This window comes from Antennarius striatus, chromosome 21 (genome assembly GCF_040054535.1).
Source record: "Antennarius striatus isolate MH-2024 chromosome 21, ASM4005453v1, whole genome shotgun sequence".
NCBI classification, from domain to species: Eukaryota; Metazoa; Chordata; class Actinopteri; order Lophiiformes; family Antennariidae; genus Antennarius; species Antennarius striatus.
In genome coordinates, this window is record NC_090796.1 from 12,240,546 (window position 1) to 12,384,280 (window position 143,735).

Below are 143,735 nucleotides of genomic sequence, written 5' to 3' on the forward strand. Positions count from 1 at the left end.
GGCTATTATGAGAGCTTCTGATGGCTCAACCTTCTGCTTTGTGAGCTGCCAGTTGGCTGTTTGTAGGTCATGATGAAGACAACACATCCTTAACACATACTGCAGTTTTGATTTACTGTTTATGGGTTGACTTTATGCCACTCTTAATTCATATTGGGGTCCTGTACATAAGTCACTGAGCCAAAGATGATTAATTTCACCTTCAGCAGAATCATGAATTTCAAATGATTTTAAATATTTCACATCTTGAAAATATAATCGTGGCATTATTCTCAACTTAAGGATTTTTGACTCAAAAAAAAAACCTATTTTCTAAGTTTGTGTCAGGGATGCGATACTACAACTTCCTGTAGAATAGAAAGCATTTCTTGTCGTACATGGAGGCATTAGGACCCAGGAAGCTTGGATCTCTCAGTTTCTCTTCTTTTAAACCTGATGGCTGCTGCCCTCTCTCTCTCTCTCTCTCTCTCTCTCTCTCTCTCTCTCTCTCTCTCTCTCTCTCTCTCTCTCTCTCTCTCTCTCTCTCTCTCTCGCTCTCTCCATCTCTCCATCTCACTCACTGTCCCTGTTTTGGATAAACAGAGTGGCTGCCTACTGGATCTCTGCCTGGCTTTTCCTTTTTTTAAAAAAAAATTCTTCTGGTCATGGAAATCAAAGTCCCAGACTGCTAGCATCCAACAACAGATGGAGATTTTAAGAAGACCTGCAAATCCATTGAAGTCTTCAGCTTTTTCAGTTGTTGCATCCAGAGTTTTCTCTTCATCTGGAGGAGAAATATCACAGAAGTGAAACCTTTCTTTTCAATCATTTTGTCTTAAGTGTTTCTTTTTATTGCAGCGTTGTCCAGTGCGACAGAACGACAGACTTTGAACTCTATCCCCTCCCCTTTTCTGTTTCACTCATTCAGCTGTCACTCCTTCTGTCACTCTCAGGATATCCCCTTCCCTCTGTCTAGTGTTTCATAAGGCATCAGGAACTCATTCAGAGGCATGGGTAGATTTCATCCCAATGCTTTCTCTTTGTTTAAGAATATGGACAAGTCAGGAGTGACACTTGAGCATCAATCAACAGACTGGGGTCATGGAAATAATGGAAGGTCACAGATGGGGGCTTCACAAGCTTTTAAATGAAGTTTAGTCAAATTTATATCAAGTTGTTTTTTTAATTAAATTGTTTGCACCTTGTTTTAGCCAGGACAATTTTTTATTTATTTATTGAATGTTCACTTCTCGGCTCTATCGGATATACACTCATGGGAAATGCAGCAGGAAGTATGGAGGTACCCCAAGGGAAGGAGGGCAAGACAGTGTCCACTGGCTCCCAGAAACAAACCAAGGGGCCGAAACTCCCGATGCCACCTGAGGAAGAACTTGAGCATCGCTTCGGCGCAGTTCTGGTGAGTTTTGAATTCGTACAGGTCAGGTAACACGGCAGTCTTGCTACAGAAGAAATGAGCACAGTAGAAAGAAAGAAACACAGAAACAAAGACAGAAAGAAAGCATGCAAAATATGTAGGAAATGCGCATGACCTCAGGACAAGCTTATCACAGTACCAGGTACACAATGCCACCGTGGAAAGATGCACAAGAGGTTCTTTATGCTGGAGATTACTCCAGCATTATGCTCCATTGCATAGTCTACTGGAATGATGAGGGAGTCAGATCTGTTCAGTTTATACAAATATAGAGTTTATTCCTTCAACCTAACAAATTTCATTTATAGGTTTGCATCTTGAGAGGAGTTACTTTGTGACCAACATCCCTTGGGAAATATTTAAATAATAGTCAGTCTTGGTCCAAGTCTATTTTCATGATCTCATGGATTGGCCCGTCCAGAGCTCTTTTTAACTGGAACAGTGATATTGAGTCGGACCATAAAGAATCAGCCACTCAAACAAATTCTGGGTCATCTGATTCCACTGTTAACAGGATGAGGCCACTGGCATGGTAATCAGAAAGTTTTCAGGAATAGTTAGATTAATTTTAAATATTTCTCACCATCCACATCTGTGAGTGATTGTGTGAATATCTATACCAAGAAGCAAATAAAAGAAAGAGAAATGTGTTATGTAAGTGCTGACAATGGATTGTTTTCTGGAGTTTATCTCATCTTTCAACAAAGCTAATAAAAGACAGGACAAACTGCATAATCTCTCTGATGCAGTAGTCCATGTAGTCAGATGGAAAAACTTATACCCCTAGATTGGAGTTTGTCAAACTGTCAGATATAAGCAAGCGATTCGGAAACAAGATGTCAATCAGATATGTGGTTGTAATGTGGAGGTCTCAACTATTTTCCTCATCTGTGTGGCCTCTAGCTTTCCCCGTGACTTGAAGCAACGTGGTAAATTCGCATGGTACCGTCATTCCTCGGACATAACCTGATTTTCTCTTCATTGCTTTTTTCACTGAGTAGAAGTTGTCTCTGATTTACAACAATGTGAGCAGTCACAAACTGATCTTGTGCCTTTGCGTTGACAGGAAAGAAAACAAGGGAGAGATACAAGTCAAACGATGCAGTTATGTTGGATATGTAACCCAACCACTATTCTTATGATGGACTGCATTCCTCCAGTCACTCTTGTCTCTACTCTGTCATCATCTCTCATTCTCTGAGGTACCGACAGAAATGTGACATGAAGAGGAGATGGTCTGTGATATGACACGTACCACAGGCTTGCTGTCTCCTGAACGCATGGGGCAATCGATGCATTTGCGCATGAGACAATGAAATCTGACAGTACACGATCTTTAGAATTTTCGCAAATTTCAAAATGATTGTTTGGCCGTGGTGGAGTGTCAAATCTGGTGAGTGCCATGTTGGGTCTTGTATTACCTCCTCTGATTGAAAGATGACATGGCACTAGCATTTGGTGAATGTAGGCCACAGGGAAATAGTTTAGTCGTGAAAGAAATTCATGCTCTGTAATTATTAGCTGTTTGAACTTCCTCGATACCTTTAGACAAGTTTTTCTCCTGATGATCCTTGAAGGTATCTTAACTCACTTTTGTTTCTGTTCACTGTCTGATATTGAACAGAATAAGAAACTCAGTTATATCTCAAAGGAATGAAAGGACATAAATGCAGTATAAAAAGTCCCATTCATTGTGTTTGGACGGTGGTCTTTCCTGAGCAAGGGGTTTGGAATGACAAGCTTTCACCGTATAAGCTAAAGTTTAAGTATCCTGCTAACACCTACTACCTCTTTACAAGCCTTGTTAATCACTTCAGTTAAAGAATCCTCATCCTGTTCTGTTAAAAAAAAAAAAAGGGAAACACAACTGTGTCTTACACACGTGTTGAATACTTTTCCTGTGACAGACAAGACAGTGACAAGAGGTCTTTTGGCGTATTAAATTCAGAATTGTGCAGCAATCTTCTAGCTCCTTGTGATTGGTGTTGACACCTCCTAGGTCTGTTAAATTGGGTCAACCTGTTGGTAGGACAGTGTATCACATCACTGGTGCACTGGTGAGCATGAGGCAAAACAAAGTATAAAACATCTCCATGGGCAGCTCCACAGTGTTAGCAGAGATCAAAGAATCCAGAAGGTGCCTTTGTGTCAGATATTGTTAAAAATCGGCTTGCTGTTAAATTAATTTTTGTAATGCAACACTTGCTATTCTTAAATCTAAACGTGCCCAAAAATTTACAATAACTGTTAATGATTTAGTCAGAAATAAATGATTTCTAAAGATAATTTTTTGAAGCAGCCACAAATCCTTATAGCTATCTTCTTTTCCTTTCAGCTTTTCCCTTCAGGGGTCGCCACAGCGAATCAATTTCCTCCATCTAGCCCTGTCCTTTGAATCCTCTTCACTCACACCAACTACCTTCATGTCTTCCCTCATTACATCCATAAACCTCCTCTTTGGTCTTCCTCTAGGCCTCCTGCCTGGCAGTTCAAAACTCAACATCCGTCTACCAATATGTTCACTATCTCTCCTCTGGACATGTCCAAACCATCTCAGTCTGGCCTCTCTGACTTTATCTCCAAAACCTCTAACATGTGCTGTCCCTCTGATGTACTCATTCCTGATCCTATCCTTCCTGGTCACTCCCAGAGAGAACCTCAGCATCTTCATCTCTGCTACCTCCAGCTCTGTCTCCTGTCTTTTCTTCAGTGACACTGTCTCTAGACCAAACAACATCGCTGGTCTCACCACAGTTTTGTACACCTTTCCTTTCATTTTAGCTGGAACTCTTCTATCACACATCACACCAAATCCTTATAGCTATCACAAGGATCAAAACAAAAATCAACTTTGAATACCACTTCTGTGTGTCAGCAGTCGTAAATTCAATGTGCCAAGAGCACACGTCCTGTGCCAACCGCTACAGGTCTTCTTCCTGAACAGGTGTGTTGTATCAAGTGCATTAAGTCGTCTGTGCAGAAAAACAGGCGCCACTCTGCAGTAGTTTAAATGTCTGCAGCATCAATTCTTTCACCTCCTCACCCTGAGCTGAACACAATCCTGGCTGTTAACACCAGACTTTCTGCTTCACCGCTGCTGTATCCCACCATACTTAAATCATCTCTCCCAACATTCAGCCTCATTCCCACCCCCCAATCATCTGCTGAGTCTGCATAGCAGATCTGGTGTGGTGAAGATATTCTTTCTGCAGACAAACCAGCTGGCTTGCAGGCTGCCTGCTTTGTATGAGAAGAAGTGCACATGAAAGTCTCACTGCAGTGGCTGTAAAGGAGAAGAGGGGGAGAAAGTGTATAATGTGTGGAAAGGTGTGGATTTAGAGGGTGGGGACGATAGCAGCTTCTCTTTGTATTTGCATGTCATTCTGCAGTGTTTGTATGCAATCCAGCCAGTGAGTAAATGAGCAGACATATTGACGTTTTATTTGAGTTTGATGTCACTGCAGTGGTTTCAGGTTGAACGAATCAATATGAAAGCAAACGAATTCTGCAGTCTGTAGTCCGATGATGTCGGCATTCAAATGATACTGAGTTAATGCACATCACTTTTTCCCTTGAAGTTTTACATAACGCTTTGCATATATCCCAACAGGGAATGCGGCTGTGGGTGGATTTGCAAAGTGACTTTTAAATTGCATTTACAGACTAGAAAGACAGACTAAAAAAGATACCAGGGATAAAGAAAACTTGCTAGTTAGCAACTGCTCATTAGCAGAATGAAAAGTCCAACAGATTAGTATTATTATTCTCTATCTGACAGCTAGTTAGGATAAGACTTTTCTCCAGATAATGAATATGTTAATTAGAAAGAAGTATATTATATTACCGGCACACTGTATAAAATTTTGTAGTCGCAAAAGTTTGTCCTCATACTTTTGTCTATATAGTCATTTTAAGTTCTATCAACGGTAAACCTGCCTTTCTCATCCTCATCCCTAATCATCCTCTCATAAACATTATTAATATGTTGTTCATGCTGTATATACAGTGTATTTTGCAAGTGTTGAAAGTATATAGCTATTTCTCGTCCGTAAAGGCCTTGAAATTTATTGCAAATTCCATAAACGATTACAATCTTCTGGTCTACAAGAAAATGGACACATGGATGAATGGCTGATAAATGTAATACAGTATTGTCACAAAACAAGCACAGCCCTGACTAGAGCTGAGAAAAGTGAATCAAGGACACACATCAACCAGTTATAATTCAGCTACTCCGCAGCCTGTTTCTGCCAGCATGATAATTCCATTGATGCATTGTTGCAGGACAGAAAGCATGTTTGCCAGTTCAGGAACGCATCATCATAAATAATTGAAACGCACAAAAATGTCCTACTTAATGCATCATATTCAACAAACTGTCTTCCACCTCGAACTGCCAGTTTGAGCCTCATTTGATTTAATTTGCTGGAGTTGTTTTACATTGATTGTGCTTTGCTGAAATTAACCTGAAGTGTGGTGTGTGTTCAGTCACTCAGCACACATTTTAATGACAGGTGTAAATGTCTCCTCATTTTGTTTTTAATGGCTCTTAAATTGCTGTATCTGAAACCAAATTTGAGGAATTTGTAAGCCTTGAAGCAATTACATTGCAGTTCCTTATGGAAGGTGCCAAGCTGAGTGTGACAGCAGCCACATGTTTTCACATTTTATTTTTGTGTGATTAAAGCGATGCATAAAAGACACACAACCTATCCAAAGTTAAATTTCGCTGACCCCAGCACCAAGGCTTTATCCTTCTGAACCACACACCGGTGAAAGAAGTGATTACCAGTTCAAATACTCGCCTTCCCATTAGCCACGGCTTTGTTTCTAATGGAAAAAAAAAAATCAGTGTAACACAAGCAGAAGTGTCCTCATTCTTATAATATACTTTACTGTCTTGTGTTGTGAAAGAAATAGGACAAGATAACCTTGAATGTAAACTACTTTGTCTTCGTCTAGCTGCGCCAGGCTGAGTGATGTGGTTCTAGACACGTCTGAAGCAAAATTGTTTTGGCAGTTATTTAAAATGATCTTATTATTTGTAATCCACTTGAAATCACTCTTATCTGTTGTTTAAAGGAGTTTCAATTTTTTTTTAATTGTGAGGTTCATTTTTTTTTTCTCTCTGAACAGCAATAACAATTTGGCACATTTTTATTTGATCCTTACTTCGGGGGGATTGTTCAGGTACTTTCTGTCTCATGAAACCAGACTCACATACCTGATGAAGCAGCTTTATGAGTGTTAAACCCAAGTTGATGATGCTTTTAAAGATTGTCCTTTCTGCACATACAACTGTGTCTGTAACCTTTTAGAGACAATAAGGCAGAAAGGGGTATTCAGCGTTGTTTTTCATCTTCAGTTTTACTGTTTAATAGATCCATCAGGCCTTATATAAGCAGCAAATACTGAGTCACCGGCTTTGTTCATCAGTCCTGATTTATCAGATTCACATCCAGCCTCCCAGCCTCATTGATTTACTGGACGTGTTGGAATTTGCTGTGCCCGTTTTTCAGCAGAGCAAAATGATTTACTCAGAAAGCTTCACGCGTCGTCTGACTGTTGTCTCTGTATCAGGAGTAAAATGTTAATTTGTTAAATAGTAGTAGTTTGCTGATTCAAAGACAATAATGCTACAAATATCTACGAATGGTCCATGTAATTAAAGAAAAACAATTCAAAAACTAAAGCTGTTCATTTTATCTCTTGGGAAAAGAATGTAGCTTATCACAACTAAGTAACCACTGCTGAGTCAGCATTTATGACTCACACTCTGGCCTTCTGATGACGGCTTCAATAACCAAGACCAGAGATGAAGTGTGAAGGACGACAGAACTGGAGGAGATAGGAGGAGGAATAGTAGCATTTCAGCAAAGTCAGGAGACAAATGACTGTTTGTTTGTCCTTGAGTTTGAGGCTACTGGACAGGAGCCTCTTTGTTCTTCTTTTGATCATGAACGTTTTATTTTCCATAAAATCAAGAACCAACAGCAAGTAGATCTCCTGTGTGTGTGTGTGTGTGTGTGTGTGTGTGTGTGTGTGTGTGTGTGTGTGTGTGTGTGTGGTCCACTGAGACCTTTTGCTCTCTGGCTCTCTGGCTCTCGGGGACTCTGGAGCACTGAGTCCACCATTGGTCTGGCACCAGCTCTGGCAACTTCCCAGGCTCCAGCCCTTGCTCTCTTGGTAACAGCCTTTGGCACCAGCACCGGCAATGACACCAGTTCTGGCGCAGGGACCGTCATCGACTTCAGCTCTGGCTATCAGGGAGGCTCAGACTTCATCTCTGGGACCGGTTCCAACCCCAGCATTGAATTAGGCTCCCTTGGAGGTTCTGGCTCTTTCAGGGCTGTTTGGTTCTGGTTCCCTGGGGGGGCTGGGTGTCCCAGGCCTCCGCTGTGACTGCATTATGACAATGTTTCTTCTGCAGGACTGCATTTTGCAGTAATCAGTTCGTTTCACAACTGTTTAAAGTGCAGGATCAGCTTGTGCTTTTAATACCACTGCCTGACTTTTCCTCTCTAGACTGAGCAGCTACGCAATATTTTTAATTTTTGCATTTTAATGTTTCATTTTTTTAATTAATTTTTTAATAGATGATGAGAGCTGATTCTGAGGTGCATCATTAGCAACATGTTGCTTTTGTTTCATGACAACAGACGTCAGTATGAAGCTAATAATGACCACTGATACTTCCTTAAACCATAAACAAAGATCCGTGACCGGTGCTGTGAGTCACTGGTGCTGAGTCACAGCACTGGTGCTCGTATACATGAGTCAAAGAGTACGACATGATATCTGCTGATTCAGATATCATGTTTCCTCCAGGGGGTTGCTCATGTCCCTTTTTGGTTCTCCGTAGAATTGCTAGAATCCCTCCATCTCATAAATAGTTATATCTGATTCAGTCCATCTTCTAGGGGTGGGCTTTTCTGGAGACAGAGGGTCAAAGCTTTATGGAACTTTGGTATATTGGTGCAGATATACAGATGAAATTTCCATCTTGGCACAGGCTTTATCTGTCTGACACGGGTCTTGTTGGTTTCTAAAATTGCTACCTCCTGTCTCATCAATAATGAATCATGTCATTATATTCATACAAAAAAAGATATTCTGTGGATTTGCACAGTCAGCCCATTCAATTCCGCTCCGAGCACAAATTCTTTCCCTTCTACTGCTGGATTACATTGATACTAACAACTAACATCAGACATAGGCTCTGATTTGTGTCCTTCTCTGCTTCTCGGTTTTTTTAATGAGTCACCAAGGAAATGTGCACAACTGATATTAGTTCAACTACAGGAAACAAGTCATTGAAGTGATTGTTTACTGCCAGGAATGAAGTTCAAGAATTCCAAACTTAGCAGCAACATGAATACCTCCATCAGCACACCGGTTGTGGCGGTGGCTCTGCTGAGACTGCTATAATGATGATGTCAGTTAATTTTCTGGGTGGGACAGGGAAGTGGTGGGCATACAAAATAGTTGCGTGAAAGAAAGGTCCAAGGACGGGTTAATGTCCAGACGATAGCAGCAAGATGACAGCCCAGCGATAAAGGTGTGTCATTGTGCTGTTGGATGGATGTGAGCAGCTGACCACAAGAACTGATATCCAAATTAACACCCTCAGGAAATGGCAGCAGGAAATTGAGACCGAGCACACATGACATGTCCTAATCACAGGTCATAACTTATTTCTCCCGGCCTAAATGGCTGCAGTCCGATTATTTCATGGCAAAATGCAGATATATGTAAATTATAATATCTAAGTCATTCACGTTTAGGTGTACTGTCTCAGAATCAAACATCCTAATATCTCCTTTTTTTTTTGTCTTTCATTTTTCAGAACACAATGAACCTCCCTCCAGACAAGGTGAAAATCCTCAGTCAGTACGACAATGAAAAGAAGTGGGAGCTGATCTGTGATCAGGTGGGTCTGATTTATAGTTTCATTATATTTCCCACTAACCTTGACAGAACTGTTCTGCCCGACCTGCCCACGTCTGCTGCGGAAAAAAAAGAAAATGAAAGGCACACTTTTTGTTTGCAGTGGACATTCAGTATGAGTAGTGTGGAATCAATAACTGGACCTTAAGAAACCACATTTTCACACACCAGGAGGCTCAGTAATATCCAGTACATCACCGTGGTAACCACAAAGAGGCGCTATGGTGTGAGAGTGACAGAGGACATCTGTCACCTTTATACTGTGGTTAAAAAATGCTCAGTGATAGGACATGAGAGGGATGGGCTGTCCACTTACATAAGAGACACCGTGTAATCAAACTGAATTTGAAACCTCTCTGGAGCTACGCCCCACCCCCCCACCTTTACACCCAAATCGTTTCTGCAATGCAATCAAAATGCAATTAAAGTGTGTGTGTGTGTGTGTGTGTGTTTGTGTTCAGGAAAGGTTTCAAGTCAAGAATCCACCATCTGCCTATTTGGAGAAGCTGAAGGGTTATTTGGATCATGGAGGAGTTGGTCGAAAGGTACCAGAAACTCACATCCCAGTTCTCAATTTAACGCAGAGTTACTGTACTCTCATTATTGTGCACAAAACCTTTCCTTTTTTTTTTTTTTTTGCACTCAGTGTTCAAACATGGGTGCAGAAAACTTGTTAAAATGAGCAGGGCTTGTTTTTTTTTAAGTTTTAAAAGTTTTAGGTCCTTACAAATCTCCATTTATACATTTAACATGTTCTGAATATTTAAAAGATCGCTGACCTCATCACTATTCTATATGTGTTCTGTCAGTTTAAGAGACGTGTGCAGGAATCAACTCAGGTCCTGAGAGAGTTGGAGATTTCACTGAGAACCAATTATATTGGGTGAGATTCCCCTCAAGTGCCATTTGGAAAGTTTCCAATTTCAATTCTCTACAATCGTTGAATCATATACAGTATGATTCTCAATAATGTACAATATAGGTTTAATTTTTGTCCATTGTATTGGACGAATGAATAAAAAACCTTTGAATTGTTAAAATGAAAAAGTTTCCAGCTGTACTGCTGAATTGAAATGTGTCTTCCGCAGCTGGGCTCAGGAATTCCTAAATGAGGAAAACCAAGGTTTAGATGTTCTTGTGGATTATTTGTCCTTTGCCCAAAGTGCTGTCACGTATGTATCAGACTGAAACACAATCATCTTCTAATCTCTGCAGTGGTCATGCTTTAACTATGCATGAATGACCTCTTATTCACCCCTTCCATCTCTATATTCAAGGATTTTTAGATTGCCGTAGACCACATTTATTTGAAAGTAAACTAATTCTCTGACTCACAGGTATGATGTGGAAACTTTGGACAATGGCACGCTGCCCACAGACAAAAACAAAAGTAATGATAAGTCAGCAGAGGATGTGAGCAGAAGTGCCAGTAACTCTCCCACTCACAGCGCCTCTAAGGCCAATAAGACCTTCACAGTCAGGTGAGTAACTGATTTATCATGTGCATGTTGACATCTAACCTGAGAATGAAGACAGCAGCACATGATGCTTGTAATAATATATATCATGTGCAGAAAATCACGTTAGATTCAATCTATAATAACAGGAGCTTAGAAAGGATTTTAAGAACAGACTTGTTCTACTTCCTGAGCTCCTTCCTCATGATGTTACTGTCAGGCGGGATTACGTACAATATCTACCACTGGTTGGTTAGCCAGCAGCTGCTGAAGTCCCACAGGATCTCTGTCACTCTTGGACACTTTCCATAGCCTCTCACATCAGGACCTGATCACCTCAGATTCACACTTCCTGGAGATGCTCCCATTGGTTACACCTCTCCTCTCAGTTAGATGCTGACACCCCATCTACAGGTCCCGTTTCCTGATGTAGATTCGTGCCTCAATACACACACACACACACACACACACACACACACACACACACACACACACACACACACACACACACACACACATACGCACACGCACATACACCTAGACATCTAATCTAATCTATCTCATCCGAAGTGTCTGCATTCCTGTCACAGTTACTTTATCTTTGTCCATAGCTCAGATGCTCACTTTTTCTAATTTCTCGTGCAGCTCGTTCAGAGTGTGACACTAATTTTTAATTTCTCTGACCTCCTGTTAGAAAAGGGTGAGTTCCCCACAACTTCTTTGGTTGCTTTTTGTTGGAAGCGCTCACCAATGTCTGTCATACAATTCCAGTGCTGAGAATCAATGTAGCCATCAAACCTAAAACAGAATCCTTTTGTTCAGTGATGATAGAAACATTTTACGCAGCAGAAAGCAGTGAAGTTAATACTGTATTGCATATATTGTAGCGCAGTGCAGGGACGTAACCGCAGCATTTCTCACCTGGCAGATTCAACTCTCTTCAAAACAGGAAAGCCTTGAGGAACTCTCGCGTTGTGGGCCAGACCGATGACGTTCACCTCTGCATCATGTGCGTACGTGCGATCATGAACTATCAGGTATTGTAAAATAATTCAGCTACACATTTTTCGTCATTTTTGACCAATATGGTGTTTTTCTGTTTCTATGAGTAGAAAAAAAGTAGATGACAAAAAGTTAGGATTGAACACTAGAGAGATGATAAGACATACTAAGTTGATATTTACTAATGGAATTTTGGAATATACTGTAATTGAGGAAGGAAAAGACATTTTCAAATGAAATAATAATAATTCAAAATTATAAATAAATGGAAAAAATATTTTGCAGACTTTTCCTGAAGTAAATCCAAAATTAGAAACTATCATGTCAAGGCCTGTGTGCTCCCCTTGCCCTTCCCCACCTGTTCATCAGCCACTCCTCATCAGAACTACCTCTACTCTCCTGTCGCTGCAGCTGCCTCAGTTTTTCAGTCACCCCCCCCCTTATGGTTCCCCAACACTCACTCCCACCCAGATTGTTCATCAGCGTTTTTTTTTATTACCTCTCTGTTCCAGAAATCCTAGACTTCCGTCTACTATTTCCAGCTTTGCCTGTGCCTTATTAGATACTATCTGCCCATCTCCTATCCTGTGTCTTACTGGTTCACTTATGCGTTAGTCAGTAAAAGTATTACAGACCTAGTATTTCAGTATTACAGTACCTACCCTAACCCTAAACCTAACCACACCCATTACAAATTAAGAATTGCTTTGATTCATATTTCCATGAAAGATAAATGCCACCATAGTATGGAAGTTTTCTTTGACTCTTTTTTAACCCCCTAGTTGAAACTGTCACACACTGAAAACCTCAAAGACACACACATGCACACATAAAAACAAGATGTTTCAGGCATGTGTTGGAAGCTTAATACTGATAATTGTTTAAAACACCAGAGACAAGTTTGGGCATTTATGACCTCATTTCTTCAGTCTGCTATCATAATTTTGAAGTATATGAAATATTTGTGTTATAGTGTGTGCGTGCGTGTGTGTGTGTGTGTGCGTGTGTGCGTGCGTGCGTGTGTGTGTGTGTGTGTGTGTGTGTGTGTGCGTGCGTGCGTGTGTGTGTGTGTGTTTTCAGTCTGGATTCAACCAGGTGATGAAACATCCCTGCTGTGTCAACAAGATCATGCTGAGCCTTAACAACAGAAACCCCAGGTATGTGTGTGAACGTGTCATAAAGCCACTAATTTCTTTCAAACACACTTGCTTGTCCATGTTGTTCTGTTTTATTTTGTCCAGTTCTTGTAATTCTCACCCGTAATACTGCAGAGAATAACGACACTACACGATTAATTGTTCCCATTAAGGACCAAAGCGCTGGTGTTGGAGCTGCTGGCAGCCGTGTGTTTGGTGAGAGGAGGCCATGACATCATCCTGTCTGCCTTTGACAACTTTAAAGAGGTTTCTAAATTTTTGTTAAGATACATCGGATGTGTCAATCTGTGTGATTGCATGGTTTTCTGTTTGTGGTGTTGTTTTTTTCCCCTACTGATTTCATCCAGTATCAACCTCAGAAATAGTGCTTGACACCTTGTGATGAGATAAATGTATTTCTGCCGCGTCGTGCTGATCTAAGTTGTCAAAATGAGCAAGATTTATAAGTGGGATCTGCAGCTTCTCTCGGCTTTGTGGAGCTTTAGTGTGAGCTTATGTTGTATCTGCCACAAATTTGCTGTTTGGCTCGTTACCCGTACTTTCATGATGCCATTTCGGCTGCAGCGAGCAACTGTTGTAAAATAAATAAATAAATGTGAAAAGCTTAAGAGCCAGATATTTCCCCTAGGAGATTTTGGAAACCAACTGGATTATCTAACAGAGGGTAAATATTGGACAACTTGAAATAAAACATACAAATTATGAACAGCAAAGGACATACCGACAATTTAACAATATTTTCCACCAATAGTAAGGGGTTGAATTTTATTTTAATCGTCATGGATGTTATAAATAAAGAGAACAGATTGAAAGTGTCAAGTAACATGGGGAACCATGGATTCAGCAGAAAAAATCTTGACAGAGAAATGCAAAAACAAGACTTAAAGACATATATACAGTAATCACATCCCTCGTTCTTCCACATTCAAAAGCTTCTTCCCCAAAACAAAAAAGAAAAGAAAAGAAAAAATCTTAATCTTTAAACGGTAAAATGATTGTTCTGTGTGTTTCATAAAAATATAGTAAATGTTGATCAGGAATTTTGGACCATTTCATTCAAAGCTTTCCTCAATTAGTCAATCTAATGCAGATAGATCAATAAGTTTGATTAAAGACTTGACTAAACTTTTTTTTGTTTCTCAGTATTATGCTATATAAACCATTTCTGTGCTTAAACCAGAACTGGTAGTAATGTCACTGCACCCTCCTGTCCTGCACTGCAAAGCAGGTTAAGGGGAACCCCTGCCCCCCGTCTCTCCACCCTCTCACCCATCAGCTGCTCTGTCCAGTTGTCCCACTGCCAGACAAAACTGACTGAAGAGGCGTAAAAATACGAAACACTTGTTGAGTCGCCTCTGACCTCCTCTTGGGCTTCCTCTCCGCTTTGGCCATCAAAGCAGCAACTGTTTCCAGCACATTATCTCCTGTGGCTGCAGCAACGCAGACAGGAAAGGGAACAAACCTGAACCAGGAGGGTCTATTATTAGTGAATGTCAAGGATGTTAGAAACCTGACCTGCAACAAGCGCCACAGCAGGATTTTAATGTCTGCTGTTGGAATAACCCAGCATCAAGTCACATTACGATTTTTCCAATTAGATTAACATAACTTTGGTTTAATAAGAATGTTATTTTAATTAAAGTTCATTTACTTCCTAAAGATGTCAGATTAAATAAGGCTGATAACATCACATAATCATGAACTACAGATTATTGACTTAGAGTCATGTATTGATTTTATAGCTGTACTAGAAATCACAAATATGACACAACAGACAGGTGGTATGGTTATTACATATTTTTATTTTACTGATGGTTAACAATAAACCAAAAACAAAAAAAAACTAAATGACATCTTTTGATACTTGGTGGTGTTCTCTCAGCTTATGTGACTTCCTGTCATATTTCTCAATTTTATAAAAGCTGCTGTTTTTGTTGACAAACGTTAGTCAAGCAAAAGAACATAGTGAATTTGCTTGGAACTATTTTCATTGGTGGATGAATCTAATTCAATTTTCATGTGTGTCTTCTTGTGCCAGGAGGTCATCTACAAAGTGTGTGTTTATGGTAATGAAGGAGTGTATCATCCAGTGTGTCATCCAGTGCACCAGCGTGGCTCTTTGATGTATATTTAATAGAGTTTGGACAGCATTGAGGAGGAATACACACATGCACACACACACACACACACACACACACACACACACAAATACACACACACACAAATACACACACAGGAGATCTACTCGCTGTTGGTTCTTGATTTTATGGAAAATAAAACGTTCATGATCAAAAGAAGAACAAAGTCAAGTCATAATTTTAGAACCCTGACATGTGGCTCATTAGCATCCTTTGCCACCGCTGTGATGTCAGAGTCACATTGAGTGGCTCTTGTTTTTCTTACCGCAGTGATGCTGGCTTTTTGTGTGGGCGAGAGCCAAAGGGAGATTCACGGAGAGATAGAGGAGCGGAGGATAAACAAGAGGCAGGCAGGCGCTGAGTCAAGAATGGGCTCATGTGTCCCAGAACACGGGCTTTGTTTTGTGTGGCGTGGGCTGTCAGTTTGGAGCGTTGCATTATTTAGTGGACAAGAGGAGGCAAAAAGTAGAGGCACAACAAAATACAGACAAACCCCTGCCAGGGGGAAAAAGTCAGGGAATGATTTGGCCACATTTTTCTCCCAGTATGTTTCAGTGTAGGGTGGAAGGAACACAGAGGACTTGTTCATCTAATGGTCTGTCTGCAGTATAAAGAGCACACACACCAGACTGTGAAACAGCAATCCTCCTGCTCAATGTACGGTTTCACTACAGCCTAGTTTATCCCTCAGCTGATTGTGATTTGTATGCTAAAAATGTAGTATAGTTGTGTAGACGGTGTGAGTTTACTGCCCCCATGTGTGTACACAAAGACAAGGCATAATGCAAAATCTTATTCTTCCATCCAGTCATCAAGAAAAAAAAAAAGGAAATATGATTCGCCCCCGAGGTGTGTTGTAATCTGATTTTAATTCTCTCTTCTTCTTTTTTTTTTTTTTAGGTGTGCGGGGAGAAAAGTCGATTTGAGAGGCTGATGGAGTTTTTCTGCAGGGAAGACAGCAACATTGACTTTATGGTAAATCTGTGAGTGTGAGACAATTACAAACATCAGCCTTTTTGTGACTCCAGAGGGAGTCGTCTGGTTAACGCCATCGAGTGATGTCAGATCTCTGTGGTTGCTCTTCATCATTGAGGATACATTATCCACCAGTAGCAAAGCACAGCAAATGCTCAGATGGTAGTTGAACTGCATTGTGGGTAATGTAGGTCACCAGTTTTCCCATTAATCAATCAGGTTGACTGAAATTTAGTAAAACAGACATGTCAGTTATCAATTAATCAATTTCAAATGCTGGAATGATAAATTAATGTGGCTAATTCTGGGAGTAATTAATTAGATGTCTATTTTAGGAGAAATATAATATTCACAATAATCCTTTATCTACAAAGAATGCAGTATTGATCCAACAAGGTATGAGCATGTGTAAATCAATTCTGAGAGGCTAACTGTCACAGGTCATAGAAATTTTATTTGGATTTAAAGGCGTTAGGAAACACTGTCAATGTGAGGAACTTATGCCACAATATTTTAAGGCAAAACAATATTTTTGTGTAACCAATAGCCTAAAATCACAAGATTTTCAGATCACAATTATATAATGACATGCAAAAGAAGTAAATAGTCACTTTTTTTTAGGAATTAGTTTCATAAATCTAGTGGCAGTGTCGTTTATTTCTTTAGTGATCAGAGAATTATTGTAATAAAATAAAATACATGTGCAGTCCCACTCCTGGGTAAACCATTTCCCCTGATAGGGGAGGGGTCCTGTTGTCACACACCAGCAAGTATCTATTCCATCCGTCCACCAGGTGGCGTGCATGCAGTTCATCAACATTGTGGTCCACTCAGTGGAGAACATGAACTTCAGGGTCCACCTGCAGTACGAGTTCACTCACCTCGGGTTGGATGACTACCTAGAGGTGCGTTTGGACTCAGAGTCCCTTTCAATAAAACCTTGAACTGTTGTGTTTCAGTGCATTTCTTATTAGTTATAATTATTTACATCATATGGATTCTTTTTTTTTTTTTTGTCATATCGTGTGTCTCTGAGCAGAAGTTGAAGTTCACAGAGAGCGACAGACTGTCAGTGCAGATTCAGGCCTATCTGGACAACGTTTTCGATGTGGGAGCGCTGCTGGAGGACGCAGAGACCAAGAACGCTCTGCTAGAACATGTGGAGGAAGTGCAAGAACATAACACACAGGTATAAATACATATATGCTGCACAAAATGATCCCACATAGGGTGTTTCACAAGCACTCCATTAGTCCTTCACACATGAGGGCAATGAATGTGTTTCATATTCGGTGTCTCAGTTGAGCGCCAGGCTTCAGGAGAGTGAGAGAGAGGCGATGGAGAAAGTCTCAGATTTGGAGAAGAAGCTCATTCAGACAACGAAAGAAGTGGAACTCCTAAAGGTGAAGATCGCATCTTGTCTCCTTACATTTTGTTTTGCTTTATCTCTATCATCCTGAATAAAACAAACCCCAACACTACGTGCCATCTTCTATTTTCTTTAACCTTATAATAGCATCAGTTTTCACTCAAAAGCGCAATGTGTCTACATTGTAGGAGAGTCTACGTGACTCCAGCTCTCAAGTGACTCTTCTGCAGCAGCGAGAAAGAGAAAGAGAGCTAGAACAAGAGAGGGAGCTTAAGAGAGCAAGAGAGAAGGAAGAGTCCACCCAGACCTTGAAAGAGCTGGAATCCACGGTCCAGGCTCTGGTGGAGCAGGGCCTGATCCGAATGGAACGCTCCTCCTCCGGACACCTGGACCTCCAGGTGGTCCCTATCGTCCAAAATGTGTCACAGAAAGGTCAGAGCCGTCATGTGTTTGTTTGTAATGTTTAGGTTTTTTAGTCATTACATCACCAAAGGATAAAACGTCTTCCTTTTTGTTGCTCTGGCAGCTAAAGACGAAACAGATTTAGGTAACGATTGTGGAGCCACACAGCCATGTCCTCAACCTCAACCTCACCTCTCAGAGGATCCTTCACAGTCGGCTGAGCAGCCTCATCCACCGCCACCGCCACCGCCACCACCCCCTCCACCTCCAGCCTCAACTAGAAGTCCTCCCCCTCCGCCGCTACCCCCAGCGGCTCCGCCTCCCCTGATGCCTGCCGGCGGCGGTACGACTCCATCAGCAGATGTGACTGGTGAGAGCTCAGGTGAGTGTGCAGGAATATTAATAAAGGTCCTTTAATGAAGAAATACTTTCTGGATTTTCAGAAAAGTAATGTTTTTATTCTTTTCTCTAGGTTATAAAAAAAAGAAACCCATTCAAACCAAATACCGCATGCCGCTGTTAAACTGGCAGGCGCTCAGATCCAACCAGGTGACGGGAACCATCTTCAGCGAGCTGGACGATGAGAACGTGTTAGAGGTTTGACCAATCCATGCTTCCACTGCTGTCCATCTGTCTATGTCACACTATATGCAGGCATAAACAGTCATTTATGTATCGATTTTTAGAAAGGACATGTTAATAGTCTTCAAAAATTAGAAAATTATTTGCATCAAGTTTTGTTAAAAGTGTAAAAAAAAACATCAAGTAAATCTCACTCCATCATGAGTGAATGAACCACATCCATCAGTTTTAATCCCAGCTCTGCATTCGTGTCTCTGATCGGATCCGACAGGAGCTTAACATGGCAGATTTTGAGGAGCAGTTCAAGACCAAGGCCCAGTCCACCCCTGTAGATGTTGGGACCCTCAAGATGAAAAGGGCCCACAAGATCCCAAGTAAAGTGTCTCTAATGGAACCCAACAGAGCAAAAAATCTTGCCATTACCCTACGCAAAGGAGGAATGGATGCATCTGAAATCTTCTGTGCAATTGAAAAGTAAAATCATTTAAATGTGACGACTGACGCGTTGAATCGTTAATGTTTACCTCTGAAATGGCTTTTGATGCTGAGATCCTTTCCTCTGTCCCCCACAGGTACAACCAAAAAGCTTTTAGCCTGGATTTCCTTGAACTCCTGGAGCGTTTCATCCCTACAGAGAGTGAACTGAAGCTCATCCACAGGTATGAGTGTGAGGGCAGGCCCCTGGACGAGCTCAGCGAGGAGGACCGTTTCATGGTGCGCTTCAGTAAGATCCCCCGGCTTTCCCAACGTATCAGCACTCTTACCTTCATGGGCAATTTCCCCGAGAGCGTCCAGCTAATACAGCCTGTGAGTTGATCTGAGGGTTTAAGGAGCTTAAATATCAGACCCCCTCCTGATACTTCTATTTTTGTGTATATCTAACACTAAATTTTGTGGCGAGACTGAAGGAGTTCGGCCTTCCAGGAGCGATCATACTCCAGGCCATACTCCAGGCTCCCTGTGGCTGTTTTGTCCTGTGGGTGTGCATGATTGTGTGAATGGATTTCACTCATAATGAGGAGCTGGCATGTTGCACTGTAGACTTTTTGATTTCTGTATGAATACATGTGTTACTAGTAAATGCTGGCTTGTTTTGCAAAGCACTTGTGGTTGATCAGACTAAAAAGGCAACGGGTGCGGTCAATTTACCATTTTAATTGGAATTATTAAAAGATTTTTATACTTATAAAACTGATACAATGTGGTGATACATCCAAGCTAACTTGCCTCAATGTAAATTAATCGAGTCTAATCAAATTACAGACTGAACGTTTTGATTCTCTTTGGCAGCAACTGAATTCCCTCATCGCCGCGTCGATGTCGATCAAATCTTCCTGCAAGCTGAAGAAAATCCTTGAGGTGAGATCTGAACCGATGTGACATTCATTATAGCCCTTCAAGGGAGTCTGATTGGAGATTATATCTGTGTGGGATAAGGAGATCATACAGTGTGTCCAATTTAAAAGTCTAAAAGTTAAAAGTTCAATCATTTTTTCTGGGGGCTTGTTTTTTGCAAACAATGCTAAAAATTATTTGGTTATCACATATTTAACTTCTGACACTCCTCTGATGTAAATTCTAGATTATTTTGGCTTTTGGAAACTACATGAACAGCAGCAAACGGGGGGCAGCGTATGGCTTCCGCCTGCAGAGTTTAGATCTGGTGAGTAATAAAAAAGGTTTGAGCCCCGGTATGCATCTTCGTGACATTTCCTGAAGCAGATTTCTTTTTAGATGTAACACATGAACGTTTCTGCTCTCGACCCCAAGCTCTTAGATACCAAGTCCACAGACCGAAAGCAGACGTTGCTGCATTTCATTGTCGGCATCATCCGGGAGAAATACCCAGAGGTCCAATCTTTCTACTCAGAACTGCATTTCCTGGACAAGGCTGCGCTGGGTGAGCATATAAGCAGAGGTGTTGAGTTGCAGCAGCAGTGGATGGTGGTTATAGCAGTGTGTATCAAAGTCTGGACATGTTGTCTTTCTGTGATTTAAATGCAAGTCTAAATCACAGGAATCACAGGAAGATATGATTTGACTATCATGAACAAAACCACGGATCTAGCCGCACTGAAAAGCCTCAGGACACAAATGTAGATTAATAGACTGGGAATGACCCCCAAAAGATAGACACTATATTCATCCCTTTATTCATTGCACATATCCACTGCTCAAGCATTACATAATGAATAAATACTGGATAAAATGGAATACTGGAAAAGGTGCAGTTATTTAAGATTTAAGACTTAAAGTTGATTACATGAGAGCTTACAGAAATGGGTTTGGTGTTTTCATTTTGTTTTCTGATCAAAAAATGTAGAACATGAGACTTTGGAACACAATTAATTGTACAACTTCAAAGACAATAAGTTCATTCTGCAATATCAACATCATCTATCAAATGTTGTCTTATATATTCATATCGCTGTACCATGTTTTACTCATATTCTTTGGATTGGTTCAATTTCAATTAAAAACACAAATAAATGAAACATAAATAAAACTACAACATATTTTTTGTTTCTTAACAAAAACACAAATGTTCTTTCAGATTCATTTTAAAGGATTCAAGTTTGAAATTTAGGGATTTGTATTTGTAATATTCCACACTTAAAAAGTTGCCTTATACAAAATAACCTTAATTATTTTCAGAAAACCAATGCTGGTTATTTACGGATGGATATTCTTAAAATGTTTTCCTCTCTGAAACAATATTTTCTCCTTTTCATCTCCTTCTGTGCCTTTTAATGTCCGTTTGAGTGATTTATTTCTCTCATGTTGAGGATATTTAATAAAAATCCTTTTAGCAGAAGCTGAATGGCACTTTGGCTTGTAAGTGAAATCACACAAGATAAGAGCGAGTCAAGTGGAGTTCCAACAAAAAGGAAATCATTTCAGTCCTATTTTGTCTTTTGTACAGGTTATCTCTACTTTGACCCCTGAATCAGCTTACATGCCTTTTAACTTAACCTAAGAGCTGCTCCCTCACTGAGGACCAATCAACAAGACACATGGAGTCATAGGTGGAATCTTTCTAAGCAGATTTATGTTCTGTCTGAAGTGAAAGAAGCAAATCACAAAAAAAGAAGTCAATTTTCTTCCACTGCTACACTCATGTTACTGCACACAGATACCCTGCTGCACTGCATCCAGCTGTTGAATTAGCAGGTTACAAACACCATCTTAACTGCAAATAAAATATGATTAAAATACTTTAAATGACTGTGAAATCACTCTGTTGTTTTTGCAGTTTCTCTTGACAGCATCCTGCAGGACCTCCGAGCACTGGAGCGAGGCATGGAGGTGACCAGGAGGGAGTTCTCTGCAGAAAACGACAATCCAGTCCTACAGCTGTTTCTGAGCAGCAACACCGAGCTGCTTCAATCTCTCATAGCTGATGGAGAAACCGCCCAGGTTAGCTTCAGTCATCCCCAAAACAGTCACACGACATGTTCAGTATTTCTCCCGGTTATTTCTGACTTGCCGTACGTTTCGAATTTAATTTAGGTCATGAGCTAAAATATTTTTATCTCCTTCAGAATGCGTATGACTCAGCCGTGGAGTACTTTGGCGAAAACCCCAAAACCACTCCACCCTCCATGTTCTTCCCTGTTTTTGTCAGGTTCATCAAGGCCTACAAGGTCAGATAACACCGCTCCTATTGACTCCTGGCATGAATGAAGTAACAGTGCAGATATCTGTGTACTTACATCCCAATCCAGGCAGTGTTATTCAACCTTCAAAGGCAGATAACATAAAATACATTTCCGTCTGACAGCAAGCTGAGCAGGAGAACGAGCAGAGGAAGACACACGCCCTGAACTGTGAAGCTCCATTCCCTCCTAAACCTGAAATCAGTGGGAATAAGGTATTTTATTTTAAACTTCACCAAAGCACTTTCCTATTTATTCCTGACATTTATAAAATAACCAGACATTTTTACAGAAGACAGTTTGCTTTTTACCCAATCAAATTTACACAATCAAGGGGTTTGGAGCAAAAGACAAGCAACAAAAAAGCAAAACTGATGACATTTTATTTCTTGCAAGGATGTGCTCATTTAAAATTTAAGTATCTGTACTAAAAAAAATAATAGACTGTAATTAAAATAAAAGAAATCTACAACAGGAAATGGGCCTGTGGGTGTTGGGAAATGTAAGGGATATTAAAAAAAAACATAACTTTGAAATATGACATCATTAAAGATCTCTTTTCTATGTGCAGAAAAACAGAACTAACCAAGATGTGTCTTAATGATGTAAAATTAAAAGTTAGAACCTACAACCAAATCCGGTAAAAGACAGACAAAGAAACACAAGTTTTCTGATGACAAACTCATAAAATTATTCACACACAGACTGTAACTTCAACAAATCATCTTGCCTAAGCTGCAGGTGTTTTTACACCGCTCATATTTTATTCACCTCGTGCTTTAAACTGAGGGATGGTCTGCATCACATTTTGTCACACAGGCTTGAGTAAATCAAACTGACGCGACTATTACTCAGAAGACGAAATAGACAAATTTGGACCAGGGCCTGCTGGAGAAGTGCACGCAATTCTTCAAAGCGTCTGTTTTGACACGAAAACAATTGTAGGAATGTCTGATTCAGACGCTGATATGTCATATATTTCAGGTTCCCGTGACATCCAGACTGCTGCCGATGGATCTGATAGCGGAGCTGAAGAAAAGACAGGTGTCTCCCCAGGTGAGGGAGGGGAAGGACGGAGCCATCGAGGACATCATCACAGGTACGGACAGAGCACAACTCCACCGCATGCAGCATCACTTTTGTTATGGCTCCCTGGACGTCATCTCATGGTCCTTATTTAATGTTTGCTCAACGAGAGGCAACAATCCGTCCATTCTACCCTTTGGAGACGGTAACCACCTGTCTGAGAATGAAGAAAAACTAGTCTGGTTCACTTCGCAGCAGCAGCCATGACATATTGTACAGATGACACTTCCTTCCGCTGGTTTATTTTAACTTGTTCCAACATGCACATTTGAATTCCAAAATACGTTGATCCTATCATTAGACTAAAATAATTGGTCATCTTTTAACACATCCTTTCTGTGTCACTTTTCTCCCTCTCCCTGCTGTCTCTCCGGTGCGCTCAGCTCTAAAGGCCGTGCCCTTCACGGCACGTTCTGCCAAGCGTTCCTCCGTCTTCATCGATGAGACGACTGCTTAAAACCCTCCATGCTCTGTGGGTCTTTTTCTCTTCCTCTCTGCTGATGTTGGTCTTTCTCACTGAATAAACAGAGACTTCTGTCTTTTTTGCAACTTTAACATATTCAACATTGTTTGACTGATTTGGATGGCCAAAATCAGGTATATATTTGGGGAAAAAACTATACAAAGACTAAAAAAGACTAAAGAACTCTCAGTGTTTATAAAACTCTGCCTGTGATGTCACTTTAAAAGGCGCTGGCAGACACTGAAACTGTTCTGGATCCAGTTTACTGTGTTTACGCACTGCGGCTCCGGGTTTCCCCCGGAGATGCCGGCGCCTTTTTCGGCTCATTTAAAACTGTCAGTCGCATTTGAAGAGGATGAAAGGAGCTGGTGGGATTCACTATTAGAAACAAGTTTGATTCAACACCCGTTCAGGTCAGGTGTTGTGTTTAGGCACAAAAAAAACCAACTACCAGGTAGGAACAGATGGTTTGTTTTAAGAAAAAAAGGAACGAGACTGAAAATCTGGGATGATGCATAATCATCACAATACTTAAAAGCAGTCTTGTGATTTCAGTCTTATCTTCACCCATCAATATATTACTCTAGTCTTATAAGACTGAATGTTTTCAACATAGATTAGCTTCATCATATCCCTGTGAAATGTAACAAAATGAAATACCAATCTGATGGTGCCAAAAAAGAGAGACATCTGCACATTGTTAAGATCTCGGAAATATTTTTTATTGCATTTAACAATTAAAAAAAAAAACATGCTTTAATCTGGAGGCTCCTCTTCGGGTTTGTGTCAAAGAAACTTCCGATACAGGCGATAATCTGGTCAATCAATCAATCATTGTTACCTTTTGCGCTACAGGCAACAAGAAGAAACTGTAAAAAGCGATATTAAAACTTCAGTTTCTGTTTGATATTAGTGTGACGGTAAAATGAAGAATCATGAATCTGACTAATGGTGTGTTTGTTCTCAGATTTGAAGAACCAGCCGTACAGACGGACAGACGGAAGCCGACGGAGCGCGAAGTGGAAACCGGGACAACAGCTCCACGTGTCCTCAGACATCTCACTGTGAACGGCAGCCAGACTGAAAACTTCCTCATGTGTTGTTGAGGAAGTGCCTGATTCCAAGAAACTAAAATTAAAAAAGATCTGAGTTAAAATAATCAATGCTAACTCTTTCTAGGAGCGATAGGCTGAAGCAGCATTCTGTGATTTGAATAGAGAGTGAGTATTAGCTGTACTTGATGCTAATGACACAGGATCTCATTAAGACAATTACATGGAAGAATGAGCCATTCGCTCGCGGTGGTTCATTGATGCTGATCAGATATTACAGCCTCAGATGAAAACAATCTGGGCCAGTGGAGAAATCGCTCCAAAATCAGTTTGATCAATTTCCTAGAAATTCTCAAATGTGATTTTTTTTTTTTTAAATGCTTTAAAGTGGAATGTTAAATACAACTAAAGTATCAAACACATCTGTTGATCTATCGAGAGAAAAAAATAAGATTTGTATATTTAAATTATTTTTAATACTGAAGAAAGAATGAGAAACCTCTACTTTACTTCTGCATTTCAACAAATAAAACATTTTATACAGTCATTGAGCTCTTTGGTGGCATTTTTTTGAATATAACTTCCACTAGTTTATGTATTTTTATATACAGAATGTAATTCAGAGCATTTAAGTTTTACTTCCAGTCTGTCCCACCAGTTTGAATGAAGCATCACCTGCTTCCTAGAGGCATTGCTTCTCCACATGGATGTTCACTGAGACAGCATGACTTCTGCGTTTGAGCAGCGTCTGGAGGACGGCTTGAGTAGAAACTGTTTCACTTCCACAAGCCTCAAAGGGGAAACCAGTTGTAAGACTTATTATTAGCACAATATAAATAGCATAAGAAGTCTCATAAGACCATGAGTGCTACAGAAAATGCCTTCACAGTGATTAAACCCAAGATCAGAGAAAATTGTCCCGTGAAGATGAAGTATGCTTTGTTTTGTTTATTTTAATCTTTGATTTTAATCATCTCTTCATTCCTCAAATTGTATTTTCTGGGTAGAGGTCCATTGAAATGAAATCCCTCTGCTTTAGTGAAGTAAAGTTGACATCATCTAACCTAAACCTAAAGACTTTATCTTGTGCAATGCAAACAAAAATTAAGAATCATAATATGGATGGAGATGTAGGGAATTAGATGTCTGATTTTAGTTTCAACTTTATACTCAGGCGATCGCACAACCGGATGAAGGTCAGGCGGAAGCCTGATCCTGTCTTCGGCATTAGAGGAAATGTTTCAGGTCGACCTGCAGGCTGTTTTGCATAATAACTGTCACTTTGCCTCTGGAGACCTGTTCCAGTCAGGGATCATCACCTTTAGGGGCAATTTACTGCCCATTAGTGTCCACAGTTAGCCAAGTCTCTATCAATTACAGGTGCTCATGTCTGGTTGTACTACACTCATTGTTCCAGATCCAAAAAAAAAAAAAAAGAAGAGGATGAAAGTAATTCCATAATAACTTTGTCATCAAATATTGACATTGCACCGCTCCCATTTGTGAACAGATTAAAACAAATGAGACACAATGTGTGAGAATTAGACATCGCTGTTTTCTGCATCTTCCTGTTTACTCAGGTTTTTTCTTTCATCCATTAACATCTGGACGCTCTCACACACGGAGTGCTGTAAACGCAGATGTCCACTTGTTTCTAATTGCCATCCTATCTTACAGCTCACTCACACGGTTATTATCTTCCCGCCGCTGTGCTCCGCTAATGGAAGCGCAACAGCTTCTCCTCAGGACTGATTAAACTTTCATCTAATCTAAATGAATGCTGCCCAACCTTATTACGCCACAGCTCAAACGTAATTGAGCACATATTTAGTTAGTTTTAGGCATTGCAAGGTTTAAAAATGATCGGTGACATTTGTTTGTCCCCTGGGGCGGCTTTCAAAGTCGACTTGATTAAAACTGTTGCGCTCGGTATTAAAAGATTTATTTGCATCATTTCAAAGCAGCTTTTGTCCTGTGGAAAGATTTTCATAAGCTGCAGTTTTCAAATAATTAGGTAAACTTGTGACCAGTGCCAGTATGAGCAGGTTCCCTTTAAAAGATTTCAGGGTGTTAGTTATATGCTAAAATTATTCATTTCTTTTCCATACTTCTTTTTACGCGAGTTATGGATGCAACATTTCAAATCTCACAAAAATCTCACTAACTTATACATAAGTTCATTCTATCAAACTTTGCAATCAGAAAGGAGCTATTTTCTTGTGGGAGTTACTTTGTTTTTCATCAAACGCAACAAATATGGCGGCAAAATTTTATCATTTTATGTATTTTTTCATGAAGAAAGCACTTATACATTACTTACACAAACAGCGAGGAGGAAAAAAAAGCCCAACATTGAATAATGCCAGACCATTCACAGACTCACACTCAGAGGCAAGCATGTATAAGAGGGTCACCTTTATTGTCACAAAAACACAACAGGAACGTACAAAAAGCAGCAACCTTCTGTTCGGTTGATTTTTCTCACACAAAGCAGCAACTTCTACTTTCCATACATTTAAGTTGCGCGATGTTTTGCACTGATTAGTTGGTTTTTATTAGTATACTGATTTTGTAGTAGATTACCATTCTTCACAATTCACAAACAACACTTACCCCACACAGCAAGCATCACTCTCAGACTGGAGGAACGTTATTTTGTTGATACACAATATCATTCAAACATCTTTCTTGGTGGTTAGAATAATTTCTTTTTTCTTTATTCACACAGCAAAAGGGGCTTTTTTTATTCCGTCCTGAACATGATACAAAAATCTATGTTACTGTACAACTTTTTTTTAACTCTATTGTACACTCACAGGTATACACGGAATTATTGACAAGAAAATGAGACCTTTGTTGACCCAGCGTGCAGATTTTCAGGAATGTATACAGTACGCATGCCATTTTGGATTATGTTTGTCCGTCTAAAAAATTTCCACGTAAAATCCATTTTGTAATATATTATTTGAGTTTATATACATTTTTGAACATCCACAAATGGAACAACCACACATTCATCAAGAAACCATCAACAGAGTTTAAACTGTCTGTGTGTACGTACATTGTCGGTTATAATAGAGGGAAACAGCTACAAAATGGGACGTCCTATCGGCGAGATGATTGTTTTTCAAGGAAATGTGCTTTTTATAAATGTGGTCAGTCTGTCACGAACATCTGGAGTACCTTCCACGGCTCACTGGTCTTCTATACAACAAATTTTGTTTTTAATGGTTTGTTTCAATGGTTAGCAAGAAAGACAGAAAATCTTAAACACAGAAAAATAATAATTTACAGAATAAACGTGTTACTTGCTCATGAATCCTCTTTGTCAAGTATAAAAATACAAAAAAAGCTTGATTATATAAAACATAGATGATACTTCTTCTTTTTTACATGGTAATAAAGCGATTTCTTTGAAACAAAAAAACTAAATGATCATTTAATATACATACAATATATCTATGACGTGATTTAGGTTATACTTTAAATGCATTTATCTACTTTCAATCTAGTTTTTATGCTTTTTCTGATACTACTAATACATTCCATAAATGTATTCACTATATACTGAAACAGCTGTTTGTAATTTATTTCTGCCAGGGGTTTAAAAACACACTCACAGTATGAGATTAATATTTCCCTCCAGCAAAGAGTCAAACAGCACAGAGCTTGTGTGCAGGATTATTTATCAGTTCAGATCAGCTTCACATCACAGTTTCCTTTGTCACCTCAAAAACCTTCCTCTCAACTAGTCACAGTTCTGTGGTTGAAAGCCTCCAAACAGAATTTGAAAGTAAATATCATCTGTGTCCCAGTTTCATACTAATTGTACACATTATTTATTGATTATCACACGATGAAGTTTGTACTTGTAAGTGACTGAGTGCAAAGAAAAAGAAGGTGTGGTCAAAAAATGGGGCTCTCTCTGCAGAAACAGGAGGTGATCACTTTTTAAATTGGTGCTACATTGCTGGAAATAACAGAAAACGGTTACAGTAGAAATGCTACAGTAATCAGAAAGCAGTCGACCACTGGAAGCTGCAGCTGAACAGTGAATCTAAGGCAAGGAATATGCAATAATCACCATCTCCTTAGACAGGTGAAGCTGTCCAGCAAACCTATTAAAGCCCACCACAGTCCCAATTCAATCCAAACACTCACCTGAACTTTGTGGACCTGAGCTGACACCACAATCTTCAAACACATTTTAAACATGTCTGCTTCCTTTCATTATTCTGCTTCACATTTTAACCGAACCTTATTTCTGGATTGAATGAATCAAACAACATTTTAATGATGTTTTACAAAGTCATAGAAAGTGTTTTTTAGCCATGAAAAAGAAAAATGATTCTGCATCACGTCCATAATACAAAGAAATATCTTATCAGTGCAGTCTGGCTTAATCTGCACTCTAACTCCCTGCAGAAAATCTGCCTAAGACCCTTATTGACTAGATGAAAAGCCAGAATTGGACAGAATTCAGCGGTCAAAACCTTCCTGGCAATGAGCCCACAATGTCTGCAGGACGATGAAGTCTGGACACTCTTTCACAATTCACCCGAACTGGTTTAGGGTTAATCTCAAAAATGTTCATTTTCTGTTACTGGATGAACAAATGCCACCTTCACCATACAAGAAAAAAAAAATCTGCACTGCTCTCTCATTCTGGCTGTTTATGAAAACTATAAGCTGTAAGTTTCAAAAGCAGGCTTAGAGCTGCAAATATTCCAGGAAGCTCTGAGTGCAAGAGAAAAAGGGGCCAATGCATTTTAAATTTATGTGTATGTTGTAGTTAAGTTTATATTATTATTTCTTGGTACACACCCCTCGTATTGGAGTCATACAAACTTGAAAATCAACTGTTATTTCCATTAGGGGAAAAAAAAATCAATGTGGTGAAGATGCCAATCAAATCAAACTTAATCAAGAGTACAGTAAACAAAAGGTTTTGATGTTTGATTTTTTTTTAAAGAACTTCCTGAGTTGACCGAGGATTGGCCAATCAAATACATGAGCCTGCTGAATTTTGCTCTTTCTTCTGTTAAACTTGCTGTAATTATAGTTGAAGAAAGTAATTTATGACTGGAGATATCCAAACTACTTCTTTCTATACACTGTCAATCTCTGATTTGATTGGTTCCTGAAGCAAAACTCTGTCGCATGGCTGATCAATGCTTTTACTTCTGGGTAAGAGGTTTTTTTTCTGCCTAGATTTTTACTCCATCTCTTCTAAACTAATGAAAAGAAAATGCCAGATCTCTGGGAAGTATTTTATTTTATTTTTTGTCTGTTGTGTAACCACTATCCCCACTGACTTATTAATATTAATTATGTGGTGTTTTTTTTAAGTGGTAATAACTGTTTATAATTAGTGTGGAACTGGGACACACATTGTGATGGATTGTTAGATATGGTGGATGATGGATTTTTCATCACAGACAATAGAAGTGAAATCCCTGCATTGCTTCATACTGCAGGTGAAAGCCGTGTTAATCACAATTGAAGGAGGAACACAACTAAGTAACTTATGTGATAATCTATTGACTCTTTAGCTTAACATCTGAAAAAAGTGTGCAAATGACATCATCTCACGCCTTCAAGGTCTGAACTAGCACCGAGTCCAAAGCCAGAATTATCAGAGTACTTGCTCCTCACGTATTTAGTCCAGCTGAGACCTGAGAGACCTGAGAAGCAGACAGAGGATGTAGAAAGCAAATGCAAGATGGAAAAGAAAGGACGATCTGAGAAGAAGAAGCGGTGAAGAGGAAATATCAGCAAAGCCGATGGTGGTCGGCCAGAGAGATGAGCAGCATTTTTACTGTGGCACAAGAAGCAGCGGTGACAAAACCTCAGAACTGCCGCAAAAAAAGCAAGCGGAGGGAAATTTAAGAGAGCGAAAAAAAGACGAAACAAGAAGCAGTGGGGGGGGGAGAAAAGAGAAAAAAATCAAAATTTACAAACAAACAAATGTATTTCAAGTTTTTGTTAAATCTTTCATCTGAGATGTTACAAGGTTTTCTGTGAAACTTCTGAGTCAATGCTGCTCTATTAATACTGCTAATCTTTAATCTCCTGATTGGCCACTGGGGATGTCAGGGTTTGATGCATCGTCCTTGTGCTTGTGGATGGGAGGAGGAGGAGGAGGAGCAGGAGGATGAAGAGCAGGAGGAGGAGGAGGAAGAGGAGGAGGTGAAGAAGAAGAAGACGAAAGTCATTGCTGTAAACACAAGGATGTGTTCACAGCGCTGTTGTGTTGTCAGAGCTCTGGGACAAAAAAAAAAGTCCTTATTCCATCCTTTTTCCTCTTCAGGGAGCAGGAAATGGATGGAGGGAGATAAAGAATGGGTGGATGATGGTATATACATACAGTATATGACAGGGGAAGATGGATCCTGTCAACCACAGAGAAGAGAAAGAGATAGGATACGTCTGATAGGAGGAAAGGAAAGAAATCAAGACATAAGGAAACAAACACAGAGCAGAGGAAAAAGGAAGGCAGAGTTAAGGAGAGAATGAAGGGGAATAAAAATAAATACAAGAAGAGGAGAGGATATAACAAAAGGAGAGGACGGGGGAGGTTTGGGATGAGGGGAGAGGGAAAGAGAGATGTACAAAAGAGGAAGCAAGTGGATTAGATAAGTGGAGGAGAGGATACAAGGATAGGAGAGGATATAAGGAGTGGGGGAAACAAGATGAAAATATTTTAAAAAGAAGGAGAAAATGAAGTAGAAGACACAGGGACAAAAGTGGAACGGCAAGAGGAAGAAATTAGTATCAAATGTTGAAAACAAAGAGATGAGAAGTACTAAGTTATGAGGAGAGAAGAAAATACAAGGAGGAGAGGAAAAGGGAAAAGGCAGAGAAGATGCAGGAAGCCGAGGAGACAATATGAGCAGGGGAAGCAAGAAAATGAGGTAATGGGACGTACATGGAGAGGAGACAAGGGGAGAGATGAAGAAGACTAGGGAGGACACAGGAAGATGGGGAAAAGGACGCCAAGCAGAGGACATGAAAGAAATAAGGGAAAGCAGGAATCAACAAAGACATGAAATTTAAAAAGAAAGAAGCAAAAAAAGATTGAAGGGTGCTGGGGGTAAAATAAAAAGGAAAGGTGAGATGAATAAGGTGTTTAAGCAAGAGGAGAGGAAAAAGAGAAAGAGACAATGAGATGACATGAGTGTATGAAGACATGGGAGAAGGAATTGAGAAGGGTAAATTAGAAGAGCAGAAGGAAAGGGAGAAAACAAGGAGAGGAGGCGAGGAAAGGAGACATGGGAAAGGTTGAACAGAAAAAAAAAGAGGAAAAGAAGTGATCTTTCTGGAACACCACGGCGTCCCAGAGGCCTGTTAATGTGGCGAGTAAACAAACCAACCGTCCCGTTGCCTCTCTGCCGCCGCTGCTAACAAACGGCACAGTACAACCAACACCAATTCCCCTCCCATCACTCATGTAGGAGCCACACATGACCGGTGGGGGGTTTGTCCATACACATGTTCAGTGAGGCAAAAGGGAGGACAAATAATTTGTGTTCAGGAAGATGAGTTAATGAGCCGCTGACTTCGCTGTGGGGAAATCACTAAGAACGCTTCTCGAAAAAAGAACAGAGTACGAGGTGAGAGATAAAAACTACAGAAATAGGGACTAAGGATACAGATTTATTCCTTTTTTTGTAATGTTTGTTCTTAAAGTATCAGCTATAACAACATCGCTGAGATCTGGGGACAGAATAGGTGATCAGGTCTTATTAAAAAAGGCTGTTCTGGCAACATAATTTCATTATCCCTGCACGTAGAAAACTATTTCATCAGAATTATGTGTGTACTGTGTGAAAAGGCTACTTTCTTCAAGGGTAGTTTTTGAGCCTTTAGGTAATTGTTTTGGTTTTACAGCCTACGCAACAAAATTCAAAACCGAACAATTAGCTTGGGATCGTGTTGGAATTAAACTAGAACAGTTTTTAAAGTGACATCATGTTCCAGTTCAGGTCATAATTTTATTTTTTGTCTTCATTTTTTCTTTTAATTAAATACGTCTCTTGACCCTACTCCTCAGTTATTAATTTGGCTGTTACAATAATATTAACACTAACCAAATATACCAAAATGAGACTTAAGTCATGACAAATGGTAATAACCATTTGAAGTAAAGTCCGTGGAGGGCAGTAATGTGTCTGCATTGAGTGGCAGAATCAGTGAAATGTGTCAGTCGTCTCCGCTGCTTGGATAAAGATGGATTCTTGGCAGACATCCGAGGATTAACAGCCTGAATAAATGAAGAGTGGAACGCACTCAAAGAGCTTTTCATGGCTTCCAAACGTTCATATTGTCTGTATCTGTGTTGGAAGAAGGTGTAGAAGGAGGAAGAATCCAAGCCTGACAACAGCTACAGCTTCGACTCGACAATAAAAGAAGAAAACAGTTTGTGGTGACACGGTGATGGTGGGCTGGGTTGTTGAAAGGGGGACCCCCACACTTGTGGCGAGACAAACAGGCGGGTGCACCACCCAAGTCGCTGGTGCAGCCAAGTAGCAACTTAAGTGTCAAACTGGGAAATAAACAGTAGGTGTGTTGCATGTCTGGAAAAATAGATTCACACACACTAAAATTGGGAAAGGTAAGATATAATAATTTATGCAATTTTTTGGGAACATAGTCTTCTAAATGGACGCTAATGGCTTCAGGTTAAATATCCGGACGTGGAATCATGTCTGCTGATCCTTAAACAATCTTTCGTGATGCGTTTCCTGCATCATTCATTGGAAAATGGGTGAAAAATTAAAAATTATCGCAGCTGAAAAAACTGAAATAATTTGGTGGCAGCATTTGTCTCCTTTGGGCACCTATATTACTATATATCACAAAACTTTACATTAATTTTTCTACACTGGGTTATATCTCGTCATGATGTAAACGGATACCTAAAGAATTTTTTTCTGTTTTAACATAAATAAAACATTTTAAATCAAAACAAAGAGGAAACTTCATTCGATTGTTGACCTTTAAAGGATTTTATAGACGCTAACCTTCTGTTATTTTTAATATCTAGAGCAGCAGGAGACACGACCAGCTACGAATGCTAATCCTGCCCAGATGACACCTCCAGGTCAAGTGCAGGTCAGCTGCGTTCGCATGTGTTAACTGCTGTTCTGATTCCTGGAAGCTGATGTCAAAGCTGCTGTCATTTCTGGGGAGTCGTAACCCCACACATCAAGGATAAATCTCTAAATATGCCTGCGCTCCTGCTGCCTGTAGGCCGAGGGTGGGGAGAGCACAGAACCGTAAAGAAAAGAAAAGAAAAAAACCAAACATATGGTTTTAAAAGTAAATTCATGAATTAATCCAAATAGATTTCTGAAACTGATCCAAACACAGCAAAAAAACTGAAGATTCTGGGAGGATGTTACTGAGAGGGGAATGTGTTAACATTTTCTCTTTTCAGAGGACGGGTCAAGGCTGCTCCATTGAGCAGGTCAGGGGCGGTTTAGGGCGTCTGCAGCGGGACATAAAACGAGTGAAGCTTCACATCTAAAAGGCTTCAGAATAAATCTGCCAAATACAGAGTTCAACCTCCTGTCCACGCAGTCAGACGTCTCCCTCATCTCCTTTAATTTACTCGACTCTGATTGGCCAGTTTGTTTATTGTACATACCAATCTGACGCATGACAGCGTGGCTCCTATCCTGAGTTCTTATCCTGAGAGATACAAGTCAACTTTTTTGTTTATGTTTTTTTGTTTTTATGGCTGCTTTTAAAAGCTTTTAAGAGTTTATTCTTCCAGCTTGTTGGAATGGCCATAATTGAATTACAGTGAATTTTATATTGACTTCAAAACTAAATTGTGAAATTTGCGTACACAAGATTTTAAATTTTTGACACTGATAACCAAAGTTCTCAGGAGAAATGTGTGCAATTTTTAAAAGCTTTATAAAATTTAGAGATTCCGGCATAATTGTTCATTCTTTGAGGTTCAGAAATTTATATATGAATATGTGAAATATGTTAAATATGAATATATATGAAATTCAGATAAAAGGGAATGCTACAAGTTAATGTCATTTCATTTCATAATTTACTACATTTATACAATTTATATCGTTTCAGCTTTGACTTCTATATAAACCTAATTTATCCTTTGTCGCCTCAGTCAGTCTTCTTGTCCTCAGCAGAGCTTCTCTTCCTCTCTTCTACTTTCTACAATAAGTTTTTTTATTGCACTCATTAAAGTGAAAAGCATGTCGACAAAAACAGCTTTTCAGGTAACCTTGCACCTTGTGCTTCACTCTTGTCGTCTTGCATAATAAATCGTAGCATTAGAGCTGTTAAAAGGCAATTCTGAGTAAGCCAGTATAATGGTGTGGCATTTTGGCTGGAATGTGGACCTTTCAGTCTTTTCATTTCCAGCCAGGCCAATGTACTGAAATACTGTGCAACTGCTGCAGCACTACCTAGAGATGTAAGGGATGGGTGATGTAGAATATGCAGCATGAGGTAATTATTGGATGAGCAAAGAGAGAGATGAGGATTTGTTAAAAAAATACATGGCTGGATCCTGGTGAGGCATCACCATCATCGACTTTGAAATACTTCCGTGGCATTACTGATATTGTGGCAAAATGGAGGATGAATAATGTATAGATCTATTCTAATAAAGCTAGTTTAATCAGCAACAAGTACCAGCAAGACCTTCCTCATGAAATCAAGACATCGACATACCCATACAACAAAAACTTGATCCAGTAACTCAAAACGCACATCAAGAACTGTTAAAAATCAAGGTTTTTGTAGACAGCTCCCCCTCTAGTCTTTGCATTATCTACGGTCTGCTATACAGTTTGTCTTGCAGAAGTCGCAGTTGAAACTTCCATGGAAGGGACAGCAGAGAAGAGAGGCAGATGAAGCGTCAGAGGTGGAGGTTTAGAAGTGGAATACCTGCTGCTGGCCCTGGACTTTGGGAAAATCCTCCTTCTGCTTGCGGGTTTTGGGCCTCTCCAGGCTGCCTTGTTGCAGGTGTTTGAGCCTGGCTGCGACCGTGGGGCCCTTAATCGGTACCGGAGAGTTAGTGCTGTTCTGTGAGATTCAGGAGAAAATAAATGTTAGTAGGGCGTCCATTAAATTTGAGTTGCTGTGCTGCAGGTTCCATTCAGACACATGCCTCTGGTGCCTGCAGCTCCTGTGCTCAGTGAAGTACGATTTATCAATGGTTTCAATTATAAAAGTTAATCATCTTTCTCCTCTGATGTCAAAAGGCTTCCCTGGCCAGTTTTATTGATGCATGTTTTTTATTTCCATTCTTTGTTTAAAATATATTTATTGATATAAATAACAAACACAAATCAGTTCCTGCAGTTATTTTCTTCCTTAAATCTGATTTTGTTGATGCCATATAGAACGTCTTGGCTTTCCAGATACGTTATTAAAGCTATTTCTTTTCTTTTTTTACCTATTGGGAATTTAGTCTGACTTTTCATATTTGTTTTTTTATTATTGTGCAAATAAGCACATGAAAGAGATGCTCGATAACAGAAAACCCCACTTTTCTGACTGGTCATGAATTCAAACACTGCGCATAAAAATGAAAAATGGTCTATCATGGAAAATATTGTTTTAATGATCAATAATAGATCGAGACATTGTTTTGTTGTGCTGATATAAATCACTGCTGGCAAGAGCTGTAGACTTAGTGCAGTGGCTCGAATTTCTTCAGAGAATAAACTGCTTGTGAATACTAAAAACCTGCAGGTTAAAAAAAACATCTTTCTGAGAAGCATTTCTGTCTGCAGCTCTGAAGCTCAGATCCTCTCCTTGCCTTCCTCTCACTGCCCTTTATCTTGACACTGATGTGTGATAATGTTAACAAAAGCAAGACCTCTTTGCTCAGCTGAATATGTCACTGGAGCTGCAGACAAATGCTCGCATTGGCAAGCAAAAAAAAACAACTAAATAAATCATCTGCGTCAGTCGATGACTCACCACACCATCAGTAACAAGGTTGAATGTTTAGAATATTACAGCGGTAGTTAATGGAGGGAATGAATAAAGTTCACACAGATCATATTAAGATGAGAGCAGTAGCATTAGCAAAGTTTAGTCAGGATGAAGTGAGGAAGGCATTGAAGAGGATGAAGAGTGGAAAGGCAGTTGGTCCTGATGATATACCTGTGGAGGTTTTTAAGTGTCTAGGAGAGGTGGCAGTAGAGTTTCTGACTGGGTTGTTCAACAGGATCTTAGATAGTGAGAAGATGCCTGAGGAATGGAGGAGTAGTGTGCTGGTGCCCATTTTTAAAAACAAGGGAGACGTACTGAGTTGTGGTAACTACAGAGGAATAACGCTGATGAGCCATACAATGAAGTTATGGGAGAGAGTAGTGGAAGCTAGACTAAGGGCAGAAGTGAGCATTTGTGAGCAGCAGTGTGGTTTCATGCCAAAAAAGAGTACTACAGATGCAGTATTTGCTTTGAGGATGTTGATAGAGAAGTACAGAGAAGGCCAGAGGGAGCTGCATTGTGTTTTTGTAGATCTGGAGAAAGCTTATGACAGGGTGCCCAGAGAGGAACCGTGGTATTGTATGAGGAAGTCTGGAGTGGCAGAGAAGTATGTTAGAGCGGTGCAGGACATGTATGAGGACTGTAAGACAGTGGTGAGGTGTGCTGTAGGTGTGAAGAGGAGTTCAAGGTGGAGGTGGGACTGCATCAGAGATCAGCTCTGAGCCCCTTCTTGTTCGCTATGGTGATGGACAGGCTGACAGACGAGGTTAGACAGGAATCCCCATGGACTATGATGTTTGCAGATGACATTGTGATCTGTAGTGAGAGCAGGGAACAGGTGGAGGAGAAGCTAGAGAGGTGGAGGTTTGTCCTGGAAAGGAGAGGAATGGAGGTTAGCCGCAGTAAGACAGAGTACATGTGTGTGAATGGGAGGGACCCAAGTGGAAGAGTGAGGTTACAGGGAGAAGAGATCAAGAAGGTGGAGGATTTTAAGTACTTAGGATCAACAGTGCAGAGCAATGGAGAGTGTGGAAAAGAGGTGAAGAAGTGTGTACAGGCAGGATGGAACGGGTGGAGGAAAGTGTCAGGTGTGATGTGTGATAGAAGAGTTTCAGCTGAAATGAAAGGAAAGGTGTACAAAACTGTGGTGAGACCAGCGATGTTGTTTGGTCTAGAGACAGTGTCACTGAAAAGACAGGAGACAGAGCTGGAGGAAGCAGAGATGAAGATGCTGAGGTTCTCTCTGGGAGTGACCAGGAAGGATAGGATCAGGAATGAGTACATCAGAGGGACAGCACATGTTAGAGGTTTTGGAGACAAAGTCAGAGAGGCTAGACTGAGATGGTTTGGACATGTCCAGAGGAGAGATAGTGAATATATTGGTAGAAAGATGCTGACTTTTGAACTGCCAGGCAGGAGGCCTAGAGGAAGACCAAAGAGGAGGTTTATGGATGTAGTGAAAGAGGACATGAAGGTAGTTGGTGTGAGAGAAGAGGATGCAGCAGACAGGGTTAGATAGAGGCACCTGATTCACTGTGGCGACCGCTGAAGGGAAAAAGCCGAAAGGAGAAGAAGATTTTAAGATGAAAGCAGACAGCCCCGTGGTATTTTAAAAGGTTGAGATGGAAGGTAAATAAGGATGTCAGCAGCAGCAGCAAAGGGAAAATCCACAGATGTGGTAGATGGAGAGGGCTGGTGGAGGGTTTACCTTTCTGCCCAAGGTACAAGCAGGGATGGGGGTGGCCTTTGATGGGGTTCTGCGCCGTTTTTTACAATCTTTTACAGGCATTCTCTGAAATACCTTTGATCCGAGGTTGTTGTATGGAAGAATGTGACAGGCTTTTAAAATTGGTACGAGCAACACAAGCAGGTAATGTAATGATTAAACCAAATAAAACACCAATAACCCAACGGTCGTACCTCCAGCTCAGCAATGATCCTCTCCTCCTCGTCATCATCTTGGATGGCCGACGCTGCAATCACGGGCGGCGTTGAGGCGGGTCGAGGGGTGTCCAACGGGGTCCTTCTCAGCTTCACTAGGGTTTTAGGCATGTCACCATCGTCATCCATCTTAAAAGGAACAATAAAGACGTCAAATTTCTAGAAGTTGGAGCTCCTACAGGTAGAGGAATGACTCATACTTCATGAGTCAGCAGGATGCTCCTTATTTAAATACAAACTTTACAACTTTAAAACATGAAAACTTGTTCGAAAATTGCCAAAGACAAAAAAAATCACAGTGAAAATAAGGTTAGAATAAGCATTACTGACAAATGGCTCCATAAACTTTTACTGCCAGATGAGAGATAGTTCTTTTTGGTCTCCAGATATAATGATAACATACAAACAAGTCCATAAGCCAGTAATTTATCAGTCTAGCTCACTTAAAACTGTCCTGAGAGCAACTTGCCTTCAGATTCTTGTTGGTGAGAATGACCTCTCCGGTGCGATTGGTGGTGAGGCCGTGTGCAGAAGGGAAACTTCGGCGAGGTGGTGGTGGAGGCGGAGACTTGGAGGGTTTTTCCGTACGATACCTAGCCACGTTGAGATCCACTGTGAACACAGGACATAAATTTAGAATTCTGCATCATAAAAAATTACCAAAATACCTTTATAAAGTAAAAATAAGTAAGTGATAAAAATAAGGAAGACTCACCAGACCCTCGATGTAAACTGGCCCCCTCCATGTTGTTCAGCTTCTGGGCAGCCAGCTGCACTTTCCCAGGCAGCTGTTCCCCACTGGGTGTGGTGGTTGAGGTGGTAGTTGAGGATGTGGTCCCAGTGGTTCCAGCTGCTGGAGAAGTAACCATGGTGGAGGTTATTGGTATGGAGATCTGGGGCTTGGGGGGCACTGCTGGCTTGTTGATATGCCTGGCAGCAAAGTCCAGGTCCGGGATAGCCTTCATCAGCTCCGCCTGGGTCTCTTCCAGCAAGCGATTGATGTCCTGGGCGCTGAACTGGGTCAAGCTGGCACGCTTTTCCTCCCAGTCCCGCTCTGCTGCCTGAGATATGCAGAGAGATATAGACAAATGATGATGCAGCATGCAAACAGGCAAGGTTGGGATAAATAGTTAGAGTACTTTCATGCATGCATAATGGGAATTCAGTGCAGTAGTGAAAGTGAAGACAGATGTGCATAAACCAACAGTTGTTTACCAGTCTGACTTCTGCCGACACTGATTTATCAGCCAGACGTCGACTTGGCAGCTCATCCAGAACCCGGTTTCTGTAAGTCATCGAGGGCTGGATGTCTTGCTCGGGGCCCAAGGCGTCTGCATCGCCAGCGGACACCGGCATCCAGTTGGCCAGGCCAGCACTAGTGGTCAGGTCAGTGAGGCTGAGAGGAGGACTGTTCAGGATATCCAGGTCAGTGCTGCGGCTCACGTCCTCCACTCTCTTCTGTGATTGGCTGGTGAGATCTTCAGGGCTTTTCCACACACCTTCTGTGACTTGTCTGTACATATGCAAGAAATGCAAGAAACTGCGATGCAGACAGGACAACAGGAAGGTCCTGGACTGTGTTAGAAAAGACACTCAGAAACTAGAGGAATAAAAGAAATGCACAAAAATGATGCTTTGCCAAATTAAACAATACTAAGAAGAAAAAGAAAGAGAAATTCATGGAAATCTGTGTAGTAGATATTATCAATCCTTCTGACAATTCAACTAACCAATAAACAAACAGACTAAGGTGAAAATATAATCGCCATGCAGAAGGTATTAAATGGAATTCATTGTGCAAACAAATAAACATGTCAAGGAATCTATGTGGTATGGCAAAAAACTTCCACAATACTTTGGAAGCATCGAAGAAAAAAACAGAAAATTGTCTCGGGAAACTAAGGAGTGTTTGATATTCATACCTTCGGAGTGTGCTGAGTGCATCAGTCATGGTGTTGCAGCGCTTCAGCAGGGCGTCCAGGCGGTGAGGCTCCTCTTTCAGAAACTTAACAGCCTCCACCTCAACCCTCAGCACCACTCGCATTTTACTCTGCAGGCTGGGAAACTGGTCTGCATGGGGGAAGGAATGGAATGATGGATGAAGAGAGAAAGTTTGATATTAGAGGGATAAGCTGAGATAATGATGTGTGGAAGAACGGGGGCGGAGAGGGAGGATGCTGTTTCTATCGTATGTGTTTGAAGCCCCTGTCACATTCCAAAGATGGATTGAGTGGATGGCGGCCAAATGAGAAGGAGGGGCAAGCTGGAGGCGCACTAACATAAACAAAGTCTGCGCTCATCTGTGGGTGGATGTGAGGATGGTTTGCTGCCAGAATTTGAATTGTTGGACGCTCAGCTGTTCTGGAAAGTCTCCACTTGCCAATCAAACGGCGAATCAAAGCACACTGATGCATTATTAGGTGGTAGACAAGGACACTGTAGCAATCGGTCCACACATTATTAAAATGAGCCACCAAGAGAGCGTAGGAATTACTCCTTAATATTCAAAAGAGAGTCTGCAAGCACGTGGGTCAGGGTGGCCACCTGAAACCTGAAACCTCATGAAAATTGATTTCAGTCAGAGATTCATAAATAATTCATCTGTGACTTGTCAATACTGATATCAGTATGACCTGTGAAAGTACGTCATCAGTATCACACTTGGACAGATTAATCTGCATTTTTCTCTTTTTTTTGGTGTCTGGCTAATTTTCAGACCATTTCAGTGATTGGAGTAATGTCAGTAAGTGTTAAGATTATCATACAGTAACGTAACCTTGGTAACCACACTGGAATATACAGCAATAATTAAACTAAGATGGATAAATATGTACAACAAGAAAGAATGTGTATAACTGAAAAAAAACAAAATACTATAAAAAGAAATATTTTGAGCAAACTAGATGCATAACACAACCTATCTAGAGAAAAGAAGGCCCTAGAGAGGAAAAAAGGAACAGTTAATCTTGAACAGACCCTGGAGAAGGAAAAGAGAGCGCAAGTTCTTGAAGAGGGTTTGAAAAAAGAGAATAGAGTCAAGATTCCACTAAAAATAAATCATGGTGCAAGAGCGAACGCAGAAAGATGCAAAGAATCTAAACGACAGTCTGTGTACTGAAATGGGCCTCGTGGAGATACAAGACACAAAAGGACAACCAGTGCAGGACATCAAATGTGAACCAAAGCCAACAGCTTGTCCCTTAAAAGGGACAAGCAGGTGAGGTGAGTATGAGAAGGTGCAATGTGTCCAGATTAAGGTACTAAAGGAGCTGCTTGCTGAGCAGCAGGAGGAACATCTGCAGAATGACAAAATGAATTCTCTGTGTTTCAGTATTCAAAATCGAACCAACGTAGACAAAACTGTCTCTTCAGTGCAGAAGGAAAAAAAACAACAGTCTGTTAGAACTCTCGGAAGACGGATTATGACACAGTTGTTTCCCAGATAAACTGGACAATATGAGTCAGCAAAACCCATTTCTGGAAACCAAAGACTTCAAGGAAAATGTAACCCTCTTTTAAACAAGACGCATCAAGTCAAGAACAGTATCAGAAGAATACAAAACATATCATCAAATGTGTAGCAGGTCCTGCTACACATTTGGCCTGCTATTCCAAGAATAAAAGATACCCGCCACCAGGCCAAACAACTTGTCTAGGGGAAACACTCAACCCCATCAAAAGACACACACGCACACACACACTCAAAAAAATCTGTAAATCCTCCAGGCAGTCTCTCAGCTCCAAGTTCACTGGTTCCTACTGAGGTTCCTGCTGACAAACTTCTTAAATAAACAGCTTACAAAGATAAAGCTTGATTTTGAAAAATGCCTCCAAGTGGGTACAGCTACGAGGGAAGCATACCAACTGCCGAACAAAGACGCACGGGAGGCGACACTTACTTTTGAGTTCAGTGAGAGTCTCTCCCAGCACCCTCAGCTCTTTGCTCTTCTGCTCCACGTCCTGCTCCGTCACCAGGCCGTGGTTAACAGACGAGTTCCTCTGCAGCTCCTCCACTGACTTCTCCAGATCACTGTGAGGGACCAGGTTCATGTCAATACTGTACATCCGTCCTCCCCCAATACCAAATACACCTTGAGTGTCCCACCTCCTGACTGGGTTCTATTCAGAAATGAATCACACTCTGAACTCACTGCAGCTGCTGGATGAGCAGCTCCTCCTGGTTGAGGTACTTCAGTCTCTCCTCCTCCACTAGGAGGCGCTGTCTCTGGAGTGGGTCCTCCTGTGTGCGGGTGGCGTCCAGCATCATCAGGCTCAGCTCTGACTCGGTTTGCCTCAGCAGGGACAGAACCGAGTCCTGGTTCTCCAACTGCAAAGTCACATGATTCGTCTCAGCTGTCAGAAAGTCTTCAAAGGACAAATTGAAACACACTAGATGATCATTTCTACAATCTCAAACACAAGATGAAGCTTTTTGCATAATTTTGCATTCTTTGAAAATGCTGTAAAAATAAAGGCTAAGCTAAACTCTTCATTATAAATGCATAAAAGCAGACCTGAACTTCAGCTCTGCACACACCTGCATGTTGCGTAGCTGCGAGAGTTGTTTGCGCAGTGCGTTGGTGTTCTGCTGCAGACCTTGTAGGTGGAGCTGCATCTGGAGACGGGACACCGACACAGGCTGGTTGACCCCCGAGGGCGGAGGTGGCATCAGGGCCAAGGGAGCAGACGGTGTCAAAACTGCCCAATGAAAAGGAGAATCTAAATTCAGTTCTCCTTTAGTTTCATCTTGGGTTTCGTCAAACCATAGTGGAACTGATAGAAATTGTCCTTAATAGAAAAATCAGAAGAACCAAAAAAAAAAAAAAATTAGAGAAACTAAAATTCTACAGAAGCCAAATCCCCAATGGTTTGACTCTCATGATCTCCAACGTCCAACAATCAAACAGAGGATTGTATGGTTGAGGATTTGGCAACATCAGTTCAGGACAAGTTCTATCTGTGCTCTAGGTAAAAGGTGGAGATTGCAGTCTTACGTGGACTTAACAATGATAAACAGCAACAAGAGGCAAGATCAGAAGTGAAAAACATAATTTTCACTTTATCCAAGTAACTCTTACGATTTAAGAGTTCCCAGACAGCTTGTATGGATGGATGTTTCTTAGGAGCCAACCGTCTGAAATGACAGCTGTGACATTTATAAAGGTGTTGTCACACACATCATGCAGAATGAGACAAAGGGGAAAATAACTAGATAATCAATAGATAGCAAATTGAAAAACTGCATTTTAAGACTGCTTTTCTCAAGAGCAAGACTCCTCTGTCGACACCAGACCAAGACATCCTCTGAGGGTGATACCAAAAAGCACCTCTGCAGACAGAGAGATGACTTCTTTAGCTGCAGCATGTCCTAGAAACTTGATTTGAAGCCAGTGTTAAAGCCTCATTTCTCCCTAGTTTAAGACAGGTTTAGAGGAGTCCCTGGCAGTCCCCCCACACTTTCTGATTTTCTGCTGCCTCACTGGTCCAAATAAATGAGAGGAATGCTCTGAATTCAACAGTAAGATAACAATTTTATTCCATTTGACTGAAAATATATACTCCCATTATCCTGGCAGGTAGTTAAGAATCTCATCAGAAATTAAAAGATGAAAAAGAAGGAGCAGAAGTCACAGGTTTTTCAGGATGAAAAGAAATCTATTAACCTTAACTGAAATAGAAATTCATTCCAGCAACATAAAACTACCGCAAAAAGTTCCAACATCTTTCTTCTTCTCTTCTTTTCCTTTCGGCTTTTCCCTTCAGGGGTTGCCACAGCGAATCAATTTCCTCCATCTAGCCCTGTCCTCTGGACATGTCCAAACCATCTCAGTCTGGCCTCTCTGACTTTATCTCCAAAACCTCTAACATGTGCTGTCCCTCTGATGTACTCATTCCTGATCCTATCCTTCCTGGTCACTCCCAGAGAGAACCTCAGCATCTTCATCTCTGCTACCTCCAGCTTTGTCTCCTGTCTTTTCCTCAGTGACAATGTCTCTAGACCAAACAACACCGCTGGTCTCACCACAGTTTTGTACACCTTTCCTTTCATTTTAGCTGATACTCTTCGTTGCAACATCTTTAAAGTAATGTAAAGGTTAAGTGTGACATGTCAGATAGTTTAATAGTATTGAAGAGATAACAAGAAACTCACACTATAGGATGCCTCTAAGAAAGGGCAGTTCAAACTGAGCCCTGAAATCAATTCAGTCAGGCCGTATTCAGCTTTTAAAAATATGCAGTTCGATGAGAAATATGTGGTAAGAGCAATTTTCCTTATCGGAGCAAGTCTTTTTGAGGGCGCCAACAATTTTTTGAAAGTTCACTTGACTTTTTGAACATGTCTGATGACCAAATATAACTTAAGAAGAGAATTCCAGACATAATGTGGATTTGTTGCAGAATTTATATAACTCAAAGGACAGAAAAAAATGCAAAACTGGAAGGACATACACTCTTGTGTTGTCCTTTAAGATGACACACACACACACACACACACATTTTTTGGACGCTCATGAGGATCCAAATAACGAACATACGGGGAAAGCACACGGGAACGGGTGCAAGACAGGAATACATAGCTACCTTTCTTTTTTTTAGTTCGTCCAGCTAAAAAAAAAAAAAAAAAAAAAGCATGGGCACCGGTTACAAAGCAGGAAAAGCCAGCAAGCACAGTGTGAAGAAGCCTGCAGTCAGCCATTGTGATTACGTATGAAGCACTTCAGGAATTGTGCAGAGAAAATAAAACGGAAGCAGCACCGTGAGAGGAAGTAGAACCAATTTAAATGACTATCAAACAGGCAATAGTGGGGAGCGGTGACAGGTAGTGATAGGAAATCATTTGTCTCTTTTGTTAGTGTGTGTGTGTGTGTGTGTGTGTGTGTGTGAGTGTGTGTGTGTGTGTGTGTGTGTGTGTGTGTTGGGGGGGGGGGGGGCACAGCACTTACTGTCAGTTCCTGAGCAGTCACTGGCTGACTCGATCTTCTCCCTAGAAGAGGAAAGTATGACTTAAAGTCAGAACACACTATCGACTTAGCTGCTGACAAATTACTGCTGTATGGTGAAAAAGGCGTGCAGCTATACTCAGAGGGCCCTCCTCTGGTGTGTTAAGGATCAATTAAAGTTTTGACATGAATCGTAACCCATTTTGTTCACCAGCGACGTGTGATTTAGGGTATCAACACTTTGGCTTTACGCCTATATCCATATTCTGCTAGTTTTGAGAGCAGTAAATGTTCCACTTGGTGTGTAGGACCACATAAAAAGTAAAATCTATGTCGTACTCGAGGTGGAAAATAAGGATTAGATTAAAACGCTGTTACAAACCTTCATTTCAATGAGAAATCCATTGTTGCACAAACAGTAAATTACCTTGACTCTTCGAAATGTTTACAAAGTGTGTGTGTTTGTGTGTGTGTGTGTGTGTGTGTGCGTGCGTGCATGCATGCGTGCGTGCGTGCGTGTGTGTGTGTGCATGTGTGTGTGTGTCTTACGGGCTCTCAGCCTCAGGCGCTCTGCTCAGAACTCTCTGCAGCAGCCCGGTCAGACTCGCTATCTGCTTCTCCATGGCTTCCATGCGTTCCCTAGATCCACACACCAAAGACACACAAAAGCCTCTAGCAGATGTCTGCTGTTTTGTTTTTTGTTTTTTTACGTAACACACAATGAAACTCCTTCTGTTCTCCTTTAGGCAAGATGACAGTGCATATTTCACCTCTGCTTCGCAATTAACAGCTGTATTGACAATCCAGTCTATGAATTATCAATACTAACTTTTTTAGCCTTGATCAGTGCTGGACAATGACAAAAGTGATGGGCTCACTCTCAATGATGCATTACTAGAGTTTAATCTTCACTGTGGCGATCAATTTAAATCAATTTAAATTTAAATAGCAAACTGACTTGACCTTGAGAAATGGAGGCGATGAAGGGCCAAATGTTGAGGAAGCTTTTATACCAACATCACCAAACAGTTTTTTTTATAACAATTTCTGCAGAAGTATAAATACCAGCAAAAATATCACAAACATAAAGTATGAAATCCACCTTAACCCGAGTCTGAAACCTTTTTGATCCTGTTTTAAACATGAACAAAGCAGATTGTGATCATTTCGGTAACTATTTAGATATTAAAGCAAATGAAAACAGTACAAAGAGAATATGTGTGTTCAACCTCCTCACATACATTGATTTTTGTAAATATACTGTATACTTATTCTGAAATCAATGACAATAACACCTTTCAAATAAGCTGGGCCACGGACCAAAAAAGAGTGTGGAGAGAACATTCAACTGGGTAATTGGTATCTGGTATCATGACCAGGTATGAAACTGGCATCCTTGAAAGGCTCACTTCACAAGCAGTGCATTAACTATGTATAAATTATGCAAATCACAGCCTGCATGCAGAGAGAAGTGCTGAAACCTTCTTACCTTGTCTCCGTTTCATTTCCCAGCAGAGGTGAGCCAAACACTCCAGCACCACCTCCCTCTCCTCCGGGACCGGCCATCAAGCAGAGCTGCTCAGAAGTGAGACCCAACCCAGGGCCTGGGCCCCGGGCTTTGGGACTGTCCCCAAAAACAGAGGAAGTCACAGAGTCCCTTCGTAGACTTTGCCTCCCTGGGGAGCCCCGACCTGGCATGGTGCCCGCATAGGAATCCCTCATGTCGGGTATTTTTTGTGGAGAGGAAGGTGGTGGTACCCGCAACCCCATGGCCAACATTGAGGCAGCGTAGGCATCATTATAAAGAGGTCCTCCGGGCCTGTAGAGGGCACCACTTTCCATCAGTTCTCCTTGTAAAGCAGCTGCTGAGTAGGAGGTGAGAGAACGTATGGATCCGGCACCTCCTCCCCCTCCTCCACGGCGGTATAAGGAGCCATAAGGGTCTGCTCTGGCTGGTAGAGGGGAATGAGGACCGCCTGCGAGACTCAGCCGACTTGTTTCTGGCCCAAGAGAGTAGGGGTCTGCATAGATCCCTCCTCCCCCACGTTCGTCTCCCCGCAGCAGCACCATGGTCCTGGATCCCCCCACTTCATCGTCTGGCTTTACGTCCCTTCGCTCCAAGATGGCACTGGAGGAGGCACCGAAGACCTGCTGGGTGTGATGGGGTTGATGAAGCTGTGGTTGCTGGTGGGGAGACGAGTGGTGGGACTGGGAATGAGGGTGGGGCAAAGAGTGGGTGTGGTGGGGCGGCCCAGCGTAGGAAGACGGCCTTCCACCGCTGTAGAGGAGGCGGGCGCGAGACGGCGAGCCTTGAGGGGAGGCAGAGGAAGACGAATGCTGTGAAGACATGGGTGGGTTGCTGAGACGGCGGTTGGGTGGAGAGTCCTGAGGTGCATAAACCATCTCCCTCTATGAATAAGTAAAAGAACAGATGTAGCAGAGCAGGAGTCATTCAGAATGATGATTAAATAATGACCATGTTACACAAAGATTCCTCTTTTGTTTTTCACTACTAATAAATGAGACATTGATGAATCTTACAGGTCCTCAATGAAAACTAAACATTTCCAAAGGTTCACATAAGTTGAACAAAAACTGAATGAAGTGAGCCATTGCAACTTATAATCACATTTCACTGCAATTTATAGACATTGTTTTATCATTGAGAAGAAAGACTCCAAATTAACTCCTAAAGTGCGTTTTAAGATCGGTTATTGATGACCTGAGGATGAAGGGATTATCCTCTGGAATCAATCTCAAATGCCAGCTAGAAATAGCGTCTGCCAAGCAGAGAAGAGAAGAAAGCCCCAACTTTGCATCAGAGGACACCAGACAGACTGATGGATCCAGAAAGGAAACACAAAAGAACGGTAATCGCTAATGACACACAAAGACGACTCATGGAGACAATGCAAATTGAAAAACCAATATTTCAACACGGTAACCCTTAGGCGTCTTACAACAATACCCTATGGATATCTTCACAGCAGACTAATGACTGCGGTGCCATCATCTTCAATCTTGTATCTTAGCAACAGCTTTGTGTCTTCACCATCATTTAGCTGCACTGGCAATTTAAAGCCATTTCATTCCACCTCTAAGACCCCCTGAAGATGTTCGTCTTGTACTTTGCAGGTACAAACCAGTGAAAGGTTTGTAGACAGCGTTCCCAGCGCTGAAGAAGATCTGACAATCAATCTCATCCTTGACCACATCCTGTCCTCCAGTCTTGGGCTTGGATGGATTTCCGCTTTCATGGTCTGCAATCAGGCACTAATCTAGTCTCAGCTAGCTGGGGCGCAGTAAGCTCACACACAATGCACACACATGCGCACATGTCCTAGTCGCTCACCTTGATGCTGGCAGAAGCAGCAGTGTACCTCACACACACACACACGCATGCACACACACATAAAACTCTGCTGGTTCGATAAGGTTGTAAAACACTTCGAAATATTTCAACACCATGGTATAATTTGAAGACTGATCCCATGACAGAGAGGAATAGCTGACCTCCAAAACGTTAGCGAGCAGCTGCAAATGGTGCACAGCGGCAGGCAGAAAAGCAATCACACACATGACCATGGCAACAAAAAGCCCAAGGGTGCTTGATTGACAGCAGCAAAAATGACAAACACAGAAAAAAGTGCCCTGTCTCTTTGACAACACTCGCTTCGGCACGGCTTCGGCTGTTTAACATGCAAATTCATTTTTCAAGATGTGCACACTGCATTTGTTTGCTGCTCTATAATGTAATTTGTTTAGATTATGATTTATTTTTATTCTATAAAAGCTGCATTCTCTGACGCGATACGTTACTGCATTCTTATTTCCATAATTACGGTTTAATTAGACAGCAACAAAATGCAAAGTTCCGCTGCAGAAACACGAGCACTGCAAAACTGAATGACACCCCAAGCTCACATGGTTTGCTTTGCCCCAGCTGCATCCAAATGCATATAGCATCAGTAATCATGCTAATCTGGTTTATGTCACGTTTATTTAGCCTGCAGCAGGCTGATGAATTGAGATAAATCCTGTCATGGCTCAGCAATAATAAGTGCGCAGCTGCTGATAGGAACAGACGCTAAAGGTAACAGGAATACTACAATAAAAGAGGAGAATAAAACACTCCTGAACATCATCTTATGTTTGTTGCAATCTCACATTCTAACGCATCGATGCTAACGAGAAGCATTGAGTTCCCACGAGAGCTATGAAACGCTGAAACAATTAATCACAAACAGTTTTGATGAATGTCAGAAATGGCCTTTAAATCTTCATCAGTCTTCTTTTAAAAGTCTCCAAAGACACCTCGGACAGTATGATTCAGCGTTCACACAAGCTTTTCATACAGGAACAAAGGCCTGTTAACATGATATCGTTGGACAGATATCATCACCTATATGCACACAGTTTTAGGAAGTGTGCAATTTCCCCTGGTTTATAGCATATGGGATAACTTAGTTTTTAAAATCTTTGTCAGACACTTGGTTGTCACTATTGAGGAATTTTTTTCCTCCATTTTCCAAATCTTCAACACTAACAATTCAATTCCATGAATGCATCCATGAAAGTCTCAGGTGAACAGAACCAGAGTCTGTTATCTCTGAATGCTTTTGTTGCTATTTTTCATTGTGCAGGTGTCCAGCTGAGTCAGCATCTGTGATGTAAAGAACTGGCACCCGGCCAGGAAACACTACTGTTGGAGTGAGGTCACATGACTCATATTTCTTCAATGAGTGTTTGAGACTAACTAATGCTTGGACACATAATGTATTGCAAAATATTAACAAGCAGAAATGAATAAAGAGGACATTTCAAGGAGATTTAATAAATGTAGTATTTTTTGTGATCATTTGGTCGCCTGCTATCTATTGGTGCCATTATGACACAGGGGTTCGTCTCAATTTCTACTCTATAAATCATGAGCAGTGAATGGGTGGTGGTGGAGAATCCTTTTCTTGGCATCAGTTTATAGGAGTAATGCAAAATTAATACAGATTAAAAGTCACAATATCGTCTCATCTTTCTTCTCTTATGAACTCTGACTGAACTCTGTGGCATAAAAGGTGCGTTCTCTCTTTAAACCACAAGAACTCTTGATCTTAGCAACACGTTTCAACACAAAATGTGTGCATGTGAGAGCACTTACCCGCAGGTCTCCGTTAGCCAGGTGAAGGTTGTGATGTCCTGGGTATGTGCCGTAAATTGGCTCTTTACAGTAAATCTTAATTACGCAGCGGTCCTGAACGTCTCGCGGGTCCTCCAGCTCGTAGAAGACATTACGGGTCTCATCTTTGATCAGTAGAGCCGTGCTGGGAGACCTGAACATCAGTGGTCATCAAAATAACAACAACAACAACAAAAAAGAACAATCAAAACTGATAAAAGTCCATGCAAAGATGATTTCAGAACCAATTGCCTGCTAATAATCAGTGATGCACATTTATTGACAGACAAATAGAGGAATGTGAGTGCCCATGATAGAACTAATGAGTCTGGAGCTTGTACAAATAACCTATGATGAACTGAGTATTGATTTTTCTTGTTTATTCATTAATTAATTTATGTATTCATATCCGGTGACCACCATAAACAGATCCATCCATCCATCCAATCCATCCATCCATCCATCCAATCCACCCATGTCTTTGATGTCCACTTTACCTGAGCATGGCCATGGTGAGCCTCTGAGGGAACATGTGTACGATAAGCGCCCTCAGGGTATCCAGGCTGGTCAGCTCGTGGGTCAGGTGCACCCTCCGGGTCTCTTCCCCAAGCTGGAGGAACAAGATCCCTGCATTTATGGATGGGGGAGTCAATGAAGAAGATGCAGCATGGTGGAAGGGGGGTAATGAAGTTTCAAGTCAGGGATGAGAACAGAGAGGGGAGGAATAATTTACACTCTACAGTTACACCATAAGCACAGTCACAACTCGAATGTAATTCTTTTCACGTACGTTGAAGACCATGAAAAAAGATCCCAGATTTTTAATTCTTCGTACTTTCACTTTTCTATCCAACAAGAGATTGACACTATCTGTGATAGATTTTACTGAGGCGTAATGTCCCCTCATCATAATGACAATCACATATTTTCTGCAGAGGAACACAGACATATATATTTACTTTTCTGGTTAAAAAAAACAAAAAAAAACAAAAAAAAACACTGATTGTGTGTACCTGTGTGGTACCAAATCTGTGGGAACCCTGTGGATTTCAATCATTTTGCTGATTATGTCTACGGGTGCAACATCAGAAAAAAAAAAGAACTGACGTTGCAAACTTCTTTTTTCTGCAGGTATAGTATAGTCTGAAAGCATACAATAAATGACATACAATGTTATTTATGTGTAAATCATTTATATAAATTTTGGGTGTTTCTGATAAAAAAAATTAAGCATAAAACAGAAATTAAGTTAGATTAAGTTGGCTTAATCTAGTTGGTGGAACTGTAAATTGATATGTTAACACCAACAATTCAACATTCAGCTTGTAATTTACAACTTGTTGTAGAAACAATTATAGATGCTCTTTAAAATAAATCATGGGTCACATTTGTTTTCTAACTGCTGTGAATGCATCCTCCTCCTCCTTGTATGTGCAAAAGAGACTTTGAAGAAACAGATGGTGTTGCTTCTTGCCAGAGCTATGAATCAAAGATGACAGGTAGCCTGGCAAGATCATTTGGAAGGAAACTGTCTTTATATTCAACTATCTTATAGGCAGGAGACTCAGAGGGTGAGATCAGAATTACAAACACTTCATGCAGCAGGGATCCATGATGTAACCTCACAAATAATGTGGTTTTAAAAAAATATACAACTTAGAAAAGAACATCAGAGAGAAATTCATACTTTTCATTCATGAAATAGGCCAGTGTTCTGTGATTGGTTCTCATCCTGTCAGCTAGCACTAAGACCTACATACTCATCAAGGTTGATACGAGATAGTAAGGTTATGAAACAGTGTCATGAATTAAACATGACAAATCAGCTGATCAACGGGATTCATCAAAAGTTTTGTACAAAGCGATGGAGCAAACAAAATGCAACTTTGAAAGTATAGAATATACTGGGTCCTGACCGGAGTTTCTTCCTCAATGAGGAAGTTTTTCCCTACCACTGTCGCTTATGCTTGGTCTGGAGGGCATTGTTGGCTTTCTATCTGTAAAGCGCTTTGAAATGTCTTCTGATATGATTCAGCGCTACATAAATAAAAATTGATTGATTGATTGAATATGTACAGATAAGAAAATACTGGAACATCAGTGCCTAATAAAAGAAAAATCTAAGTTTCATCATAGGTTGATTAGACAGTCAGCATGTTTCTGATCCTGTGTGGTGTAGATCAGTGGCCTGACCTGGCGCCCGCAGCTTAGCCTGGCTGGATGAGCGGGCCAGCGGCAGGCTCTGACGAAGCCGGTTCATGCGGTTAAAGCCGACGGGGATATCGGGCTCTGACATGGTCTCCAGATTTTCAGCTGACGCGAAGGATACCCTGCTGGCCTGATCAGCGAGGGCCGGCTGTGGCGGGCTGAGTCGTGTCACACGTGGTGTGCGAATCTGCAAGATAAGAAATATGTGCGGAGATAAAGAAGGATCCGAAAGGTTTATTTTTTTTTCTTCTTTTTTCAGCTGGGTTGGTGAGTGGACACCGGATAATGTGAGACACACAAATGGCTGCCGCTAGCAATTTACCTCAGATGAAGCAGCTGAATGTCCAGAGTACATATGAAGTCTCAAACAGAGGAATAGGCAGATTCAATAAATGTAAACATGAACATACTACCCTTAAGATAAATCTGCCTGCTTCCACAATGACACACAAAAACAACACTTGAAGGATTTTAGAAAGAAGCAATGTGGAATCTGTCAAAAGTGCAGCTGTAGTTGTTGAGTGGGATGTTTCTGAATGAGGATGAAACATATGGATGCTATTCTGCGGCTGGAGAGCACTTTGGCTTCGAGCAGACAGCCGTGAGTAGTCTTCAACCATTCTATAATTGACTGAGCAAACACAAGTGTTGCAATGCTAATGACAACAAGCAAGCCAAACAAGATCTCTGCAGCCTCCATCCATGATGCAGATTGCCAGTGATGTTTCACCTGTCCAATTTGAACCGCTTGGGAGGCCAAATTGTGACAAACCTCTCATTAGAGTACAACCAGGAGCTGCTGCTGCTAGAACAGGTTGGCTTTTGCTGAATTCTCAATGACAGACATTTTCCAGCCCAAAGAATACAGTAATGAGCTCCCTCAGTGCCATGTGAAGCCGGCTCCAATCGCCTTCTGCATCTGTAGTCTTTGCTTAGTCCTCACAAGCTCCATATTGGTGCTTCTTGATTTCTTGAGGCTGCTACAAGCTTGGAGCATACACACATGACACTCAGCCACGCATGCATATGTAGGAAATAAAATCATGTCTAAAGCAATAAACATTAAGGATAAAATGCTGCGCAAGCACACATGCATGCAAACTGTTGCAGCAAATTATCTCTTGGGGCTTTTTTAATTCTACAATAACAGTTGTTATAGTCTATAAAATGCTAGAACTACACCCAAGTCTCTGATATTGCGTACAGCATGACAGATTATCTGTGCTAAAACATGAAAACAGCTAATGGAAAGAAAAGGAAGTAACTTCTCGAGATCATAATGTTTGTGTTTTAATAGTGAACCAGCATGCATATGGAGGAGGGAAATGAAACATGAAGGAAAGAAAATCAAACAGAAGAAAGCAAAGGAAGGGAACTCAACCGATACACAACTAGCATCCATTTCCTCTTAAATTTGCTGCAAGGGATCATATGTTGAGATTTTTTTTAAAAACTCAGAAACATTCGATAAATCTTCCCTCAGGATCACAACAGATATCCTCCCTCTCACACTCCTTGGCCGGTCATTCATAAGATGCTGGCTGCAGCTGTCAGATTTAAGTATCTTTGGTTACAGAACAGGAGATGCTTGATAAGAATAGCCACCATACTTAATTCACACATTTCATAGCATGAGTATGTGATGCATTTTCATGACTGAAGTGTGATTGAAATTGATTTTCTCCAATGACGCAGCTGGGAAAATGAGATCATGTCTGGACGATTTCATCGTGCAGAATCAAATATGGAAATAAAATGAATGAAAATTCACATGCTTCAATGCAGAGATTTCTTAGTGATGTTAAAATTTTACTACTTTTTTTTACAGCTAGACGATTATGCATGAAGTAGAACACTTTCTTTTGTGCGTCTCCAAAAACCATTGAAACACAAAAAGTATAATAATTGGTGATATGTTTTATTAAGTGGGGATGACTGCACTGCATTGTACGGTCCAGCGACCATCACCCAAAGCCTAACAGCATCAGAACCAATGACCTTTGTCCACTGAATTCTAATGTGCTCTTCCTTGAGTCCAAATCCAAAGACATTCTGTTCAGACATACCTGGAGATTCATTTGGCAATAAAAGTTGTCACCATCTCAGATACATAAAAGTTAAAGTTTTTATATTCAGGTTCGACAAGAAGTCTTGATCTCCACCATTTAATTAATGGTATTTTACATAACTGGAGAAAAAAAAAAGTCCTCTTACATGTTAGTGCTGCATCAAACACTTTATATCTTAATGGAAAAGATACAGTCAGAATACTGACGGACAGCAGACGTTTCCTGAAAATGCTTGACTTGAATGTCACTCATACTAATGCAGGAGAATATTTTGTTTGGGGTAAGAACAAGAGTACAGTAACATCATTTTTTAAAGTGAAATATTTAATATACACTGAAATATTAATTACATTTCGTCACTTCTCATTTCTTCATTACAGCGCAAAAAAACAACATTTTTTGCACATGTAATTTAATACATTAAATGGGATAAACAGTAGAATGAATCAAACAACGATTTTCTTAAACTAGTAATTTGTGTTTTCTATAATAATCAATCACAATCACAACGTCGAGCCAACAAAGCGCCGCTATTGAGGCAAGACTGAAGAAAAAGCTGGCTGCGCATGTTATTACTGTATCAGGTGAGCCTCATTATTGCTGCACAGCTTTCAACGCTTGGCAGAGTTTAATGACCGAGTGCCAAGTATTGGATAATGGACATATTACCTGGAGGGTTTGATTCTGATATGAGAAGCAGAAGTCATAAAAAGTGTTGTGAAAGTAAGCTATGGACTAATTAGTCCGTGAAGGAAAGAATGTACCCAAAATGTATTTGATCGCTGATCAATCATTATATTATTCATCAAGCATCTGCTTTTCTGTTTTACATCATTGTAATGTAGATGTCTTTGAAAAAGAAAAAGACAAGTGGTGATCCTTTTTTTTTTCTTCAAATTTTAGAAACTCAACAAGTACTTCATCAAAAATAAAAGTATTACTGTTTTATTGGTTTGATTGTTTTATCAGCATGTTGTTTAATTCTTTTCCAAAACAGCTCATAGACACATTTTGAATTCATTAGGTATAAAAGAAGCTAGAAAAAAGATGTATTGCTTACATAAAACATTGTTTGTATATTGCATTGACATACATAGAAGATTTTTAATTAGATTGAAATGTTTTTTATGCAGTACTATCTTCCAAATTCATCTCAAATTAAGTCTGTAGAGTTATTATAATAAATTCTTAACTGTTCAATCAAAGGGGTTTGTTCAGCTCGGTTACATTTATAAGCAACATGACAGTAAAAAGTCAGGTCAGGGTTTTCTTTGCCTCTATTTGCCTACAGGCAAAGAAAGATGAAGATTATTTGTTCATGAGTCACACAAGAAATTGTTTATTTTTCAACTATTATTGTCCCAGATTTTACATGCAGTCAGGTCAGAGCAGAAGGTGACCCCAGTAACAGGGATAATCTGAAAAGTGATCAATGCAATGAATCCCTGATGTCATTAAGGCTCATCTGGAGTCAAACAGATGAGATTGATGACTCCATTCCTTCTGATATTTTATAATACAAATAACCTCTGAGTGATCCATTCAGAGAGCAGATGAATAAAAACTGTATTAATACCATAATATGTGCAGTTGACCCTTACCTCTACTTCCAACATCTTGTTTAATACAAAAGTACTCCATCATTGACTCCTCATAGCTTCACTACCTACTCTCCTTGAAAGTGTGGCATTAAAAAAACATCTATTTATATTAATAACAGCTATTTCTCTTGCTTTTAAACCTTGAATATGAATGTCTTTCACAGCGCATGTGTCCTTGGGTATTATCACTCTGCCTCTCAAGTGCCGATTGGCTGTTCGGGTCCTAGTTTCCCACCAGCTAATACATGGGGTCTTGATTGATGAGGCAGCTGTGCAGAGCTACAACATGACTGCCCCACCCCTACCTAAACCCACCCCCCCACCCCCCGCCCATCCCAAGATACAGCTGCCACACTCCTGAACTCTGAGGTTTCATGGGGATTACTGCTGCATGCTGTGACATTCCTGTCTGTTGAGGTATAACCAACAGAATCCCGAGGAGTCAACAAGCAGGCTTCAATGGTGGAATCATATGAATTGGCATTTACCAAGCAGCTATTAGAGAGCAATGCAGACCGCACATCTTTTAGAAAATAGCCTGAGGGAGGAGAGGCTGGTGAAGGAGCCGCGTCCCAATTCCCATGGAGTAGCTCCACGCGAGTAGCTGGGAGTTAATTGTGTCGCCCAAAGGCATTTATTTTCAGGTGAAAGGAAGATATTCTCTTCTGAACTAATGACTCAAGGGTTTATCAGAGGTGTTTTACTCATTAGCGTTGATAAGTGACCTTAACATCTCTGTAAAGGATGTGTGTGACCCACGTGACCTTCAGAGTTTCACTGTATTAATGAAATTACCAACAAACAGCCATTTGGGCAATACAGCGACCCAAGTGTAGCATAATCCTGGTTTCAATTCTGCTACTACTTCATATGTAAAGCCCACAGTGAAGGATAATTGTCTTTCACATGAAATCTAGAGGGAATTTTTCATCCCGTTACTGGTTTCCACCAAGTTCAGTCTTATTAATGTGAAGTCACCTGAGCAAACATTGCAGTCTTGGCAGATGGCAGTGAAGTGTCAATAAGTGATTCTGGCCATGTGCCTCTCCGCACAGCGCCAGGCAGCGAACACTGCAGCAGTTCTAAGCCTTTTGGGGGATGGAAAAAAAATCCAGCTGATTGGGGAATAGCGATTTTCCACTGAGCGTCGTATCAACAGAGAAACAGCACGAGGGCAACAAAAGAGTTTGTCTGAACGGGTTAGAGTTGAGCTAGCTCACTGGGACAAATATGGTAGGGAGTGTCTGGGGATGCATCTCTGTATACAAGATGGCCTGGTTACATTCTGTATGTGAGACAAATAAGACACAGATGAATGCAAAGCTTCCAGACTCCTTATGTGACACAAACATCTAAAAAGATCCTGGTACAGTGGCAAAAAGAATGCATGTTTGCCGATGGCTCTCTTCATTATTGTGCCATTTTGTCACTTATGGGTGTGTAAAAGACAGTCATTCATTCATTCATCTTCCAAACCGCTTTATCCACGGTAGCGGATCACGTGGAGCTAGAGTCTATCCCAACTGTCTTAGGGCATGAGGCGGGGCAAAATCCAGGCGTGACGCCTGTGCACCGCAGAGCCACACAAGAATTTTATGCCATTGGCTATTTTTTTTGGGATTACGCTCATTTGATTTAAAGATGAGGAAAATATTTCCTAAGTAATCAGTTTCACACCTGTAGAGCTGCTGAATTCTTTCTCTGGATGCTGCGATTTCAGACAGTAAATCTTAACTTTGATCAGATCCACAAAGTCATTCTACAACCATCATTTAGGAATAGAGCTGCAAATTTTAATGTACATTATGTATAAAAATTACTTTAGCTCAGGTCAAAAAAAATGATTAGTTTGACTTTACACATGAAGGTTTCATGCTAACCTGTGATCCCCACATCTATCACTATCAGCCCAACCACTGAATTTAAAAAACTGACAAAACAACCTAGTGGCTCAATTATGTGACTGATATAAAACTAAAAGCACCTCATACAAACACTTGTGAGATTTCATATTCCACCATTATGAGCAATGTCAGATTATATCTGTTTCTTGTAAATTGTACCATTTCTTGTACTAATGCTTGTATAAGCTTTGTAGTTTTCCATTCACAACAAAGCAAGATAAAATATTTTTCTACTTTGTCTTAGTTTTGCCTCCATTATGCTTTCATAATCACTTTACCAAACACAAGTAAACTCTCACTAATCCCACAGGATTCCACTATAAATTCCTCAGTAGTGAAGCTGGTTGACAAAAACCTGGATTCCCCTTTTTTTTTTCCCCTGCTGGAGCTCACATTCCTCCTGATTCCACACCAAGGTGAGAGGAGACAATAAACTGTGATTGCTATGGCCAGTGCAGAGAGACGGACAATCAAGAGGCTCAAAATGGAACAGTTACATGTGTTTAAACTGTAAGCAACAAATGGGAGAGAATTATGCAGCACTCAGCTCCATTGTGCTTCTAACAGCCGGTAGCAGTGGCAGCATTTGTCACAGGTTGGTGTGGGAAACCATGTTTACTCCAACACACGAGCTGACAATCCTCACAACACCTGCCGATCCAGGATGTGTGGAAATGTGAGCGAGACCCTTACTTAATTATTCCACCAATGACCACTGCAAATTAATCTGCGTTTGAAAAATAGAATTGTTTGTTAATCTATGCTGTTTTATGCGATACACCCATATATATATGGGTGTATCACCCATGCATTTAGTGAGCTGGCAAACCAAAGTAACATCAGAGAGGTGTAAACGCGTATACAGCCACACATCAGAACAGCAGTGCTGCAGGGATTTCTATAGCATCAGAGCAGGAGGCAAGACTCACCGACTCCCTGAGAGGAAGGGGGGCAACAGACAATCCTGAATGAGCTGCAGACCAGCAAGAAAAATAGGCAGGTTTGAAAAAAAAATTGTTGTCATGAGCTGAACAGATGAGGGAGATGTCTTACTGCAGGTGAGCTGCTGCTACGTATGACCAAAAAAAAAAAATCCATTTGGAGAGATTATACATAAAACGTACTTGTTTGGGACTATTTCCAGCTGTAGAAATGACTTTTCACCCAAATGCAAAAGCATTTTCAAAGGAGAACTCTTTAAAATGATTATTGTGCTTGCTCTGTATATCCACTGTACTTATTAATTAATGAATTGTACTTGATTGATTTGACTGTTGCTGTGTTATCCGATCTTTTGTTTATTTCCGTATTTTAGTTGGGTTGTTTGGGATGTTTTTTAATCATCGTTCGCAGCGTTTGTGAAGCACTTCACCTTGTGAAAGATGCTGGAAGATCAGCAATAGGTATTCAAAGAGCATTACAGCCTATCAGGTCATTTTTACAGTTAAGCTCCACTAAGCACTTAGGCTAGCATATGCACAAGAGAAAAATACCCCTCCAGCTACGCTGGAGCGAGGGTCAAAAGGGTGTGTTCATTGAGCAGACTGTAATCGCGTGTGAGGTGGAACTAATGATGTATTACAGTCTTTGCAGGATTTTGCATTAGCTCGTCAACTTATAGAAATAATTCCACGGGGCTATGTATAGATAATACTTTTTTTTTATTTGGTTGAATGGTTTTTTTTAATTGCCTAAACTCAGATTCTCATTTGACACAGCAAAAACAATTCTGCAGTTTTTAGGGGTTAATACAGTAGGCTCAAATTAAAGGAATAAACACTATAGGCTTTAATTAATCTGGTAAAGATTTATGTGTCAACTCACCCTATAATCTTGTTTGTTTTGTCATTTTTACATATTGGGAATTATGTTCTCCCAGTCATGTGTGGGGAAAATGAAAACAGTTTTTCACACAACAGCTGGATCCTCATACTAATAAGAGTGATGACCTGAAGTCGGTAGCGACTGATGACCACTAATGGTTCCATTTTCAGATACATCTTTCACATTTCACACCGCCAAACTTAGCCAAACTTGTTGCTCGTCTGAAAACGAGGTTTCCATTTTAATGCTGCAAATCAACCGTTCAATTTCAGAGACTGAAAAGTGGATTCAATTTGGCTCATGATTTTTTTTTTTTACCTCATGCCAAATAATCCCATTTTTCATATTTCCTGTCACAAAGTAAAATATGGAGTTTCCCTCACCGACTAGACTCAGAGTGAATGGCCGACCGCCGCCAATGTGCAACCACAAATTTCAGCATGCCGGCACAAAATAACCATGAAAATCCATGAGTAAATTTTGTGCCGGCAAAAAAGTAAATGTTAAGGTATGAGAAATAATTCTGTCTTCCTAGTTGTGTCAGAGGAAAAGTCTACGAAATTCAAATTCACCCTTTAATGTATTTCCCGACTGGCTGTCTAATAACGTCTTTCTGAGATGTTACCTTAATATTGTTAAATCTGTTTCAGTAAATCAACTTCTAACAGTTTGTACAGCTGTCTCCATCTCATTCATGCGTAGCCTCATCTTTGTTGCATTTCTTTTGTCTTCTGTTGTTATTTTTCTGGCATACAGAGATAGCCTTTCCTTTCTAAATCCCACCTACAAAGCTATGCTTGGCTTAATGTCTGTTTACATCCAAGTCATTGAGCACAGTACCCGACCTGTTTGAATCACTGCAAACATCCCTGTTGTGGGCAGCCATCCACAGGTTTGGAAATAAGCTATGATAGGCTCTGAATAATGCCTTTAGAGAATGCATTTTGGAACCAGGAGACAGAATTTGAGCTATAACCATCTGCTATCGAGATAAACAACATCTGAGGTTGTAGTCTATGCAGCAGCTGGACAATTCCACCTGCTCTTCCAGGAAATGGGGCTTCTTTTGTTTGGTAATTCTAATAATCATTCCATAATTAGGTACAATCACAAGCAAGTTGCACATCACAGCTCTCAAAGAAGGTGTTTCAGCCCAGCAAAAAACCCAGCGCATAGAATAAAACTTTAGAAAGAGCTAAAAGTGAAAAAGCAACAACACATGAATAACACTAAATGGAATGGAAGAAAAGGAAAATAGGCATTCAAAGACACAATGGAGAGTTATCCTATTGGAGACAAAGCCACACTGAGGGACAGATTTACACTGAAACACAAGCACAATATTGGCACTGACCTTAAAGCTCCAGTAGTTTGGTTGTTGCTAGGGAGGAAAGAAAAAAACGAAGAGCAAAGAAGACAGAAAAGGGATAGGGAGGGAAAGAGGGACAAAAAGGATAGAGTGAGACATTTTCTCATGTGTCCAACCATGAAACACAAACACTCCAAAAGATCAAGCAAAAGAACGACAGGAAGCGGTCAGAACTGAGGGAAAATACAGAGAGAAAATGCTTTTCGTTTTGCTCCCATGAACACATATGCAAGTAATACCAAAAAGTGTGACTAATAAAGGTTTAAGGCTACGTTATGTTTATGTAGGGGACATGTAGAAGTGCCGTGTGACTCAAAATGTCTGCATTAAATGCCCATAAATTGTATTTTAGCTCAAGCAAACAAACCAAAGAAAAGTGTTCTTTTTTAATACATAAGGCTTGGTGAGAAAATGATCAACTAATTATTGTGATGATAGCCAGATTAAGTTACGTTGGGCTTCACCGCCATCATAATAGGACTGTAATTGTTTGTAATTGCCTCTCAGCGATTAATCAAATGTTTACCGTGACTTCACACACTCTAATGATATGGGCCCAGACAGTTCCTAAACTCAAGCTATCTTTCTCCCCTGATGCAGCGTTAACTGGTGTCGGTCCAAAAGAAGGCTTAACATGATGCACCAACACTGATTAAGAAGCTGCAATTTTCATTTTATCTGCAAAGAAGCAAATAATTCTGGTCCATACAGAGATGTAGGCTGAGGTGTAGTTGCCGTATTTGTGATGTTCTGTTTATTCCTGTTTTCACCCTGTGGCACAACTTAAGGCCAAACTACCAGAGACAAACCTTCACATGCCTGAACGTCTGTTCCAAGATGTGTTTGGTTGGTTCTAATTTACTGATTCTGAGCTACACCCACTTGCTTTAATGCAAAAAAACAGGGTTGAGAATAAACTCAAATCTTAAAACAATTTCAGTCATATTTGTGATCTAATTTCTCAAATATCACAGCATTTGCTGTTTTCATCAGTATTTCTCAACTAAATATGAATCATTGGGATAAACTTATTAGAGTTTTATCACAAATACAATGTTCCTTTTAAAAAAAAGTTTGTTTTTTTATAGATGTCTTTGTTTTGAAAAAATGTCACATAGACAACAGGAAACTATTTTCATCTGCAGATTAATTCATATTTGATGCTCTAGTGCTTCACGCCTGGGAAATTCCATAAGAACACTAATACAAGAAATCGTTGGATTCACATTTGAACCATTTAATAAACATTACCAACTACAATCAGGAGCAGGAGCAGCACTTGGAGGATAGATCGTCTTCTGTTAGATGGTGACTGGAATGATTACGTATGTAATTTTAGTAGTTGTATAGTTTATCTGCATCAGCAATCTGCACATTGATTTTTGTGTTTAGAATTTGCCCACCAGCAGCATCCTGGAGACCTTTTGACAAATTCCCTGATATACTCACAATCAATGATTGACTATGGTAGCTGGGCTTTAATGATGATGAGTAATGATTACGATCAGTGGAGGGAATTATTCAGTAAGGAAACCTTAACTAACCTGACCTTAACATTTGGGATGAGCTGGGCAAAAACCTACAAGAGTTTGTCATTTTACATCCAGCCTATCCAGTCATTGACTTGTGTCCTAGAATGAGGCAGTAGCGGCAGGCTGATGTCCACATACTTTTGACCATGCTTCACTTGCGGGCTTATATTCAGTCATGATTGGTATGCAAACCGCTCAAGATCATTTCTCCCAGAATGAAAGCCATTTTCTGCACTGCCTAATGCACTTAGATTTTTTTTTTTCCTGAACAATTTACAACGCAAATCTAAAAAGAAAATTGTATTCAGAGACTCATTTAAGTTATGACACCACTGAGAAAATAAAGCAGTAAAAAAAAGACAGACTGGATGTCCTCTTAGATAAGTGATGCTGTGTGCCACATGCAAAGCTGTTTCCTACTCTGCTTTCCAATATCTAGTCTATTTAGTAAAATCAAAGCATATTATTAGCAGAACATCTGAAATGCCTTCAGAATACTGTTTTGAGTGCATCCCAACATACTTGTTAACATTAAAATGCCAATCCTAGACATGGCTTAATGCTTAACGCATTGCCTTAGCTTCGTTTGGAAGTAATAAGCAATAAATCAATGCTAACATTAGGTAATAAGCAAAAAAAATTAAACACATAGTCAAACCTGATTAATTCTGACCTGAAGTACTGAAGAAAAAGTTAAGAGATCATTAAAGCTTTTGCAATTCACCCAGAGGGGGGGCACAAAATTTTAAAGCAATCCATCAGATTCTTATGGAGGTACTTTACTTTCATCCAAATTCTGACCCGCTGATGATTCAACATCACCGTGTAGTAATGACAACAAATTATTATAGTGAAGATTCACTACCATCAGCTGTAAATGATCATTACTGCATGATGAATAAGTATTACATCCTTGGTTAAAAAATTTGCTTGAATTGACCCACACGGTAGTTCGAGTTCTGTTCAGTGGAGTTCTTGGTACTTCAAACGACCGTCAATTGATCACACGACACACAATTAGCCTCTGAGCGAGGGTGAGATGCTTGAGACTGGCTGCTCTTTCACAACTTGTGCCAAGATGGCTGCTTCTGCACACATTACACCGAGGGACAAGTAGTGGTTGATCAGGGACTTTGATGGCCGGTGTGAACAGCAGTCAATGCATTACAGCATCTGAGCGAATGGATATATAAATCTCATTTGCAGCTGAATTCGATGGAGACGAACAAAGTTCCATCATGTTGGAAGCTTTCAACAGAGGATCGAGAGGAATAACTTTTATGTGACATATAAATAAAATGAATATCTGTTAGTTGTATAAATACAGGTTTTAGTTTGAAGATTGCAGCTTAGTGAAGGTCCAATCAAGAAGCTCCTCCTGTTTTCATCACCTCTGACCTGATCAAACCCTCCAAGCAGAAGACTTCCTTTTATGACATCTTCACTATCAGCTCCATTGTTTTCCGCCACCACTGCGGAGAATACAGGAAGCATCTATTTTATTGGAGAACACTTCGATTGGTGATCAACAAAAAAAAATTCTTCAGATTTATTCCTTTTATTGGTTTCTCCTGATTGAACTGGAAATGGCAGATGGCTGAACCACAGCAAGGAGGAATTATTCAACTCTCACTGCTTCTGTTGAGATGTGACGAACTTTAAATCTTTTTAGCGGCAAACAAAAGCATTTATCATATTGAACTATCAGTTGTAGCCGTTCTCAGCTTAATCGCCTCTAAGCAGTTCCAAGTATATTCACTTGCGCGCTGTGTTTAATGTTTGTTCTCACTCTTGCTCTTCGGTTGCCGTCAGCACAGAAGGCTGTAAATCCACAAACAATTGTCACAACAAACAATTTGGAACAATTTAAGGGAATGTGTCAGTGTGCCGAAGCGAAACTGCAGTAACACTGATTCAAACACTGACTTACTTTTGAGTAAGGAGGGGTGCTAAACCAACACAGAATGAAAAACTGATGATGATACTGATTTAATAAAAACAAAATGCTAAATGTAAAAAGGTAAATATATGTCAAATATAACTTGTATGCAAACATAACCTGTTTCAGCAGCCTACAATCACTACAGCCTATGGGCTCCGATGCAAGCGGCACTTTCCAAATATAAAAATCCAACTTCTCAACCTCATCAAGTCGTCACAAAAGTCAGTAAGGGACTTCTAATTCATGTTCTTAAATAAAACAGTCACTCAGTTAAATCAGTTTCATCAGTGGATAGTTGAAGGCCCTGCGCTGTCAGCCCTGAAGTTCACCATTTGGGTTAGTTATGTAGGTTTGTTAGCCAATGCTAACATGGTATATACTGCGAACAGCTGGGTGGAATGAGAATGAACTCATTGTGGGCTGTCCAGAATATTTTATCTTGTTTATGGTTATTAATAGTTAAATTGCAGGGAAGCTGACCATGAGTAGTGGAATAGTGGCGATCGCAGCAAGAAGGTTCTAAGGTGGGATTCTGGCCCCGGGGTCTTTCTGTGTGTTTCTTGTTTTGGTTCCCTCCGGGTGCTTTGGCTTCTTCCCACAGTTCAAAAACATAGATGAAGGTGAATCATAAATCATCCGTTGCTGTGAATGTGAGTGTGAGATGCTGGTTTTGTGTGTCTGTGTGTCGGCCCTGTGATGAAATGGTGACCGGTCCAGAGTCAGCTGGGACCGAATCCAGACCTCCCACAGCCCTCAGAGGGGATGACAGGCCAGATCAATGGGAGCCAACCAAAGACTTTAAATGTTTAACAGCGGAATCTTCACATCCTTTCATAGCGTCTTAATTCTTTGCATCAAACTATGGAGAGTCTCTGTAAGGTGGCTTCCTACTCACAGCACAGATATTGATATTTTCTGAGTCACATTCCCTCACATAAGCTACGAGAGCTTTTGAAAAAAGCTAAGTCTCTTAATAATTAAACTAAGGTGTGGGCGGACTGCAATTCATGTTTGAGCAGCTGTTCTGGGAGCTACATGGATTCCAAATATTTTCTCAGCGCTCGCCTGAAATCTCAGTTGTAACTCAAGGAACTCTCATTTGAATGCAAAGAGAAGTTTGGGATGGGAAGAACCAACAGGCTCGTGTGGCCGCTGTGACCCAGATTTCAGGGCTGTGTGTGGTTTTGTTGGGCCTCCGTCCAACTCCGGTGACCAAAACAAAGCAACCTGATCTGATGCCATCCAACATCAGCACCATTTCTAACGTCAGCGTTTTACATTTCATGCAAAAAAAAACAACAAAAAAAAACGAAATATTAATAAGCATAAAGAAATAAAAAGTCTTTTCATGCTTTTCGTAAACTAGATTAAGATTAAAATCATGTACCGTAGGAGTTGTTAGCCTCAGGAGGTTTTTGTCTTCGTTGTCACTGTGGAGAATCTTCCAAAATTAAATACTGGCCTTTCTCACTTTACTTGCTAAATTCAATTCAAATGTTCAATATACGTATAGTTTCCTTCCCATTATAAACATTTATAGTGTCTATTGGTATTTACTGTCTTTTGTCAATAATATGACACCATATTTCAATTCAGTCTCAGTGTTTTTGGAATATTCCAGGGATTTATGGCTAATCTTGCTCGGGTAAAGTGGAGAGGAAGACAATCAAGAAATGGTTGATCAGATGATAATTGATCAATTACAATAAACTGCAATTAATTAATTTATGCATTCACTTTTCTGACATTCAATAATCCTGCCTGGCAAATGAACAATTAACTAAAGAGCAAAGCTGGTGGGGTTGTGTCTGAGACCATCACTCACTCTGGTAGATCTTCTGGTATCATTTCATGACTTTGATTATTCCTGCTGTCTGTTTTTTTGTTGTAAATATACACCATGTTTTAAAATTTCAGATAGGCCATAGACAATTTTCCACCTTGGTAGATGAAAGAGTTGTTTTAATTTCCTGTGAAATAGTAATAGTTTAAAGCTCTCTTGCATGCAGTTTATTCAAAAAATCCCATCAGAATGTCTGTAGAAATACTTTCAAGTAGAAAGCTAATGTCTAGTTTCCTTGTTCCGATGCCTGACGATTCCACCCATTTGCACACTAATCCATCAAGCAGTTTACTTCTACTTGAAAAAAAACTTGATAAAAGTTCCAGATTTCACCCCTTCATCTGTATCCGCTCTGGAAATTAACAGCTCCCAGTTATATTCCCTACCGTCACACCAAGCATCCAAAAAAAAAGAAAAAAATCAAGTCAACATCATCAATCAGTGTCAAGCAGTTTTTACATAATCCTCCTAATAGACAGACGAAGGTTCAGGTAATACATTAACATCACATCCAACCTTCACATGCTGCCAAAAAATTTGCACGTGTGCACGCCGCCTTCACACAGCAGTCATCAACGGATGCCATTCACTTCTCTCAGTTTACCCTTCACTTCTAAACGTACAAGAACCAGGAAAAGCAATCGAGCATCATTTAGAGAAATCAACCTCTAAATGACTTCTTGTTTTTAGCTAAATAAATGTTAATGATATCACCACTCTCACAGATGCTTGTCAGAATTATCATGACAGAAACAAAGGGCCGATAATTTTCAAGTCAAGCACCCATTGTGTTTTAATCCCCCATTATATCTCACCATCCACACAAAGCTGCGTGCCGCGCAGTCACTCGTGTGCTTGATTTATTCTCCTTATCCTGGAATAGCAAAATTTACCACCAAGTCACTCCAAAAATAATTTAATGCACCAACAAGCAGACATTTTTTAGAACATAAAACCTTTCTCATCTAACACAAACAGGCCCCCCATGCACCATGACTCAGTGATTACCGCCTGCAATATTTCTCAATCACTTGAGCTAAAATCCCAAGGCGCTCATACGCACAGAGACAGAGAGAGCTTAGAGAGATGAAGAGAGACAGACAGGAGGAGAGACAGACAGAAAGGGAAACAGCAAGAGAGGGGATGTGCAGAAAGACATGCATGCCTGACCCGCATGCCAAGTAGCCATTTTTGTACCCACCCTCTTTCCCCCTCCTCTCTCCCAGTCCGCCTTGCTTCCTCTCCAGCCCAAACACACACACCAGCACATGTGCACTCACTCATACATGGAAACACACTCGTGTTTGTGCTTCCACGCGTGCATCTTCCTGTCTTTGCAAACGTGAACACACATCACCGTGGATGCAAAGTCACACCTGGTTAATACCTGCCTGCTCGGGGGAGGATCCTCCCCTAAAAACAGAAACACTTGCGCTGAAACGAAAGGGTGCAGAAGATGAGTTGTGCACCCATCAGGTCTACCTCCAAAAAGACAGCAAGAAGATGCACACACACACACACACACACACACACACACAAACACTCATACACATCAACACTCCTGTACTTTACATCACTCCATCTTCATTCACGCAGCAACAGCGGCGTCACATCAGCACCACAGAAGAGCCATATCAGCTGAGGATGCAAGCATGAGGTTAGTTACCGTCACTACTTAATGAGCATGTCGGCTGCCTGGTGCATCCTCCCGCTCCACACGCCTCCCTCTTCCTCCTCCCCCCTCTCCATTTTTTTTTCACTGCGGCTCTGTCTTTCCCGCGCCCTGAGGATCCGCCAGAGTCCCCCCTCGCTGGTACCCGTAGTAGCGCCTAAAAAGCAGTCAGCATCCCTTCCTGCCCCTCCTTCTCCTCCTCCTCCTCCTCCCGTCCTCTCCCCCTCTCTCTCTCTCCCTCCGTCTGTTAGTCTCTCTCGTCCTCCGTCCCTGCTGACTTGAACGATAAAAAAGAAAATATAAAAACCCTCCCTCCTTCCTTTACTGTCTCTTCTCTTGTCGCTCTCCTGCTGCTGTTTCCTCTCACTCAGTACAATGTGTGCCTCCTTCCACAGCCCAGGCAGTGCTAGCCATATGATATCACTCAGTTGCCTTATATGGGAAACGGCGGGTTACCATGACGACAGCAGACTCCACCTGTTTCTCTCTCCGTCACTCTGGGTCTTGGGCCACCTTTCTCTTTTCTGGGAGATAGATGGTGTGGTTTGGGCAAAACAGATGCAGCACATGAAAAGGCAAAGAGTGGGTGGAGAGGAAAAAGAAGAAGAAAGGAGGAAGAAAAGAGATGGCAGATGTGATGGACAGAAGCTGACAGGGAGGATGACATGTATATGATTATATATTACATAATAATCACGTTCACGTATTGAAATGAGTGTGATAGAGCATGTTTAGTGGGCATGAGAGACGGTAAACTTTCCCAGCTTTCCCCTTGCTTCCTCACACATGACACGACAGACATGAAGGATGACAGAAACAAACACGATTCCCTAAATGTGCAACTTTAAGCCTCACAGAGTAACACGGACTCCAAATGTTCTGCGTCGACCATCTGTCACGGCTATGAAGTCGGAACCCGTGCTGACTGATGCCGAAATGAAAGGGAACAGGATTGGGTGCAGGTAAGAGATCCGACAGAGCGTCGAGGTGACATTTTCACACTACCTCACTTAAAATTCTTTTCTCCATATTCTATCAGCAACACTTTCAGATAAAAAAAACACTCACAAATTGTCCATTACTGACCCAACAAGCTGGTCACCAAACAAACAAAAAGAAGCGACTCCCAGGACGCATCTCGCTACAGAACACACTTGTGTGGGTTTTCTGAGAACACCGATGTGATGTTATTATATCCCAAGGAGAAAGTGTTCACATGTGGAAAAAGAAAGCACTCAGGGTGGTGCTGCACTCCAGCCTGAATCTGTTTCTCGACTAATAATCTGGAGCTGCATTAAATTATGGTCTTTATAACAAATCCTGTATAATCAGTGATGCTTAGAACAAGAGGACATGAGAATATTATGCTTTCCAAATACCTGAATTGAGTGAAATAAACGCCCTTTCCTGAGACATCCCCATTACTTGTTTCTTTTATTTCTCATAGACTGGACATCTTTACAAGTGAGCGGCAGCGTGATGTGAACATCTGTCTACAAAGAAGATTTTTTTGTAGTTTTGCAAAGTTTTAATCTGAATTTCAAAGCCTGTTTCATGGCTTTGAGTTCATATTCAGAGGAAAGAGATAGATGGGCAAACTTTACCACTTCAGACAAGCGTTAAAAAAACTTTTTGGCATTTGGCATTTCGCTCAGGTTGTTTTTGCATTAGATCTGTAAAAACGCTTCTATTCAGATAAACAACCATCATCCGTTCAGCAGAGCCTTTATTACTGAAACCCAGATAAGATCACATCTTAATCACAAACACAAGGAAAGATAGAACTGAACTTGTATTATTTTATTTTCTATTATATTTGCAGCTAGGTTTCAGATGAGGTTCATGATTTATTATCCAGTATCCTTCAGATTTGACATTTACAAGCTATTTTTAAAGTCTCATTTGATCTACTTCCATATTTTGTTTTTGTTTGTGAAGTTACCTGGCGTCCAGCAGTGGGGGATCCCTGCGACATGCTACTGGGGTTATTGGAGTACTTGTTTTTCTGGAGATCCATGAGGGCATCCCGTTGGCGTTCAATGTCCGCCTTATGGATGCTGTTCAGGGCCTCCAGGCTCTTGGCGGCGACGGAGTTATGCCGGCGGTCCAGGGAGGATGACGTGAACCCCCCATTGGTGTTGTCGGGGAACCGCCGGGCTCCGCGGCCCCCACCCGTACCCAGGGTGTGGTAATCCCGCGGGAACTCGGCATCACCAGCGGAGATCATGGGACCCTTTCTCTTTTCTCGGCCTGCAGCAGAGAAAGGAAGAAGGGGAAGACAGAGGGAAGAGGGATGTGAGAGGAGGGGATGACGTCACTATCGTAAGATTTATGATCATATGATGAAACAGTATCATAACTGATATTAGTTGTGTGGATTTTAAACTTCTCAGTATTTATCTATGTACTTATAGAGATCACGTTATAAGATATAAAGCACCAGAAGTTAACTTTGAAGTTAGGCTGGTTAGCCACAATATTTAACAACGCTATGATTGGACGAACGAGTCTAAATTTAGACAAAACAATCATCACAAAAATAACTTTTAAATAACAAACATCAAATAAATATTTTTTTCAACATGATGTTATATAATGTGAACACAGAACAATAATGTTATTTAGAACAATGATATTAATGATGATATCCAAGAGAGCTTTCATCATTAGACTTTTCAGTCACATTTTTATATATCTATATGCATGTCTGCTGGAATTTAATGTGGGTAAAAGTCAACACTGCTGAGAGTTGAATTGTAAGGCGTCAGGGCAGCAGCGAACACATCTTTAAGGATAGCTCCGATTAAAACCTGCAGCTCCTAACAGCAATTTAAAGCACAACTTTAAAAGGAGTCATGATTTATTTCAATGGCAGATTTGTCATATTTGTAGATTCCAGGATTAATCTAACAACGAACAGCAGCGTCATAAAGCTTCTGTCCTTTGTAGGTGGAGGGTAAAGTCTTCCATAAAGCCTGTTGTTGTGCCTTAAATTACACTGGAAGTAGTGATCTTTGTGCCAATATTACACACTACACACGCTGTATATTTTTAAACACACGGCAGTTAATAGGTTAGACCTTGAGGCTTGTCAAGTGAGCAGCAGTAAGTGTGAATGTGAGGACTAACAATGGGGAACATCCATGCAATGATTTCATCCTTGAGCAACCTGCGCTGTATATTAATGTCTAAAACAAGCCCTGTTTACTCCGTTTGCTTGTTTCTCCCTACGCACAAACACACACACAAACACACACACACACACACACACACACACACACACACACACACACACACACACGCACACCCATAGTTCCTGACACATAAACACACCTCCAGCAATATCGAGCCTTTGCTTAAAAGCAGCTGTGGTATCTGCCTGTTCCAACAACCACAGTTACCCTGGGAACCCCAGGCAAAGAAGAAAAAATGTCCCCTGTTATTATGACAGAGCAACTGTCTCACATTTGTGTCACAATCAGTCAAGGAGAAGAGACATGAATAAAAATGATGTCTCCTAGTTCGAGGACACGTTTACTGCCCTCTTGTGACCAATGGTTGATGAAGTCTTGCTGACTGAGTCAAAGTTAAATTAAACTTTTAATGGCTGCTACAACAAGATCAACATGCTGGTCTCCAAAATTAAGATCTTGAATCACTTCACAATAAGACTGGCAGATGAAGACGTTATGTAAGTGACAAAAATGTACGCATAATGTGTATTTAAGTATTTCATTCTGTAATAGATGTTTTCAACAGAAGGGCTGGGCACAAATTAAATATGATAGCAATTTTATCACTTAATCTGTGTTGCATGAACAGACAAAAAAGTAATGACTGATGTATTTCAACTAATTATTTTTTTTAAAATTATGTTTTAAAGACATCATGTACATTTAGTTTTTAAGTTAACAGATGCAAGTGAATGCACCATTGCTCTCCGTCCCTTTATGCAAATAACACAAAGAATTGTTCCGCACTTAAGATATAAAATGTTAAGACCTCAAACATGAGATTATTATTAGTTGTTTTAAGTCATTTATTTGTTGGTTTCATCTTATCACACTCATTTCTTAACTGAAATAACATTTTTAGAAATCTGACATTTCATTTCTTTAGTATTAGGGAGTTATTTCCTCAAATTCTGTGTTTACTGCTTGTAGCTTTTTTTCCACTGTGGAGGCTCATTGTGTTTTTACATTGGACTGTCGTCCAACATCGACTCACAAAAGACAAACTCTACTCATATTTGGTATTTGCCAAGAGCTTGTTGTGATTATTTGCAACTTGTCTATTTACTACAAGCAACAACAGCAAGGCAACAATACACAAACCTGGAAATAGAACAAACTGGAACAACTGGTACAACCTCTCTGTTACAGGAAATGATGCATTTTAAACACGTACTATAATACTGACTGCAATAAGGCAAGCTTTGTCTCACTTCTGTAGGTTGTTTTATTACTAGACGTTACATGGCTTGTAGACTCTCTTATTATACATTATTACATAGCACATTATCGAGCTGTTCACTGAAGCAAGTACCTAAATTTCATTCGCTAGCAGTCAAAGGAACAACAACAGGCAGCTTGAAATTCTGTAACGGGAAACATCGAGTCGTTCCCCCTTTAGGTAGAAGTTAAATTTATCTGTTACAGCCAGAATATGGTAACAACACACTGTTAAACAGCATCTGTAATTGCTGACGACATGCTTGTAGTAAAACACTACAACTGTTTACATTCTATTTATATTTATTTGTTCAGTAAGAATTGTTAGTATGGCTCGAGAATAAGTGGAAAGAATGGCCCTAATCAAAAGTGTTTCAAAAAGCCTCACTTCTAATGTAGAAATTCTAACGTCAAATTTATTTCTGAAACTCTGCTCCTTCAGGGACTCAACCCAACAACAGAAATATTTGTATCTTGAAAGTGCCTGCAGGAAACATTTGATTTGGTCCCAGATGCACGTCTTCCAGCAGGGGCACAGGAGCATGCCGGCGTGTTTCCATGGCAGGGAGGGAAAAGAGTGTTATAAAACAGAGGAGGGACCGCGAGAGATGTGGGAGGGGGGAGCATTTAGACAGGAGCTTGTCACTTTAATTTGTGAGAAGCATTGAGCAAAGCCCTGCATATGGGGAGGGGAGAGGACAGTATGTATGTGGGACAAAAGATGCTATATTTTAACCATGAGATGCTCTGCTGGTCATCTGCTGCAATACCTTCAAGGATTTACAAGGATTAGCACGCAGGTTGCTAACAACTGTGTTACAGGGAAGATGCAGAATGTCTGACAGGTATATTCACTCCATCAATCCAAAGCACTATCCTTTGGTTAGAACGTTAAATTTATATGCATACAAATACGCACAGTCACCACTGGCAGCTGCAGTACAACCAGTGTAGCTGGTTCCTTTGTTTGTTTTCTGTTCGTATCAACGATTTCAACTGCAAACAGAATTCATTCCTTCATTCATTCATTTCATTCATATTCTTAACGTTTTATCTTCTCACTGGAATTCAGGAGATTTAATTCAGGAATATAATGTTTATGCAGTATAATCAGACTTCATGAGCAGGTTAGAGGTGGAAGAGCAGTTACTAATGTGCAAATTATCAGTCATTCAGAAAATCGTCAAAATTTTAATCGACAAGATTTCACATAGTCTAAACTAAACTAAAACTGTTAGAGACTTTTATACTTTTGATACAGCTTTGCATTAGAACTCAGTCAGTCAGTCAGTCAGTCATCTTCAGATTACCAACGCTACATCCGCCGCAGCGGGTCACGGGGAGCCGGAATCTATCTCGGCGGCATAGGGCTTGAGGCGGGGGACACTCCGGGCACGACGCCAGTGCACCGCGGAGCCACACACAAAGACATACAACCATGCACACATGGGCAATTTGGAACGGCCAGTCACCCTGAAGCGCATGCTTTTGGAGGTGGGAGGAAGCCGAGAACCCGAAGAGAACCCACGCAGACACGGGGAGAGCATGCAAACTCCGCACAGAGTGGGACTCGAACCCAGGTCCACCGTGTTGTGAGGCGGCAGTGCTAAAGACTTTGGTAAAAAAAAAAAAGTGGTGGTTTTATTTTGCGCCACCGTGCCGCTGCATTAGAACTCATTTTTCAAAGTAAAACCACCACATTTTTTTTTTTAATCAGTCTTTTCAGCACACTCTGACTTGAAGTGTCATGGCTAATCTACTTTGTCCATGTGCCTTTAATCGCAACATCACTCATATATGTGTAAAATAGCTCTGGCTATAACTCCACCGTGTCATTACTGCTGCTGGTGGCAGTTAATGGCTTCCACCTCCTCTCAGCTCGCTCCTGGCACCACCTCTGTTATTATGGCGCCGCTTAAAGCGCTACCAGTCCAGCTGATAAATTCCCCTTTAATTCTCCCACATTCCTCACATTGTTAAAGTTCAACAGTAATCACTCACTAACTTGCATGCTTTAATACTTCCGAGGACTTCTTTTACTACATCTAACCGAATCCAAATCCAGGATTATGTAATCTTAAAAGCATCACAACCAGCAAGAAGTTACTTTACTGAGTGATCGCTGAGCTACCATAAATCAGATCGACTTGACACATTCCAAAAAGCTTCTCAAGGCCGCATGCAAACACTTCTCATTACAAAGCTATAAGTGTGTGTGCCCGTGTGTTTTGGCGGAATAACCTTGATGGCCAGAGTCTGACAGAGGCCATTTGTTAGTTTTATGGTTTCATTGGACTGAGGTGTAATCATTTACTCAAATTTACCTCACATTATTTCCCTTGTGTTTGGAATGCATCGACGTGCATTCTACTGATGGTGAGGCTTTGGTATTCAGGATGTAAGAATTTGCACCGTGTATAATGCCCCTACGTACTCATGATTAAAAACTAATCGATATATCGTTAACTGATGAGAACAAAAACTGTTTGCTGCAACCTAATTATGTTAAACAATAAATAATTCCATAACAGAAACACGTCCTTACAGTTATGTGGTTGATCCAGCAAAAATACTCAGCCAACTTCAGATCTGACTCATGCATGTATGCGGATGACCCACAGCCATCCTGACAGCACTGACCTTTACAGGAACGGACGGTTTAGAATGGAAGAAGCTAATGTTGCTCATTAGCTGAGCTCCATCTATCGTGTTCAACTTTTTACCTAAAGAGAATAAACCCGCTCTGTAGAGGAGCAAAACGATTTCCACATGATCTGATAGGTTTTCTGAACTTTTGCTTGAATCTCTGATTCTGTTAATGTGTTTCCCCAAACAGCATCTAAAGAAAATTATGTGCAAACCATAGAATAAAATCTATGAGGACTAAATGGCATTAGCATGTTCTCAGCTGAAGGTTTTGAAAGACGTAGCAGTGCAAGCTCCATGACTCAGTGGTGCTATGAGTGCACACCATCTGTACATTTCTTTTCACTCCTACGTACATAAATAGCAAGTCTGTTTTGTTAACATGGTAGACGTCCATGTGAAGCAGCAAACTGTGAAAGAAGAGGATCACAAGTTTCAACCAGGAGACTGGGATTGGGATTCTGTGTTAATCCATTACAGTTTTAGGGAGGTCTGTTAGCGGTTATCTTGATGGAACAATCACTTTGCAAAGTAAAGATTCCTGTTAAGTGAATACTTTAGTCACAATAAGAAGAAGAAATACAAATTAAAGGGATTTGCTAAAGAATATTAGTTATTATTTGCTTAACAGGATGAACACTTCAGTACCTGCTTTAAATTCATTATATAAAGTGTATTTCTGTCCTGAATAGTGAAAAATATTTTTTGCTCATGTCCTCTTTTAAACACATGATCCTAATTCCTCTGCCTCCTTTTTGGCTTTCCGTCCATCAGAATTTCTCCACACATCAGAGATCATTAATTACAAGCGGGAGGCACTGTGGCATGAGTGAATATTAAAAAAAAAAATGGTGCTCCTCCATCCACAAATTATAATATTCAGCTCTCCAGGGCACTTGAAAATTAAAATAAAACCCAAACAAGATCTGAACGTCTATGCCGGGTGGGCTATATTTGGAACAAGGTCTGCCTTTGCTGAATAAAAAAAGTTCTCAAAAGCTGTTGCTGGCAGGGAGACATTCAGGATCACAGCGAACCAGCGTGAGGTTAGCCTTGAAAAGAAATGGCCATTGCCTCACATGTCAGAGGTAGAATCACCTGTACTAAGAGCAGAGCGTTAAGAAAGAGCACCTGTGCTGTCCTCTCTCATACATTTAAGTGTTACTGATTTTGAATGTGTGGTTTTGAGCACAGGTTTATAACCGAACTGACTATAAATAGTACAACCAGTAGTAGCCCTGCTGTGAGACTACAAAGAATGCAATATGCTGTAACTCTGATTCACAGATCTGAGGTGAATGAGTCTTCTTTGAGCTTTGCTTCTATTTGCGATTACTTTATAATCCATTTTAAGAGACTGATAAAAAAAATTTTAAAAAGACAAACAGTGTCTGAACATTCCGGATACAACATGCTGAAGGGAGAGTCAGTCCAGATCACAACAGAACCGGTCCCTCCTGGTTGTGGATCACAACCACTCATCAATGTTCAGTCCACAGCCGCAATGCAAACAGGCCCGAAGGACACTTGATCCTGGACATGTTGTCTCTGCAAAGCCTCGTCAATCCTGGGCTCTGACTGATCTTGTGATAAACAGACAGAGGGGGGGGAGGAAGAGGAGACACAGCTTCTGAAGGAGACAGAGACTAAAACAACTCCAATAACACCACAAAGTATTATTAAGACTGGATGTGTGTATGTGTGTGTGTGTGTGCATGCGTGTGTGCGTGCGTGCGTGCGTGTGTGTGCGTGCCCCAGACAAACTGGTTAAGCTCCAGATAAACATCACTGCCTGGAAACTGAATGTTCTCTCCTCTGCTGAGAAAGCAACTCCAGCTCATCCCTCTTCCTCTTTGTCTACAACCACATCTCTCTCCTCTTCTTCTTCTCCTCTTCCATCCCTCTGTTGTACATCTCTTTCCAGCCATGAAGCAAAAACTATGACATCATACCACGTCACATCAAAAGAAATTCAATAAAGCGCTTTTTAAAAAAAAAAAAAATACACAAGTTGATTCCTGGAGCCTCGGATGTCTGTGATTCATCATTGATGAATTAATTGCCTTTACAAATGCATCCAATTAAAAATGTATTAACTGACAATGTATGTTTTGTGCATCACAGCTATTAACCTTTTCACCATGAGTGAGTCAATTCCAACCAAAGGTCAGCCAGGATTTTTAAAAAAAGAAACTTTTCTTCTGTTTCTTTCTGTTGTTGTTGTTGTTGTTTAGGTTTACCAGATGGTAAATTAAACGTGACATCTGTCCTCTGAAACATGAGAGGGATTTAATTTGAAACAGAAACAGTTGTCTAGCACTCATCCCTCAAAGATTCATCAATTTTATCCTTCATCAGGTTCACCAGGGTCATCAGTCGCCACCACCAGATGAGCAGACAAGCAGAAGAGTTTATTAAAGTAAAGAAATTAAACAAATAGTTTGCCACTAGAAATATAACTGAGAATGGGGTGTGTTTTGTAGCTTTTTAATTATTAATCATTGGTTTACTATTGATTGATAAAATGTGATAAAAATGTGTGATTCTAGCAACAGCTGGCATGGATTTCTAGTATGATTCACAACAACGCGATAGAGATAAAAGCAGGTAAAAGCCTGCTTGAATGTTTTAGAAAGAAACTCATGTTCCTATGGGAGTGAATCAGAGCTGCTTCATGCACTTGAATAGTAAAACGCCCCTCACTAGAACACTGGTCTGGTACCATTTCCAATCTGTCAGTCTCATGAGTGAACCCAGAGTGAACCAGGCTTCCTGAGTGTTTTCAGTTTTAAAGGTTTTTAATCATTTAAAGCATCTCACAGCAGAAAACTGGATGCAAAGCTCAAACGTACAAAGGAAGGAGAGCAGAAAAGACGTCAACTCGGGCGATGATGTTTGAATGCTGACAGTATAGCTACACAAGTAGAAGAAAATCCAGTATCCAGACAAGATCTTATTAAAAACAATTTAAATCTAAATTTAAAGTTGACTTTCATGAGTTATACCAGCTGATCTTGGTAATCCCATGGTTATCACAGGGTTAAAAGTAGGGATAGTCAACAAAATCACACTCACTCCTACAGAGAACTTCAAGGTGACAGGAAGCCAACCCTGCATGTTTTTGGACTGTTTGAGAGAATGCACAGCCCCCACTTTGTAACTTCTGGCTGTGATGCAGCTGCTAGCAGCTCTGCATCACGGCACTCAAGCCAAAGTCCAGGATTCTAGGATTTGCCTAGTTGTAATCACCACAAAACATCAAAGAGAGATGCTTCCCAGTTCCCCACAGATCAATATGGTCTCCATTCTCCCACAAGGGAAATGGTAGCCTAGTTACGACACACTCCACTCTGACTATGCTTTGTCTTGGTTGTCCTTTTGGACCTGTCTGAGAGCGGTTAATGTATTTTATCGTTTGCCCTTGCAGTGAAGATGAGCCCACTAGTGTGTTCACGCTGCTAACCCTCAGACTGTCACTATCATTCATGCACATCCCTAACCTTGATGTAAGACTGACAGGTTAGTCAGCAGAGTCCTGGAAGAACATAAAGAGGTGTTTGTTCTCTCTGTTTATTAATGGTGGTTAAAAAAAATTGTACTTATTTGCAAGATTTTGAATTTTGAATTAAATTTCTTGATGTGTTGAAAATAATCTTGTAATTCTTTCAATAAAAGATATATAAATAACCAGTTACATGAATAAAGTAATCTTAAAGTGAAATATAAAACCTTTTTTCTAAAACTTTTCCTTCAGAAAGGGTCTGAATATTCGTTCCACCACAAGCACACTGATGAGATAAGAAATGAAGGGTTTAATAAAGGTACATTTATAGCACAAATAATCCCATGTGATGCAACTATGTGACATTTATCTACTGCTGATGCGGTTACACGGTCAGTAAACATCGACATTTATCACTGTATCAACATTAGCCTCGCATGGATGACAACACTTTCTTTTGGCTGTCATCTCTGAACATTTGTGCCAACCAGGTCAGTCATTATACTGAGAATAAAACCACTCGCCAGATTTGCGAACATCACTGGGAGCAGATCTCAAATTTGATGATCCGTCTTCAAAGAGAATAATGATTTAGGACCGTCTGGAAAAAAGCCATGTCTTCATGATGAGAAGTGGGGACAGCTGAGAATTATTTCTCTTTACCCTCCACTCTGATCTTCAAACTGTCTTATACCCGATTTATAACGCTCGCTCATCGAATTTGAGCCATGCTTGACTGTTTTTCAAAATACAACTTCACTCTCATATCAGGTCAGTCCGAGGATGGAGCTCTGGGACACTCTGTGCATCAGTTTACCAGCATTCAGTATGAACTCCAGCTGTACTGCCATTAAACTTGGATGAGAGGCTGCATGATTAGGATGTTACATAAAAGCGGAATGGGTGAGTGCAGGTATGCTGCTGAGGTTATAAAGAAGCCACAAGCCATCAGCGATATACAATCCATCACTGATGCATGATTGAACTCAGCCTCTGAAGACTGGACAGCAAACAAACAAGCCCCAGCGTCTGAACTACATCTCTGAATCGCTGCACCTACAGCAACGTTTGTGCTCGCTGCCTCCGTACCTCACAGCCAACATAAAACCTGATTTGAGGCCAGACTTCAACTCAGATAGGAAGTTCTGGTAATTAGAAAGTGATATTTTTGGCTTGTCTGAGCACAGGACATGTCCTGAAGGTGAGTAATTGGTATCATTGAGTGAACAGTGGGGCAGGATGAGTCAGGGATCGAGATCTATTAGTGGCTGCTAATCAGTGGCTCACACTGGGTTCGGGGAAGCAGCCAGCTGAAAGACTGCAGGCTCAAAGCAGAGCAAACAAATAATAGCAGCTTCCCTGAACATACTGCACTGTAAATATCTGTGTGTTAAGATTTAATGGTCAAGTATCATGGCTTAACGCTCGCATTTTGCCATTGTGACCCGCATTTTCATGCATACAGTTGGCTTCATGCATGAATTTTGCAGCTTTGACAGTCTCTGCAAGCAGTTTATGACTGGATCTCACACCAAAACGGGGTCTCCTTAAAAATGGAATTAGGTGGCAGCTGCCCAGTCTTTCCAAAGCAAGATGGACATTTTCAAAATGAATCTCCAAATGGACGGAGCATATTTTCCAAGCTGCGAAATAAATTCAGAGAGAGAGAGATGTTTCCGCTCATGTGGAGTCTATGCAAAAAGGATGCATGTTAATGCACATGGTTTGGGGCATTATTACGGACTGACAGAAATGTATTTATGATGTATATTTTGATCTAGAAGATATTTTGCAATTGCCTTCCATATTGGTCCTGCATACGCCTGTTTAAGTTTATTTTGCATTTTTCTATCTTTAGCAAATAAAACAGGAAGATCTCAGAGGAAGGCCTCTAATTGAATTTTGGTAAAGGGGAAACCATATAGTTATAAAACTGTGTGTACTGTACGACTACTGGCAGGCGTTTGATGAATAAGAAAACAGATCATTACAGTTTGTTCATCTTTTCATTTATTCGTGTCAAGTAAAGCAAAAAAATGAGCTCATTGTAGAATAGAGTTCATGTTTTTTTAGACTCATTCGACAAATAGGAGACGAAATGAAGCTGTCAGTTTTATTTAATTACTTGGCTGTCCAGTAGAGTATCAGTCGACACCATCAGCAGAGATACGGCTGCTCATCCATATCTGTAGTTTTGACAGTTTCTTGGCCCCTCATGTCCTCTCACTTCTGCACATACAGCATTAATTGCATCGGTGAAATTTTGAGCTGATGGCCTTAGCGCTCAGGCTCGGAAAAAAAATTTTTTTAGCCTAACGAAACTTCACACACACACGATCACAATCCCAGTGGACTCACGGAACTGAATGGGCACGAAGCAAAGTCATTTCATCTGTTTGACTGTCACTCTGTTTCCTTTTAGTATTAAAATATGCACCATAAAGCACTTGAGCCGCAACTAGGACAACTCAGTCTTCAGCAACTTCCTCTAAAACTCAACTTACATGTCATCTTTTTAATTCAGTCTAGAGAAGGAACAGTGATTATGACAAAAGTAATCAAGTGGAGTTATAAGGATGCAATGTAGCTTAGCACTCCGTAGATCTGAATGCTCTCAGCTGTCACAATTGTTGGTCTTTGCCACCCAATATCATCATTTTACAGCAGCCATTTATGAATGAGTCCTTTTCCCATCACATTTCATATCATTCAGTATTGAAAGGGATGACTGTAACAACCAAATCCCTCAAGAAGCGACAGTTAAGCAAGGGTCGACTCTGAAACTTTGCAATAAATATTCTGAATCCTGAAAATTTGTTGGTTGAAAATAAGGGCTATCTACCAGTTTTACACACAAAAGACTTTTTACAAATGTAGGACAGTATTGCTGTGGGGATTGTTGTTTAAAGTCTTTTGTGGCTCCACAAGCAGACAAAAGAAATTCAATAAATAGCCTCCAGTGATTTTATTTTTTTATTTTATTTTGTCAGTGTATACTATTCAAACACAGGTGCAGCGTCTGTTTGCAGGTTTCTAAAGCTTTCAAGGTTTGGTGGGGCTATCAGTCTGATTCTGCGTGCCTCCCAGCTAATTAAAACTGTGCAGAAATGTAAGGCTCTGACTTCATGGATGGTCTGCGAGTGTAAACTTCACAGAAGCTTTATTATTTATTTGATAAATGCATGAAAAATTCTCCAAAAGGCATCAGTACAACAACTATAGCTGAGAAGTCCAGTTTAGTGAGACAATTTAGCAGAGGTGTTTAATCTGTGGACTTTGAAATTACTAGACATTTACAGTAGCTAATAAATGCTAATAAATGTCCAATCAATACCCAGAGATCATTGTGGGCTGTATAGTTAACAGGTCTGCGAAGGGAAAAGGAAAAAGAGATAAAAATGAGATAAGAGATAATTACCTGCTTGATTAAAATTATTTTAAATATAATAGCAGTAATATTTCATTGTACCAGTTGGAGCAAGGTTTGCTCTTAAAAGTTATCAATTCAGAAACAGATGGACTTTTAATTAAATAATTCACTGAAACTTCTCATTTCACTGCTTTCTAAGTTAGAAACATGTTTTTCTCCAGATACTGTGCCAGCTAGATTTTTTGATTGACCTCCCTCAACTAATCCACTCAGGTCGATTCAAAGGACTGAATGTGAGTCTGTTTGCATTTTTGCAGTAACGTCTCCCGGTATATATGCATATTTCAGAATTACAAAGTTGCTGATAATGTAATCCCGCCATGCTAAGTGTAAACTGCTTATTCAAATAATCCACAACCATAACGGTGCTCCCGATACCCGGAAACTCATTTCTTTTACCAGACATTTGAAAGTCTTTAGTCTATCAACCTACACATAATGCAAGACAGTCTGTTTTAACCTGGCCGCCGTGACCCGACAGTTGTGTAACATCATTGTGTATTCAACACAACAACCTCTGTAAGTCTCTCTGGGAGGCGTTTGGAGAGAACGTTGTGTCACATGTGAATTTTAAACGCTCTCACTTCAGCATCTCCGAATGACTCAGTTCATCCCTTCCTGCATCACTAACAGCGACAGACTCAGACAGACTGCAGTCGACCCCCATCTATGCCTGCTGTCCCTGATCTTCCTTACTGTTCATGTCCCCTGTCTCCTCCCAGCCGTTGGCATATGAGGCTGACAGCTCCGTGAGCCCAGAGCCTGAGCCGGTGCTTCTGCCTGTCGTGGGTCAGCCTCCCTCTGGGACACACAATCACAATATGGTTAACAGGAGGCAGTGCCCCAGCGGCTCCACAGGTCATGTTCTTTCAGCACTATGGGTGTTTTCCTCCTTCCCTCCCTCGCTTCTTCTCTGCTTCTGAGTACCTGGTGCATGCAAAAAGTGTGTGAAATCATAATACTGAAGGAACAAAGTGTGGCATTGCGGTGAATTAAGAAAGCAATCATTAGCTGGACCAGTCCTTTCATCTGTCTCTGATTCGTGCATTGGTTGCACATTGATTATTTTCAATTCTAATTCTAGTCCAGTGGACATTAATGCTTTATATATTTGAAAAATGTAAAAAAGCAGAAGCCCAAAAATAATTTTGCAGTTACTTTAAAGGGGCCTCATCAGAACACTTGATTTATTTCTTATCTGGAAACTTTCTTATCAGTCAGTCACATCTCTTCGTTAGATGCCACATTATAGAAATCAGAAAGGCACCAGCAATGACTCAGATTACAAGCTTCGAGAAGAGGCTCGCTTTGCTTTTCCTCTTTAGCCCAGCACAACTTCATTCCAACAGAAAGAGAAAAGACCCCTGCAGTCCCAAGATGTATAAACTGATAGCAAACAGCATCAAAGTGAAATCCGAAGTGTTTGATTCATCGTCACTAGATCGTCTAGAAAGAGAGGGGAAAAGTATTACGCCCACTTCAAAAAGCTTCAAACTGTCTGAGACTCCTGCTCTTATAGGGTTACGGGGAAACAACTTCACACAGACACACACACACACACACACACACACACACACACATACACACACACACACACAACCTGCAACTTGATCCTGTGAATTCATCTCACAACAAGTACCCATCTGCCTGCATGTCCACTTGCATTTCAACCATATCTCAGCAAGTCCCATCAGAACATTCAGGGCTATGATTAGTAATATGGCCCTGGAGAAAGAGAGAGAGAGAAAAGTAAAGATTTGGAGGGGGGATGGTGGGAGGCGCTAAATGTACCGTTTAAGTGCAGGTTTTGATAAGGAAGGCTTTGTGGACACTGTCCCACATACTGGTGCCGCAGGCGGAAGCAATGCTTTCCATGTGAAGGTCAACTCAGGTTAACTGGAATACTCTTTCCTTGCCCTACATGACAAAACATTGCTTGCTTCGGCTTTTTTCTTTCCTTTCATTTCCTCTTCTCTGATATCTTTTTTTTTTGGTTCTCTTGGGGCTATGCAAAGAAGCCGGATAATCCTGCTGCATGCAGCCAGCGAGAGTCTTCTGCAAAGAGTGAGTGGCTGGATCACTTCAGCGACAGACCAAAAAAAAAAGAAAAAGGAAAAAACTGCTGCTGCATAATGTGCCAGTGTGAGCAGAATTGAGTGCACAAATGACAGAATGAATAAATGAATGAATGAATGAATGAATCTTCCATACCTGGCTCGTGGTCCTGTGCAGGATGATGCCCCGCCTCTGGCCGAGACTTTACATGACACTGGTGTGTTTGTGTCTACACATGTGTGTGTGTATGTGTGTGTGTTTGTGTGTGTGATGGAGGAAGGAGAGAGGAGTAGATGCTGTGAAGGAGACGGGAAGAGTGCACAGTGCAGTGTAGAAGATTGGAGACAGGCTACTCAGTGTGTGCTAAGAAAGAGCATCTCTCTCTCTCTCTCTGTCTCTCTGTCTCTCGCTCTCTCTCTCTTACTCTGAGTATAATCCTTTCCACAGTCTACGGGGACCAGCTGCAAATGAACCAGCTCTATCTCTCCCCTCTGCCTCTACTTCCGTCTTGTTCTCTATCTCGGCGCTGCACATCAGCCCCGAGCAGAATCACCCTCCCCATGCCTCCACCTTGCAGTAGATAAGCCAGAATGGCAGAGAGCACTCTTGCCCTTAATGACTGCTACAACTCTATCCCCCTCCTCACCAGCCCTCTTTTTCCCTCCACTAAGGTCTTCACATCACAAAGTCTGCAATTGTTTATGTCACAGTGTCTCCTCTGTGCAGTTACACCGACGCCGCAGCTACGCGCTTAGACAACGCATGTTTATTGATTAGACAAGCATTTAAGACAACAATACCACAATGTCTTTTTGTTGCTGACACAGTGTTTTGAGTTAGGCCTGATGCATGGAGCCTTCAATTCCATTTTAAGTTTGGCATGCTAATTTTGAATGAAACTAAGATCCTCTACAGAAATGCTAGTGACTAATCCGACATGGCATCTGGAATTGTGTGGAAACAATCAGGAATGGTTAATCGAATAGAGGTTTCAACGCTGCTAGCCTCATTAGCCAGCACCAGAAATACAATCGATCTGAACTATTGACCTGTTATTATACTGTTTGTAGGGAAATTAAAAGTCATCCCTACATCGAAGTTCATCTAGGACGTCAATGGGTTCTAATAGGTGTCATCACTATGCTTTGGGCGGCTTCCGGTGCAGATAGGAGGGAACAGTCAGGTGGAAATAAAAGTATGTCAGGTCTTCAGAAAAAAGATTTTTATACGTTGGAAAGTGAAACCAGCAAATGTGTTTGGTTTTTTTTTACTTTAAAACAGAGAAATATTCAATTCTGTAGATTAATTTCACAGGAAAATAATAGAATAATTATTTTAGCATCAACTATCAGCTATAAATCTAAATCTAGCTACATTACATATATATATATATATATATATATATATATATATATATATATATATATATATATATATATATATATATATATATATACATATATATATATATATATATATATATGTAATGTAGCCGCAAGAGGACACAAGCCAGTGTCTTATTGTGCTGGTCCCAAGCACGGATAAATACAGAGGGTTGCGTCAGGAAGGGCATCCGGCATAAAACTTTTGCCAAATCAAAGATGCGACTCAAACCTATGACTTCCATACCGGATCGGTCGAGGCCCGGGTTAACAATGACCGCCATTGGCGCTGTTGACCTACAGGGTGCCGGTGGAAATTGGATTACTGTTGGTTGAAGAAGGAGAGCAGGAAAGTGCGTTCGCTCGAAGAAAGAGAAGAGGAACACCAAGAGTATAGGACTAAGAGTAGGTACGTTGAATGTTGGAACTATGACAGGAAAAGGTAGAGAGTTGGTTGACATGATGCAGAGGAGGATATAAAAATGTCTTGCCAGGTGGAGACAGACATCTTACACTCTGGTATACATTAGTACGCCATCTATTCATGTCATTCACTTCCACAGTGATTCACGGCTGCAAGAGCAATCAGCTGCATTCAGAACAAATTGGTTGTGATGTTCAGACGAGTTCATCTCCCCTCGCTGGCTTCAGAAACATCCACGCTGTGACAGCCATATCCATCTGCATGCGTCCGTTTCTGTAACATGTGTCTATGCATGTTCAGAACGATTTCCTTTTTCCTCCGTGCCAACTAAAACCCTCCAGATTCCTAATTTAGACCAAGTGCTTCTCCCCACCCACGCACTCTGTGGCTACCGTGTGTATCCATGATGCTTCCAGCTCGCCTCCACATCAAACCTCCTGCCTCCACATCATGGCTGCAGCTTGGAAAAACGCAAGCAGATTATGAGTGTGTCGGATTGGCAGAATGTATTAGCGTCACACCAATCACCATCACATTTACCCCCACTAGTCAATTATCAAGATAGATAGCTCGTACTGATAAAAGCCTGCAAAGGGAACTAGACCCATTTTCTGCTCAGTGGACGGAGAGGAATGAGGGAAGATGGCGAGGGAAAGAGTGGGGAAGGAAATAAGCATTGGGGATGTTGTGACTGCAACACGCAGCACAGCTAAAATCTGATTGGGTGGACTGAGAAGGTGCCTATATTATTACAGACTGCTTTTGGATCCAGGCTAGGGGGAGTCCGGGTGGCAGAAATATGGAGGGAGAGGCGCACTTGTCACTGCAATGAAATCATTCTCCAAGGATACTGACGAGGATGGGAGCTCCACAGAGATTAGAAGCTACAGCCTGCAAGTGTGTGTGTGTGTGTGTGTGCGTGTGTGTGTGTGTGTGTGCGCGCGCGCGCGTGTGTGTGTGTGTGTGTAACTATAGTTTAAGATTCTGAAAAGTATAACTGCTTATAGGCTGATTTTTTTCTCACGCTCTCTGTGGTTTTGTCATCCTGTTAAATCTGTTTCCTCTTTTCTAAACAACACAGGATTCACATTTTCATCAGTCACTCCAGCAGCTTAAAGGAACTAATTGTTGAAGTGAAATATAAATCTACCTCGAATGCAAGCATCGAGGTTAATCTGGAATAATTTTATGCATGTATGTGTATTTGCAGAAAATGTGCATCCATTGCATATAATTATCTATATTGGAAAATGAGAGTATCATTTTACCTAACTCTCAAATCTACAACAAGAGTTTTTTTGGGGGGGTGATTAGAAGATATGTCTGTATCATTGTATAAAATGACTACGTTTTTTGGCCATCAATCCTCCTCCTCATCATCTCTCTTGATTTCAGACCCTACTAGACTGAAGCTTTTCATCTGGATTTCACATGAAACATTCTGTATAATCAGCAAGTGGGTGGCTGGTTCAATGTTGTAATTTAGTCATCAGTGTGATCAAGCTGTATTGCTGAAGTTTACTATTGGAGGACACGTGTCGAGACCCGAGTGGAAGTGGGGTTCATAGCTTTAAATACCAGGAGTTAAGTTGACAATTACAATGTAAATGTTAAATGTAGATTGCAATCTGACTCGATGCTCTGCTGAGAAATCAAAATCTATATTTCATTTAAATTTATACTTTGATTACATATTGGTCATAGCACCATGTCTCTACTTCCCCTGTTACCAAAGGGTGGCCCAAAATATATCAGCGCCTTCCAAATGTATAATTTTATCTCCCAGACTCCATCTTATGGTAAAGATCTAGATATAATTACACATGGTAATCATATTGTCTATATAAGGGTTGTTGTTTTTTTCAATTTTTCATTGCATTAACATATTAAAACAATTCCTTCGCAATGTTGGAGAAACTGAAATGTGATCCAGACAACAGACACAACCGCAACTTCAGCTCTTCTTGGCAAAAGTATAAAGTTTCTAATTCCAGCAGAGATGTTAGTCCGGGATTACAAATCTGGTTTCAATGTCACATCCAGAGTCTGTTTATATGGGATTTAAGTTACAACCTGGATTACCCATCCGTACCGTGTAATCCTGTAATTCGATAAAATAGGACTTGATAGCACCGATGACGTCTGAGCTCTTCTGTCTTCTGCCACATCCACACAATTCATAGTAATTATGATAAACAACATGAGACACTGTGCAACAAGTGAACACACACAGTGGTACACTCTTCATCCTACGCATATTCCTCTGGGATTAATCAAGTATTTGTCTGTTTGTCTGTCTGTCAGCCTAAAGTCTCACCTCTTATATTCACAATTTACCTGAGACAGCCTGCACACCTTTCCGGCCTGATGTGTGACAGTGATGCTATCTGATGTCACCAAAAAAAAAAAAGCAATACTTTATTGAGGAGAAATGTTGAAGCTCCAAGAAAAAAAAAATCTGAGATGAATGTCTGTGATCCAGTCTTTAAGGAAATGTCAAATTTAACTTTTAATGTACAGTAGTTCTCATTACAATAGAAATGTCCGAATGTGTGACAGCAGGAGGACCTTGAAGTCACGTCCTCACACAAATACACACACACACACACACACACACACACATACACACACACACACAGGTATTGTAAAATCCAAAATCCTCTGTCAATTCTTAATACCTTTCCTGTGGTGTCATAAAAGTTACAACAATGGCCATTTGAAGGAAAGGTCAGTCCATGCGTGCGTTCATGCAGCACATCCAAAAAATCCTCCTGAGTCAAAAAAGCATGTGTGTGTGTGTGTGTGTGTGTGTGTGTGTGTGTGTGTGTGTGTGTGTGTGTGTGTGTGTGTGTGTGTGTGTGTGTGTGTGTGCGCGTGCAAAATCAAAGTCAAATCAACCCTCTGCTGCGGGGTGAGGCTGCAGCCTGACAAGCTGATTGGCTGGTGTGTCTAATGAGCTGGGAATCTAACTTCAACAAGCACATCCACTCTGGCACACTGTGCTCCTGCTTCAGAGGAATCCATTAAGTGTAATAGTGAACATTTGCAGACAGAATTTGTATCTTTTTTTTTTTTTTTTTTTTAAAGGCACTCTTGAATGCCTCAAAACTACAATTTTTCAGACGAAGGATGGAAAGGTATCTTCATTCAGACAAGTTTATGTCGAATGTTTGCAGAAAAAAAAAAATCCTGTTGCTGCTGTGCTGCGTGATGTGAATGCTGTGGCCTACTAATGACACGCTGTCATGTGATGGTCTTTCTCACACCCACCTCTCTTTTTAATCCGGTGCAAATACAATGCAAACACATTTTAAAAGACGCCTCCTCTTATGTGGTCTGTGATTATCAATAAAGATCACACCCGGGCCAATACGGACAACCATCAGAAAAGCTGCATGCCTACGATGGCATGTCAGTGGAGTCACCCCTGCTGTTCAATCTGCAGGAACCCAGTTATGGCATCATGGCTGATGATCAGTACTCTGTGTGGGTCCGCCTGCGTGTTATCATTTAAAGAATGGCATGCAATTGGCGTGAAAATTGTGATAGATGTATTGTGTCGCGTCGAGCCCTTCTCTGGTGCAGAGGAGTGAATGATCGCTGCCATCCAGAATGCCCACATGAGGTCATTACCAACACTTTATGTCCAGCAGCTGTCAGCTGGAGAAAAAAGACAGGAAAGGTTGCAACTGAGAACAGTGTGATGCAGCATCTCCAATTAAACTGATTTATTAGAGAAAGGAAGCTACCGTCGCTACCAGGACAGGTTTATCTCTGGTTATTCCACCTATTTTTCTACCACTTGAACACAACTTCTGTGGGCTGGAATACAAAAACCTACTGCAGGGGGAAAAAATCATAAAAGGCAGCCTCATTTTTGAAATCCTATTTTTCACTGTCACAGAAGTCTTTTTTTTTTTGGGAGCAATATTCTTTTTCCTCCAAGCCCATTTGTCTTCATACAGAGTTATCTCCTTTGGAGACCCCCAATTTTTATTTTTTTTTAACTAAATCTCCTCAGGAAAGGAATACTATGTGACAGTCATTAGCATCTGTCTTCCAACAACAAACATATTCTTCTATGATTTTCCTTTGTTCTCTTCTCAAAGTCTTCACGTTTCTCTGTGTTGTCTTTGTGTCAGTGTGGTTCCTGAATTTATCAGAGGAACTACAATTTTGAGACGAAGGATGGAAAGATATCTGACAGTCTAAAGGAAATGAGAAGAGATGTGTTTTTTAGCAGACGAACGGTGTCACCAGTACCGTCGCTTCCATACCCAGACGATGCAGACATTCTGAAATCTGCACTCGTTTGTTTTTTTTTTGAAGAACATTCTCGGTACTGCAGATGCAGTTTTCCAGATCTGCCTCTGGCAGCAGAGTTTCCCCACAGTAACATGCTGTTAAATGCCAAATGAAAAAAAGTAGAACCGCCACCAGCAGTTCTACTTTTGTTCTTTAGCAACACATCCAAAATCTAATCCTTCTTGTCCTCATTTTGGAAGATGAATGACCTTTACTTTGATAATACACACAAAATGCTGAGAAATCTTACACATCTTTTGTATTTTAAAGTCTCTGTGGAAATTTAGGAGATTTCTTATGGTGAAAACCTGAATTGTCAAGACAATAAAAAGGCTTGTTTTAGCCATTTGGCTGTGTCATACAGGCTGATCCTGGACCTCACAGTTTATTTAATCTGATCCATTTTGTCCATCAATTAATTCCAGATATATATCAGACAAAGTGCAAAAAGAATAAGCTTTTCTTTCAATAATGAATGGAGCTGAATGCCAGTTTGACTGAGGCCTGTAACCATGACAGCAAAACCACTTTCCACCATGAAATAGAGTTTCTAGTCTCTACTAAAATTTAAACATTTGTCAATAGACCGCCGGGATCCTGCAGGTCAGAGACAAGTTAAATGAGTTCTACAGACATTAACTCCCTGCTCTGATTTCTCGTTAAAGTTTCATTTCCTTCAGAGAACGGGTTTCTCCTCCTTTCCTTTTACATATCTTTGTCCTCACATCGCAGCAACAAAGACGCAGCAACAAAGTGTCCTTTAAAGTTCTCTTTAACAACATCCACCAGTAAAAGTAACTACATCTATATACCTCGTTTTATATCAGCCACACCAAACCTAACTAACGGCGGTTCTTTCTAAACATGCTGCAGGAGAGAACAGCGGGAAGAGTTACCGCTGCTCAGGAAAAGTCCATGGACAACAAGAAGCCGCGGCTGTCGCTGCAGGAGTCATTACATCCCGTTCTACAAAGGAGGATCAATACTTTATGAAGGCTTTGAGACACGAGTTTAATCCCACAGTGGAAGATGAGGATGACTGTCAGCAGAATGATCAAACGGGTAGAGAGTTTGGGGTACATGCTGTACATAAAATGCAATCTTAACTTTTGTAACAGCCCTTTTGGTGACAATGAAGACACTGGTTTGTTCGGAGGAGCTGCTGTTTGTTCAGGGTTGACACAGGGGATACATTTTTAATCACAACAGGTCACTGGTTTCATTTCTCATGGCTGATGGGTCATTTTTCTCACAGTGTCATCACCAACAGTTGCTTTCTGTTGGCTTCACTGAGCTGAAGGTGATTTTTTTTTTGTATTTATGTGTACAAATATAAAGATTGTGTCCTAATTTTTCCAAAGAAAGTTATTATAAATTATACGCAAATCCATTATATCCATTATTGTGGATTAAAATATGAATGTCAGATAATACTTAATCAGAAAATGGTGATGCATAAACGCTTTGTGTGGTTAAACGCTTTGATATGAAGTTTCACAAAACGATGAATCTTCTGATGTGGAAAATCTCCATTCGGATTATCTGCGTTCCCAATGCGCCAAACCTAATGCTATTTCTGACTCGTAAAGACAAGTCAAAAGAAGAGACATCAAAGGTGAAACATCAGCAGACTCCAGGTCTCAGAGAGCAAAAAAAAAAAAAGAAAGAAAAAAAGCAGCTCTTGGGAGAAAAGACATCCCTGAGTCAATATTATAGTCGACTCACCCTCACCTGGCGGCTCCGTGGCAACCGCATCAATCAGCCCAGTGATGTCTGCCCCCTCTGCTCTGCAGCAATCTCTTTCTGCCCTTCATCTCTTCCTCCTCTTCTGTCTCGCTTCCATCTCCTCAAAGATGTCAACAAGTTTGATCAGGCCGACATGGGAAACTCTGTTTGGCTGCTGCTCCTCAGCTCTGACAGATCCTCTGCCCTGTCTCTTCTCTTCTTTTTCCCCCCCCATCCCTCCACCGGCGCGCTTCATCTTCTACCTGCTGTCGCCGCCACCCACCCGCACACACACACACATCCCACCCCCAAACCCTCACGGGGAGCCACGGCGGTGCTCCAGCGTGTCACTGAGGTGACATAACTCGCACAGTCAAGCTGCACAAAGAGATAAGTTTGAGATGTTCAAGGGCAACGCTGTGTTTCAAAACGTTCTGCTACAGATTATATTCTCTCAACGCTTTTCCAAGTGAGACGGAATCCAGGATGTGACAGGTCTGGTATCAAAACGCACAGAATTTTATGATAGCTGGGGGGGGTTTTTTCCTCCCCAATTCTACCTCCCGAAATATTCAAGAGACTTGAATCGTTTCTTTCTACCAGACAGATTTGTGCAGCGAGCTGGAGGGTGAAAAGAGGAGGGTATCCTGTAAATCAGTACTCATTAAAAAGAGAGGACCACCATTTTGCACTCCGCCAGCCTTCAGTCGGTTAATCCTGCCGCAGCACCAGTTTCTGCATATAGAGAACAAGAAGGCGCACAGCCCCTCACACAGTTAACATCATTTTTGTGCAAGCTGAACAGAGAGCGTTACAACTGTCTGTACTAGCAGTAAAATTAAAAGCCTTGCAGGATCCCTGCAGAAAAAACAAAACAAAAACACAAACAGATGCTTCTACTTTGGACGTCAAATGTTATCCCAGTTACAGATGTCGATGTTTCATTTTAAATGTCACGGTTTGTGTGACGGAGACACTCCTCTGATGCAATCATGATGTCTCCTGCCATGTAGGATAAACTCTGCAGAGCCCATTGTGGCAGGAAGACACAGAATACGCTTTTTGCTGTGAAGCTCAAGCTGCCCCTGTTTGTGTTCTTTCCACCAACCCAGAGGCCTTTTATTCTGGAGGGGTTCCTTTTCTAAACCCTTCAAACGCAGCTGCAGTAGCATCGTGTCCAAAATTTTGGTGCAGTCCAACCGTCTTTGGCAGAAGTAAACATTGCTCCGAGCGACCTGCAGCATTTGAAGTCGACGGCGCCTTCGGCGTGTGAACACGATCCAGGATGAGATGAGAGCGATGCTCTCTTAACATTAGACATTAGCCGCACAACATCAGAATGTCATCTCGCTAAATGTCGTCTCAGATCCATTTTGTTCCCTACCTAAAATTTCACACAGCTTGTCTTGTAGACTTCTGACTTAATTGTGGAGCCAATTTAAAAAAATTAAATAAATAAAAACCAAGACCGTAACATCAGCTGGAGGTGGTCGAATTTGCTGGTGACATTAAGCCAAATTTGGCAATGCTGGCTAGCTACACACTCTTGGGCCTGTGTGTTCACGCTTTCATATGTTGTCAAATGTTACGCTTTACTTGAGGATGACTCAACCACCCCCACCCCACCCCCAACCCGAAACTCAAACATAATTTAACCTTACATTTGCTGTGCATACAGATAATATTTAGAACATGTGCTATAGAGAAGATGCCCAACCTTCAGAATGACCTTCTTTCAAACTAACAACTCAAAAATCTGAATGGGAATCTCAAAATAATAAAATGGATGAGGGCTCATCAAGATTCATGCACGGGTGAAGTTTGGAGAAGCTCACGTCTAGTTTGTGAGATATGTTCTGGACAAATACAATGTTTAATCCATTTTACGGTGAAGATGGCTTCCATTTGAGTTCAGCGAGCCTCTGTCCTTACAGTTGGCTGCGCCCAATGCGCAAGACGGACTCGTCTCACTTTTTTCAAAACCACTGCACTAAAAGCAAGAATCTAAGAGGAAAAACCAGCCTCGCTGTCAGCATCACATCCATCCGTCAGACCCAAGGCAGCCGCTGTACCAACCATCCACAGCCGCCTTTCATGCTGCCCCAGATTGAGTCCACAGAGAGACAGAGCATCAACGGCCTCCCATCTCCACAGGCAGTAAACAGGACACCAGACACTCCCCCCACCAACCCACCCCCTCAAAACCCTCTCAGATGCTCAGTCCTGTCAATATCTGCTCTGAAACGCATCTCAAACATACACTCTAATGCCTTTCCAATGGGCTGCAGCACTTACAGCTGATTATATCAACAGTATATAGTTACTCAGTTAGAAGCTCCATCTCAAGTCGGATGAAATCAACTCTAAGCTTCAACTGAATTCCAAATTTCTTTGACATTTCAGAACCAGGGGGATTGTATTTCAGTCGTGCCAAAATGATTCCAAATGCATCTTTCTAAGAGCATGCAGGTGAAGACAGACAGCACTCACACACCAAGACGAGAGGGACAGCGGTGGTTTCCCCCAACACCCCCAGCGCGTCAGAGAAGTTAGAAATACCTGCAACTACAGAACGGACGGAGAGAGAGGGGACATGCCTGGGAAGGAGGAATTGCCCATTCTCCTCCTCGATGCACCTGTTTCCCGTCCTCTATCGCGCCGTCACTTTCTTCTCTATGCCTTTATCGTCTTCTTCCCTTCCCATTCAGTCACTTCTGCGGTTTCTTCTCGCTTCCAATCTTCCCTCGCTCCACTTTATTTTTCTTTTCTTTCTTTTTTTTTAATCCCTTTCCTTTTAGCGCGTCCATGGCAGAGCTGTGTCAGCATTCGTGCGACGCTCTGCCCGTTCTGAATATGGGGGCGCGCCGGAGCGCACAGCCGCTTCTAACCATGTCTCAGCTCGGCCACTGAATAAACTCATGTTTTATGGATGTGCAGCCCTCCCCATCCTGCCTCTCTTAAAGGACCTACACACACACACACACACACACACACACACACACACACACACACACACATCCGGATGCTTTTTTGATCTCAGCAGCGTCATTATACGCATCGGATTTTAATCACGGGCTCACATGTGTCTGTGGGAATACACTGAAGTGTCTATCAGTCATTCGGTACCGTTATGAGGGCCAGACGCGTCTCCCCCGCGCAGACGAGAAAGGGAAGCAACTGATCGAAGGATGAAAGCGAACAACCCCCCCCCCCCCCCCCCCCAAAAAAATGTTTTAAAGAAGATGTTCCTCTGACAGATGCAGCAGACAAAAATTAATGAATTATGAATAAAGGCAAGGAAAGTGTGGAATAGCAAACACTTGATGCCTGACGCAATATTGCAGCTGATCTGAGTTCCTGCGCGCATAGGTGCGCCAGCAACAGAAAGGATGTTGTCAAAGTTAATCTTGCTTCCAGCACAGGGTGTAATTCAGTCCTGAGTTGAAGGCCATGAATTAATGAGACGGTGCGTAAACGTGTGCGTTCAGGGTCAGAGGGACTGTATGTCACCCGGGATACGACACCTGGTCGTCACACCAGAGGAGCGTGGACAGGCTTTAAGGGCAGACAGTAAGAATAAAACAGATGAGACGAAAAGTGTTTCTTGAAGCCAGATTACCCTGAAATACGAGCGAAAAAAGTAAAATAAATGGAGAAGAGTTCAATTCTCTAGATTAAAAAAAATAATTTAAGGGCTGGTAAATAAAACCTAGTGACAAATTAAAGACAAAAGTCTCAGGGCATTGAAAGTGAAAATGCTCTAGAGCTCAGCCTAATGCTCCAGTGTCTTCAGTTTCCCCTTGAGGGACTTGGCTCTCGATTTACTGGACACACACACGCACACACACACATATACAGTGTATGTACAAGCCACAGGTGGACGATGAAATGAAACATCAGCATGATGTATGTCCAGCCTTCATTGCTCCTCATGCGCTCGGCACCTTTCCATAGGTGCTGCTGTAATTAAAGCACTAAGTCACAGCTCAGAGTCAAAACCCGTCCCTACAGAGCATGAAGAGAAAGAACATAATTATGGGGAGAAATGGGGCGAGTGAATGGAATGAGACAAGGAAACCGACTAATGCACGCGTAGAAAATGTACTACCATTAACCTGAAACCCATTTTTATGTTTTTCCCCCCCTCAAACTATAAATCTGAGTCACGTGATCCTTTCAGCTATATAGATGGGAAAAGGATGAAAGGAGGGGAGAGGACGGCAGTTCAGAAAAGCGCCTTCACAAGAGGAGGATTCGGGGAATGGAAGGCGACAGGTGGACATGAGTGACGCAGACAGGCGGTAGAAAGAATGGAAAGAATATCGACAGAGCAAGAAAAGGCAGATAGACAGAGAGATGACAAGATAATTATAGATTCATGGATTTCTGGTTGACCGGTGGCAGCTGCTCTCTCACTATGTCAGGCCAGGGAAGCTGAATAATGAATCAGGATGTAGTCGATGTTGCAGGCGCATAAGGAACCAACACACGCATCACGCACAGCAGCAATTACGCAGCGAGGAGGAGACGGGAGTCAAAATCCTCAAGATGACTGATGCGGCGCCCCTGAAAAATGCCAGGTGTCAAGAAGACGGACAGCGGCTCAAGTCAGGTGACAGGAAGGCGCGCAGGCTCCGAGGGGTCAGGGCCAACGAGAGGAGGGGGCCACCAGTCAATTTTAATCCTATGACATCAAAAAAAATATTCATGAAACAAATCAGGAGTGTTAAAATGTCAGCTAAGAGACATTTTTATCAACAAACTGAAGCTTGTTCTTGCCTGAGAAAGAATTCAGATGCTCAACAGTCGATAATTATTTTCCACTTCACACATTTTTAATGGGAGACAAGTCTGAACTGCAGCTAGAAGAACCTGGGTTTAATCCGGCCAATGGAATCCCTGATCAGGATTGGAAGATCAACCTGCAGACGACAGTCAGCATACATTCCTGGTCGATGCATATTCACAAGCTCTTTGAAGCCTTTCTGACCCATCTCTCTGGCTTCTGGCCTGGATGGCCAAAAATTTGTTGCCATGGCAATCCTTCCATGTGAAGAGAGAGGGTTGTGTTTGAAAGGGTTACCCAAGCACACTGTTATTTAACAACACAAATGCACACTGATGGAGAGAGTAGGTACTTGGTGAAATCAGCTCTGCAGCTTCTGAAACTAATATTTGTTTTTACTCGTTTTGAAATATCCACAGAAACATTTTGAATGTAATTGCATTTGTGTTTAATATGAAATTTATTCAACATATAAAACATGGATGAAAAGGGCACAAACAAGTGTGGTTTTTTTAACATACCATATTTAACTTTTAAAAATGTAAGAAAATGGTCAACTTTGCTCTGACTGCATGATGACAGTATTTGCTCAATATATGCTGACATTTTAGCACTGGAGCTTTGTGATAAAATGCAAACAAAAAATGCAAATATTCCAAGTACAAAACTATCAGATATGCTTCATTTCACAGATGTGAAAATTCCGAATAGTTTCCAATTGTGTCAAAATTTGGCACCAAATTTGATGTAAATTATTGTTAAATCTGACAGATTCTTCAAAAAGTCTCCACTTGATCCAATGACTTTAAACTTTCAAAGACGTCACTCAGAACAATATCAGGAATGACATACATATAAAATAAAGCCTTACTAAAAACCTGAGGTCCGCTTATTAGCTTTTTTCCACATCTTTAACCATGTATTAGAAACTTCCTCAAACGTTCCCTTAGTGAGAGCATAAACAAAACAACAACAAAAAAAAAGGAACATAGATTTACACATACAAACTTTCATGTGCCCCCATAAAACATTAATTTTCAATTGTTTAAACATCACAAGACAATGCAGTTCCCTTCACCACCATTGTGCAAAAATAGCAATGAAAGTTCTTTAGGTTCTAATTAACATACAAGACAATTAAGAAGAAAAATAGTCGAAACTGTGAAATTACGTGCTACATGACTGCAACCTGGGGTTTTTTTTTTCCATTAACAATTATCTCAACTCATATCAGAATCTATGTGTTCATTTCTCAGCTGGTAAAGCCCAGAACTCCTGCAGAGCTCTGACTCAGAGTGTCCTCTGGTGGCCACGATCGATCAGTTCTTCAGTGAAATCCGGTCAAGCCACATTCGAACAATTTTGCACATCCGTCTCCTGTCGCCACAGAACAATCGGATCTGAAAAGCAAGCGTTACCAGAGTACTTTTCCCAAAATTGCTAAAAGTCTGTCCATCATGGCTGATTAAGCCGTCTCCACAGGGACGGCAGCTCAATAATTAAAAATAAAAACCAACTACTGTCTGGAGCTGGAGTGGAAATAATTTTTAAAAAATAACTAAAGCAGGGAGGGGGAGATGATGTGCTTCCTGTGTGACTCACTTCCCTACTCTCTTCTAAACACTGACAGCACACTGATATAGTACACACCTTGGCACATAATCCAGCAATGCAACGGCTCTTTAGCTTAGATTAGATAAACAATCTGTGGATTGGGGGTCAATACTTTAGACTTGAGCTAAAAAAGGTCAGGGGCAGGTAAGGGAGGACTGCTTTGAGAGATCAGGGATGAGGTCACAACGCTACGCAGACGCAGGGGTGTTTGAGACACACAGGAAGGATGCCCTTGTTGATCTGATGGAACTCCACCAGCTGCAGCAGATCCACGAAAAGCGTGACGCCGTCATCCATGGTGTAGTACTTCCTGCCGTCCTCTTCGCACTGCAGTGACATGATCATCAAAGCGAGGGTGCACAACAAATAAAATGTGAGGACGGGACAGGGTTTTTAAACATGAGGGGGAACTCACTGGGATGACGAGGTAATGTCTGGTCTTCAGCTTGTGACACATGGACAGGACGAAGCAGTTTTCATGCTGCTGGCTCTCACGAATGAGGAACATCCTGCAACAGACACGTTCACATGGTTACACACCGTCAAACGCGGGTCATTGTTTCTGCATCCATCCGATTGGTTTCCACTTACAACATCACACACTGATATCTTGTAGTGGAGATCATGAGTCTTTAATATAGTTTCTAAACTCACCCGTCCACTAAGCCCTGCTTCTCCATCAATCTCTGAGTCTCCTTCCTGGTAATGTGGCCATGGAACCACAGCTGGCACTTGTGGATGGCTACAAATAAACACATAAGACATGAGGGTGAGGACGTGGACGAGCATACAGTAAGATCTGTTCCTTTCAGGACCCCATCCCCTTTAACGTGGACTTACAGGAAGTTTTTGCACCAGAGTTTAGGTTGGGCAGGCTGAACCTCATGGCTTCTCTTCGCTGCATCATAAAAACAATCACAAACAAAATGATCGGGAGGTCAAAGGTCTTCCCATTCTCATAAAACTAACTGAAGGTGGAATGTTGAAGATCTCATTTTTTAACGGGTTCAAACATTTTGGACTTAGTAAAAAAATAACATTGTGTTCTCTCGACATTTATGGCAATTTAAATCAATACATGATGCAGAAAATCAACCCTAAAGCGGTAGGACACTACTATGAATGAGTAGCTGAGAAAATGCAGATGTGTTTAATATGCAAATGATAAGTCTGGAAATAAAACAATAGATCCAAGTTCATGATTATGGAGAAGAAAAAATTCTGTTAAACTATTTATAATAAACACGTGATCAAAAATGCTGGGAGTCAACTTCGGAGGTCATGGAAGGCTTTCATTTGGCAAAAAAATAAAACAACATCATTGCAGAGACATAAGCATAATATGATTAATAACCTGGGTTGGCAAATCAACAACCAATTATCTTCTCGCTGTGACACAAAATTAATTGCTGCATCCGAGCACGGCCTGGAAACTATTTTCATTGTTCCGAATTTTGATATGTTGTTGATTGAGGTACGTGCTCTGACTTCAGCTCTTTCCTCCTCCACCTCATCGTCATCTCTAGTCTCATCTGTACTCCACGTCCAACACTTCTACCTCATCTTTCTCTCTCTCTCCCTCCTCTATCCTTACCCTCCAGGTCCGTCCCTCCTCCATTTCTGCACTCTCTGCTTCCGCCGGGTTCTGGATAACCCGCCCAGACTTTCCCGAGAAGTCCATGGCAACCAGGCTGGCCTCCGACTTTGACTGCACTCACATTCATACACAAAAAACACACACACACACACACACACACACACACACACACACACACACACACACACACACACACACACACACACACACAGAGTTAAACAGAGCGTTAGACGACACAGGAGCAGGATGACACCACTAAGTGATTTCACAGACTCCTCCATGTTGCATCATGTCTGATGATCTCACTTTGCAAGCTGTGAATCTGGTTTCTTCCCGATTTTGTAGAGCCGTCTTGGATAATTGGTAGTTACAATGAAGCTGCTTCCCGTGCTGATCACACAAATAACAAAAGGCACCAGAATGTATTATTCATGGACTTTTCTAGCCCTACTTATACAAGACAGTGGAGGTGGAATGTTTTAAAATGTTTAGCACAATATAATCAGCTATATTTTCTTATTTTATTAGAAATAAAACTGGTTTTAAAGTATTTTAAGAAGGCATAAGACTTTAATAACCTTAAAGAGTCTGAACGCTGAGGTCCAACAAGTTCGAATCTGTTCATTCTCGGCACACAAGATCTTCAGGTCTTGAGTACGAACAGGGTTCCTAGAAGGCTACACATAAACACAAAAAAAACATAAAATGACGAGATTATCATGTTTCATATCAGTCAGAATTTGTAGTCTGACTCAATGATTCCAGTGGTTTTGTTTCTACTAAAAAACAGATCACAAATACATAATGTAAACATTAGGTTCATAGACTTCAAGTAATATCTTTCTGCAAATAGACAAAAAAAAACTCGTCTTACCGGTTTTATGTAAAAGGTATAATTCCACTTTTCTATGTCAGTTAAACATAACTGCATCATTTAGTTTCATTTCTGTATCATTTACTGATACTTGCTCCTTCTAATGCAGGGACTTAATGGTGTGTTCAAGTGCACCTTAAACTCCAAACATTACATGGTTTAGTACACAAAGTGAATTGGTGCTGGCGTGGTTCATTCAATAACAACCTATAAACCCAGATCAAGATAAAGATTTACAAAAACAAGAAAAAGAATATGTTGAGTTTTTAAATAGGCCAACTCACCAACATTCATGCTCAACAGGTCACACAACAAGAATGCTAAATGAGACGTAGCGGGTTAACCCTGAGGTTAAATCGCTCTCCAGCTGTCCCCTAAATGGCTCTCGATCAGGTCTAAGGACATTTTTTCCCCAGAGGTGGCTACCTTGATGCAGAAGGTGAAATCTGAAGGCGCTCCGTAAAGTTTACGGCTGTTCACCACCGTGTACACGTTCAAGTCTTGCAGATCGGCCACACATTGCAGATGTCGAGGCTCCTAAAACACCCAAAAAAAAAACACATCAAAAAGCAGAATTGTGTTTTAAGAACGGCATTGGGGTGTGTCATTTATGCGTTTGAAAACAATTCTGAGTCACACCGTGCACAGTGACGTACGTACAAATAGTAAAAGTATTTATAACTGACTTGCTGACCTTGGAGGAGCCTTTAGTGGAGCAGTAGAGTCCAGAGCGCCGGAGGAAAAAGTAGACCTTCTTCCAGGCTTTGCGACTTGGTTCTTTTAAATGCAGGAAACCCTGAATCTCTGGACACGTCCCAGACTTCAGAAGGTTCTGTTGAGAACATAAGACTCATTTAGTTTTATTTTTTTCCCTAAAGTAGTAAATAAATGTGTGTATGCATTTGCTTTGACAATTTAATTTGCTTTTGGGCTGAATCATCCATTTAAGCAGGCCTGCTTGGGATTACCTGTGTCGATTAAAGCTCACCATCTCTGCTGGTTTACCTGAATCAGGTCCGATGACGTCATCCCCTTGCTGATGTCTGCACTGTCGGAAATCATGCATTCTGGGAAGAAGAGCTGCAAGCAGAGACAAAAACACCGTCTAAAACCTGACAAACAGGAAAGAGCTTTTCACATGACAAAAGAATAGACATTTCATCATTCATCCAATTGGGAATCTGTCATGGGCCATGATTATCTTGAATGCTCAAGGTGAGTCATTCTCCTTTGGACAAAATCTATTAGGGGAATGTAGTGACTATAATGACTAAATTGTTCGTGAGGAGTAACTGCTTAATGGTGGAAAAGTTGGTCATGTGTGCGCAAAACCAACAGGTGTCTAATTATCACGTAGAAACAGAAATCCTGCTGATGACTTTGCAAAGGAAGATGGGCGCGACAGAAAAACAAGCTTTTCTGAGCCTGCAAAACTTTTTCACTTTCATGTCACGGTTGAAAGTAAGTCAATTCTGAACATACGCCTCATTCTAAGCCCTAAAGGAATTACTCTGTCACGTTTAAATGAAGCAGTTCCATGTATTGTACATATGTAAGATTAAATTGATAAGTTTGACAAAAGCACGCCCAGCTCAAATTCACGTTTGTGCCTTCTGGAGGCAGTGTGGGCTCAAGAAAACCAGTTCTCGATGTGTCACACAGTCTGACGGGACAGGCTGTCGACCAGATCTGATGTAATGAAATCCTTGAGGCGTTAAGAGAGTGTGTGTGCACCAGCACGCAACCTGCCAATCATTCAGAATCATAAAGCACTCTGGCGTCAGGCTCAAGTGTCTGGTATGTCAACGTGTTCAATAAAGAACAGCTTAATCCACCTCCTTCCTGTCTGACTTATTGCAGTTAAATGTTCAGCTATTCCGTTGCAATATGAATGAAATCAAACACCACAAAATGCATACCATTGGTTTCCTGAAGAACTCGTACTTGGCGTAGTTTTTGCAGAAAATGAGTCTTGTGTCGCCTTTGAGAGACCAGGTCGCCTGAACCTCCAGCACCACCTCGTGGTCCTCGAGACATCTCTCTGAGGACACAGGAGAGGACCCAACGTCTCGTAAGCCATTTCACACATTTAGCTGCATTCAGGTCTTTAACTGTCTGACCTCTTACCCAGGCCCAGGGTGGGATGGAGTTCAAGGAGAGCCCAGTTTTCCTGATCGGTGCAGTGAGCCGTCTGGACCAACATCTGACAGACCTCTCTGGCTGTAGCTTCCAAAGAAACCCACAACGACCTGCCATGGCTGTCCTCCCCATACACCTTTATCAACTGCAAAAAAGGGGAAGAGGTGTTCACGTCTCTGAAACTGAAGCAGACGACTTTCAATCCTGCAGGTATGACGGAAGTTGCTGCTGACAAAGTAAAGTTAAAGCATTTTTTGAATCTGGATATTTTGTCTGTTTTCATTATCCGGAAGCGTGGATAAAACTTCACCATGAAAGCGTGGTTTTTAGGGAATCAATCAAGAGAACCATGTGCCATTAAGCTAGCTGTTATTTTTTTTAATCAGTGTCACAGTTGGTGGCGACGCTCCCGTTTAAAGACATGCGCCATCATCCATGTCCTTTAACAAATCTACAGTGTCTAAACATTTACCTGTCTGCAGCACCCAGGACGATTCTTGACCCCCTGCCAGCTGACATTTAGAGATCCACAGAGGAGGCCATCTCTACTGACTTCCTCTCTGACTTTAAACGTAACACCCACAACAGAGTTCTCTCAACAAATTCAGTCGAGCAATCAAGACACTTTCCCCACTCGAACCTGATCGAGCTGGATGTTGGCTTTCAGAATACAGGAGATGCAGTCGCTCCAGAGCAACCCCAAACTGAGATTCTCGACTGGAAAACTCAGGCAGAGGAAATCAACGTTGCAGAGAACAACCTACTGCTCAACATCAGTAAAACCAAGGAGGTAACAGTTAATTTGAGAGAAAAAGGAAGTGGAGACACACCCGTGTCTATAAGCAGAGCTGAAGTGGAGCAAGTGGTTTTAGGTTCCTGGGAATCAAACATTAGTGTGAAGCTGTCACTCAGCTCCACCCGGCAAAAAGCTCCTCAAGGAAGATTTAGTGATTTAGTGATATTGGTGGAGTAAAGTATAAAGAAATCTAAATATCACTATTCCTACAAAGTCATGTGGTCCGATATTTACAGAGAAAGGCCTTCAAATGTCTTGTTTCAAACACAGATTTCATCATCTTATTCTGCAAGTCATCAGCTGATGAGGAATGCCAAACCAATTGTTGTTGAGTGTACAGTATATGCTGGAAGAACGATTGGAGGAGCCGCCTCTCCTGACTGCACAGGCAAAACGAAGGCTGGTTAGTTCAGGGTCAGGGAGGACATTTCAGTTTGGATTCAGACAGCAGCACGCCTCAAACCAGAAGACAATGAACCTGCCCTACCAGAAACCTGCAGCTGTCAATCAACACATCGCGACTGGTTGGGTGGGTGCTGGCATTACGTACGACATAATGGCAATGCATCAGACAGGGAGGATTATGGAGGAGGAACATTCTCTCAGTGGAAACAACGGTGCAGATTTATCGCTTCACTTAGAACATAAGTATGAGCCATGCTGCATTTAATTTGAATATAAAATCAGTTTGATCAGGATTAGCAATCTGCAAGATGATATTGTCTCAAAGAGTTCCTATCCCAGAACATGGAAAGTAATCAGGAACTACTCTGACATGAAACTTTCAACATTTGGTTTTGAAACGGCAGAAATCATCGGGTTTTCTGCTGTAACAATAAGAATGTTGTTTAAATGTTTTGTTTAAAAGTATTTTGGGGTTATTTTTAATTTTAAATCGGTGAACCATTTAAAAAATAATGGGATCAGATAACTACTATCAAGTAATGGAACGTCACTTTGGCCGTCACTTTACATCTCCAAAAACATCAAATTAAGTTACTTTTTCAAAATCTGCTCAGAACTTCAATGAATCCTATAAAAGGGGAAAAAAACAGACAAAAACCATAAAAAAATGACATTTTAAAAAAAGGTTTCCTCTTTGGCAAAAGTGACAAATCAACAGAAAACAATCGGGAAAGGGCTTGTTCATTTCCATCACTTGAATCACCCTGTGGTGAGAGTAGCGTGGCAACATGCCACTGCAATGACAGACATGTTTTCTCTGGCAGCGTTGTTTCAAAATAATGCAGCGCAGACATGGCAATACACGCTTTTCTGTCAGCAAGAATCAGAATCAAACTTCAACCACATGAATTCAAGTCTCGAGGATCAATTAGGTGATGCTACCTGTTGAAAGCTGCACATCTTAATGCACATCCTAAAGCTGCTTTCTTAATTTCCCTTCGGGGATCAAACCAGTATATAAAATTTAAATTTAAAAAAAATAAATAAAAAATCAGTTGGAACAGCACAGAATTTATTTGTCCAAAGATTCCATCATGAATAAGGGGGTCTGTTAAAGATCATTGCCTTGTCATCAATGAATCAAATAAAGAGACCAAAATCCACAAAGTCTTAATGCTCAATAAAGTTAAGAAATTATAGAATATTTCTAGATCTGTGCTTAAAAGAGTAAAATCATATTGGTGGCACCTTCAGTTTTAACACAAAGTGAGGTCAGTTCGGTTTAAAGAATAAAGGAAAAATATTCATAAAAATAAACATTGGATCTGCCCAAACTGTAGCCTGTCTATTTTTAATGAAACTATTTCAGAGAGAAACTGTGACGTAGCAGCTGCTTAAGAGCAATGTTTATTTCACTTACATGTTTATCACTAGACTGTGGGGGAAGTGAATTAATGAGCACCGGAGACTTTGAGGGGCTGCACAGCTCTGGGAAGGGGTTGGGTATGGATGGAGCAGACGAAGAGGAGGGTTCCCCGCTTTTCGACCTGGAAACAATTATTGATTAAAATAAAGCATCTGTAAGTAGCCACAATTCTTTTTTTTAAACGACAACTTGTAACTATCATAGAATCAATTACAAATTGAGGAGATGATAATCTATGTTTCTTATTGTTACTGAATCAGACGATTCAAATATTAGGGAACTACCTGCTGAATCTTCTTCCTCTGACACTGATCATATTTTCATCTGAGCATCATTTCATTTCATCTATAGAAAGGCTGTCAAACGGATTTTCACTGAGGGCCACGTCAGCATAATGGCTGTCCTCAAAGGGCCAGATGTAACTTATAAATGTAACTAATGTAACTCAATGTAATGTAAAATAAATCTAACTACTCCTTAATGTTAAATAACTGAATTTATTACTTATTCAAGTTACAAACATTACAGTTGCACAGAAAAAAATGTTTTCTTGTTGCTGTTATATTTGTCTGGTTATGAAACTCACATAACTATAGTCGATCAAAACTATCCAAGTGAATAAAGAAAAATATCAAACATAAGTTAGGAAATTATTTTTTTTCTGTTTTTGCCAGAGTTAAAATTGGCTTAATTAGTGCATTGTGGGAAATGTAGTTTTGGTCAAAGACCTTTTTTTATTTTTTTTATTTTAGACACTCTGACCTTTTATGCTCTCGCGGGCCACATAAAATGATGTGGCGGGCCACAATGGACCTGCCCTACCAGAAACCTGCAGCTGTCAATCAACACGGGCCTAGAGTTTGACACATGTGATCTACAGTGACCAGTGGTTTAAAGATTTTTTTAATGAAACTATATTTTATATTTGCGATACATTTTGCCGGTTTTACGGGGCTCTGGGCTAAAAATGCACTTATTACGGTCTCATAAAGTAGTTATGACTAACATGTGACTGCCAACCTATCATCCAGCTCTGTTTAAGGTGCTACCAGTTTATGAGATTGTGTCCCTTCACAACAAAATAAAAGACTATGTTCATAAACTAGTCGCCCAACTTCTATGAAAAAAGACGCCTTCTAATTTTTAAAAAATTATGCTGAAAAGTTGAGATTAAATCAAAACACCTGGACTGCACTTGTTGGTGGTTTTAGTACTTTTGTGTGATTGCAGATAATAGCAAGACTAAACTTTATTAAGAAGAAAAAAATTACAATTCTTTACATGACCTACTGTATCCTGCCTTGATTTGGTTTTATACGACAATTATTTCATCCTGTATCAGAAATACAAGCACTGCTGACAGGTTACAGATAGTATTTCATCACAAGTGGTAATTTTGAAGTGATGACAGTCTTACACTAAGAAAACATTTCTCATTATGGTCACAAGAAACAAATATACAGTGTCAAAGTGCAAATATAAGGAAGTGAAACAAAACCCAACTGTTCTCAGTCGCTGTAACAGAACACACACTCCCGGCCTACTTGTGACTTTAAGGTGGGGTGTAGCTGGCACAATACTTGTGTTAATAGAAACTTCTTCAGCAGATGACTTATGGCCTGAGGTGACTTGAGTCAATAGCCCAACCTCCTCCTGTAATGACTCATGTCCAGTTGCATGAGTACTGCAGTCCGTGTTGATGTTGCTCATACCTGTTTATGGAGATGGCGATGGGCTGGGAGCGGCGTATGGGAGGTGAATCCACCACCAGAGGAGCCAGAGTCAGAGTGGAGCTCCCCAACATTGTGTCTGCTCCTCCAGACTTCTCCCCCATCTCAGAATCGAATTCTTCAGACCAGGGACCATCCAATTCCATCATGTGATCTGTGGAGGAAGAGGGACGAAGGAATTGTTAGCCTCCAGCCAGTAGGTCACTCTGTGCCCCGAAGAATCGGTCCTGTAATGAGGATCAGCTCCATAAAATCCATGTGAACTGCAACACTAAGTGTTCATGCTTACGGCAATACCACAGTCATAAAAGCTTGAGCAATCAGTAAATACCTTCCAGACGAGGCTAAGACTAAATTTACATTCAAATTTTACATGTCAACGCATCGGCCTTCTAAATATTTAAAGAAAATTAAATGTTTAAGAATTTACTATAAAATAAAGTCTGCAACATAAAATTTTTTTGACAATTAGTGTTTTACAGTTTTTCTATTATTCATTGAAAAATATGGGGAAAATATAAAATATAGTGGTCTGTAGAAATAATGCTCTGATCACAAGAAACTTTGGAGCATAGAATAAACCTTATATAGGATCTATGAGGTATGGAAATTAAACACACACACACACACACACAGATGTAATTAGAACTATATAAGGTAACATCCATCCTAGGAGCATTTTCAGCCTGCATGAGTGCATCTCAGAAAATCCACAAGAATTACACAACAAAAATGTGCTACAGTTATATATAAATGGATCCTTTGCAACCACTTCAGTGTATGTAGTCTCTTGTATTACATCTCATATTTCATTCTATTTATTCTCTGGTACAGTTTTACCTGTGTGCTCCGCCTCTTTCAATGTACTGTACTGCAAATTCAAATTACATTTCTCCCATGGCCAATCATTAAATGTACATATTAGTTTAAGAAGTTCATGCTAACTTCAGCACACCATTATTCTGAAAGACAATCCTGGTGTTAGTTGGGCTAATACTGATGATTAAGTTAAAACTTGAAATGGATTTTCATGACTAACCTCCTTTTGTCAACAAAATTGATTGATCAATTTTGTTGACAAGATTTACTTTCCCTTACTTTCCCTGAGGGAACCTAAGGGATCAATAAAGTTATACTCTACTCTCTACAACCACAGTTGTTAAATTCCACTCTACTGTCATTCTGTTTTGGAGCATGCGTCACTGGCATGCTTACAGTACTGTAAGGCTATGCCTGGTCAAAACATTGTTTTGACGTGAATGCTAACATGTTAGCATCATGACATTTACAAGAGGCGTGTAAATGTCATGCCTCTTGTAACATTTACAAGAGCTGTGACATTTGCCAAAATCATTGATTTGGGCAAATTCTTTCAGCGATATTTTTGGAGAAAAAGAAGTACTGCCTTGGATGATAGGTGTACTATCTACTAAAGATGTTTGTTCATAATCCAAAGTATTGGAATTAATTAAAATAGACACTTTATTAATGAAAATTATTTTGTTTATCACAATGAAAAGTGAAAAACAAACTTCAATGTATTCATCAAGATGTGCCAAATCATGCTCTGTGTTACTGGAAAGAATGGATTGATTAACAATGTGATATTTAATACCGAGCTCCCCTTCAAATGCCATTAGTTTCACTGAGAACGGGTTTGTTGTCTTATTGCCATGCAGATCATGCAGTGTGCAGAATTCCAAACACAATGCTGAGAATTCAAGTGTTCATATTCTTCTGCACCCAGCAGTGGACGGACAGTACAGCATTAGCTTTTTTTCCCAAACTCCAGCAGGTGTTGTATTTGATTTAAAAGTGTATAAATGAGGGTATGTGTATAAATGGAGACACAAAAAGCAGTGCGATCCAGTAAAAAAAATGCATCCTAATCCAATCTGCACCCTGATTCATCTAGTTAGGAGCATGAGAAAATAATAAAAAATCTTAGCCTCCCTCAGTTGCTAGGCTGTGATCATCAGCTGATGCGTAGATTCATCAAATAATCAATGAAGGGTCAGAAAATAATGAAGAATGACTTCAGGTATTGGCCTAAAAAACATGTTTTGCCTCAGGAGCTTTCTCAGCCGGAGAAAAGCAGCATGACTTCTGTGTGGTTCAAATCAGAAACAATCAGATTCCGATTTAATTTGATTTACGCCATTCACACTGTCCTGGAAAACACAAGTTTGAATTACATATGAGCAGCAAAAATAAATAAAATGAAATGTGATTTGAGCTACATTTGCCTGTAGTGTGGACGTATGGCCAGCAAGTTGTTAATTCCTCAGAAAAAGACTTGAGAAATACAAACCAAGGACTTTTAAAAAACCTTTAGACCAACGCTTCATCCATCGTTTCTTTGCAGCTATTAGCCGTGCAGATGTTTGACTTGTAAACAGTCGAGTGTCAAAAATCACTTGAACGCGTGTTCAAGTGATTTTTACTCAGAGTCGGGAGTTTGAAAAATCCAACGCTCAAATACGCTGTGAACGCAGCATAAGTGCGACAACTCAGGTGTAAAGCATAACGAAGAACACCAGTGTCAAAATGAAGAAATTCATTAGTCTGTCCTCACCAAACCTCTACCGCCTACAATTTCACTTCAACATGATTGACACTACAATGGTAATAAAATCGGCCAACTTCGGCTGAACCTATATCATTAGATTAACTTTAAATTCGTGATTACGACCTACATGCACCTGTCTGTCTTATAGAGCTTGTTGGCATCTCGAAAGGAGAAACCTACCTGTAAGCTTCGTGTCGTCACTCGGCATATTTCAACTGTTACACGTCGTGTTAAACCCACGTGTAATACTAAACTTAAAGTTTCCCTTACGTACGGCAAACCCAGCAGAAAGCAGCGCCACTACGCTCACAAATACCTACACCGTAGCGTACGGTAGGGGCGGAGTCTGGCCATCAGGTGTGCGCCATAAACCCGCCCCCTCCTTCCTCTGTGAGTAAATCAGAAAGTCAGATAAGGAACAGCACGCAACAATCCTGACTAAGTCAAACGAATATGAAGCTGCACAACTGAACTTTAAGTCTTTTTGAGGTGATTATTTGTTTTAAAAAGTTAAAACAGTTTTACTTCGATAAGTACATTAATATACTGTATTGGTTATTAGTTGGGGGGGGAAACGTGCCTCCATTTAAAACCTAACAAATTCAGTAATACACAGTGGAATGAGATAACTTCCCTCCCCGTTATATAAATGTAATTAAACTAATAAAAGTGAAGACATAGAGGACTTGCCCACAGTAGACTACCTGAAAGAAATTGTCATTCCACTGAAGGATGACTGGAAGCTGTTCTATTTAATAAAGAATAAAGATCTAATGTCTCAGTTGTACGTGTTTTTCTGATTTTTATTTATTTTATTTTTAAAGGGCTTTCCTGATTTCTGGTGTCTCCTGGTTTCTGTTATCGTGTCAGTGAGCCTTAAGACGTATCGTTCAGGATTTTTTTTTGTACACTGCCCTCTGATCAATTAAAAAAAAAAAAGTAAGTCAACAAATTAACCCTTGTTGTTTTGTACATATTTACCACAATTGAAAAATCCATTCTCCACTTCAAGTCCTATTATCTTTAAAAAAGAAATAAACACACAACTATAATTTTATCATAGAAGAGGTGTAATGCGTCTCATTTTGAATGGCCACTTTCTTTGACTGGAGAAAACCATAACCTAATGATGGCTCCCCCTTGTGGTTAAAACAGACGAATCAGAAAAAGGCTGGCGACAACTCGTTTTTCTTGACTTTCAAATAGACCTGAGCAAAGTTTGTCTAGGTATTCAATAAAAAAAGGTTAAATATTCACCAAACTGTGACCATCTGGTAGCAAGAAACATTGCACGAAATTTGAAGTCAGTGTTTCCTCCTCTGACTTCTTGCTGTGGTGACTTTCGAGAAGTCAGTGAAGGAAACACTTCTAAAACATACCTCCTTTTCAGGAAAAGTGTCTGAATGGGTAAGGAACATGCCAACTGTCAGATCTAAAAATTAACAATCCTTAAACTTATGTTGGTCATTTCCCTTAATTTTATTAGTCTACACTACCAAAACTCAGAGGTGAATACTTATTATTGAGAATTTAAATCCTTTCTTGCATGTCCTGATGGTACTTTACTGTCCTAAGACAATAATCAAAGGGAGAGTTCAGAAAATACCAAACCAGTTTTTCGCTTTAAGTAGATTTTTGGCTTTCCAAGACAACGATGACATTTTAAGTTTTTATATGCTAATATTTAGTAAGTCATTCTACCATTTTCAACTTTAAATTTAGCATATCAATAAAAGATTTACCAAATGACTCTTAAAAGACAAAGTATATCTGATTAAATGATAAGACTTTGACATCAGAATTAGAAACTAGAGATAATTTAAGTTTTATTCAATCTTTTACAATGACAGCTTTTAAAAAATTTTGTTAAAGACGCCTTTTAGGTAATATTGAGCAAAAATCTAACTATGACCTCAGAACAGAAAGAGAAAGCAGAGAAGTGAAACAAAGGCTCCAACGGTTGGATCAAATCATGTTTATTTATGTGTTCAGGAAATCCCCACAGAAACACAGATTTACAATCATTCTTGACAGAAGTGCCAGCTTAACCCCCGTGGTTCAACGCTGAGTACGCCAGCTGAGTCTCACGACCAGTTAACTGCACACCCATTCCCCATTTACAGGTCTACCACCAAGTCCTTTCAGCTCACTGACAGAGGGTGTGTTGTGCTGGTCTTTTCAGTCATTCAGTATGCAGTGCTCTAAGTGTGTAGTAGTTGCCTGTCAACACCCAGACATTTGAACTACGTTCCCTTTCTTCATGTCTGGACTGTTCAGTCTAAAAACCTTCATCATACTTGGTGCCAATCCTTCATCCTGATCAGGAAATGAGATAGTTTGGATGCTTTCAGATATCAGAATAAAACTGTGAACCGTCAGTGAGAAAAAAAAAAAACCTCTTCAGTCATGGTGCAGTTCAGGCCCTCGAGGATACACTACTTTCATATACAGGATTTGTCATACTGCTCAAATGCATTTGGTTCAGCAGTCATAGTACAAATAGAAATGCTAATACTAGTTACAGACAAAAAAAAAAAAAGATGTAACATCTCTTAAAGTAATAAATTGTGAAGCTTGTGAATGTATCAGGATAGCAGTCTCAGTTTACTGGCAGAGGTTTGTGAAATTTCCAACACCTTGTTTTTTGACCTACATAACGTAGGAACACTTTCAGGATAATTAATTACACTATGGGACACCTAGAAAAAAATCCAATTAAATTTCGAGGAATCGAATGCAAGCTTTTAAAAAAACTTGAGAAGACGAGAATTGCATAATACTCGCAGATTCTAATTTTATATTGAATTCCATCTTTACGATTGTTGACTTGCTTTGTGCTTCGTGGGCTTGTTTTTTTTTGTGGGGAGAAAGGTAGTGTTTGCTGGAGAACCATTGCTATATTCCAAGAAAATAACAGTAAAACAAACAGTATGATTTTAAAATGACACCAGAATGCTCGAGGGTTGGTAATTTCTTTTTCTCTCTTTAAATGTCTATTTTTGATTTGCTTTGACCTGATACAGGTTAAGATGCAATTTACTGAATCTCTCTCTGGTGCATTTGAGGTTTCAAAATCAAAATGGATTAAAATGAATATTTAAGCATTCAGTCTACATCAGGTGAACATTTATAGTTAACATAGATATATATATACTACAGGAAAAGGGGGAGGAAAGCTTGCACCCTTGCTCTTTCTTTGCTGTATGAAAACCATGCTTCCTCTGGAGAGTAAGGGTGGAGGGAAAGGGAGGGGCCGTGCAAGACTTGGAGTGGGGGTGAGCTGAGTGGGGCAGAGGCTGAGTTTGGTGGATGGAGAAAGGGGCTTGAAAACCAGACTGCTGATTCCACAGGAGGTGTGTAAAAGGCACGCCAGGGTTACTCCCAATCCCAGCCAGCATACACAGAGACGCCTTCACATCCACACACTCGCTGAACACACAAGGTACACGCGCACACACACATCCACTCACACACACACACACACATACATACATACATACAAGCACACGCACACACAAGCAGCACAGGCTAGAGCCCCAAGAGTACTGACAAGGGGAGAAAGCAGGAGGATGGGAATGAAGGAAGTTCTTGAAAGAAAGAGCTGGGGTTCAGGGTCGGGTTGGATTTGGAGGGGCGAGGGGCCTGGATCCGGTGCTGCTGCTGTGTTTTAACAGAAAAAAAAATAAACAAATAAAAACCAAAAACTGGTGGAATGGATCATTTCTGGGTCTTCAGCTGGTTGGAGAGCCAGTCCAGGCCCTCGTACAGGCCATCCCCACTGGTGGCACAAGTAGCCTGGATGTACCAGTTACGCTGGCGGAGGGCGTGCAAGCCCAGCTTGTCTGTGATCTCTGCTGCGTTCATCGCATTGGGGAGATCCTGAGAGGAGCAGAAGAAGCTGTCAGTTTTGATATTTGAAAGGTTACAAATGCTGAATTACAATCTCTGTTTAGGGAAAGGGCTTTTTTCTGCATGTAAACAAATATCTGAAGAATCACGCCACCACACCTGTTTATTTGCGAAAACGAGCAGCACGGCATCTCGGAGTTCATCCTCAGCAAGCATTCTGGCCAACTCCTCCCTCGCCTCGTTCACTCTCTCTCTATCGTTGCTGTCCACCACAAAAATAAGCCCTGCATACAAAAACAGCAAAACACAAGACGTCATTATGACATGTGAAAAAAAAACACAACAGCATTTCTTCATATACATTTAATAGAGAATTCCAACAGTTTTAAAAAAAATTGTCATCTTCTGGTTTCAAAGCACTTCCTTCTCTCCCAAATCAAAAGTTGCGAGTCAGTTTCATTGAACATTAATTATCGCCCAAAGATTTTGTGACTAGCCAAAAACCAAATATTCATATCATGTAACGAATGAGAATAAACTTCAAGAATTGGATATTTAAATATGAACTTCTACAAGAGCACAACTCGGCTCTCAAGCTCTCGTATTCATCTTTTTTGGAGCAACAAACCACAGACTGAGACACATTTAAGTCATGATAACTTTTACCACCATTTACGTAACTTACTACTATAGATGAGTGGGGAGGGGCCGTATTTTTTGTAATGACCAGTTATTTGTTCTTTGGCGTTTTTGGGGATTTTTTTTAAGTCAGGCTAAATTTCTGCATTTACATGGAGTACAATGAAACAGATTAACAGACACTATAAGAATGTTTTTGTTTTTAAACCCGAATGCTGCTCTGGTCTCCCAAAAAACATTTCGCCTCTGAAAACCAATGGGAGAAATGAGCTACGGCGTTAGCATCAGCTAGTGGAAATTATATAAAGGAGCAAAGCGGCAGCTTTCTATCTTGTGTGATTGTGTGAAGATATTTGACAAATGTGGAGATTGCCACAAAAACATGATGCAAGAGAGGATGGCAAAGGTCCAGGGCAGATTAGAATTCTTCATGGCAGAAGATACGCGACCCCAGGAGTCAAATCAACAAATGTACACCCCCTGACACATGAGCCGGGACACCTGGTACATGTAGTTTACCTGAAAACGTGTAAACACACTTTTCTATTCAATTAGCCCTGGTTCAGACTGGTCGCCTGTATTCAATATATACAACATTTTTGCGGAACGGATTGAAACTAAGTTCGGGGGGTAGTTTCGTGTCGGATAGTTTTAACAGCTCCAAACACTCCAATCGGATATGGCGGACCGTGACGTCATATTCGCGACGCAAAAGCAAGGCGCCAGAAGGAAGAGCGTCACGCATTACGGAGCGGTAAAACATGGAAGAAGTTGAAACTGTTTGGTGTGAGATTTTTCTCCACCTCTACCAGACAGTGATACCGCCAATACGCTAAAGGTAACAAAACTTCATGTACGTCGTCGTTGTTGCCGCCGTCGCAATTATATGACCTCACACATTACACTGAACGACGTAGTTGCTACGGCAACCTGTCAGATCGGGCCGATGATGTGGCCCAGTCTGAACAGAGCAAGATCGTATTTGGACACTTGCTAAAAACAGTGTGAAAAGTCAGCCCTAAAGATCAGATATGGAAGGAAATCTGATTGGTATCCGATACGCCTGCAGTCTGAACGCGGCCTTAGAGTCACTGCTGGGGGCCATAGATCACCTAAACAAAGCCATCGATAGTCAGCATCAAAATCATGTTGAATAACAGCTTTTGTGTGACTTCCACGTTAAATGTAAGTTTGAAATACTTCTAAATTCATATCCATCCATCTAATTCTAAATTTTTCCCTCAAATCTGCATTTATTTACAGCTGTGTGCTCGACCAAGCATATGTCTCTATGTGCTGGAGAATACCACAGTACTGGCAGTGCTGCTTATGGAATATTCTTTGACCTTCTGTGATTAAGTACGCAGTGAATAACTGGCAAAACAAAACGCTTTTTAACATTATGTTTTATATTTTGCTGCTCAACTTGTTAATATGGATGTCTGCTTCATGAAAGTGAATAATAAATTAACTAACATGGAATCAAACGTGGAGTTTGTTCATCAGCTAAAATCGCAACATAATCATGTCAAATATGTATTGTTAAAGTATAATTCAAATAAGAATTTAGCTGCATGTTGCATTACTACGAAGGAATTTCAGGAAGTTCTATAGGAGTGACACACATAGCCCTTGGAAAAATGAACAATAATTGTTGAGTCACTGAATGACTCATTTCCATGGAATCATTAATGTCCCAATGAGGACACCTATAGGCAATTATGTTCACTTACACTGATACCAGTTAATTTTAAATCCCCTCACCTTGAGTATTCTGGAAGTAGTGACGCCACAGTGGCCTGATTTTGTCCTGACCACCCACATCCCACACTGTGAAACTTATGTTCTTGTATTCGACCGTTTCAACATTAAAACCTGTAGCAAAGAGAAGAAACACGGATGTTAAAAACACAAGAAACAACCTGGCAGATCTAAAGCACAGCATCCTACGATCAGTCCATTATGACATGCGATGAATATGAATAGAACCCATTCAATTAAATCAATTGAGATTTTGTTCATTTTAACCCCTAGTTCAATGCCAGTGTTTAAGACACAATATCAAACATTCTAATACACATCAGGTCTAATATTTTGAACTAGGTTTTCATTCTCAATCCTTTCAGTGTGCCCAGAACATCAAAACTGGTAAGCAATCCAGAGACAAGAAATCTCTGATCAGACTTTTTGTCTTAAATAGATATTAATTTATACTGGGGGTTTTTGTTTTTTTCCAATTTTAGACTGTGTGTTTGTATTTACACAGCAATATTTAATTACGTTATGTTCTTGAATTAAATAACAGGTTATACATAAATCATATAAAAATATACAAATAAAATTAATAATATGTATAAATACTAACAAAACTGAACAGTACATAAGAATACATACCAATGGTGGGAATGGTAGTCACTATTTCTCCAAGTTTTAGTTTATAAAGGATGGTTGTTTTGCCTGCAGCATCAAGCCCCACCATAAGAATCCTCATCTCCTTTTTGCCAAAGAGGCCCTTGAATAAGCTTGCAAAAACATTCCCCATGACGACAATGCTGTCAAAATAAAGAGAAAAGGTTAGGGAAATATGCCTATAATTTTTCAAGATTCAGACAGAGAATGTGAATAGGTTATGCACTGCTGAATACGTACAGATCACAATGTACTATCCGATGATAAATGAACAATTTCAAAAATGTATACTGGACATGCTAAAAGGTTTCACCTTAACATTTACAGCTAAAGCTGAAACCTACCATCTAAACTTATTAACACCCAACAATTCCCTGACATAATGAACAAGTTAGCTGTTGACTTCACAGACTTTTTTGAATGACAGTCATTTTTAGCTGGGGGCTTCGAACCAGATTTTTTACCAATCGGTTCATTCTGAACAGAAAGAGTATTATAAGTGTCCGGTGTTTTACGTTCCACCCAAGTATTGACGTTCCTGAACCGGTTAGAACAAAAAAAATAAAGCTCCCGAACTGGTTAGGAACATTCCTTGTAAAATAAATAGGTAGGTAGCCTTAGGACTTTTAAATTGCCCATTAACGCAATTAGTATACATACTGTAGATATGTCCCTACAGTAAACAGAACCAATAGCACTGGTCCAGTTACTGATGGATGGAGGAAGACGGAGAAGTTACTCCTAAGTTTCAAAGCTTCATCTTACTTAAGCAGGGGAACTCTGGTTTGAAAGTGATTGCAGCCAATAAGTTAATGTCTACATTAAGTTGTTTTTTTTTGTTTTTCTTTCATATTGACACACTGCAGTGTTTACCTGTTATGAATATAATAATGGAGGTTTGAAAGACTGTCTCTCCTTGACTGCTGGTGATGTACCAACTTATCTCCTCTCTCATCACGCATTGAGTGAAAAACAGGAAGTGAAACATGACGTCAAAAAAAAGGTATTAAGCGGTTACTATTATTTTTCACAGAATCGATTCTGTTCCAGAACATTTAAAAATATCAAGTTTTTGGTTTCATTTTCATTCCTGGCAAAATTCAAAAAAGTTTTTGATTTTCATTTTCTTTCTATGAACCGGTTCGAAGCCCTGTTTTTAGCTAATAGTTGTGTATTCAGGAGCACCTAACGTCATTTTCCTAACCCGGATGAAGTGTAAAGCTAATCGATCACAAGATAAGAAAGGCCTGCTCCAGCTGACAAACTTTACCCCGTACGCTAGCGCGGCTGGGGTAACGTTCCTACGTGTTAGCCGTCATACAACGCTAGCTCGTTATCTTTACTAACCTCGACCAGCGTATAAGGCCACGAACCACTAAACATCGTATCCATTCGGGTTGAACGTCTACAAAATGTGTGGTCGATGGGGTATCACTGATTGTTTCATATAAATGAAAAGGCGTTTACTCTCATTCTCGTTTCTATGATTCGAAGCCGACATCCATTAGCGTCGCTTAAGGGCGGATGCTTCAGCTAGATAGCTTGATGCTAACAAGGGTACAGCATTTTGAGAAAGATATCGTTCGAAGGAGCACGGGCGTACACCGCTCACGGCAACACATCATCAGGGCATATTACACTAAAGCGATATCTTAACCGTCGGCACAATTTAAGCCAGTATTCTGTTAAACGCACAGCGATAGCTGATCTGTCCGTAACTGAGAACTGATTTAATGAAATAGCTAACGTGGGTACCGTTATCGAAATGCCGCGTCACAGTAAAGAGCGAACATCATGACGTCATTTTAAACGATTAAGATACCAACCGTCAGTACAGCGCAACAGTCAGTTCAGATGATCAATCATTTCAGTTCAAACCAGTCAGATTACTTGTATTATTACCTTTAGAAAGACAGCTTCTCGAGGTTTCCGTTATCTTCCACTGTCAATCCAAAATGGCGTCTTGCGCAACCAGGGAGACACCGGTGTACCGACACTTCCCACTATCAAATTTGAGCCAATCACAATCGTACTGGTGTAACTAATAACCCGCCTGTTTTATTATGCTGTCCAATCACAGTGTCGGCAGACCCTTGTGTGCACATTGCACAAAATGTCGAGGAAGTGAACAGCACACGAGTTTATTCAAGTTTCACTCACAGTGGTAAGACTGGTTGGATTCGTTTTCTTTTCAATGATAGATGTCTTGACACTATAATCCTAATTTAACCAAGAACGACAGGTGTCATTTGTTACAAATACTGGATTGTTTCTCACCAATATATCAATGAGGACAAACGGTGATGTGTTCTGTTTGTTTAGGGCTTGGGCGTATGCAATACATAGTTGTGATCTCACAAAAATAGCATGTATTTCCCCTGTTTGAACAAGATGGTACTTTCCTGCCTAAAGCACAAAAAAGTTACTTCCCCATTCATGTGAGGAAGAAGTACACATAGGCCGGACGTCAGCCCTGTTCAATGTGCAACAGTCAGAATGAAATGGATCACTGACTGTGAGCCGGGCATCGTCACTTGACACCAGTGTTAGACATTTTTTTTAAAAATGCTCAGGCTAGGGTTATCTGAAGCCAGGTGACTGAAGTGGAACTTAAAAGCCATTGGTTTTCTGTCATCCCCTTTGAATTGTCAGTTTGCTTGGCTGCAAGACATTTTGAAAAACGTTTTGTGAAAGGGTAGATGCTTGTAGATTCTTATTCATCACTGCTCATTGTAATACCCGAAGAGTGGACCAGAAGTGACTGGACTTTCTTCCCTAAAGAGATGTCTATTTGCTTCTGATTCGACCTTCAAGGAGCGTAAGGGTAGATCTTTGGATGAATATATATATATATATATATATATATATATATATATATATATATATATATAATACACATACAGTAAGAGGTCGAGCGGCAGGTAGCTCCTTTGTGTTGCGCCTCGGCAAGGGCACCTCGGCAGTGCTCAGGAGATGAACTGGCACTTCTCCATTGCCAGTTCACATTCCAAACTTTTTGGTCTTGAACCAACCTTCGTCCGGTCCCCAGCCCAAGACCCAGCCTACTGAACTGCTGCCGCCCCAAATGTGTGGTCAAATCATGCAGTTTGATTCCTTGAAATATGGTCACGTCTCCACACTACAACATTCTCCTTCTGAGTGTCAGAAGGTGGAGAACAAGGTGAATGAAGGAGGCAATAAACAAGCAGAGAAAAGCACCTTGTTCACCTGAGAAATCATTTATTTTCTAGATGTAGAAGGTCAGTGGCATTCAAGTATTAAAGTCTTCAGGCATATCATTGTCACTCACACTAAAGCTTAATATGCACCAAGCGACATGTCAAAGTAGAGTTTCCAGATCACAGTGAAACCACATACAGAATATGGACACTGTCCATATTTGGCAAAATTGGAAAAAAAATATCTGATATAGAAAAGTCATATTTACAAATATAAAATCAACTATAAATCTCATCAGTCATATCAGCAGCACATCCACTGTGTTCACATGTTCAGTACACATTGCTCTGGAACAACAAATGTTTTAAGTTTGTGCAAACATGAAATAGTAGCAAAAATGTCTTATTCTCGAAGTTCCAGCTTGCCGTCTCTGACTCTCCACCTCCAGCGCTGACATCTATCAGGAGCGGGAACACAGCGGAGCCACAGGCAAGACTCTCTGATCTCCTGTTCAAAGGAGATCATCTTCCTGTCCAGGGTCTCCAATGTGAAAGCTTTCCCTGAAATCTGGATGACAGATGAGATCATTCATTTTGGTTTGGTTGCTTCAAAATCAATGCCTGAAATGTGTGCAGAACATTAAGTACCAAAAAGTTGGCACTGTTTTTCATGATCTTAATCTTTTTTTGTTTATTGGATCACCTCAAATTGGAATCGAATTTTTTGCCCCATTTCATCATGATAAAGACTTCTTTCAATTTATGTAAAAAAATAAATATACATATTTCTATAATTATGATATTAAAACATTCAATCAACCAATCACCTATCTCTTACCTGATCACTGATCCCTATGGCAACGTGGCCCACTTTGACCTGTCGACGTTCACGAATCCTCAGACACTCGCCCTGCACATTCTCAATCCAGATGTCAATACCTGCAACACACAATAACACAGTAAAAAAAATCCTTTGAAGAAATAAGTCAACCAGTATATAACTGTGATACAGATCTGTCCTCACCATCAAAGCAGTTGGAGGTTGGCTGATTTCCTGACACTAACCACTCCAAATGTCCGTCTGTCTGGCTGTTGCAGGAGGAGAAGACTCCGGAGCTCAGATCATCCGATGAATGGTCAGAGTCCTTAAATATCAACAGGATATTTTATTTTTATTTCAGGAATTTGATTTATTGCCTGACTCCACACCTGTGTATGTAGATGTGTACCTTTTCTGAGGCATCGATCTGTGACGTGTCAGAGCAGCTGAAACAAGACGGAGGGTCATCTCGAGGTTCAGGGGATGGGGTTTGGAATGTGATGCCAATTGGTATATCTAACAAGTGACAATACGTTATCAATTTTTTTCCACAGCTCTAAAAAATATGCTTTTTCCACTAAACATCGCAAAATGTCACACATTATCTTGTTCATTGCTTCAGTGGTTTTAGACCGTCTTTGGATGGATCACTTTCTCAATCTGAGGGATCAATATGTGAGGCACTTTACCCCACACTCACGTCAACAATTTATCAGACTTCAGGCTGCCTCCTTTGAATCCACTAATGGATTCATGCGACTGTAATCACAATGTAATCCCCAAGATTTATTATAGTAATGAGTGCAGCTCCCATTTAAAGACTAAATCTGGAAATAACCATAAAAAATGTTCACACAACACAGAGGCAAAACTCAGAATAATACTGTAGCAAAATCAGAGTGCACTCATCTGCACTTCATTACAGGAACCATTTCAGCTTGTGAGCTGCAGCTGATGAAAGAACTGGACACGAATCAAGTCGACAAATTGGTAAGTAAGAGCATGTTTCACCGGCTGACTCACCGTCTCTGAGGTATTCCAACTCTGGTTCTGATCCCCATGAATTCTCTTTTGTCATTTGGCCTTTTTGCAGCAAAGGGAAAATGCCTCTGAGAGCATGGAGATACTCTGTAGACACAGAAGAGTCCCGCTCCTCTTCCTCATCGTCTTCATCTCCTTCCTCTTCCATATCCCCTTCATAATCCTTGTCAGTTTTCTTCCACATTTCCTGAATGTATTCCTCCTCACCCATGTATATATCGATGTCTGAGTCAGACCAGAGGTTCCAGTCTTTTTCATCTGAAGCATAATCTTCTTGTAGTGATTTTGGAGACTCCCATTCTCTTGTCAAGGAATCTGTTTCCCATTCAGAGACCTGGTCTGAGTCACCATCTCTCCAGTCAGTACTGTCTTCATCAATTGCTGTGGTTCTCCAGGGGCTTACCCAGTACATTGTTGGTGCTGAATTGGCTGTGCGTGGTTTGGTTGGGGTGGGAACAGGCGACAAAGAGCAGGAGGTGTCTTCATTATAGTTCTTGCCACGATACAGAGTCTCCCAAGCACCTTTGAGAGACTGTGGACTTAGACCTCCAACTGTGGACCAAGCGTTCATGTCAAAATCCAAACTTCATCCCTAAAAAATTTGCTTTATTTTGTTCTGCTATATGTTTTAAGTACTTTTAAGTATCTACTATACTATCGATTAGGTGACCCATCCACCTGCTCTGAGGGCTTTGGTGGTTTTCCTCCTGAGCTCTTGCGCCGATGCTCGTCTCTCCGGGTCTTTCTGAAGTCCAGCTCTGAATACTTTGGCTGTGAAATTGTTACAGTTGGATGGCACTTCCCATAGAGGAGGCGGCTCATTGACTATCTGACAAACAAATGACAAAAGTGAGAGTTCATTGTTGTGGTTCCCTCTCCTTCTGGGTGAAATCGTTGCACCTTCCCACTATGATAGGGTGACTCACCTGGAGACACAGCGGATGAGAGTAATAACGTATCCACGGATGACATCCATTGAGCATGTGCAGTAGCATACAACAGCTGCTCCACACGTCAGCCTTGGCACAGAGTTGATCTCCTCTTGCCACTTCGGGGGCCATGTGAGTCTCTGTGCCGGGGAAGGTAGCTCCTATTATCCAGAAACAGTGAATTACGTAGATTTAGTTTTTTTGCCTCTTGACTAAGTTAGCTTTTGTTACGATTGGCTCTCAGTGATCATTTGTCATTTTATTATGTTTACATGTTATCATGAAATTAGAAATGGTAAACAATAAATTTAAAAGCAGTCTGTTCAAAAGTGTAGCACTTTAGTGGTTGACGTTTTTAGACTCACCCCTGATCGCCTTGGTCCTTCGTCCATTGTCATCTAATATTTCTGAGAGACCAAAGTCGCAGAGGAATGTGTCCCTGCAGTCTGCAGACAGCAGCACATTGTCAACTGGAATAAAATCAACACACGGGATTGAGTGAGACAGCTTGTTTTCCTTTGGTGCTCATTATAAAGCAGTTGACTGAGAAATCAGGGAGCTGCTAGTGTCTGTCACATTGACGGGAACATAGAGGACTGAAGCCCATGCAACTTTCTACAAGGCAAGCAAACATTCAGAAATAAAGCATATGGACTTCACATCTAATATAATGAGACAGCTTGAAGGGATATTTGTTGGTTGAGTGGACCTGCTCACAGTGAGGGTAATAGAAGGGCCCAAATGGCGGGGACGCCTTTCTAATCAGACCTCTCAGCAGGGATTACTGGGGATTTGGGGGTGATGGTAGAACCATCAGCAAAAAGATTAGCTGAACTGTTAATTTCATTTACTTGTGATGTTATGTGGCCATTCAGTGCTAGTCAATGCAGCACAGGGAAGGGAACACACATTTTTCTGTCACTAGTTGGTGAGGGAAGCAGGATTGTTACTCGCAAATAAGTGCAGTGGTCAGTAAACTACATTTCAAAATCTATTCAAAACTTTCTACCTGATAACAAATAAGAAAATTAATTAACTGAGATAATCATCTCAATATCAGTATACCTTTGACATCCAAGTGAAGGACATTTCTGTGGTGCAGGTGTTCTAGTGCCCCTAACGACTGATGTAGGTAATGCAGAGCCAAATCCTCAGGTAAAGAGTTGGTCTCCTTTAGAAGCTGGGCCAAACATGCTGAGGAGGTTTTTAAATAAATAAATAAAGAAGTATAAGGACTATTTCTACCTTACATTTCAAAGGATGAATGTGAAAATATCAACAATTTGTCACTGTTATTTGTTGTTGCTGGTGAAGAAAGTTTACCTGGCTTCAGGTCCATAAAGAGCATCATATTGAGCCCCTCCCTCACAGCCCCAAAGAGTTCAACAACATGAGGAGATCGGAGAGCGCTCCACGTGCTCACCTCCTCGGTGCTGAAGTGACTCAGTGGAATCTGAAAGCAGTCACATTTCAATAGCTTAAAATGAATTCACAGTTCTTGTGTTGAGGATAACAGTGTTTAAAAAGCTTAGGGTGTTGCATGTGCAAATAATTTTTTTGTTAAAAATGACTCACAATTTCCTGGCTTACCCTCTTGGCAGCACATTTGAATCCAGTCCTTTTGTCCCGAACACAGAATACATCACCATATGAGCCATTCTGTATGTGATGAAGAATGCTGTACTCCTCTCCCTCCCTGTACTGAGACCTGCTGGGCTGGAGTTGCTGAGGGGCCCAAAAGAAGAGATCGAAGATCGAAGCATCATTTATAAACTGTAAATACACTCTGTGACATCGTAGCAGGTGATTTGTGATCACTGAATGAACAATGAATCTGAGTTCTTCAAAGCTGCCTTGTTTTGCTGCCTCCAAATTACCAAATAAAAATTTGTATAATAGTCCCAAATAAAAAAAATTTCAGGAAACATCTTTTGGGTTCTGCTTTGTACTTCACCTGCTTGTTTAGCCCAAACTCTACATTCATTTGATGGTATTGGTTGTGGCAATTTAAGGGTCCAGAATTTTTGGAGCATGACCTTTTTAAAGGTCATGCCTTACTTCTTCTTTTTTTTATTATTTATTATGTATAATACCAGATTAGTGTAATTTTTATTGTGTCATGGCTGGATGCTGTGTGGAAACTCATGAACAGTAGAGTTTGGTGTTCATGGCTTCTAAAAGGCTTAAGACGTATGCAGTTATTACAGGCCCAAAAAGAAAATAGTTCATATACGTATATAGACTGGATATGAATGTCTTACATAATGAAATAGGAGTCCTTCATTGAGAGATTTGCTGGTCTTCCACTCTTTTATTAAATCTCTGAAGACTGGTGAAATGGGTGGCTTTGGCATCTGTGTCACTTTCCCTCTGAGGAGGCCTAAAACTTTGTCAGCCTCACTCATGTCAGCAAAACCGACGGCATCCTGAGATGCGTTCATAGCATTTAGGGCATAGGTGGAGTCTGACATTCCTAGCAGGCTTTGCCCACGCCCTGCAGATCCAGAATCCCGGTCACCATGAGAGGCGGGGTCAAAACCAGACACAAGCATCAGGTCAAAGGTCAAATCTGACATTCTGGCTTCAACTCCAAAGTTATCTGGTGGTTGCACGCCATCTTCTACACAGCAGGATGAGTCTGACTCACTTTCCTGTGTGCAAACAGATTCAGAGTCCCATTCCAGGCCACAATCCGAGTCTGACCCTCCTCTGTCATCAGTGTTGTACATTGTGCACCGTGATCTGTCTTGGTCCTCTAACTGTGGTGCATCTTCAATTACTTCGATACACTTACACACATCTGCACAGCTGCAGCCCTCATATAAGGAGAACTGCAGGTCTCCATGTCTGCAGGAGTGCGACACTGAGTCCGTAAACTGAGGAGGTGGTGGTATGATCTCAACAGATGAGCTCATCTCTCTTTCTGCTGATTTCAGCCAATCAATCTCCTGCACCCAGAGACCTTGGATAATTGGTGGCTCCTCCCCTCCCTCTGTCCTGTGTCTTCCAATTTTCCAGCGTTGTTTCCTCGGGAGGTGGCGTTGAGGGAGTTTGATGGCCACATCTGACTCCTCATCGGTGTCACTCGTGAATGTAGTTTCTTTGCTGTAAGACCTGCAAATTAGATGATATGTGGCATGTGGAAACTGGTGCCTTCCCATAAAGCATTTCACAACACATGATGACGGCAGTTTGGAATCATATTCTGAGGTACCTGTGCCTTCTGAGCATCTGAGAGCTTGTGTAAGGGCACTGTGTGTCAGTGGGGCTGAACTCCTGGAAATCTTCTCCTGGCACAGACAAATATGAAGACGTAAACATCCTATAATACAACTAGATACCATATATGGCCTGTAAATTGTCTACTTTCTTACATTTATCAACATTTAAAAGGAGGGAGAACGGTAACCTTACTCTCTGCTTGTGCCACTATGGACACTCGTAGGTCCTCCATGGACACTTTACGCCCCTCTTCAATCACATGTTTGGCTGTGCCGTGTTGCATCGCCCGACTCAGATGGGGTGCGATGGCTTGAACCAGCGACTCCCGTTCCTCCTCACATCCTTGGCTGGTGTCCTCCTTATCATGAAATGAGAGTCCTTCTCCTCCAGCAACTATGACAAATGGTGTGTTGGGATTAAACATCCGTGGTATGGCCATGTCTCTGTCACTGTTTGTGTGTATCTACACCGGGATCACTGGAAAAGAAGATGAACAAAGTTTTGTAAAATTATTAAAACACATCATTTGTGCTGCATTTTGGGAGTCAGATGTTGTAACGTCCAGTCCGGCATGAGGCCAACTGACTAACAGTGGCATGACGAAAAAACAAGAAAAGCACTATGTTGAAAACTTCAGCTGTGATTGTGACCATTAATGTTGCTTCTTCCACCCATTTGTTCTTCAATCATCTTCCTGAGAGGGGTTTAAGGGTTCTGCACACCATTTTGGCTGCTTCTACAACTGAACTCCTATACACAGACCTCATATGCTGCTCCTTGAAAACGCTTGAGACACTCTTCCATCTTGGGGGTCTTATCCCCTAAAGCTCCTATGACCTCACCTTCGTTACCAGTTTTGCTTTGACCATGCACACCAGTATCTATGTGTGACTCATTGAGTCATGAGTTGGGCTGCCTAGTCTTGAGGTCTTGAACTTGACCTCCATGTGGTATCATTGACCCTGATCACTTGTGTTAGCATCACCTCAGAGGCTCACATGTCAATGGTCTGTTGTAGGTGAGGCATCATACCTCTGGGTTCTCCAGCCCCTCCCCCACTATCAAAAGAATACAGTAAAGGTGAACTGATAACTTGAAACTGACAGTAGGTGTGATGATTTGTCTTCCTATCTGACTTGGCGATGACCCCACCCACCCCTCATTTTTGGAGAGTTGAAAATAGTTTCAAATGATCTATTCTACAGCATAAAGAGCTAAATTAAACAGCTAATGTAAAAGTGACATTTTGATGTGTTGGCATTGGCCCTGGGTTGGGCATAAATGAGTGGATACCAGTAGTGAGCCTGGCAAGGTGAGTATAAATAGCATGCAGAGATTTGGCACGCAGAGAAGCAGCCGCATGCTTTCCACTGAGGGCGACCAGCTGTCGGAGTCTCTCTTCCTTGACACTCTCCATGTCGACAGCAGAAACTGGGGGATCAAAACACTCACACTTCCACATAAAGACAGTCGTGAAGCCCGCAAACACATCCTGGAGGGTGGATGAGTTATCATATAATAGTGTTTGTGTCACATAACGACTGACAACGCCAAAAACAGACAGCAACCCAAAGCTGTTTGAAGCAATCCATTGGACTTTAAAGATGTTTCTTGAAGACGTTTTGCCTCTCATCCAAAAGACTTCTTATCCAAGAGACTTCAGAACTGAAGAAGTCTCTTGGATGAGGGGCAAAAAGTCTTCAAGAAACTGTCTTAAAGTCCAGTGGATTGATTTAAACAGCTTTGGATAACCATGGCCTGGATAACTGAGAACCTATAGGACATAACACTGACAGAAACATTACAAATATCTGCACCTGAGCGGAAGACATTTCTAAAAGATAAGGCAACTGTTTCAAACTATAATTTGATTTCACAAGTACAAAAGTAACACCTTTATCATGTTTTAATAAATCTCCTCAGGATATATTGACCGCTAATTTCATCATCCAAACACTGGTAAATGCCACTCATCCCATGGTGCACCGCTAGCAACACTTCCTGTTTGCAATACAGCCCCTTCCCTTGTTACTAACTGGTCTGAGTACAAATACACAAGTAATGCTGTGAGGTATAATTGACATAATTGCACTTTGAATATATAACTTTAAGCTTCTTTTAACTCACTTTTCTCTGAAGAGATCTGATGTGGTTTAAATGATGCGGGACGCAGTTACATTTACTTAATAGAATGTGAAGTATTTAAATGGACTCCATGTATTTGAAGTACATTAAAATAACTGTGTAACTGATACAAGCACTTTGATGCTTTAAGTTTGTGCCAGTATTTTTAAGTCATTACTTTTACTCATGTATCAGAATCAGACGTACTTCTGCCACCACTGTCTGAGACAGAAAACACCTCCAGTAAAACAAACCCAGGCTGACGGTGTGGTTTTAAGTTCCAGCAAGGTGAAACTCTGCACCCAAGGAGCACAATACCTCAGATGGTCGATCAGCTGCTCCTGTCTTGTATCGAGTTCAGGTGAAGTCGCTCCGGTGATCTTGAAGAAAGAGAACAAAAGTTTCCTGACTCTCCTTCTCACTGTTTGCACTGTGTCGTGGGTGTCCAAGTGTAACCTACCGGCTTTCTGCCCCCGCAGGCTCTGGTGATTGGTTGGCCGTGTGTGAATTATGAGTTCTTACACCTCAGTCCTTCTGACCCACCACCCACACACAGTCGCCTCCAAAAACTCTGGATGCATACATTAGATGCCAACACTGACACCCAGGTCCTGTATCTCAGCCACTTCATGATGACAATTTCATTTTATGATTTATATTTTTTATCCTTATTATTTTGATTTGAATCAGACAATGATCTATAGTAATTTCATGCATTCAATTAGTGTAACATCTAATAACAAGTACAAGCTATTGAGAAACAGTCATTTCAAAACTGTAGTTAATTAGTATATCTTAGTTAAATGTGCTATTGATGTAATTATTGCAGCAACACATTTTGAATGTACATAAAATCTTGGTATGAGTTAAACACTGATTTATTTTAAGGGAGAGCTGTGACTGGATGTTTCCACATGGATGTACAGTATGTACAATTAAGGAACTTAGTTTTTGATCAGTTTTTGGCTTTACTTTTAAAAAAAAAAAAAAGATTATGACTAGTGTAAACCAGTTAAAATCCGTTCCTCCTGACCCAAACCAATTTCAGCGCACCAATATCTGTCCAAACCGGATTAGAATCTACCAGATATAAAAAACCTTTGTAGATTGTAGTACCTTTGTTTGTAGTTAATTGGTCCACATATTCTTGTAAAATTGTTAAGACAATAGAGGATATCAGGAAAAATAAATATATGTTATAATTTTTGGACCAAATTTAGATATAAAGTATCATTTTTAAGTTTATGCTAACCAATTTCAAATACAGTCAATCTTAACTTTGTTCTGACGTCATGAACTGCAATAAGAATAAACTCAAATAGTACATAGTAATATGAAAAATAATAATAACCAATGATAAATCAACAGTTGGTCAATCGATCAGTTCCGCTTCCTGTCCACCAACACATTTGTTGTCCCCAACAGAGACCCAAATTTATACATTCCTGTGGGAATTGGAAAAATACCAGAGAAGGGAGTGTAGAAATGTTCTATGTGTGTGCGTGTGTGATTTAGGGTGGAGGGTCCCTCTCCCTGGCAACATGTGAATGGGATCAGTGGCCAACCAATAGTGGGGCTGAGAAGGAAATTTACTAACACGTCAGTGGGTTTTTACCACTTCTTTCTCTCTGTGCTGTTGGTAAGACAAGTCTGCTATACATAGACGTGAAAAGTCTCAAAGAGGTGAAGGGGGTCACAGTTTCTGTCACAAGCTGTACATTCAACTATTGTATTAGTTAAATCAATATAAACTATAAACTTCAGACTTTTAATGTTTGTTTTTATCAACATCTCTTTCACTCACTGTTTGGTGATGAAGGATGGTGATCACCGGATCAGCTACTTCCTTGCAAATTATTTCCAACAAAACACCATTATATGTTAACTGGACTGGACCATCTGACCTCATTTCCAGGAGAAGCAGCATGTGCTGGCTTTTGTTTGCAACTCAAGCAGAAGAGCCGCCATGTCTGTTTGTGACCAGTAGGGGGCAGATGATGAAGGAAAGCTGCTCCAGCAGCCCGGCAACACTCCCCTACCAAGCTGACAGTAAAGTGGGACACCACCACCCCACAGTTGTGTCTCCTCTCAGCTATCTTATGTTTACCCAGGTCGTCATAACAACATTCTGACAACGAGGAAGGTGGCGGTGGAGGGGGGCGGGGGAGCGGGGGCAACGGAAGTATGTGTGGGCCCCTCCAGTGAACGTCTGCACCTCCTGCCAAAGTTCAAGGATGACCTCAATAAATTTAATTATCACTCTGACCAAACTGATGGGTGGAGAACTTGATTTCACTCAAGTCTTTACACGCCTTCAGCACCCCCCACCCTCAATGAAATGCAAAGAGGGCAGAAAAAATACCACGGAAGCAAAATGAGTGTATAAAAGTAGTGGTGACAACACGGTGTTGATTGTGAACATATGTTAAAACAGTTTACACCAGAATGGGTCCAGTCTTGACAGTTTATTACGCTTTAATTAAGACAGTCATGAAAGTGCCGTCATGTTTGCGAAGTTCCGCCAATGAGATTGGTTGTATTTTAAAGTCCCAACAAATAGATCCGACTCAAGAGTTTGTTTTATGTTCTCCGATCACTGAGCAAACCTTGTTTGTCTCAAAATATACCGTTCAGAGAAATCAAATCTGAACTGTTCCAAACTCAAATTCTTCATCACAGGACTGAATGAGAGAAGAAACACGTTATTTCTATCTTCTATCACCATTCCTGAGATGCCAGGGAATCTCAGACAAACCCAGAATGGGAACACTGACTCAAGGGTTTTGGTATGATCAGTGAAAATGCTTTAAGCTGTAACGATTGTAATAAAAAATCACAAAATGCAAAGTGTTGCATAAAATCAAAGAGCCACAGATCTACTCCAGAAAAAAAAAAACAACCTTGATGAGTTTATTTTATCAAATTACAATTTTCTTTTTCATTTAGAAAACCAACACAGGACAATCACTCCCAGAAAAAGCCAAAAAACCACCAAACCCATTGCAGAAGTATCCATTTTTCTTACTGTCAATAAAAAGAAAAGACCAAAACTGACAATGAGTTAATCTCTAAAACACACTGGGCAACATTGAATTCCTTCATCAATACAAACTCTCACTTTGTGGTTTGATTCAAGTACCAAACGTGCATTAATTGAGAAAAACAAAATATGGATGGACTTTGTTTTGATCACTTAATATCTGTTGTTAAGAGAAATGAAAACATTTTTTAGAAACACACTCCAAATTTTTACTTTCAGTCCTTCCTGTACTTTCAGTGTTGTATCGTTGTCATTCTTATTTCAAAGAAGTAGGTGTGATGATGATGATGATGAGTTACGTTTTCAGTGAAAAACACACACAAATAAAAACCCCTGCGCATTGTTTTTCACTTCAAGGCAACATTTTGAAATTCATAGCAAAGGACTTCATTAATGACAGATGATTGAAGCAGACATGTGTTCCTTGTGCCAAGGCCCCTCCCCTGGAACACTCAGGGGCACAAAAATGTAGTTTAATGTTCTTCCAGAGTTGAGGAAATTTAACAGTGAGTAATGGGAATAAAGAACTTGTCATCCACGGACAAAATGAGCTACGGCGACTTTGTGGATTTAAAGTCTTTCTTTATGTCTTCTGAAAAAAGTGTCCCAGGTCAAGCGGCTCTGCAGAGTGCAACCTCCAGACCGGAGGTCACAGGAGTGTCCTGCAGGACAGCAGCGCTTTGAGTCTGCGCAGCAGACGGCCTGCCGGAGGAAGGAGATGCAGTTAGATTCAGTCGTTCAGGAGTTTCATTCTATAATTTTTGACTATCACAAAATCAGAAGCACATAGCTTTGACTCAAACATTGCCTCCTCCTCCTGGATCAGGTTTCATTTTGACTTTAAGCCTTAATTTACTTTTGCAAACGAAGCTAAAGGCCAAAGCTGATTGCAGCATGATGTAAATCAGACCACTAGGTAACAAGTTGTGTAAAGCTAGCGCTACTGGAAAATTTAAATTTGATTGAGCTGAGACTTATTTGAATCTTCCAATGTATATTTTATTAAATCATATTGATTTAATCCATCTCAGTTTCCCTGAGCATTTGAGGAAAACAATTTAGATGTAAGGACTAATGAAGCTGATAAAATCTAAAGGGAATTTCAGCATGAGACAGAAGACAGGGAACCTTTAGATCATGTTGTCGAACAGAGGCGTAAGAAGAACTAAATCTAATTATCATTAAATCCTTGTTACCTACAAGACAATTAAGCAACACTAAACGCTCGTGTGAACCCACCCTTGGTGAAGGACAGCAGGCCCACGCTGAGGCTGAGATCTTGCAGCATGTGTTTTCCTTGGGGCAGAGAAACTCCCCCGTGCCGTCACATGCTACATACGCATCGCCTTTGTCGTCTCCGGGCTCGGACTGTACTACTTTGCTCTGAAGGAGGGTGACAATGGGCACATGGCGTTTCTTCTTCTCGCATGTCCCGCTCTGCATGTTGCAGGTGTAGGCCTGAGGACAGCAGTGAGTGTGATCCTCACAGCAAACCGCCTGAGAAGACAAAAGCAGAATAGTCAAATCTCCTTCCAAATATAGCAAAATATTTCAAGAAAATGTTTCCGTTGCACTTTGCCAGATTTTCTAAATACGCTTGCTTACAGAGAATAAAAAGACCTTACATGGGGTGAAGTCTGCGGTGTACAAACCTTAACTAAAGGACAGCAGCCCCACGCTCCGGTCGGCAGCTTACAGCAGGTCGTTCCTGACGGGCAGCTGGTTTTGTCGTCACATTTAATGTCCGTCACAGCGCTCAGTCCGGTCAGGGCGCTCAGGGCTGGGATCTTCTCCACCCAGGGCAGGCTCAGGACACCAGCCTTGTCGCAGGTCTGTTCAGCCACATTACATGTGTAGCCATCAGGGCAGCAGTGCTCGTGATCGTTACAGCACACGGCCTGGAAAGTGAGAGAGACCAAACTGTTCCTCCTCGTCTGTTGACATCTCATTTTATGACACTAATAGGTTTGAGTGTCTAAATTACAAAAATTATGTTCTTGACAAATCACCTTTATTTTACAGCTTCAAATAAATAGGAACCATTAATCTCAGCTACCCTTTTCATGGAAATAAGCCAGTAAGGTGTAAATGAGCCATGACTCACACTGCTGTCTGCCATCTTTATGCCAGATAATTAAAAAAAAACAGGCCAAATTAATCTTGATATTATTCCGACTTGTGAAACACTCACACAACTACGTCTAAATTAGACACTTTTGTGCCAGAACACGAAAGATTTCAGCAGCTTTTTTGACAAGTGAAACAAGACATAAACAGCATGGAGCTACTTTAATTAGCTGGATCAGACGTATTTCCACCAAGATGATGTTGCATGTTGGCATTTATGTGGTCTAAGTTTAATTGCAGTTTAAAGTCAACATTAGCTGTGAAACTAACTTTTATGTTCTTACTGGGTGGAACTGAAATGCTCCTTGAAAGTTTTATTAATGTCTTTTAGTTTTTATGCTCTTTTATGATCTTCCATGGGCGGCACGGTGGTGCAGTGGGTAGTGCTGTCGCCGCGCAGCAAGGCAGTTCAAGTCCCGCTCTGTGCGGAGTTTGCATGTTTTCCCCGTGTCTGTGTGGGTTCTCTCTGGGTTCTCTGGCTTCCTCCCACCTCCAAAAACATGCGCTTCAGGTTAATTGGCCGCTCCAAATTGCCAGTAGTGTGAGTGTGAGTGTGAGCGTGCATGGTTGTCTGTTTATGTGTGGCTCTGCGGCGCACTGATGTCACGCCCAGAGTTTGCTACGCCTTACGCCCTAAACCAGCTGGGATAGGCTCTTGCTCTCCCTCACCTGCTATGGTGGTTAAAGCAGTTCGCAAGATGAATGATCTTATATTTTCGATACTTAATCAAAGAACTACATGCATTCCAGCATACAGTAGTCTTCAGTCTTTTGTTTGCCTTCACCTGTCCATTCCTCTTCTTATTTTTAACTAGAAAAATACAATAGATTTCTAGCTGCAGTGATGGCAGAAGTTAATGGTAGGCAGAATAATAGACAACAGTGTTCCTTTTCGTTTTTGAAGAAGCTCTGTGGCCTCACTTGCATGACTGTTGCAACCAATGTGAACAAAACACACTGTCGAACATTGTGCGATTGCAGGTGTGTTTGGAATGCATTGCAGTTGAACCTGTTCCCACTGAAGATTACAGCTGAGGAAGACACTGACCTGAGGTAAAGGACAGCAGGCCCACAGCCCAGTGTCTTTTTTACAGCAGGTGGAGCCTCGTGGACACATTGTCTGCTTGTCACATTTCTCACTCTGCATCTCTGAGGTCACAGCAGGCACCTTGGCCACCCACTGGAGGGATGGTCGGAGACCTGACGGGTCATCGCAGGTTTCAGACTCCAGGTTACAGACGGTTCCGTGTTCACAGCAGTGGATGTGATCATCACAGCACACAGCCTGGCAGGAACATGCAACGCATAAACTTGTATAAACCTGTATTTTTTCAGAATCCATCATCTTGTTGTGGTATCATCAGCTCTGCATTACCTGAGGCAGGGGGCAGCAGGCCCATTGTCCACTTGCTGATTTGCAGCAGGTGGACTTCCCAGGGCATGAGGTAGATTTGTCACACTTGCTGTTACTGATCGGTGAAGGGATGGCAGGCGTTTTGTTAAACCAGGGCATCATGGCGTTGCCGGAGGGATCATCACAAGTGGAGGTCTTCAGATTACAAACGGTCCCATGTGGACAACAGTGCAAGTGGTCCGCACAACACATGGCCTGCAGGGAAGCAAAACAGACAAGCTACAATATATGTACATTTTTCCACAACTGAAACAACCCTGAACCAAAATCCCAAGGAAAACTACTAAACTACTAAAATATGCAGACAGAAGATGAATCAAGAGCTGTCCTGTTAATCCCACACAGCTGGACAGAATCTGTGTGATTCATACAGATCAGTGCATCGGTACCTCTGGTAGCGGACAACAGGCCCATTCTCCTCCTGACAATTCACAGCAGGTGTTTCCATCAGCACAGACCACCGACTCATTGCAGCGAACAGAACCCACTGAGAGATAAACAGGAAAAAATAGTATTGGTGCATATGCAGCTCGGCTTTATCTGAATGTTCTTGACAAATCCAGGACCTTCATTTCCTACATTGTCACTTGAAAGTCAAGAGTTGGGTAGGTATGAAAGGAGCTAATGAATGCTAAACTCCTATTATTATTGGACATTTAAGAAGTAAATTGATTATTTATAATTTATTACTTGATAAATTAAGTACAGTAATAGATTTAGTGATAATGAATTTAACTCTGTTTCCTGTCCAGGAAACAGATCACATATGATTTCATGCAGCCTTAGACACACAAAAGTTTTCTGATGCCTGACCTCTCTGTGCTGCCACCATTGCCGTGGCAGCAGCAGGTATCTTCACGGCCTTGCTGGCCTCTTCCCGGGTGGACACACATGCACTGAGAGTCAAGTCACACTTTGTGCCTGAAGGACAGCAGTGGATTAAGTCTGTACAACAGACAGCCTAGAAGAAAAGAGTTAATTATTTAATTGTCATTACAAAAATTGTTTGTTACTCCAGTAGAGACAAGAAAACACGATCCTCTGTCCCATCGCACTGTTTCTCTGCTGGTACAGCTTCCCCATAATGTTCAATTTATTGGGATTGCTTAAGTTAACCAGGTATTTGTTAATAAAAAACTGTTATGGTTTTAGGTTTGTGAGTTAAAAATTTGACAAATCACTTTTTCTATTTTGTACCACCATGTTCACGTGTTTTTGATTTGATTTTTTTTGTTTTTACTTTAGGTTACTTACATCAGGCATTGGACAGCAGCCGTACATGCTTGTAGATATCAGGCAGCATGTGGTCTCATCGGGACAAGACATTGCTTTGTCTGGACACAGAACTGACAGAACAAAAAAATAAATAAATCACATCACATGACCACATGTCCCTTGTTTATTTCATTACAACACTGTTTTATACCAGCAAACTGCTTACCATCCTTGGGTGCAGCAGGAATCTTCTTAAGCAATGGCAGAGACGTCTCCCCAGATTTGCAGATTCCATGCTCGAGGTCACACATTGTGTTGGCAGGGCAGCAGTGGATGAGATCGCTGCAGCACATGGCCTGCACATGATTGACACATCAAACACAGCAGATTAAGAAAATAAGATTTGATATTTTGGATCCATTTTTCCAGGCACACGCCTTCATGTTTCTGTCCAGTCCGAGTATTTCTACATTAGAAGCAAGAGTTTATCATCTTATGCAACTCCCCCAAATTTCACTGCAACAAATTTGCAAATTTTATAGAATAAAATTTGCAAACATTAAATAAAATGGAAATTGGAATTTCTTCAAGACAACTTCCAAGATATAAGTTCTGATTATCAAATCTCTAAAAAATTTAAAAATATATAAATTCTCACATTTAAGAATTTATTATCACTGATCAGGTGTGTCTGGCAAACAAAATTGCAGTCATGTATACCTCTGGGTAAGGGCAGCAGCCATAATCTCCACTTTTCAGCAGGCAGCAGGTAAAAGTATCTGGGCAGCTGCTTTTTCCACCAGGACAAGACACTGATGTGCTTGTAGAAGCTGCACGAACATGAAGAGATAACCATGGTCTGTCATTATTGACACAATATTATCGGCACATAAAGTAAACAGACATTAAAAAACAGTTTTGACAAATAACATCTTTTCTTTACAAATAATTTTTCAAAAAAAAAAGTGACATGAGAACATACATGAGACATTCCCCCTCCTTCTGGAGGGCAGCTTCTGCAGCATAGGGCTGGACTGAAGTGAGGCAGACAAACACTCTGAGTGAGCAGTATCACACAGTGTTCCCTCGGGACAACAGTGGAGCTTATCCTCACAACACACCGCCTGTAGGGGAGAAGATTAATCAGATGGTCAGAAAGAGTCTTCAGTCAATAAATACATTTTATGATAATAGGTCAAAAAAATATTTTTAAAAATTATATGAAACTTGTGAGGCAGTAAAGTCAACCTTGAACTTCAATCTATCACAAGATGTGTCTATTAGATCATGTGATATGGTTTTGTGGTGAGTGGCTTGGGGGTGGTTGTTTTACCTTAGCTAACGGACAACAGCCCCAGGAGCCATCGGGAAGCTGGCAGCAAGTCGTCTCATCCGGACACTCGGACTCTTGGTCCGGACAAATGATTGCCTTCACTCTCTCCCTGGGCTGGAACCATCACATATGACAGTCCATGCATACCAATGACAGCAGCAGACAACATAACCTCAGTGGCAGACTTGATTTGATTGGTCATGAATGTGGAAAAAGTCATTAATTCAGAATTTAAAAAAGATTTTATAATGTTTGTCATAGGTGTTTATCCACTGGAAAGTTTAACGGAACAAGACGAAGTCAGGCTTGCTAGTTGATTAGGGATTGCAACATTAAATCCAGGCCAAAGTCCAAGAACTGAAATGGATTGTTAAATTGATTCTATGTTCATCTCATCTCATCTTTTGAGCAAAGGGTCAAATGTTTGTGAGTCACAGATCTTTAAAAAAAAAAAAAAGTTCAACTGTTCATTTTCTTAACAGTACTGTAATAACATTGAGCAAGACACCACATTTCTATCTAATGAAAAAAAAATAGCTGTCTTTCCTCCCACCATATACCTCCAGACAAGAAACAATTTCACTGTTGCATAAAACCAGAATCTTTTCACATTTTCCAGACTGAACTATGGGCTTCTTTCCAAATCGGAGTTTAAATGGTAGAACAATAAATACAGTACTTGTGACAACAAATACTATTTTAGGGTTTTGGCCTCTGGGTTGTGCAAAACACTCCATTTGAAAAGAACGCATGGTATTTTAGAACACTATGATATAAATTTTGCACTACTTTCATAATGCAGAAAACAATTCAAAAATCAATTGGCAATGATAAAAGTAATATTGATGATTTTCATAAGTTTATGAGGGAGGATAAAAAAGAAAGTAGTGTATGTTATTTGTGTATTACCCTGACAGAGGTTCTGAAGTAAAGACATTAAAAAGCAAAGGTCTATAAAAACTTTCTATAGGTTTGTTCTCTGATGAACTAGCGAAAAATGCAATGAAATTTCATAACTCTAATAACTGGATTTGATAACTACAACCTTCAGTTATTTATTTAATGTCTACTGGATGATGTAGAACTACTGAAAGGTGATGAGAAAAAGAGAAATAACATCAAAAGAGGTTATAAAAGATGAATACTAATATCTAACAATGACAAACGTCCTTGACATGACAATTTACCAGAGGGATAAGCTGGGATTGCTTGGTAGGAACTCGTCTCAGCCAGGGAAGAGAAACAGTCTTATTGACACACTTGGAATGGACAAGATCACAAACCGTCCCTTCGTAGCAGCAGTGTAGGTGGTCCGAACAACACTCAGCCTACAGTCAAATTTTGAGGGGGAAAAAAGTCCAATGAATTACAGCTGCTCAAACTCCATGAAATTTCAACACAAAGAGGAGAGAAATAAATTCCTGCCATCTGATATCAACTTTCTTCCCTCAGTAGACCGGTCCCGATTTCAGACAGCTAAGCAGGTAAGTCTTATGATTATAATAGCAACCTATTTTTCATATTTTCATTATATATATACACTTCAATTGATGTTATTTTATTTTTACAGGCCTCTTGTATTCTGTAATTTTTGGCTGTCAATCAGATCACGTTTCAATTGACCAGGAACTCACATGTTGTAAAGGACAGCATCCATATCCTCCAACAGTGTTCCTGCAGCAGGTACTTCGGTCCTCACACATGCCTCCATCAGGACAGACCAGCGCTGTGCTCAGGCCCAGCAGAGCCAGAAACAGGATTCCCATATGTAGAGTCTGCAAGAAAAAAGAATACAATCTAATCTGACAATATGGAAAGATCTTGATTTGTTCTAAAAAAAATTCTGACCTTCTTAGTTTCTGACTTCATTTACAGATTGAGACAAAGATCAGTTATCAGAGGCGACAAACAGAAAGTGGGTTCAGCAAGCATTCCAAATGATAAAGTGGATTTCAACACTAAACCGGTTGAAATCCTTGCAGTTTGTGTAAGTTCATGTCCCTTTTATACATCCATAATGTTCACATTTGAGGCATTTAATGTCTGAAATAATAACTATCAAATGCTGGCAGTAAAGTTACCTAATGTATGAGCTGATAAACAAAAATCAGGTTTTCTGTCATAACTGACAAGGAATCTATAATTTTACGCTGACACATTGACACTCCAGTAGATTTATTGATTAAGAGCATTTTCTGAAGACATATAAGACGTTTAATGATCTTGTGGAAACAACTCAGCTGTGTGACAGCTTTATTTGAGGTCTAAACATCAAACATCTAAACAAAAAATAAAGAGCATTGAGACGGTGTCTTCAAATGTCTTTCGGGCTCAACACCAGCAGCAATCCCCCCCAAAAAATTTTATTTTTACCATAATTTTCAAAGGATCAAAGCCACAATTTGAGCTCCTTAGGATGACTGAAATTAATCAGGCATCTTTAAAACACCGGTCAAACACCATTACTGTACCATGATTGCGAAAGTGGAATGAGGAAGGAGTCAACAAAAGGCACAGTGCGGCATACTCCTCTTGTGTTCTAAAAAAAATAATAAAAAATGTCATTAGTCATAGTACTGAGAATGAACCCTAAGCAATACTGCAACGTAAATTAAGTACATCGACACAAAAAAAACACACGACGCGACACAGATCAAATGTCTGAACAAAATAAACAATGAAGCGTCAGAAGTGATTTTGTAAAAGTGTTCACTGAAGACAAAAACAAGTTAGCTTAGAAAGCTACGTGGCTAACCATCAAGCTAGCCTGTTTGAATGACTTTTGTCTGATATGTTCCATTAAATGACAATAAACCGTATGTTACTTACCAGGTAAATCTAGTGCAATTAGTCCAAGTTGTCACACGAATGTTCTAATTTCCCTATCATTCAGGGCTTTAAACAGAAGAAGACCTTGCACGTACTTCAATCTTCAATGGTCACATGACACATGACCACGTGACTGCGACTTGCGCTTCCAGGAATATCACGCTGCAGTTATCGCGAGAGTATATTACGGAAGTGGATTCTGGTCACCTGAAACTTTTTTTTTTTTTTCATTTCCAAGGAGGTCAGAATTCTCACTTTGGGGCCGAGACAGAAAAACAAAACAAAAAAAACCAACAACCTTTTTTGATGTGACATTAATTTCAACATTTCTGGGGGTATATATTGCTGGCATCTTCGGTAAGTAATTCCCAGATCATCATTCAAGCAGCCATGAATACACAACTTCACCTGTCGGAGGAGCAGTGCCACTTGGCCATCAGCAGACTGATAACACATCACTGCACGTTCTTGCCTCAGAGACATCATAGAACCCATCATCATCATCATCATCATCATCATCATCATCATCATCATCATCATCATCATCATCATCCCCCAGTTCAGCCAGCATGCCCCCAACTGTCTGGTCATGGATGATCATGACCAGACAAGTCACCACCCCCCAAATAAAGTCAGAGACACTTACTGACCATGGAAACAAATTTATTTCTACTTTCTCGTGTACAGAAAGAATTTACAGTTTACAAACAACTGACCATGAAGGAAATGATTTACTGCACAGGATGAAGGCTTACAGCTCAATTCGTGTGACCCTTATGTGTACTGTACTATCAAAAGTCCAACAAAGCATTTTACCAGCATTAGTGCATTCCCTTAAGCATTCGGTTCTCTGTGTAAATCAGCTGTGGCTGAATACTTTCAATTCAAAGACAAGGTCACAAAATCTAGCGAAAAAAAACAATTTCCGCATGTAGAAAAAAACGAAACAAAACAAGCAGGAAAGCCACAATTGCACATCTCATAATAATTCCTTACCTGGTCCAAAGATAATGTACATTTACAGCAGAGGACACGACAGGTCAGAAGGAATTGTTTCATGATTCTTCACAATTCTTCAGACTTTGAATTACATCACATTTGCGGTTTGTACTCTAGGCTACAGACATAGGCTTATACAAAGCAAGCAAATGGTGAAAAGGACCAACAAATCAGCATGACGTTTGTACAGGCTTCAGTACTTTCACTTCATTCCCAACCTATAATAAATCAAATCACTTTTCCTCTTTCAAGTTTTCTAAACTGGTGAACTTTTACAAATCTGCAAAGAGTAATGTTTTAAGTTTGCAGTTGTTGATGCATCCAGGCAGTGACGATGCTAGTAACAGCGTGAGCATGGTGGTCAGTATGTTATTGTAAACATTTACGACCGGAAGTGAATTTTGTTGGATCTGGATTAAGAGAGAGTCATTGTCATATCATACAAACACACTTGTTTGGCAACATACAGTAAGTCAATGTGTCAGTGCATCACATTTTGTGCCAAACAGCAAAAACTATCCAAAAAAAAAAAAAGGTTCAGTTAGAAACACCCTAGTCTACATGTAACATGCACATCGTATACACATAAAATCTCATTAAGATCATCATACCATTTACAAGTTTGGTGAAAAAGAGGATAGATACAAGAAATGGAAATATTCAAGGACATAAAAGCCACACAAAAAGCTGTTAGTCCTCACAGGCATGCTCCCAAGTGAAGTGTGTTTTTACTATGAGTGCGGTGCTTATAAGTGCCTGCCTGCTATAACAGCTTAGTTTGGGTGACTTCATTTAAAAAGGGAAATGCATGCCTATCACTCAGTTTTGTGTGAAAGGAGTGAAAGAAGGCACTTACAGGAGGGAAATGATTCAGGTCCTGTCTACGAACAACCCCTGTCGATCTTGGTAGAATATTAAAGAGTCAAGTCTTCAAGTAAAGTGATGTTTCTTTCTCTCTTTTTTGCCTTACCCACCTTTCTTGGCAATGAAGGGTTGTCTATGCAGGAGTTGAAACAATTGTTATGAGATTTTGGGTCCTTCATACATTCGTACTGTATGCATGCAAATTTTCAAATCTCTGGGAATCTATTTACACAACCTAATCTTTACTCAATGAAAAAGTCTCTCAACAAGAAAAAGGCAGAATACCAAATGTTGGCGGTTGTTCAAATCAATGTGACACATCAATAGTGGAAAGCATGACAGAAAGACTTAATGATGATGCTCGACAGTTCAAATTATTACTATCTGAATGAGTATTGTGAATATAAGAACACATTACAGGAGCAAGAGGAAATCAAATACATCCCTGAAGAGCAAAATGTGTGGCACGTTGGACTAGATTGCATTATCCATTAACAGGGGCTCAAGAAAACGTACATATTCAAGCTTTGGGAAGCTCTTTCCTTAAAATGTGTCCTATCAAACACATTAAAGTAACAGGTTGGGACAGAAATGTTACCTAGGAAATATTGGAGCACATTCTCTACCATAATTACCAACCTTTGCGTTACCTATATCCAGGGATGAAATCTAACTCACCAAAAGCCCATCAATCCTGGAGAAATATCATACGCTTCCACATAAAAGGTGGGTATCAATCACAAATTATTAGTAAGTGCTTTACTGTTATATTTTGCTCTATAAAATGGCTATTTCCACAGTCAGTCTATGCAATGGCTCAGACGATAGTAAACTGATGTGATAGATGACAGAATTCACAAGCAACTGGATGTTTCAGGATGCGACAGTTCATCTCAGTGGAAACCAGTAAGAATAACTAGATGACAGTGAGACGACGAAAGTAATCAGAAAGTGCAATAGCACCTCATCAAGAACACAAACGCTTGACAACACCCGAGAATGGACCAGTGAAGCGTGGTTGTGCTTTTTGTGATGTCTCTCGGCAAGAGCATCGCTCTCCTCATGTGACAATGATTCCCCATCGAAAAGATTGTAAAAAGGTCCAGTGTTCAGGAAGTTCAAAAAGTTCATTTCCTGGGATG

General features: G+C 40.7%; 7 protein-coding genes and 1 long non-coding RNA gene across 17 annotated transcripts in view; 2 read left to right on the forward strand and 6 right to left on the reverse strand.

Moving 5' to 3' along the window:
• The first annotated feature begins 585 nt into the window (after positions 1-585).
• Positions 586-25,247, forward strand: fmnl1b (formin-like 1b). 5 transcript variants are annotated; one of them, XM_068306001.1, is made up of 27 exons: positions 586-1,396; positions 9,261-9,344; positions 9,823-9,906; positions 10,171-10,244; positions 10,450-10,533; positions 10,699-10,842; positions 11,747-11,855; positions 12,901-12,977; positions 13,130-13,223; positions 16,016-16,090; positions 16,885-16,995; positions 17,130-17,279; positions 17,392-17,493; positions 17,648-17,891; positions 17,986-18,243; positions 18,334-18,458; positions 18,715-18,917; positions 19,016-19,250; positions 19,734-19,802; positions 20,026-20,106; positions 20,214-20,343; positions 21,697-21,860; positions 21,986-22,087; positions 22,225-22,314; positions 23,084-23,198; positions 23,569-23,657; positions 24,616-25,247. In XM_068306001.1, exons 1-26 carry the CDS (start codon positions 1,253-1,255, stop codon positions 23,640-23,642), a joined length of 3,222 nt encoding a protein of 1,073 aa, XP_068162102.1. In that variant the 5' UTR covers positions 586-1,252; the 3' UTR covers positions 23,643-23,657; positions 24,616-25,247. The 5 variants fall into 5 exon arrangements, with proteins under 5 accessions (XP_068162102.1, XP_068162103.1, XP_068162101.1 ...); XM_068306002.1 differs by having other exon boundaries at positions 11,768-11,855; XM_068306000.1 differs by lacking the exon at positions 23,569-23,657 and having other exon boundaries at positions 586-1,131; positions 1,266-1,396.
• A 1,865-nt stretch (positions 25,248-27,112) lies between these two features.
• srcin1b (SRC kinase signaling inhibitor 1b) lies at positions 27,113-72,015 on the reverse strand. The gene is made up of 20 exons (XM_068306174.1): positions 72,012-72,015; positions 70,647-70,954; positions 61,701-61,727; positions 52,934-53,135; positions 51,238-51,367; positions 50,723-50,894; positions 47,057-47,976; positions 46,117-46,206; positions 45,571-45,611; positions 45,209-45,232; positions 43,164-43,324; positions 42,778-42,953; positions 42,526-42,656; positions 40,549-40,696; positions 39,842-40,139; positions 39,342-39,687; positions 39,096-39,238; positions 38,606-38,755; positions 35,630-35,767; positions 27,113-30,384 (listed from the first exon to the last, which is right to left on the reverse strand). The coding sequence occupies exons 1-20, from the start codon at positions 72,013-72,015 to the stop codon at positions 30,352-30,354; spliced, it is 3,642 nt and encodes a 1,213-aa protein (XP_068162275.1). The 3' UTR covers positions 27,113-30,351.
• A 25,847-nt stretch (positions 72,016-97,862) lies between these two features.
• grb7 (growth factor receptor bound protein 7) lies at positions 97,863-110,874 on the reverse strand. The gene is made up of 15 exons (XM_068305415.1): positions 110,741-110,874; positions 107,974-108,145; positions 106,256-106,382; positions 103,623-103,779; positions 103,415-103,536; positions 102,501-102,575; positions 102,190-102,327; positions 101,922-102,032; positions 101,200-101,298; positions 100,928-101,011; positions 100,619-100,732; positions 99,865-99,922; positions 99,679-99,766; positions 99,440-99,533; positions 97,863-99,351 (listed from the first exon to the last, which is right to left on the reverse strand). The coding sequence occupies exons 1-15, from the start codon at positions 110,766-110,768 to the stop codon at positions 99,205-99,207; spliced, it is 1,614 nt and encodes a 537-aa protein (XP_068161516.1). The 5' UTR covers positions 110,769-110,874; the 3' UTR covers positions 97,863-99,204.
• A 1,641-nt stretch (positions 110,875-112,515) lies between these two features.
• On the reverse strand, positions 112,516-119,466 carry arf2b (ADP-ribosylation factor 2b). Of its 2 annotated transcripts, none has more exons than XM_068304826.1 (5): positions 119,360-119,466; positions 117,443-117,600; positions 116,813-116,923; positions 114,569-114,693; positions 112,516-114,439 (listed from the first exon to the last, which is right to left on the reverse strand). In XM_068304826.1, the coding sequence occupies exons 2-5, from the start codon at positions 117,588-117,590 to the stop codon at positions 114,278-114,280; spliced, it is 546 nt and encodes a 181-aa protein (XP_068160927.1). In that variant the 5' UTR covers positions 117,591-117,600; positions 119,360-119,466; the 3' UTR covers positions 112,516-114,277. The 2 variants fall into 2 exon arrangements, with proteins under 2 accessions (XP_068160927.1, XP_068160928.1); XM_068304827.1 differs by having other exon boundaries at positions 119,284-119,406.
• A 70-nt stretch (positions 119,467-119,536) lies between these two features.
• Positions 119,537-125,202, forward strand: LOC137588071 (uncharacterized). 4 transcript variants are annotated; one of them, XR_011034011.1, is made up of 7 exons: positions 119,537-119,621; positions 121,052-121,126; positions 121,735-121,772; positions 121,858-121,966; positions 122,382-122,446; positions 122,550-122,663; positions 125,063-125,202. It is a non-coding gene; the product is annotated as an uncharacterized lncRNA (long non-coding RNA). The 4 variants fall into 4 exon arrangements; XR_011034012.1 differs by having other exon boundaries at positions 121,649-121,772; positions 121,858-122,446; XR_011034013.1 differs by having other exon boundaries at positions 121,672-121,772; positions 121,858-122,446.
• LOC137588069 (mitogen-activated protein kinase kinase kinase 14) lies at positions 120,421-129,203 on the reverse strand. 2 transcript variants are annotated; one of them, XM_068304825.1, is made up of 15 exons: positions 129,091-129,203; positions 126,841-127,125; positions 126,641-126,716; positions 126,389-126,540; positions 125,017-125,151; positions 124,750-124,879; positions 124,492-124,620; positions 123,792-123,896; positions 123,424-123,587; positions 123,176-123,326; positions 122,480-123,049; positions 121,866-121,972; positions 121,661-121,781; positions 121,475-121,575; positions 120,421-121,204 (listed from the first exon to the last, which is right to left on the reverse strand). In XM_068304825.1, exons 4-15 carry the CDS (start codon positions 126,500-126,502, stop codon positions 121,040-121,042), a joined length of 1,992 nt encoding a protein of 663 aa, XP_068160926.1. In that variant the 5' UTR covers positions 126,503-126,540; positions 126,641-126,716; positions 126,841-127,125; positions 129,091-129,203; the 3' UTR covers positions 120,421-121,039. The 2 variants fall into 2 exon arrangements, with proteins under 2 accessions (XP_068160926.1, XP_068160925.1); XM_068304824.1 differs by lacking the exons at positions 126,389-126,540; positions 126,641-126,716; positions 126,841-127,125; positions 129,091-129,203 and adding an exon at positions 125,688-126,381.
• A 2,449-nt stretch (positions 129,204-131,652) lies between these two features.
• On the reverse strand, positions 131,653-140,852 carry grnb (granulin b). The gene is made up of 16 exons (XM_068305200.1): positions 140,731-140,852; positions 140,373-140,440; positions 139,536-139,676; positions 139,089-139,229; positions 137,902-138,015; positions 137,551-137,692; positions 137,289-137,398; positions 136,795-136,924; positions 136,608-136,699; positions 136,167-136,314; positions 135,743-135,840; positions 135,315-135,548; positions 134,988-135,224; positions 133,465-133,710; positions 133,052-133,309; positions 131,653-132,514 (listed from the first exon to the last, which is right to left on the reverse strand). The coding sequence occupies exons 2-16, from the start codon at positions 140,373-140,375 to the stop codon at positions 132,383-132,385; spliced, it is 2,226 nt and encodes a 741-aa protein (XP_068161301.1). The 5' UTR covers positions 140,376-140,440; positions 140,731-140,852; the 3' UTR covers positions 131,653-132,382.
• Positions 140,853-141,382: 530 nt separating this feature from the next.
• The window catches only part of LOC137588661 (protein FAM171A2), an 8,780-nt gene continuing 6,427 nt past the window's right edge, over positions 141,383-143,735 (reverse strand). The window contains exon 8 of the mRNA XM_068305855.1: positions 141,383-143,735. This exon is cut by the window's right edge and continues 1,480 nt beyond it. Coding sequence (XP_068161956.1) covers positions 143,721-143,735 — 15 coding nt within the window. The 3' untranslated portion in view covers positions 141,383-143,720.

Excerpts from the sequence above, each read along its gene's own strand:
- fmnl1b (XM_068305998.1), top strand. The coding sequence starts at position 1,253 with ATGGGAAATGCAGCAGGAAGTATGGAGGTACCCCAAGGGAAGGAGGGC. Across the intron at positions 17,892-17,985 it reads CCAAAATGTGTCACAGAAAG|CTAAAGACGAAACAGATTTA; the intron begins GTCAGAGCCGTC and ends TTGCTCTGGCAG. Across the intron at positions 18,459-18,714 it reads ACGATGAGAACGTGTTAGAG|GAGCTTAACATGGCAGATTT; the intron begins GTTTGACCAATC and ends CGGATCCGACAG.
- srcin1b (XM_068306174.1), bottom strand. Across the intron at positions 51,368-52,933 it reads GGCTAAGCTGCGGGCGCCAG|GGATCTTGTTCCTCCAGCTT; the intron begins GTCAGGCCACTG and ends CCATAAATGCAG. Across the intron at positions 45,233-45,570 it reads TGACTGCTCAGGAACTGACA|CTGGACGAACTAAAAAAAAG; the intron begins GTAAGTGCTGTG and ends TTTTTTTTTTAG.
- grnb (XM_068305200.1), bottom strand. Across the intron at positions 133,310-133,464 it reads GCTGCTGTCCTTTAGTTAAG|GCGGTTTGCTGTGAGGATCA; the intron begins GTTTGTACACCG and ends TTGTCTTCTCAG. Across the intron at positions 132,515-133,051 it reads CCTGCTGTCCTTCACCAAGG|GCCGTCTGCTGCGCAGACTC; the intron begins GTGGGTTCACAC and ends TTCCTCCGGCAG.
- arf2b (XM_068304826.1), bottom strand. The coding sequence starts at position 117,590 with ATGGGGAATGTTTTTGCAAGCTTATTCAAGGGCCTCTTTGGCAAAAAG. Across the intron at positions 114,694-116,812 it reads CTACTTCCAGAATACTCAAG|GGCTTATTTTTGTGGTGGAC; the intron begins GTGAGGGGATTT and ends TTTTGTATGCAG. Across the intron at positions 114,440-114,568 it reads TCGTTTTCGCAAATAAACAG|GATCTCCCCAATGCGATGAA; the intron begins GTGTGGTGGCGT and ends TGCTCCTCTCAG.
- LOC137588069 (XM_068304824.1), bottom strand. The coding sequence starts at position 126,341 with ATGAGCTCATCTGTTGAGATCATACCACCACCTCCTCAGTTTACGGAC. Across the intron at positions 123,050-123,175 it reads CACCAAAGCCCTCAGAGCAG|TTGGAGGTCTAAGTCCACAG; the intron begins GTGGATGGGTCA and ends CTTGGTCCACAG. Across the intron at positions 121,973-122,479 it reads GTTGGAATACCTCAGAGACG|ATATACCAATTGGCATCACA; the intron begins GTGAGTCAGCCG and ends GTCACTTGTTAG.
- grb7 (XM_068305415.1), bottom strand. The coding sequence starts at position 110,768 with ATGCCGAGTGACGACACGAAGCTTACAG. Across the intron at positions 103,780-106,255 it reads CACAGTCTAGTGATAAACAT|TTGATAAAGGTGTATGGGGA; the intron begins GTAAGTGAAATA and ends CCTTTTTTGCAG. Across the intron at positions 99,923-100,618 it reads AGGAGGGACGGACCTGGAGG|CGAAGAGAAGCCATGAGGTT; the intron begins GTAAGGATAGAG and ends TTTATGATGCAG.